Source organism: Trichogramma pretiosum, unplaced genomic scaffold, assembly GCF_000599845.2.
Source record: "Trichogramma pretiosum strain Unisexual culture from Peru unplaced genomic scaffold, Tpre_2.0 scaffold21, whole genome shotgun sequence".
NCBI lineage: Eukaryota > Metazoa > Arthropoda > Insecta > Hymenoptera > Trichogrammatidae > Trichogramma > Trichogramma pretiosum.
The window spans coordinates 1305347-1449525 of NW_019640940.1; the positions used below are offsets into that span (position 1 = coordinate 1305347).

Consider the following 144179-nt stretch of genomic DNA (forward strand, 5'->3'; position numbering starts at 1 on the left):
ATTTATTCCTCGCAAAGAAATTGAAGGAAAAAAGCACCACGAGCGAGAAAGTGATCACTGGAACGTAAAAAATAATAACGATGATAATAACGATGCGTAAAAAAAGTGACGTCGCACAGAGAGCTACGCATCGCGCGTCATTATTATAATATCCATGTGTGATTCTATATAATATCACCCGAGTTCGTGCGTATGTGTGCGACCGTACGCGATGGCGTATTTCTCTCGATGTAATACATTACACGTGCTGTTTATTATGAATGCAGACGGAGAGCTCTCTGCCTTCTGTATCATTACCACCTTCCGCCTGGACACGAACGTCCGAGCCTGCACATTTTTTTCTCTTTCCGTCTCTCTCTCTCTTTTTATTTTTCAATACACACGGGTGTTTCACGCGCGCATCCAAAAGAGAGCCAGCCACCACACAGGAAGCCATAAGCACCTTCGCTCCGGACTAAAATCCGGTGCAGCGGCGGCAGCGGCGTGCGTTTTTCCATTATTCCGTGTGTGTTTTTGGCCTACGGGCAGGTGCCAACTGTCGAAGATTTTGACGCGCTCGGTCTAATTTCGAGACCCGAAGAATCCGGCATTCGCACACATGTGTATGTATAATTTCGTCCCGATCGATATATACACGAGCAAAAATCGAGGAGCTTTCGCGCGCGAGCCCGAGACACGAAACGCGAGGAGCTGTGAAGTTTTTATACACGCGATAATGAGACGTGTGCGTGTGTGTGTTTGTGTGTAAAACTTGCAATTACGCGCGCCCGCTCGAGGGCGATGATCGCGCACATGCGTGCGAATACGCGAAAATCGATACCGTTTAATACAAATAGGTGTGTAGTCCTCGCGACATCGCACTCGCGCGAGCAAATCACCACGTATATAACACGGCCATTATACGAGTAAAAATATCGCGTATCGTAGGCGCGCACACCACTTCGTATTATGCGCGCGGCGAAATTTATCGATGTCGTAAAGTCGCGCGCGCGCTATTATACACCGCGGCAGCGGGGATATCGCGGCTTTGATTTTGCGCCTGTTTTCGCTTTGATCGAGCACCGCGTGCGTATATATCCATACGACGCCTTCTTCGAATACGCGGCTGCGCGTACATATATGCAGATGTCCGTCTGTGTATGCGTGCGTGCGTGTGTGAGTACGCGTGTAGGTTTGCGTGCGCCACACGCTCGTATTTTAATATTTTGACTTTTATTATTGATACTTTTTTCTTTGCTCCGTCTCTCACTCTCTGCTTGCTCTTTTTTAACGACCCCAAAAGAGAGAGAGAGAGAGAGACAGATAGACGAGAAAAAAGAAGGAACGAATCAATCGAGACAAACGAGAAGAGATTTCCAAGATTACAGAGAAGCGAGAGATACGCATCGAAGCTGCATGCGCGCGTGTATATATTTACAATTCGCATTATGTATAAAGCACGTCTGCGAGTTATAATATATAAAATGACTCTCGGTCGGACGGATCATCAGAGGCGGAGAGTGCAAAGATTATCGACTCCGCAGCGCTGATTTAACATTAGATTCCTTAGGCGTGAACAATTAAATTTTCGGTAAACATCGACTATAATTAGACATTTAAAAACTTGAAACAACTACAAGAACGTTCTCGCGCGCCGTGTTCTTGCGAAAATATGTTTTTTTTAATTCGTGTCTTTTTCTTCCTCTTCTTTTTTTTTATCGAGAACCCGATTCAAGTGTTGTACTCTGCTGCATCTCGTCGAAGCGATGACTAATGCAAATAATCAAATCAGCGAGGTCATTATCGTAATTCAACTTCGTTCTCGGTTCACAATATTTTCGCCGTCTTTTTCTCTCTTTCTCTCTCTCTCTTTCTCTTTTCTTTCCATATAAGAGGATTAACGAAGCGAGCAGCTCGCGCCGCAAACCATAATTCGCCAGAATATACAGAAAACTTTGCATTTTATAAGTCATTCATGTAAATTTTCTGGTCACAGGTATATCCTATAATGTAAAACCCAACCAAGTCACCACCGTGTACCGCGCGGGCGCGCGCATATAAAATAATCGATCAAACATTCCCGGCACGTCATGAAAAAAAAGACACTACGAAAATAAAAAAAAAATAAATAAAAAAAGAAGCGTCGTGCTGCCTGCCGCTACTACTACCGCATTTACGCGCGGCAGCGGATCCCGCGTTACGTATATCATAACGTGTGTGTATATACACAAAAAATTACCGAAGCGACAAAAGTGTACATCGCTGCGAGTAAATATCACTGTAACGTCGCGTACATATCATGTGTGTATGTGTGTGTTGCGTTTATATAAATCGAGGTGATACGAGCGATGCTCAGTCGCGTACTCGCGCCCTTCCAAGCATAAATCCCACTGCAATATAGCGTTTCTGGCATTACCTCCTCGCGGCTCGGTGTGTGTATGTATTATACGCGGTGGTAGCTTCTCTCTCTCTCTCTTTCTTTCTTTTACCAGGTTTATGTGTGTACGTATGTGTCTACTAACGGCAAAACTATATAATTTATTCAAGCTCGCGTGAGCACGCATCGGCGAAATATACACGTATAGACAAATACACACACGCACCGCGCGACACGATGGTTTTCCCGCATTTTTACGCGAAACACCGTGTTTAACGTTGTTTCTATGTATAATACTCGAACGGACGGCGACGACGACGGCGACTACTACTACTACTACTACTACTACTGTCCTTTGATTCGCGAGAAAGCTTCGAGCTATACGTATAGTTGTTGCCTTCCCTTTTCCCCCTTTTTTTTGCCATGTTATTCCGCAGTAGTAGTACTAGCTGTGCATGTCTCTGTGTGTGACTGGTGTGTGGTTTTTCTCTCTCTCTCTCTCACTTTCTGCCTCGCGAGTATAGATGCTAATTTGTTTGCGAATGCTCGTTGGATTATTCATGTGATCGATTGCTTACACTCGCGCATAAAATATATTGCGGTTGATAGTTGCTGCCTGTATATGTACGGCACAAACTATTTGCATTGCCCTTGCGCTCTATTTGAGACTATTTGTCTGTACATGAAGTGCGGCGGCGGCGGTGGTAAAGGTATATAATACACGAACGTAACATGGGAAACACTCATTCTCTTATTCAAAGCTTCGCGGGACAGTTAAACGTGTCGCGCCGGCAGCGAAATGTGCGCGACTCTTTAATGGCATCTGGGAAGTCAAGCATGGGAGAGAGAGCTTTTTTTTATTACCGCTTCGCGCGATTCCAAAAATTTCCAAAAAGCTCGAGCGAATGATTCAAGCATTGATTTATTAATTTTTCGCAAAATTACTGTCCTCTGACCCTCTCTGGGCACACAAGGTACCGTGGCAGCCTAGTAGTACAAAAAAAAAAAAAACAAAACAAAACAACAAGTGCGCACCAACGCGGTAAATAATATTCCCTATTAGGCCGACAAAGAGAAAATGAAAAATACTTTGCGGCACTTGCATATTACGCGTATATTTATAAGCACACACACGTACGCGCACTTGAAGTAGTAGCGTCGGCGGCGGCAGCGGCAGCGAGAGAGAGAGAGAGCCGTGATTTTGGAGCCGCCTCTTTCTTTCGCCGCGTGCATATACTATGTACTTACGCGAGTTCCTTTTCTCTCTCTTTCTGCTTCTTCCTTCTTCTTTCCTTCCATCGTCGTCGCGCGCGCGCGCATATATACTTGCATATACGTAGCTATATGTACCTTTTGTTCTCCATATATATCGTATTATGTATACATGTACCAGGTTTGAATACATTGTCGCCGCGGCATACGCACACATACACACATACACACATACACACATATACACAGAGAGGTCTGTTGCGTGCACGGTGGGAAAATTAGATGATAGAGCGCCACGGCATGTAGCTCACGCAAATGTGCAATATGAACTTCTCTTTATTTTTCTTCCTCTCTCGCTCTCGCTCCTGCTCCTTCTTTTTTTTGAGGTATTCGCCGAGCCCACGCGCGATGGGAAGCGGAAAGGCTTTTTGAATTTTAGCCGTCGTTTGTACTGTGCGTATATTAAAGCGGGCGCGCGCGCGCGCTACATAACCGGGCTAATTTTGACGCGTCTTTTTGTGTGTGTCGCGCTTGTGTTTTTCTAAGTACGGCATAATCCCTCTGACATGTTTTTGAATGCGAGCTGCTGCTGCTGCATACAAGCTCGCCCTCTTCTTCTTCTGCTTCTTCTTTTTTTTGGCTCGTGTGCTGTTGTGTAAGGCCGCGAGTGCATTGTAATTTTTTGTCTAGAGTCGTGCCGCTCCCGGCTCCCGTACATATATAAACACATGCTCGTGATGCATACATACACGCCCGAGTCCCGAGTGCCCTATATCGATTTCGATTAATGGAAAGGGTAATAACAATGAAATATGAATAAAAAATAAGCGCGTGTTTTTAATTATTTCTCGGAAACGTTAACGGTGTAATTACCACCACTGTATATACGCACACGATCTCTGCGTTGCCATGCGAGTGCGTATAGTAACATATATAGTGTTTCGGAAGATAATTTCGCGTGGCACCTCGCGCGCGCTCGAGTGGCATCCGCGCACGCGGAATCGACAACGCATCGGCCGCTGCGCACTGCAAAAATAATTAGCGCGAAATACGCAGAAAAAGAAAATCAGCTTTCTTCACCCCCCTTCTCTGCCTGCCTGCCTACCTGCGCCCCGTTCATCATCATCTCTCTGCCTTTTTTTCTCGCTCTTCTCACACGTGTAATTAGTCATTATCATTAATTGCTCGCTGCGGCACATAACACACATATACAGCGCACACATACACACAAACAGACAAACCATGAAAGAGAAGAGAGAGAGAGAGCAATTACGTGGGAGGTCGCGTTTATAGAATCGAATTAGCCACCGTATGCAATAGTTTTACGTTATAAATAAGCGGCTGCGGCGCAGGTATAGAGTGTACTGTTTCACAGTTCTCACTATATATGTGCGCGCCGACTGCAGAGAGAACAACAACGACGTGCCCCGCGTGCGCGCGCGCGCTCGGGGGCTAATTAAAATATCTCCACAATGCGCGCGTTTATTTTACTCGGTTTGTTGCATGAAAGTTTAGTGTGTGCAGCACTAGTGGTGCTACTGTGCGCTGCGGTATAGTGCAGCAGTGGCGTCACGCTCGCGATTCGCATCTTTTTCAATGCCCGCCGCGCAAAAGTTTTTTTGTCCCCGGCAGCAGCAGAAGCAGCAGCAGAAGCGCTTTTCACAGCGAGGCGTGCGGTGCAGCGCGAGCCGAGCAATCGACATCAAGAGCGAGCGAGCAATTATATACCCGTGTGCGCGCCGCGCGCATTATATGCACAAACACTCACACGGACACATACGCGCACACGTGTGTGCCTGTATACGTAAGGTGATAAATAAAAAATTGTGACGACGATTATTTCGTATAAATATGGATGAGAGAAGAAAAGAGCTGTTGCTTTTGATGTATTGCGCCGTTTTATTCGCTAGCTACTTGTGCGTATACGCGCGCATGCGCACTCGAGCGTGTGGTGCTGCTGCCTGGCACTGGCAGCGCGTCAGGAATGACAGCTTTGTCGTTGTTGCGCGCGCTTATTACACCGTGGTGAGAATTTTTTGACGATCTCTCGTTGTTTTGTTTTATGTGCCCTCGTAACAGTCTGCGAGCGACTAATTCGCAACCTGCGGATTAACATATTCTTCCTCTTTATCTTGCCGGTAACCTTATTTCTCTTCGTTTTTTTTTTTACATAAACTTCACTTTTTTACCTGAATCGTTTTTACTCGCGCGACTCGCGAATAGACGTTGATGACTATTGTTCCGCAAGTGTGCTATAATAGTCGGAGCTTTGACTGTACGCGCAGTAGTAGTGCACTACAGGTTATTTTCACACGGAGAAATGAGTATCCTTGCGCACAGATTATTATGAGTGCGAGAGAGAGAGAGAGAGAGAGATGTTTGGCTGTAGGATTGCACGTGCGAGAGAAAGATGATGATAATGAACGAGGATCGAGGAATGAAGCACTTTGTAGTTATTACGGAATGTTTAATCCGTTTGGCAAAGTGAGCAGCATCGGATGTGAGCGATGAGAAAGCAGCAGCAGCAGGAACAGCATCATCGCGTAAACGTTTTGCGTTCGAACAAACGGTTCCGGCGTGCATTGTTATAGGGATGCAATTTTCAATTAACCAGGCCAAGTTGTTTACTTTTTAAATTAACTTTTAATTGTGGCATTTTTCGAAAATTTGATTGCTCATCATAAAAAATAATTAACCATCGGTAGAACGTTTAATTTTTATTGTCGTCGTTTATAGTGGATACGAAGGATCGGTTTTTTTTCTCGTAAATATCGAAGAAAATGCAAGTATTTCAATTTTCGTTCATTTAGAATATTTTGATTCAAGAATTTTCGATTCCTTTGGCATTCATATTTATTTTCAGCGTCAATTTTAACTGATGATGTTGTTCGCTGTCATCTCTCGAATCAAAGTTAAATGATTTTTCACATTGTTGCCATTTCAAAATGTCAATATGATATTCTAATTCGTAGTTTTACTTTGGTCATCCGGTAAATGAATTAGGTTATTAAGGATCAGGATTTAAATGAGATATGTTGAATAAATTCAAGTGTATTTTTTGAAAGGTTAATAACTTTATTCATTGCGATTTTGTCATTTTCCTTAAAATTTATATTTAATTATCTTACACATGTATTATACAGGTGCAGCTATCGGACTAGCCTAGTTCACTACAATTTTTTTTTCATTCTCGCTCGATTTCACAAATATTGTGTTATTAGTAGTTGCCGATTTTTTTTTAAGCATAATTACTTGAAACTTCATAACTTGCATTAGATAGGCCCCTTTGTAAAAATGAATCATAAGAAAAATTATTTTATAAAATTTTTATTAAATCTTATAAAAAAATTTCTTCTACCAATCGCATGAAGTGCTGTAAATTATTTACGAGGGGAAGTAGTAATGAAACCATGAGTTTTTATGATTTTTCAAAAAATGATACTTCTGTCATCAAAAACTTTTGAAAGTGAAACAATCGATAATCAATTCCAATATTTCACGTGAAATCTTTGCGATTCTGCGAGATCCAAAAAGAAAAAATGTTTTCATGTTTTGAAATACAATTATTTTAATTTTTTTGCGCATGCACTCATACATCCATACATATTTGTGTTCGTTTCTTATATCAATGTAAATTTTTCCACGCGTTCTTGTATATATTATGAATATATACATATACATCAGATATATATTTATTTATAATTTTATCTACATAAAATCTACGGTTTATACACAAGTTCATACTTCGCACCTTTCACAATTATTATTTTTTGTCGAAGATATTTTTTCTTTCTAACTACCATTACATTGATAATCGGATCACAAGAGTGTCATCCCCAGCTCTCAGTTGGTTTTTTTTTATTCATATAACTTCTTTGAAAATTCAAATTCTGCACAATATACACTTGACGACAGAGCGAAAATCATTACATTTAACAGTTTATCGTCAATTGCTTGTTTTTGTGTATGCATATGGGGACAAATATTATACTTGTTTCGCGAAAAAATTAAATACATTAGAGATTCGTAATTTGTTTTTTTGTTTGTTTCAATCATTGTTACATTTATTTATTTGCTTTCATTTTCAACTTGACGCTAGTAGTTTAATCGATACATTCGTGGTAGCATAAAATTTAAATGTACCCATACAGAGAATAATTTATGATGGTGTATTAGAATTTTTTCCGCATTTATAATTAGATATACATTATAATATCACTAGGGCATTTATGTACAAGGACTGCAGATAGAAGAATGTGTTTTTTTTTATATATATTGCCATATTATCACTTAATTTTAATAAATTTTTGCCTTAAAATTCTAAGCACAGGTATAAGGGTTTTTTTGTAGCATGTAAATTCTTTATAGGTCATTTTTCATGAATCGTTATGACATGCATTATACGAAGAAATACAACGTCAAAAGTCTTATTCATAAATCGTTTGTTTTCATTCAATTTCTTCATTACTTTTTTTTTGCCTTATAAACGAGTGAAAATCTCTGTACATAGCGTGGCTGTTTTTTTCGTGCTGTGTGCGTGAATAAAAGTGTTGGTTCATGAGCAGGTTCATTTCGAATATCTCGTCGTGAAGCAGTCATGGGTAGGGGGAAGTTAAAATTCATTCATCAGCACATACTTGAGTCGTATGTGTCTCGGTGGGCGCCATTTTGAGTTGTGTCCTAGGAGAACAAAATGGCATCCCGAACCTAACCTCGAAACTTTCTCGAATAAAAACAAACTTCTAATGGTATCTCGACAAAAATAAGATTTACTCGCTAAATGATTTATGTACATATGTACGATTATTACCATTACAATTTATAATAATAATAATAGTACTGAGGAATCAAATTGTTTTGTTCATTTTTTTTTTGTTTTTTTTTTAACGTACGGTTTGTACATACTGTTAATGCAATCGATGATATACATTTTCAAACCATTCGATTCGAAGCATTTTTTTTAAAAAACATGAAATCACAACAACAACATAAAATATGTCTAAAACAAAACTGCCCTTCACTTTGTACGAGGTACGCGTGACGGTGTGAGTGTGTCTGTATCTGTGTGTTTGTATGTGTATGTATTTATAACAATAATCAAAGAATCGATCGGTTACGAGAACAACGTCGTAACCCACGCCTCGCGAAATATCACGCAGTGTCTTTTTGTTTTTTCTTCCACTTTTTCACTCGCATCGTCGCAACGTCGAATTTAATTGTGCTCTGGTCACAAAGAGAGAGAGATGAATATAATATATTTGATAATATTTATATTTACGAAGGTATGCGTAATTAATTAAAAGTTTTTTTTTATATTCATTAAAATATGTACAAGTTATACGTGTGTTAGCCACCGGCTTCTCTCCCGTCGATATCGTCTACGTCTTTTCTTCTTTATAATATCGCACAAACACTTAAACCGAACAGTGTCTGTCCAATTGCACTTTAAAATCCATTAAAAGATATATTATTATTATATATAATACGCTTAGTCATATATTTATATACGTAAATAAACGAGGGGATCTGTGTGTGAGTTTGTGTGTGTGTGTTTACGTACGCACGCGGTTGGGGGCGCGGGGTCACCACCATCCCCCGAGACGCACGTCGTTGCTTTTTTTTTTTTAATTTTTGGGGTTTACTTGCCGACAACCAAGTCTCGTTTAAATCGCTTCTACACCTGGTTGCTACGAAGCCGGCCCGGACGTGGAGTCGGGTTGGGCAGCGTCGGGTCCGCCACCGCCGCCCTTGTTAACTTTGTTCGGATGATCCTCGGCCAGCGAGCGCGATGAGGAGGCGGCGTCGTTGCTCTCGGTGTTGCCGGCAGCACCATCGTCGTCGTGATCATCGACGTCGTCGCGACGACGATGCTGCTGCTGATGCTCGGCCACCTTACCGCCGTATTTCCGATCTCTCGTCGTCGTTGAGTCACTACCACCACTACCCTCGATCACCACGTTATTGTTGAGTCTGCCACCGCTGCCGCTGTTGCTACCGCCGCTGCTGCGATTGTCCTGTCACGGGCTCCCGGCGCCGTGATCCGACTCGGATCTGTGCGGACTCGTCCTACTGTGACGCTTGTCCTGCAGCCCGTTGACCATGTTCTCGATGGACTTGAGCTCGCCCGTCGCCGAGCTGGCTATGCTGCCGGCGGGCGTGGGCGAACCCGTGGGCGGCCTCGGCGGCGGCGAGCGGGGACTGATCGTGCCGCCCCGACTGCCCGGCGTCACCGTCTCGAACGCGGAGCCGGGCGAGGGCGCGTGCGACGGCAGGGTGTACGGCGCGTAACGATGATTCGCCTTGAAGGTCTGCAGCGAGTTCATCAGGTGTTGCGGATTGTAGTGGCTGAACAGCGACGAGTGCTGAGCCGCCAGGGCGATCTGCGCGTTGAGCAACATGTTCGTCGTGACCGAGCCGTGCAGACCCAGCGGCGAGGGCGGCATGAGGTGACTCGGCGGCGGATACAGGCCCGACACCGTCGGGTACAGGTAGGGTATCAGGGGCGGATGATGCAGCGGCGGTCCCACGGTAACGTCGGGTCTGGGCCCCTCGGAGCCGTGATGGGCGGCCAAACGTTCGCTCTCGGAGCCCGAGGACTCGCTGCCGTCGTGACTGATGCCGTCCCGGTCGTGCGAGTGCGATCTGTGATGATGCGAGGGCCGAGGCGTGTCCGGACCCACCACGTCCAGCAGCTTGTCGTCGTCGTCGTAGTAGTCGTTGGCCGAGTTGGAGGAGCGGCGATGCTTGTCGGGCGAGCCCGGACCGCCGAGGCCCGAGCTGCTGAGGCGAGAGCCGCCCCCGGAGACCGAGAGCAGGGACTGCCGGCTAGAACAAAAATAGAAGCAGTTTCGATAAGTATTCGCGTTCTCTGCGTTGAACGAACAAAATATATATTGTATATATCGAAAGAAAAAAAAACTGGCAAATGTATTTAATGGAAATGTCATCGAGCGCGAACCGGTCGATTCGTTTGCGCTGTAAACCAGTTGGTCAGAGAGAGAGACGCCGATAACAACAAGTGCGCGGCTCATCGATGACAATAAAACTTGCATTTGTAAACTGCATATCCGCGCACTTTGTTCGCGAAGGTGTACTACGTGTACGCATAATGCGCGCCTACACACACTCGCGTATCTCTCTCGACGTCGTCTCTCGCGCTCGAAACTTGTACTTAACAAATGGTATCTCTCTCTCTCTACCATGTGATACCACATGTTGTGCACAGCGCGAGTCACCGTATACGTGTATGGTAGCACCGAGAGTGAATTATCTTAATTGCACCTCTGCTGCAGCTCTCTGAGAGCGGAGCAGCGCATAGCCGCGCTGACTGTATACTCGGGCGCGACAGTTCGCCGCGTGTGCATGTGCATGTGCTGCTGCTGCTGCTTCGTACGAGCCCATGAATTCTCGTATGATATACGGCGCGCGGACACATCAAAGTAGTACACGCACTGCGAAGAAGACTATGTGTGTGCTCAATCTCGATCTTCTCGTTTTTCTGTCTCCACCACCACCTCTCGCTCTTCTCGACGTACACCTACGCGCGAATTTTTCAAGGCGACGATACGAGCTCGCCGCGTGTCGCCTCCCTGTGCGGATATCAAATGTACGCACAATAAGGAACTTTTCGGAACGTTCAATTTTAATTATAAATACATGTATAGAGGTAGGATTGCGGCGCTAAATCATCGGTTAACTAATTGTATTAAAATATATTCGTGCGACGTCGTCGTCGTCGTCGTCGTCGTCGTCGCGGGTGCTAAGTACACCAATGGCTAATAGTAAAGCAAGGGAATTAATGCGCGAGAAGAAGAAGAAAAAAGAAGAAAAAAAGTCGGTTAAATCGGTCGATGCTTGCGTGGTTATAGTAGCATCAGCAGCAGCTAAAAAAGAAGAAGAAAAAAAGCACACGCACACAGAGTCAGGCAAAGTCGTTAACGATTCGCGCGCGCATAATATGCAGTAGGTCGAAGTGTGTCGATCGCGCGCGCGTCTGTGTGTGACCAGTGCAGCAGAAGCCCAAAGGGCAACCATACAAGCTTTAACACAAACGCGTGTTTCTCTGCGACGACGAATGTGCAGCTCGTGTATATAAGTAAGTATACACGACGATGACACAGAGTCGGAGTGTGAATATTTTTGTGCGCGCGAACACGACGATTGTGTGTCGTATGTGTGTGCGTATGTGTGTTTCGCGATGTAGTTCCACACGGCGCACACGTGTACGTGTGTCCGTTGATGCAATCCAATTTTCTCTTGCGAATCCTCTCAAGATTAAAAGAGAGAAAAAAAAATAGGGAAAAAGAGACGGAAAAAAAAACGGTTACGATGACGACAACGACGACGGACGGTCACTGCGACAGCGAAATCTTTCTCTCTCCGGTGCAACGAGTGGTATCATTCGGATACTATATGCTCGTGTACACTCGTCTTTTTATCTCGGTACACACTCTATAAACGTGTTTATTCGCGCCTCCGATAACAAATGACCCAATAATTTACAATTGAAATGTTTTAAAACAATGCATGACCATTTATTGCTGTTGCTAATTTTGGATTTTAAATGACAATTTAATTGTTTCCACTACTTTCAATACGATAATATTAATTCAAGTTTTCGTCGCTAGATGGCGAGTGACCTTATTTCTGTAAATGTGCAAGTGGCAAAGTCAAAATATTTATATGAAGCCCAGTCTTTTATGGCAATGAGAGAATAATTGATGCTTTTTATTTTACTTAGTAAGCACACATTTATCGCCAAACATAGCCGCACGAAAACGAAGTGCGGCGCCTGGTGGTGAATTTCGTCGGTTGTGTGTGTGTGTCTGTGCGTCGATGCGAGCGAGCCCATCTTATATACATTATATATACAGAGACTCGCTGCTGCTGCTGCTGTTGTGCTATGCTGCATATACGCGACATGAAGGCTTAACGCGCGAGCGCGTGGAGGCGCTTCCCTAATACCGTGTAATACGATCAGACGACAATATTGACAACGACGACGACGACGGCAGTGGCGGCGGCGGCGGCGACAACGACGCGCTCGTGCAGCCGATGCAGCCCTGTGTGTGTGGGTGCATATGTGTCTGCAGTCTGAGTCTAGTACCCGTGTCTGTGCGTTTGCGTATGTGTGGATGCGCGCGTGGGTGCAGCGAGCGACTGATACGTTATAGTTACAGAAGGACGCGACCGAAAATACAGTAAAAAAGAAGAAAAAAAGGGAGCGAGACGCCGATGTGCGCGTTGCACATGCAGTTTGCTGCTTCTCTCTCTCTATACGCACACAGCACGTTTTTACGCGCGGCAAATCGATATTCTCTGCGTATCAAACGCACTTGTGTATGTGCGTGTGTGCGTATGTAATATAATGTATGTACCGAAAAGTTAGGTGGCAGCGGACTCGACTCCGACTTTGTATGCACCCATGATGCGTGCGTTACATGCTCGAGTCGTCGAGATGTTGCGTGTATGCGTGTGTGCTGCAGCCTCGGGGCTCTCGCGTCGATGATCTTCAACGAGACAGAGAGAGAGAGAGAGAGACGCGACGACGATCGCGATGGGTGCGGCTGCTGCTGCTGCTGCTGCTGCTCTGTGCCTCCTCCTGTTTGCATATCATTACGCGCTCGTTATGCGCCGATATTAAGATCAATTTTTACTCTACGTGATCTCGGGCAAAAGGGTTATTTTATTAAGCATTAATATCCAAAAAAGTAAAAAAAACTATTCCTCGACGAATTTTAAAAAAATTATCGAGGATAGCGAATCCCGTACATGGATAAAGTTCAATTTATAATGACCGCACTTGGTGTACTCGTGAAAGAGAGCGAGAGAAAAGCGAGAAGCGTAATTATATATCGGTGCGCGCATTATTCAAAACGCGGCGCAGGTATTTTCTATATAGCAGCGGCCAAACAAGTGGCCAGCGCAATGTTGTGTATAATAAGTTCCTCGCTGCATATGTATATAGCGAGTTAGAGAGAGAGAGAGATCCACCCACATCGAGCCGAGCGCGCTCGACTACTAACGGGGCATCGCTATGCTAATCCGATGATTGGCCATGTTCCAGCGCGCGCGCGCGTCTTCTTTCGCATGCAACCCTCTCTCTCGCTCCCTTTTAAACATATACATATCCATTTTCAAACTCTACTCTATACGCTCTATGCGCGTTCGTGTAGCTATATATATATACAGGCAGTAGAGAGGGAGCATAAGCAAAAACTAACCCTTATTCTAATTAGCCTACTGCCGACCCATAGAACCGCAACATCAAGCAGCTGCTTTGCATATTTTCTCGATTAACTCGTAGCTCTTTAAATATATATACGCGCGCATACACACACACATAGATAGAGCTGCTGTACACACTCTGTTGATATTGCGTGCGCATATTTTCGTGAAAATTAACCGCTAACACACGCACACACTGTGCGCGCGCGGCGAACGTGTACGGCTAAATTTTGCATTCTTAAACGCCTCGACGTAGTAGCAGTGGTACGGTATATAGCAGCTTATACACAGGCAGAGGCTACACTGCTCCAAAACGAATCTAGCTGACTTTTGCGTTTTACGCGTAAAATAGTTGTGTATTATACGCGCGGCGCGTAATACTTTTGGCCCTGTACGCGTTGGCCCCGTCCGCGCAGCATTAATTCTCTCCATTTACGATATATAACCATATAATATATAGGATCGCGTCTCTGTTCGTCTGCAACTAATTTCCCATAAGCTATGCTGCTTTACTATATGTGCACTAAGGGCTGCTGCTGCTGCTGCTCTCGTGCTGTTACGTAAGCGCTTCGTCGCTTTTGCATCTAGGCGCATTATGGAAAATTCACGTGCACATGCACACGACGACGCGCTTCTCGCGCTCACACTCTATACAGGCTAGAGAGAGAGAGAGAGCTTAATAAACCCCGATGCGCATGTATTAAGTTATGTGTTCGTGCATATTTCGCTTCGAATTATGAAATATGCGGAATTTTCTGTTTCTGTCTTCGGGCTCTCTCTCTCTTTCGTCTAAGGTGTTCTTTTGGAGTTATTTCACACCGCGAGCAACCAAGTAATCGGCTTACTTTACCGCCCTGTGTATGTGTCGTCGTCGTCGTCGCAAAGGCAGCCAAAAGAAAAAAAGTACCTACATTTATAGGGAATTAAAGTCGCGTCGTATCTTCATCGTTGCCTTTACTTTGAATATTATAATCTGCGCGACACCCCGACGTGTTGCCCGAGTATACATACGAATGTGTATAACGTTTTCCTTTAGATCTCTCTCTAAGCGCCAGGAAAAGCGTCCGGATCTTCTCGAGCGTGCCCTGTAATTCACTGAATGCGTTTAAGCTCTACCGCGCCTCGAGATATCGTCACGTATTATCGCGTCTCCAGCTATCTCTCCTCCACTTGCTTCTTTCTTTTCATGTCCAACGACATAAAATTATAAAGTTAAAGATTATATTAGTGCCGCGCTCTGGGTATAGAGAATTAATAAGTCGTGCACATACACGTGCATACGTATATAGAGAGACGACGACGAGGACGACTTCAAAGCGCTCTCCTCTTATAACGCGAAAAAGATCAGAGGAGAAAAGGAGCGCGCGAAACGGTGCAAAACTGTCATCGTGACTGCAAAATTTAAGCTTAATTAACCGAAATGAAACAAGCCAGGTATCGCCTCGAAGAATCAAACGACAAGCCAAATCATCGTCACTATTTTCGGGTCGAAACGAAAAAGAAACGACAAAAATTGTTGTTCAAAAAGACGCCGAAGAAGAAGAAGAAGACGAAGAAAGAAGGAGTATAAGAAGGATAAGGAGAAGGAAGAAGGCGAAGAGGACAAACGGCGAACGACGACGCAGAAGAAACTGTATGCTCGCTCTTGGTGTCAAACGATGTGTAAAAAATACATAGTGCATTCGCGCGCGCGCGTGCATAAATGTGTGGTGTGCGCAGGAGGATAAGCAAAGCGCGCCATATTGGATTTCGCGTCGTCGTCACTCGCTCGGGCATATTTATTATTATATAGCGAAGGAAAAACGCGCCAAGCGCCGAGGAATTTGATTTTCGCACCGAGTTTTAGAGATGCGTAGATAATAGTTACGGCCTGCTTGCTTGCATATATTCCATGCATACGTAACGATATACGCGAAGCGGTGGTGGCGGCGCGTCATCCTGTGCAAAATCCACTCTGATACTGGCCAAAGAAGATACTCGCGCGCATAAACGCAAATAATATTCCTTCTTACGCATACACACGCATACACGTATAGAGGAGCAGAGAGCCAGCATAGATATAGATGTATATATATTCCATTACCACTACCCTCTGAATGTAAATTGAAATGACGGTGGCGAGGATCTGCTCTCTCGCTTTTGCGTCGAGTTAGGAGAGCAGCAGCAGCTATTTACGTGCGTATATATAGCAGCTACTGTATAGCAGCAGCACCATAAGCTCGTAAACTCGCAATATTGAATACAAATGAGGCTTGATACCAACCCCAAAGAAGCAGTGGCGGGTATAGCACAGTAGCTGTATCTATTCTCGTGTAGGGTGCAAATGAGCTCGAGGGGATCCTCCGTTGCTGCTGCTGCTGCTACTGAATAGAGCAGGCAAAGGCCCGAAATGAAAGAGATCAATTGCCGGGGCTCTCTCGTATATATACGTATTTACGGGCTGTTTATTATACAGCGACGTGTTTACGACGACGACGACGACGAGGACATATGTCGTCGTTTTAGAGCGATTTTTCAAACCGCAAAACTCGCATTATAATATACGTGTGTGCGGATATATCGTTTTGATTCGGCCCGTATAGGAGCAGCAGCAGTGTCAAGTTGTACGAAAATATTATTACATTTGCCAGTTCATTAGGGATATTATGATGTATGACGGTTATGAGTACTAATAAGATACTTACTTCTTTTCGCGTTTGCCGGCGCCGGTGTCTCGGAAACCTTTGGCGAATGGATTATTGTCGATTTTCAGCTGCGTTATCTGCAAAAGGACATAAAAACACATTATTATTCGCATATGATGCACAGTCGAAACTCGACTTTTTTATCGCGCGGCGTCTCGCGAGATATAGAGTAAGTTATTTTTTTATTTATTATTTTCATTCGACGACGGCGATAGTCGGACGGTCGCGGCAAATGAGAGCTGGGTGCACACAAAGCTCCATTGAGAGCAGCGTATATTATAACGCCACGTATCAAGGTCGCGACACGCATCTCGCAGACGAGCTTCCGATTTTTCCTTCTCTCCGTCTGCTCTGCCATTAACTTGTCGCGCTCGCTCATTCATGTCTATATTCCGCCACCATTCAGAGCTGCGCGCGGCTTTTGCCACGGCCCATTCAATCGACGACGACGACGACGAGAGCACTGCAAATCTTTCGCCGCGCGCATTCTCGGCCAGTAACGCATTTATTTATTTTTTTTTCAAATTCTTCTTTTTCTTGCCGCGCCTTACAGTCGATGCAGCGCAAAACAGTGCAGAGCCTTGTGTGTCTCCCTCTCTCCGCGGGAGACGCGCGAGTTTTATACTGCATAAAAGCTTTATCTAAATGGAGAATTATTGAGAAGCTGCGAGAATTAATTGAATAGCTCTCGCGCGCGCGCTACGTTTGATGCCAGCCGCGATGCTTACGTATATCGTATACCCCGTCTCTCGCTCTGCTGCGTGGCAGAGAAATATGCATAAAAGACTCGTTTTTAGGATTATACCGGACGATTCGGTAAAAGAGAGAAGAGAGCTTTTCCACGAGATTCGAGTTTGAAAGCGCTTTTTTGTTCTCCCCGAGAGCTTTTGCAAGCCGCGCGCAGCTGCGGATCGCCCGATGACAAAATGATAATACATGCGCACGCAAAAAAATAATCAGCGGCAGCCGCACTTTGGTTGACTCTCTCGACTTACCTTTTCGTTTTGGTAGGCGGTGACGGCGATAAATTCCGTCTCTTTGAACACGTAACTCCTGAACGTGGAGTAGGGCAGCTTCAGTATATCATTCGCCCGGACCAGATGAAACCTCGGCTGGTACTTGTGCATGGAATTGAGAATCGTCTGTAACATAGAGCAGGGAGCATACATTGGGACAGACTGTTTTATACTTGGCCGTAATGACGTATTTGTAATAATTTTTTTTATTTTTCTTAAAGACAGAGAAGAAGCATAAAAATATGTATAGAGAGAAATGAGAATGAAGACAATTCTATACTCGACTCGACGAGCGATGCTAAAGAGTGTGTCTCGTAATGGTGTACTTGTTCTCTCTCCCGTAACGACGCGACGCTTAATTTTCCGTTAATTTTTACGTCGAACGAATTACTAATTTAGACGAGAGAGCGAGGCAACATTGCTCTGGGGGTCACACGGCGCAACGAAACGCAAAGCCTAAGAAGAAAAAAAAAAGAGTAATAATAATGATAATAACCAGAGGTCCCAGGCAAAATTGCTCGCGAAGATTAGCCCGTGTATACATTATACTGAACTCGTCGTAAGGAGCCCATGGCGCGCGCTCGCTCGCGTTTATCTTTATTACTACCGAGGAGAGCAGCGACGACTGCGCAGCGCAGCGTTATAGAACAATGGATATTTTAATGTATCCATGAAGAGGCTATTTACGAGCTCTTAGGCAGACCATTGGCTGCGCGCACACATACACACAAAATTCAGACGCTGTGCGGTAGATTACACAAACTTATGAATGTGTCTGTGTGTGTATAATATAATAAATACGATGCGCCACCGAGATAATAAATGAACCTTTAAAACGATGATCACTGCGCGTTCGTAACGATTTTTTAATAACTTTGCACACAACAACGGGCTGAGCTATGATGTATATAATGTCTCGCGACTAAAAAAATAAAAAAAGTTTTCATCAACTTCCGCGTAACCGCGGCGTCGAGGAGAACATTATTATGTATCTTATAACAAAGAAAGCTCAGCAGCCTTGCCCGAGCATTATTATCCATGTATGGAGCGTGCGCTTAAATGTATATGATATTCTTTTTTTCCTCCTCGTCAAATCATCGCTTCGCGATACATATAATACGGAGCTGGCAGCGATTGTTAATTCATCGGTCGGAGGCGGTCGTCGCTGCGGCCACTTTATTATTTTTTTTTTTACACTGATATATAGATCTCGACACGTTGTGCAATAATGTAGGTTCTCGAAGGCGTGTATGTGTATGTGTGCAGCAGTATCCATAATAAGTATATAGCTCGCGCGACTCGTTACGTACACGACGTACGTCGACGACAAGTGAGTGAGGACATGTGCTACTACTACCACTACAGTGTGTGCGTTTGTCGCGAAATTGTCATCGACGACGTCTCTGAATTTTTCATACACACACACACCGAAGCTATACCACCTTTACTTTGCGTGGTGGTGGCGAGGTAATTCGATCGGAGTCGCGAAAGCGCGTATTATCGCGATAATAACAAGTCTCGTCCGTATCCTATCCTATAAATACTGCGTTATAAAATATTCTTTTGAATCGTATGTGCATTTTTACTTGCTGCTGCTATCTGCCTACCTATAAGAAAATTCGACGCAATGAGCGATCACGAGCTTAGGTGCTCAACAACGCGAACGCCTCAATTAAGAGGCGCTCTGGTTAATTTGAAAATAATTCATAACGTGTACGCGATTTCACCTCAGGTATTACCCCCCTCCCTTCCCTCACATATATCGTACGTAAAATATTTATATACTGTGTAGCTCGGTTGTTTTTTTTTCCTTTTTCTTCATTCGATGCAGAGTTTTTAATGAATAATATAAAAAAGTATTCGATGCTCGCGCGCACACGTGTGCACACACGTACGATGGACTCGGATCCTTGGAATAGCCATTACCAGGCTCAGGGTTGGTTGGTTGATGAGAGCATAATGTAGGCGCGCGCGCTTGGCGTGCAGCGCAGCAGTAGCGGCTCTCGCGCTTCGGCACAAAGGAAAAATAATTAGCGCGAGCGGCGATAGCAGCAGCGGCAGCGTCGTCGTCGCCGTTGTGGCGGCGCGGCATTAGCCTATCGAAGCTAAATACCTTTATAAACCCGACTCGATTATAAATGCTCGGCAGGCAGCTCTCTCGACGGATCACGTTTTATGTGTGTGCCTCTGAGCGCGCGAGATATGTGCATATAAGTTTTGTAAAAAAAAAAATAAGGATGATGTGCGAATAAAATATGTGTATGATACGTAACGCGCGCATTATACGAGCTGCTGCGCATAGAGGCGAGGAACAATCGATTATTGTACGCGGATATATCGAAGGAAAAAAGTTGTACTTAATAACCGACTCGGTGTTGAGAGCTGTGTGGTGCACTGCATAGCAGGACGACGATACACACACATATAAAGTGTGCTTGCGTGTGGGTAAAGAAGAGATCGAGGAGTATCCGTGTGTGTGTGTCTTCATGCATATGGCCAAGAAGGGAGAAGCGAGGAGAGAAGAAAGTGAAAGAGTAAAAGAGAGACAGAGAGAGAGAGAAACACAGAAGCCGACCGGGGCCTAATGACTCTGTCCGTACTAATCTCGGGGTGTTATCTTGCTATTGAGAGTCGGCTACCTGGATAGGCCCACCTACTTTGAATCACGAGGCTCGAGAGAGCATGTTTATATTTAGTCAAGGAGCGAGAAGGACGAACAAAAAGACACACACATACACACGTACACAGGGCCACCTCTCCTATGTATATAATATACAGCACATCATCCACCGTACATAATGTGAGTGTGTGTGCACAAGTGTTATACAGTGCTATGCGTGCCGAGGCGCCGGCGTTTAAGGATTATAACGAAGCAGTCAGGATGATGACTTTTCGAAAAACATTTTTCTCTCTCTCGTTTTAACTATACAGCGCAACACTGACACATATCGTAGGCGTGTATACTACCCGATGATGATGAAGCGTTTATGAGCTTTTGCGTGCATTATATATAGCAGGAGCGAGCTCGCGCGTCTGCAAGGATGAGGAATGTTACGATTTTTTGCAACTATAATATAACAAATCGCGCATGGACAAAAAGTAATGTTTCGTGCAAGGTACATATAGGTAAGCGCGCATTTGTCGCGCATTTTTTTCGCCAACCTTCTGGCTTCGTCGTTCTCTCTCTCTCTCTCTCGCCCTCTCACTCTCGCATAAATATAATACCGATAGGTTCTTCTGTGTATATGTGTATTTGTGTGTGTGGATATACATTCGTTTCGGACGTTTGCTCGCGAAAGTTGAACGTCGAATATACCTTTATACCTGTATACAGAGAGAGAGAAAGAGCCCCGTATTATATGCCTGCGAAAGGTATATATATGTGTTATATGGTATATAGCGCGTCTAAAAGGGACTCTCCCGGTTCGGTTTTAACGAGCTGCACACGGCTCTCTCTCTCTCGGCTCGGGCCGGCCGGACGGCAGCGGCGCCTCCGTGTCCGACTCTCTTTTAGCCTTTTTTGTTTTGTTTATACATATACCAACTTACACATACACACACACGTATATCCACTTACATTCATACATATACACACGTACTATACTCTCTTTCGCTCGACTCCTTTCTGCGCGCCTCCTCTCCATGGCACGCAGGCGTATATATATACAGGCCAATTTGTTCGTCCTCGCCCTTTCGCTATACATGTGCGTGTGTGCATGTACGTGTGTGTCCTTCGCGCGCGCGCGTTTATATACATGCATAATATACCGAAAAAGCGTCGGAGGAGAGATCTGCGCCGGTGTATTTCAACAATATATTGTGTTGTGTGTGGTACACTTGATGCGCGCGCGCGTGAATCTACCGATTGATGCAAAATCGGATCAGTTAGCTCGTTTGAGAAGGAAAAACTTGTTGTGGTGTATAACTGCGCCTCGGAACTTTGTGAAGCGAAGATTTCCTTACACTTCTTTTTCCAATTTTTTCTTTTTCTATACTACAAACGAGGAGCGTTTAAGAGAACAAACCGATATTTTAAGAGAGAGAGAGAGAGAGAAAAGAATGAGAGAAAAAAGGGAATCTTCGGCTTTGCGCCTCTGCGCGCGAGTGACAAAGAGAAAAGGCAAAATTATTATTCTTTTGGCATGGGCGACGACGACGACGACTCAGCATCAGCAGCAAGGTTCGCTCGCGTAAAAGGGATCTGCTGCTACCTTTAGCCAAGCTACTAATATACACAATATCGCGAGACTTTGATCTGCGGCGACCTCGTGACGCCAGTCTATACTCTCTTTCACTTTTTAAAGGAGTAGAGGCATGCCTGCGAGCCCAGAGAGAGAGAGAGAGAAGAAGGAAGACGGCGACAACGGCGACGAAGGAGAAGCACACATACATACACACACACATTATATATATTCACAAGAAGGAGAAGAGGCAGAAGAAACAGGAGAAGGCAAAGGAAGAGCGCTAAGACAAAAGCCATCGATAAGGAACGAGGGAATACGAAATAAGCTGCCGCTGCCGCTGCTGCGAGGAGAGTCTGTGTGTTTTTCGACACACACAGCGGTGGTCGTCGCGAACTTGTCGCTATAGAATACATTTTGCGTGCATTCTCTTATAGACTGTGTGCTAGTGCATGTATACGACCACACACATATGCACACTGACACGCGTTTATAATCGTCTACGAAATCGATTAATTTTTTTTTTTCAACGATCGTTTTGCCCATGCACGAATGAATCACAATATTACGACGCATATACATTATCATATGTATAATATGCGGTCGCCACAGACTAGCTTAACATATATAGCCATGTTTGAAAGTGGCGCCACCTCGTTAACGGCCGACTAAAGCTGCAAAAACTTTTTATTCCTTATCATGTATATGCGCCCAGATTTGGAGAGAGAGAGAGAGAGACCATGGCACAACACCCGATGCAAGTCGGAGTTTCGCGCCGGCTCCTGCACTTTATTGACCGGTTGGAATTTATATACATTCCAACGAATTTATGCACGGGGTTATACGGGGCTCTAGCGCCAAGTCGAGCAACTTCTGTAATACTTGGACGCGTGCGTGTAAGTATAATACTGCGCACTTACACCAAGAATTCGTCAAAATGAAATTGTTGCCGCTCGTTGTTGTTATTATTTATCAGTGCGTGGGCGAGGTGATTTTTTTTTCATCGCTACACCGACCGAAAAAAGAATGTTTAGGCAAGTGGATCGTGCGCCCGAGCTATATGTATCACGTATAAAGAGCTGGTTAAAAAGCAAAGTACAAAGAGACGACTCATACGTAGATCGCTATCTTGCGTCAAGCTTTTTTTTCATGTATATATGCGTAACCCCAAGGGAGAGAAAGCATCATCGTCGTCGCGTGTGTGATAAACCACTGTGCTACAGCGCTGCTGCGGTGGCTTTGGGACGAGCTTTTTTTTAATCTTAAACATAACTTAGATATTTTTCTCTGGGTGGAAAGTGTATATTGACGATAAAATCGTATTTTTTTGCGCGCAATATTGACATTTTCTATGCTATATATTTTACTCGAACGCCGGGTGAGTGTCTGTTTTTTTAAAGAAATGTTTTTTTTTGTTTTATTCCAGGTTTGGCTAGAGATTCGCTACGCTTTTATTTTTTCATATTTTTGCTCGAATAGCAAAAGAAAAGAAAGAAAATATGAACGCGATCGTGGATGAGTGCAGCGGCGTTGAGGTCTCAGCGGCGAAGAACGAGAACACTGCGACACTTGAAAAAATATGCGCATGTAAGTATGCACACGCGAGTGTTACTCGGACGAGTATGTATATTCATGTATACGCTCTCGAGAAATCTTACGATACACACGTATATTTTTTTTGCGGCAAAGTTTCGAAGTAATGTAAAAAAAAAGCCTCAACGCGCTAAAAGATTCGTCTTTTTTTCTACGTTTTCGGCTGCGTGACTTTGTATTATACAGATACAAGCCGAAATAAAAAAAAAGAAGGCGACTAAACACGCGCGGAATGCGTAAAAAGCTCAACGCACACACAGTCGGAGCGTATATAGTGCACAGTCGAAGGGGGTGACAATGCCGCTGATTGAAAATCAGCCGGTCCGACGACGACGACCCCCCTTGGAAGATACTGCGGCTGCTCTCTTCCGTCCGACGACATCGTAGCCCAAGCCCAGAGTCGCGTACCCTGTAATTTGCGGCAGTTCGGCCGGATAAACTGATAAATAGTCGTCGTCGAGGAAAAACGGCTCGTAGCAGCATTTTTTTACGTTTCCAAACCTCGGTTTTTTGCGACTCGTTTCTCTTTTCTCCGGCGTTTTTTTTTCGCTGACGCGACTGTATACACATTATATACGTACGTATATAACACGATGGTCGATTTGTGCCCTGCCATAGGAAAGAGAGCGAGTGAATCGCTCCGATACTGCCTCCACGCTCGTCCATTTGCGTCAATTAAGCCGATAAGCAAAATCGCAAGATCGTATAACTACGGCGCGTATAGTAGTAGTAGTAGTAGCAACGACGACGACTGAAAGAAGCAGCAGTGCTCTGCCATTTCAGGCGTCGCGCCGATCAACGAACTCGAATGAACCGCTGTTATTGTTGAATCTATTCTCGACGCTGCTGCGCGACGGGACGATAATAATTATAAATTATTATACACATATATTGCGAAGCGGCGCGCCGCAGACGCGCGCGACGATGATGTGCAATTGCACATTTTTTTTTCACGCGCATCGCTTATAGATACGTCTCTCAGGCGTCAACGCATGAAATTTTCGACATCCAGAGTCGCGTTATCATCGACCGAGGGTTCACCACCTCGACGCGCAACTTCATCTCGTTATAATACGAGAGAATATCGTCTATTTTTGGTGAATGAAGAGAAGAGTGAAGCAATTCTCTCTTCACGCGCATCGCTCGTCGTCGCGTCTTATCGCAACGACTTTCTCGGCTCCCCTTTCCTCGCAACGTCGCGTGTACGTTATAACGTACGAAGCGCGATAGATGATAAAGAAGTAATCGCGCGGCCCGTTGCTGATTTCTCGGCTAAATTTAGAAAATTCGTGCATCGTCCGGCGAGAGCATAAGAGACGCAAATAAAAATTTTGTTTGCACAACACCCAACGACGACGTGCGTAGAAGAAGAGCTGCATTATCTGGACGCGTGAACGCGGCCGGCTTATGTAAGACTCGACGTTGCTCGTCATTAAAAACAAGGCGATATTATATTATTTTTGCAGAGATAGAGCAGCAGCAGCAGCGGTGGCAACAGGAGCGAACGATTTAAGATGAAATTCATTAAGACGATATAGCCGAGAAGAGAAAAAAAGGAGGAATCGAGCGCGCCTCGAGACAATAGAAAAACCCACACACTGCCGGCGTTGTTGTTTTATTTTTATTCAATGAAATTGGTCTATGCTCGCGGTGTGGCGTCATCCTCCTCCATGTATATTAGCAGTAATGCGCAGTGAGTCGACAGAATCTGTGGCGCGCGAGCTCGACTCAGGCGTTGATTAGCTTACGATGGGGATTATATTTTATAATACAAAAAACACACACACACGAGCGGGTGGTAACACTGATTCCTTCTTGCCTTTCGTGGAATGTTTGTATAATATAATACGCGTTCGATCGTCAGCAACAGTCATTGTTTAAACTGCCACCACGTGTGTCCCATAAAGCTCTCATTTAACTATATTTAATTTTCCTCTTAAAGCCGTTGCTGCTGCTGCTCGTTTTTCCTTATAATCGTCTAATAATTATCCCACTCGAGAAAGAAACTCTTCGGAGCTCGCGCGCGCGGCAGGGAAAAACAAAGCCCCGGCACACTCTCAACGAGTCGCTGTCGCTGCTCGCGCGGAAACAAAAGCCCCGCACACTCGCGTGTCTATATCCTATTTCAAAAGTACAGCAGTATTATAGATCTAATATTTGAACACGCGTTTGCTGCAGCAGCAGCGACTCGCGCGCAAGCATCCCGATACATCGTCGAGTGCCAGAAGAGAGAAAGATAGAGAGCAAATATTCAGGAGAGAAAGCTGCACGACTCTGTGTGTGTGTGTGCTTGAACAGCGGTTCGCTCCTCTTCCAAGCGAGCATCGATTCGCAGCAACGCGCGCGGCAGCCGTAACAGCAGCGGCGCAAGTCCATTAGGCCAAGTTTGCACACGGCGGTGTCTCTCTCTGATGTCGTATTATAATACGCGCGTACGATATGTATGTGCATACAAGAGAGTGACATATGGCGATGATTTTCTAGCTATATATTAACCCAAGAGCAAGCTAGCGGCGGCTCGTTGCACATTTCCAGCGATTTTCGAGCCGAAAGAGCACATCGGCAGCACAGCTCGGAGAGAGAGAGAGAGAAGACGATTTTTGATCCGAGAAAAAAACAACGAGAAGTCGGCAGCGCTGCGAGGCTGCTGCTGCTGCTGCTGCTGCTGCTGAGATTGACTCCGAGCAAACACATTCTGCACCTCGCGCTGCGCGCCCGCGTCGTGTATGCATACATACGCGCGAGCACTAAACGCGACGAGCTCGCACAATTATCGTTTTATTGACTTTTGCGCGGCGTGTCGCTGCTCATAGTCGCCGCCTCTGTCGCAAGTAGACACACACACACACTCTCTCTCGCGTGTGGAGCTCGCGACAAGCTCCTTTATTCTTCTCGCTTTTGATATTTATTACACTTGCCACAGCGCCCACGCGCGCACATATATCTTCGTATATAGACTTTCAACGAGCGTTATGTGCAGCGGTAAAAAAAACAGCAGCAGCAGCAGCAGAGATAAAGGCACCAACCACCGAAAGACACTGCTGGCCGTTCGGTGTATACACGTACTCCTCCTTATGTATAGAGAGACGCGCCATACACGCAGCCGAAAAGAGGAAGTTCGGAAAGCTGCAGAACTCAACGGACCATGACGATGACGAGGGCAAATAGAGAGTTAGTCGTCGTCGTCTTGGTCGTCGTCGGCGGCGTCATCTTGTAACGTACGTGCTGCATGCGAGCTGCTGGGCCGAAGAAGAGAGAGATGTGCATCGACACGCGAATGTGCGCCCAGGCCACTGGCGCCAGGCCGATCCGGCTTTTACGTGGAAATGCTGCTGCTGCGCGCCTTGCTTGTAGCGATGATGTCGTCGTCGTCCTTTGCGGGAGCACATACATGCTCATTATGTTTCGGTAATTAGCCGCGCAGAAAGCTCGCAGAAGAGCCCACGTCCGAGAGTACCACTACTATACTCGTGTTATGAGAGAGAGAAGAGCAGCGAAAAAAGGAGCGTCTTTGTGCGCGTGTCAGCCGAGGCGATATTTATCTCCGCGCGTGCACTCCGTGGCACACACACACACACACACATTTTTTTTCATTCCAAATAACGAATCGCTTATATATTGCGAGCGTGTCGTACGGAGCACTTGTGTATGTAACACACCGTACACGAAGAGAGAGAGAGAGAGAAATGTACCGCAGGGCAACTGCATTATTATATATCGTGAAAAAAAGCGACATTCCTAATGCTTCGGTACGTACTACAAATTTGCGCGAGCTGCGCGGAGCGAACTTCAAAGCTCGCCAATCGGCGACGACAACGAGTCGAATAACCGATCCTCCACTCTTCATTCTCTGCCTCTCGTCTTTATCCGATTAAGGGCGAGCTGCGCAGATTTTCAATCCGTACAAAAAACTTTGCTATTTTTTCTTTTTTTTTTTTTTCATTCCCTCCATATTACATACGCGTACGTATGTGTGTGCTTATCTCAAATAAAACTCGATTAAGAGGCTCCGCGCTGCTGCGTCGAGAGACGTCGACAGCGACATATTCGACGACGACGAGTGTACGTATGTGTACGTACAGTCGTTGTGCCTGCATCAATTTAAATAAAAACCGGAAGCTCGCCAGAACAGAACAACAAGAACAGAAGTACACACATAGTATATAGAGAGATAGAAGGAGGTGATGGAGGATCGGGAGAGGAGGACAACGACGACGACGAGTATATGGTATATAGTGGGTGGGTAGCAATTTGCGCGCATATATGCGCGTCGCGCGAGATAACAATGGGCCGCCGTCATCGTCCGGTTCTCTCGACGTCGTCGTCGTCGTCGTCGTGTATTATAACGACCAATCCTCGTGTCTGTCGCGTCGGAGGTGGCTCTGATGGAAATTATGCATGATTGGCGCGCGAGGCCGAATAACGCACGCGCGCACGTTATAGCGATGATGAATTGATGACCCGGGCCGTATATAGACGCGGTGCGAGGTCTACGCGCGCGCATACAATGAGATATCGAGTCGAGCTTCTCGCCTGCTCCCTCGCTGCTTACGAGCGAGCGGAGAGGAGCTTTAATTTATGCCTCCATTATGCAATTTCGTCGCGTAAAAGCTCGTACCGTACGCGGCGCGTTGGGTTTTGTTCGACGCGACTTTTCGACGTATTTGTGCACGCGTGCTGCTGCAAAATCGTACGACGTCAATTCGTTCGACGGTATAGAGAGTTCAAGATTTTTCGCGCTCGCCCGTTCATATGTACTCGAAAGTTCACTGCCAATGTGTTCTATTCTATTGCATCCTATAATTCTTCTCTCCTCCTCCACGCATGTAGGGACAGAGGGGTCCGTCGAACTTGATAATGCGAGGATGTGACAAGTGCGAGTGCAGCGAGAGTATTATTGAGTGTCGTTAATCAGGAAGCAGTCCCGTCTCTCTGTCTCTATCTATCTCTTAGAGCCATTATTATCGTCATCTTCGTTCATCGTTTGCGCTTTCTCTCCCTAACCGCACCCTTTACATTATTTCATTCCTATATTAATCATTAAATTAGCTTTTCTCCTCCTACTTCTATCTATCTATCTCTCTCTCTCTGCACTGTCTGCTGTATGTATATGGGTACGCTCTCTCGGTACGGATGATTAATTAATTTGCGAGGGAAACAACAACGAGGAGACGATTGATTCGCTCGGCTTTTTCGAAGCGGGTGAGTCTTCGGGAACAGGTGCAGCTCATATAGATCGGCAATGTACGTAATGTATAATGAAATTAAGGCGATGGTTGTTGCGCGCTAACGAGGCAGCACATGTTCTTCTCTCTATATACACTGCTCGAGCAACGCGCTTATTATTTTCCTCCACCTTCCTCTTCTTCTTTTAGTTTTTTTTTCCTTTCTTCGCCTACACGCACACGCCCTGGGATCGACTTTTTAACGCGCCTGTGACTTGGTAAATATGTTTTCAACACTTTTGAAGACTGTTACTCTACGCTTCTTCCGAGAGTCGAGAGAGCTTGCACGCGCAGTTCTCTTTTTCACGAAAGCTGTAGCTAGTATAGGTGGCGTAGCGTGTGGCGCATGAAAAATGCACACACGCCTCTCTCTTGCTGCGTGTCGTCGCAGAGAATTGAAGATCACACGACAGCCAGCAGCAGCAGCAATGGCACACAAGGCGACGAAACTTGCCACACCGTCGGTGTGTGGTGGTTGTGCTTCATTACACGCGCGTCGAGCGCGAGTACTTTTTTTCGTCTTATCCTCCTCTATCTTTTGCCTTCGTGGGCTGTATATACGTATGATTTTACTTTGATGTACACGCATGTAGCGTACGCTGTACGGGCTGGAGTAAGATGGAGCTATAAAGAGTCGGTCACTTTTTTCCCTTCTATACGGACCCGAGATGTAGGTGCTGCTGCCGTAACGTAAGATCCCTCGAGACTTTTAGCCTCGCTCTTCGATGTGCGTTATATATAGCACTGCGAGAGTAAAGGTAGAGAAATAGAGGGGGTTGTTGCGCCGATGGGGTTGGCATTCGCACACACAACTATTCCGTTGGCATGTGTGGTGCGGTGGTGGTAGTGCTGGTGGTGGTGGCTTGCGACACGCACGGCGAGATCATGGCTCTCTTCGGGGCTTTTTTTTTTTTTACTCTTCTTACTCTCGATATATGCCGCAGACACGCAAGAGACGAGTAGAGCTGCGCAGAGAGAAGGAGGTGCCAGAACGAAGTGGCTTCGCCGCGCACGTATTTTACACTCGAAACAATGAATGGTGCTGCTGAGCGTGTAAAATTAATGCAAAGACCACCACCACCGCAGGTACGTGTATACCTATATATTTTTCTTCTTTTGCCACGGCGCAAGAAAGGAAAGCTAATTAAAAGGCACGAGAGGGGATGAAAAAATTTAGGTATATAAGCGCATATAAAAACACCGGGTCGAAAAAGGAAATTTATGCACGACGAAACGTCGACGAGTGGAGGAGGACGCGGTAGAAGAAGAAGTAAACTCCGTCGTCTAGGCGTGTACTGGAAAATGGTCTCGAGGTTAAAACGTGCGTAAAGCGTAGGAAGAGAAAAGAAGAGTTTCTCGAAGTAATCGTGTAACGAAAGAGAGAAGAAGCATAAGAAGACCGTCGAAGAGCCAGGCCTGGCCTGGCAGTGCGGTTGGAATAATGGAAAGAGCAGCAGCGAGGAAAACAACTTTTTGCTCGAAAAACTGCGCGGAAAAAAGTATTAAAACTCTCTTGTGTAGCGCATTATCGCCTCCGCGCAGCGAGAGGTAAGCAGCTAGCTGCGCTGTCGGTTAGAAGTTTATATTTATAAAATATAAGCGCCGAGCGGAGAAAAAAGTACCCTTGTGGCTTGCTCAAGAGGAGCCCGCACGGATGATGCTGCTGCATGACTAAAGAGTTACTCGTGCGTTTATATGGGAGTCGAAAAATTTGCCGAATCCTGGCCGCGCTTATCGGTCTCATGCATCATCGGACGTCTCGCTGCTGCTGCTGCTGCTTTACGCCGAGACTGGCGCGGGCGCGCGAAAAAATAAATAAATAAAGAATCATATCGGCCGCGAGTGAGAGAGAGAGAGAGAGAGAGCGAGCGAGAAAAAGGAGAGAACGGAAGAAGGAGGATAAACGCCAGGAGTTATAATATACTCGTGCATCAAGAGAAGAGCGTCTGTGGTATATAGACGGAGCTGTTCTTGGCTCTGGGGCGCGATATTCGCGGGGCCAATGCGGATGGATAATCATATGTTTGTTTTCGAAAGCCCCTCATCAACATAGGGCATAAATACTGTATATAAGGCCTCTCTCTCTCTCTCGCCTGCGCACACGCCTCGTTTTTCGTATACATATATATATATGAACGAAAAGAGGAAAAAAAAAGCTGCCGGACTCGAGTCCGGGGTTTTATATATAGGGTATATATACGGATGTTGCAAAACGTTAATCTCTTTTTTTACTCTCTTTCTCGCTCGCTCTTGTATACACTCGTCGACTCTTTGCATGCTCGACTTCATTCATCTCTTTTCTCCTCTGTCCCGGGTGAATGAAAGGTGTATCTGGCTGCTGCTGTAAGCTGGTGCCGCTGTCGTAACGGTGCGTGTGGCGCCAAGGCAGTTTTTTAAAGCAATTTGCGCCGCCGCTCGCGCGAGTTTGGAATTGATTTCGCTCGATTATTATCATCTCTCTCTCTCTCTTTCTTGCTCGCTCGACGAGACGCCACTACATACATACATACATATAATACATACACGCGCGTTTGTATATTTTTCTCACACGTGTATATAATATAGAGACTTTGCATAAGAATGTTTTGTTTCGTCATCGTGTATCATCCGTAATGACTCGAGGAGCTATATAGAGGAGCTGCTGCTGCTGCTGCTGCTGTGCCATAAACACGACCGCAGACACGCAAAATACTTGACGCTTTAAAACGATCCTTTTCACATGACATAGCCACGAACCCTGAAGTGAGTGACGAGAAGAAGAAGAGAGGCGAGAAATATCTTCCCCGCGTGTATATTATGGTTGCATGTGTACGGTACGCTGTGGCTAGTAGAGGCCCTGCGAGACGAGACTATAATATACTGGCTAATTCGTGTGACCCTCGTTAAATAGATACTGCGAGCGAGAGAGACGAGTAAAAAAAAAGGGTTGGTGCTCGGCTAGGTCGAGTGCATCGAAGCAGACCGTTTACGCAGGCCAGAGCCCGAAAATATAATCACATCTTCGTACAGTTGTAATTTTCGTTGCGAGGCCGATGAGTTATATTTTTCAAATCGCCAACGAAATTCCACGGATGAAACGTAGAGATCGAATTCTGCAATATTACATGCACAAATACAAAAGTCAAGTTCTCTCGACTGTGTGTGTGTGTGTATGCGCTGCTGCTTCGCTCTATCCTCTCTCTTTCTCCCTTCTGCAGCGCATCAAGATCGCGCAAAAACCAGAAGAGAGGAGCGAACGAGAAGAAGAAGAAGAAGAAGAAGCTGAAGCAGCGGCAGCGGCAGCAGCAGCGAGAGAGAAAAAGTGGGCCTTCGTTTTTTACACGTCGTCGCCAGTCAGCCGCGCTGCTCCGAGAGCCGTGTGTATATATACGCCATGAACTGTATATATCTCGCGAAATATATACATATATAGGTATACGTAATGCGTGCGAAGGAAAGGCGAACACGATGTTTTAAAGGAGAGGGAGGCGGAGCACCGTGGCGCCATGTCGCGGGGGGTCTGCCTCGAGCGCTCGACTTACTCACACTCGCACACACTTTTCGCCGATACACACACACACAGACAGACGCCTACACTCACAGGTGCTGCTGTGGCTGCTGCTCGATCAGAGCTCTCTATATATACTCTACGTATCCTTTCTCCTTGTCGAGTGCAGAGCGGCGCTGCGCGCGTTATATTCGGAGGAAGAAAAGCCCCGGCAGTGCGTGTATAGCCAAAAAGAAGAGTCGTTTCAATAATAAAACGCGCGTGCGTAATTCGATTCTCGTTGCGTATATAAAAGGGCCCAAAAATTAACTTTATATATACGAAAAACAATATCCTCTCGGTGAAGACAGACGTGCGTATCTCTCTACTTGAAAACGTTCGCGTCCGATCCTCACCTGTTTTTATTACTTCGGCAGAGAGCTGCATACACGAATTTCTATCGCGCACACACACACATACGTGCACGAGAGAAGCACTTATATCATAATTTTCTCCTGCGCCTCTCTCACCTTCATCCTCGCACGATACTACGCGTGTATGTGCACACACACACACAAGTATGTATAAACGCTCGCGAGCTCGTTTCATCGGGCAAGATTTGTGATTTAGATGAGAGCCCGTCTGCCTTTTTTCTTCTCTCCTCTCTCTCTCTCTCTCTCACTCTCTTTCTTTCTCTACCTTGGCTGCACTTTTACTTCTCACTCGATTCTCGCTTACGTTCCTTGTTTGTTTTCTCTCCTTTTTTTCTCTCTCTTTTTTTTTAATTCCGAGCCTCGGTTTCGCGGGGCAGGCGCGCAAAAATCACTATGTTTTTAACGAGAGTAGAGAACGAAGGAGGAGGTGTAGGACGAGAGGAAGTTATACCTTGGCGCAGGCGAAACTAACCATCATCGGGCGGCGGCGGCGGCGGCGGAAGCGTTTCCGTAACGACGAGCCTGATGACCGACCGGAGCCGAGCGTGCGAAAGATCTATCGATATTATTACGTGTTCGCGCGCGAGAAGCCGATCGCAGCGCAGGAATGCTGAAAATTCGCTAAAAATTTTTAGTTTAAAAAAAAAAATCTTCCGCAACACATGCGCGTTATTGCCCATATACGTGCTGCTGCTGCTGCTGCCGGTGGTTCGAGTTGTTGTTGCTATATATATATGAGCGAGCTTCGAATTGACTCGGAGCTGCGCAAGGTGTGGTATTTTAATGAATACGCTTTTCAACGCGAGCTACTGCACACTATATACGGCTCTCGCGCAGTGTTTCTCGCTGCGTGTGTATACGATGATTTAAGTTTTACGACTTTTTTCTCTCTCTTACTCTCGCGTGCGCGTGTGCGATTCCTTCTTTTTTTTTATTCTTTATATTTCGCTCTCCGAGTAGAGATTCTTGGATATGTATGTGTGGAGTCGAAGTGAGATATAGGCAACGATATAATAACGGTTTATAATTAGGCGAGCGAGAGCCAAGGCAGAGTGAGAGAGAGAGAGAAAAATCTCTTACCACCAGCGTCGAATGTAACGCGCGCGAACGTAATGTATAATTTTTAATTTACTTTCGTAAACGAATTTAATGAAATAATGTATGTCGCGCGCAATATAATATGCGTGCGCTTGTAAGTCTTTAATTTTGCTCTCGCTCGCAAGATCGAACGGCTTTATAATTCAAAATGTATGTTTACTATTAAACTTTATAATCGCGAGGTGGAGAGCGACGCTGTTATTGAGCGGTTGAAAATGTGAACCATATAATATATAGAGGTGAAGAAAAAAAATAATTATAACACTCGATTGGCAAATATCATTTTCGTATCGAATTCCGATCGTCTCTCTCGCTCTTATTTTTAATTTTTTTACATTATCAGTTCGGGCGACTCGCCGGACCGCAGAATATAATTGAATGTATACGAGCAGCAGCACACGGTCGTCGTGTGCAATTATAATACTCAAAGGCCAATGCGTGTGGCGCATTATGCGTAAAGAGAGGGATTATAATTTTCTGTCGTCACCGTATAGCCGCATACTTTCGATAATCTCGCACAAAGCTGAAATTTACCTACCGAATTCGCGCGCGCACACACACACGCACCTGCAGCAGCAGCCAACGTCGTCGCAGAAGCCGGTCAAACCAGACTATAAAAAGCCAAGACACCAAAGTGTGCCAGTATCTATTTAATCGGTAGCCTGTGTGCGTATGTGTGTGTGTGTGCGCGCGGGTTTCTCAAAAGAACACGAGAATCCTTTAGGTAGTATTTAGATAAAGCGCAGCGCTACATATACGCGCCTAAGACGAGTGCATATATGCGGCGTGGACCTGTGTGCCAAGTTAGTGTATAGTGGACACCTACGCCTTTCATCGCGACCGCCCTGTCGCGACGCGTCGCTGCTGCTGCTGCTGCCGCTACCGTGTCATTTTGCACTCGCTTTTATGGCTAGTGAGAATTTATATTGCGGTTTCTTTTTTCTCTCCCCTCTCTTATTTTTGTTTTTCTCTTTTTCGTTGTTTTTGTTGTCAACTTATAGCGAAAAAAAATTTTTTTTCAAGCTGTTTCTATGAAAAAAGAAATATTAATAGCGTATCGTTTAAGTGTATCGATCACTGCGCGCGATAATCAGCATTTATATACACTCACACACACACACATGCACAGGTGAGGAGTTGTTGAAAGCAAGGAGAGAAAGCCGTACAGTAGAGTAGGTTTTTACGCGATGGGTGGCACAGATTCATATACACAGTAGACACACATACACACACAGGTATGCTATATATTCGCGATCTCTCTCTGTCTCTCCGCGAGTTCGTGGGAAACTAGGAGTCGCGTTTTTTTTATACGTATGGAAGTTTGAATCTTTGCACGGGTTTACACACATTTAATGTTCTTCAATAAAAGAGGAGTCGCGTAAATCGAATTGATAAGTGATTGACTTATTACCCGAGACAAAAATCGGATGATGAAGATTCTTGTGGCTTCGCACGTACTTGTGCTTTTTCAATATATACACACAGACGTATCATTGGGTGAATGATTCATTATCGAAATTAAAAAAAAAAGAAGAAAAAAACACGAAATTTCTAAAATATTATAATAGCCTCTCTCACTCGAATTGTCGCAGCTCTGGATCTCGCGCACCACAAGGTCGACGAGTCTTACAGGCTCTCGAGTAAGTGTAAAACGTAATATACGCATTAGTTAAGTAGCAAGTCGTAAAAAAAAAAAAAAAAATTAATCAAGCTCTGACTGGGACGTCAAAATATCTGACTCTTCTCCTCTTGGCATACGTAGTACAGTAACGCAAGGAATGTCGCGCGCGAGGAATATATGATATTGGAAAAATAAAGAGTGAAAAAATGTGTTTTTTCGGCGCCCACACACTCATACGATCTCGTCTGGACGTATAGCTCGTTCGATCATCTACATAGAGGCAGAGAGTTGCTCGATTGCGTTACGAATAATTTATTCCACCTTGCTGCAAGAGATCGTACGTTTTTTTTCTCTCTAGTCTCTCGCTTATCTTCATTCCAAGGCGCTACGCGTGTCGTTGCCGGGCGCGAAATTACAAGCACATATATTATCATCGACGAACGCTTATAACCTGCGCGCGCGACTTTCGAACTCGATATAATCCCCTCCTTCTCGGACGCTCGTGCATAAAATCCACCTCAAAGCTCGCGAGACTCGTGTATATAAAAATACTTCTTTCTTTTTTTTTTTCTACGATTCGTGTACATTTTTTCCAAGCTCTATTGTTGGCATTAGCAAAGAGAGAGAGAGATAGATCTCGTATCTATCAAAGTCACATCGGTGGAGCGTACTCCACATATTGCATTAGAGATCGATATCGAGTCGTTGTTTCTGCAACAATTTCGCAATTATTCATTATTCTTGTAATATCTCTCGGTGGAATACCTACGATACATATATACGAACGAAGTTTTCACGTGTAATATCGTACACCCCGGGAATGACCAAGAATTCTCGAGTCACGAAGCTCTCCGTGGCAGCTCAGCAGCTCAGCAGCAGCAGCAGCAGCCGCCACCACCGCTGCCGTCGTCGTCGAGCACACATATTCGATTCGATACAAATCACGTATTATATACGCGCGCGCACAGAGAGCCGTATAGAGTTCATAATACCGCACACACGGTATCGTCCCGTGATCTATAGTGCACATACACGGTTTACTCTTTCTCTCTCTCTCTCTGCTTCGCCTTACGTAATTCCCCTGGGCGCACGGAATTTTGCAGTCCCGGCGATAAGAGCGAGCCCGAGAGCAGCAGCAGCAGCAGCAGCTCGTCGTGTACTGCACCCTCTATAGTACATATAATACACGATATAGAGGTATATGTAGTACGGCGCAAAAGCGTATCACGTGCGAGGATCGAAGAACCTAAGCGAGTTTGTTATTGGCCGCTCTCGGTGCATATACAGCACGAGAGGGAGCGGGGGGCAAAAATATATTATCGTATCGGTGCATATGTGTGTGTGTGTACGATCGAAGGGTGCATTATATGGCCCAACAGAGATCGGGATAGGTTCGTAGAAACAACGCAAGGAAGACGGTAGAAAAAAAATGAGGCAAAAATTATTTTTCAAAATTTCCGTACCGTGCATAGCGCCAAAAGTGAGGCGCGACGCGACGCGCCAGGGCGCGCTTCGTCATCGATCACAATCAAGCCGTCAAAATTGACGCGCTGCGCATATTATATAGAATGCCAGAGAGAGAGAGATAAACACACAGGCCGAGAGAAGGCAAACGAGCCCAAAGCGTAGTCTGTGTAATTCACGATCGCAAAGCGATCCTAAACTCATTAGAATACTTCAATCCAAACAAGCCGGAAGTTAAACGACCGGCAAACACTCCCTCCCTCTCTTTCTCCTCGCTCCTCACGCGTACACATACACACGGACATGCACAGCCCGCCTCTCTCTTTCTCTCTGACTCTGTCTCTCTCTCTCTGCTGTGTGCAGTGCGTGCACACGTTACAGGAAAATTAAGCTGACTCGCCGGAGCGAACGCGGTACGGAAAGCTCGCCTCGATTTTGCGCTGGCGCCGTTGCAAATTGGCCCAGGGCCTCTTACTCTCGCTCGAGATCACCTCGCCTCGGACTTTCATGAATGAGAGATGGAAGAGAGATGAGGCCCCGAAATAAGAGCCAAATACCGTATATGCTATACACGGAGAGAGAGACGCCAACGATTTCCCATAAAATTAATGACTCCTTGCGGGGCCCTACTGCTGCTGATGCTTACAACTCGAGGCTTACTCACGACGCCAGGTCGCGCCGGCCGGCCGAGGCTCTCGGGGGCCTCTCTCTCGGAGTTATGAATGAGAGGCGCTGTGTTCTGTGCTGTGTGCATCCTCCTACTTTGCGAAACGGAAGAAGAAATGAGTTGTGAATTTTTGCGTCCGAGATCGTGATTTCTTTCCTTTATTCTCTCCCCCCTGCCCCTCGTCGTCTCCGATCCCTCACACTGCGCGCGGTATATCGATACGTATATATATTATAATTACGGCTCGAGCTTCATTGTAAAAGTAAATTATATAATAATGGTCATTACATCGTTCAAATGATTCCTGCGGACGTTGGTTTTTTTTTTATTATTATTCTTTTTTTTTTCCTTTCGCAACTTAACAATATAAAGTTTAATAATGCGATAAGCGCGGCTGCATCGCGGAGCGAGCTTTACGACCTAATTAACTACTATTTGTAGCAATTTTTTCTTCTTTTATTGGCTATGACGCGCGCGCGAGGAATTCGGAGCGCACTCTGTATAGGCTACGTTATTAAACTTTTCTGAAAATTTTTCAACTTTTCGTTCATTCGCAATCGAAAATGTATAAGTTTTCGAATTTTTCTACTCCTTACGTTACTTATGTATTCCTTTTTTTACGCAACGGTGCGAGCTTTTAATCGTCGCCGTGCAGACGAGATCGCGAGACTCGATAACGCTGTACTGCGTATATAAAGCAGACGTACGTATTACACACATACACACGCACATACATATAATATATGAAAATGTCTCGCGCGTGTCAGTCCGAGTACAGCGAATATATATCTCTCTCTCGCAAAGTCGACATGTGCGGCGCGTCGTCGTCCGCGTAATAATTATAGCGGCAGAAAATTTTTTCCTCGAGTCATCATCATTCATCGGTCGCGTTGTAGCAGTAGTAGTAGTGTACTGGCGCTTGATCGATTATAAAAATCTAAAAACTTTATCATCGGCCATCATTAATCTTCTCTCGGTTTATAAGAGAGAGAAAGAGAGACGTCGCGCCAATCGTCGTTGTCGTTGTCTTCGCGTGTTGTATAGGAGTTTTGCTAATATATAATATTTAGAGGATCTCGAGCGAGAGAGCTCGAGACTTATTTAAAAGCGGTTAATTTAATATCGTTTCGATACGGCACACATTTATAAAAGCAATCGACGCTTTATACACTTCCGTGTAATGCAAACACCTATATAATATATATTTCGATGAAGGCCCGGGTGATCGATTCCGTGTACGTATGAGCAATAATAATAAGGAATCGACGCGCTCTCGTTTTAATCGCGTTTCGCGCTCGCGCGACTCACGCCGATCATCTGTCCGTAAAACCGGCGCGTTTAATTATTCCGCAAATATCGAAAGTATAACGTCTTCTGTTGATCCTGGCTCCGACTTCATTTAGCGCCTCTGCGAACGTGATACATACCCACACATACACACACAAAAGCGAGAGAAAAACGAGACAAAAAGAGAGAGAAGACAATAACGAGGTGGCGGAGCGAGTCCCGGGTAGATAGTATATATACGTGCGTGGTAGCTCTCGTTTCTCGCGCGGCGCGAGAAGGTAATAAACGAGACTTCGGAGAATCGTCGTCGCACAAATCGGCTGCATCCTGTGTGGATGTATGTATATAGGCCTCCTCCTCCTCCTCATCGTCTCTGCCTGCCGGCATTTCTTTATGCGTGTGCTGCTGCTGCTGATGCACTTGGGGTACCGTAGCACACCGGGTGATGAGAAGGGAAAAAATTTTCGCACCGTAGGAGAGAGGATTTTCGAGCGTTTTCACCTTTTTTCAGGCATCTTCGATGAGGTTTTGATATAGAGCCTATGTGTATCGGGCAATGCAAGAAAAAACATTACCAGGTGTCGAGAAAGAAATGATTTGGTGTTGAACATTCGTACATCCCTCGAGGCCAAATAACCATGACCGTGTGTACACCTACCTATATATACCGACAAACATTTTTTTTTGTCGTTGTTTGTTGCTAACTACTTTGCGCGCTGCGCTCGTTGGCGTAGCTATATACGCTACACAGAGTACACATTCGCGCGAAATTACACCGTCAGTCTCTCTCTCTCTCTCTGTTCGGCTGGGCTGTAACAGCACCTGCGGAATGTCCAATTCAGCGGAGCTTTTAAAAAACCATTCGAAACACTTTCGTTCGTTTTCTGCACGCGCGCGCGCGAGCGCGAGCCCGCTCCGCTTCTGCTGCTACTCTTGATGTTTGCTTGTGTGTTGTGTATTATATGTATGTGCTGCTGCTGCTGCTGCTGTGTTTTATTTTCATTTTTATTTGTTGCCAAGCGCGCGATCGTTGTCGAGTCCATTATGACGGATTCTTTTCGCGTTTCGATGAAACGATAACGCGCGTGCCTTAGTGGAAAAAAAAGAAGAAGAAGAAGAAGAGGGAGAGACGTTTTGTGCGTGCGCGTATATATAACTCGTTTTTCGAAAAAGCCCTTGTTTATAACGCCTTAAATGCGTATAAGCCTTTTTTTCTTTATGTTAAAAAAATGAAGAGGAAGAAAATAATGGCTCGCATAAAAAATCACAAGTTAAAATGTATATGGCGAGCTTGAGGAATGCGAGATGCGAGTGTGTGCCATTACAATGTATAATAATGCTCGTCGTTGCGAATGGGCATTATCGCGCGCATTGCGTAACACAATGCTGCCGCAGAATACGTGCATTATTACAGAAAAAATGAAAATCGAGCCCCTCCCCTGGAAAACGACCCATATTTTGACATGCACGAACATGTGTGTTTTTCCATAGCTGTGATAGGATAAAACCTGACATTCTGTCGTGTGCTAGATATCGATAACGTTTGAAAACTTATAATTGCACTGTGATTTTGAGATTTCGAGAAGCCGCATGGATTTTTTATCTAATATAATATAAAGCGCGCCAGCTAGTACAATAAAGCGGGGATACACTCTTGATTGACCACGTGACATACAGGCCCGCTGATACGCGGTCTTGTCAAGGAGTTTCGGTTCATATATATGTATCCGAGAGTGCGGCAACGAAGAGCGAGAGAGCGAGAGAGAGACAAAAAAAAATTTGATGCCAACAAAAAAGTTGACTATATATAATACGCGCAGGGCCATCGGGCGTACTGAAGCGTGATCCCGACACGCTCTCGAGTATAAATATATAGGTGTGTGTGTGTGTGTGTGCGCGTCGTGCACAAACTCACACACACATAGACACTCAGGTATATGGTCGGCGCGACATTTCGAAATCGCGACACGTCCCTTTTATATATAAGGATCTATATATCCCTTTGGCCCAATCACGCTTTCTTTTATATGCTTTTTCGTTTGTCGTCGTGCCTGCTGCTGTTGTCCGGCGCCTGGTAGCATCTCGTCGCCTCCGTTTTTTTTTTTTTTTTCGTCAAGGGGATGGGGGGCAAGAGTAAAGTGAGGGTCTCTCTGGCTGCGATGCAGCAGCTACAGCCGCTTTTGATCGGATTTCGCCGCACGCCCGAGTCATCGTTATAGTAGCTTTAGTTGACCATATACTGTATGTAGCAGACGCGCGTTGATTTTTCGGAGACGAGCAGCAAACGATCCACCGCTGCTGCTGCTGCGCGGGGATTTTTTGCAATGCAATTATGTGTATCCACTGAGAGGGGGAGAGAGAGAGAAAGAGAGGATTGTCTTGTATCGTCACGATTTTTGTCAAAGCGCAAACGATGAGTTCATTTTTGCCTCTGGTGACAGGCAAGAATTTCTCCACTCCTTTTTATTCCCTCATCTCTACTGTATGCTATCCTCTCTTTTGCACGAACAAACGAGTGTGTGTGTATATAATTGCAAAGCCGCGCGCGCGGCTTTGAAGCAAATTTTCGACAATTAATCTCCACTCTTTTGGCGCTCGTAATATATATTATACGCGAAACTGGAAAAGCGTGTTTATTCGCGTTAACACGACCTCGCGTTACACAGCGTAGACAGAGAGGCTCGTGCACAATATATACATATTCGGAAAATCCAAATGAACATGCAGGTAAGTCTCTAAATACCCACCCATCACGCGCTCGGCTCACAAACAGGTATATATACGTACGAAGTTTATGCACACACACATACACGTTACGTACGTCATAGAGCCGAGCTACCACGTATACGTATGCATGTATGTACGTACGAGCGAGAGGCAAGAAAGCTAGCGAGTGAGAGAAAACACTAATTAATATTTACCCTCCGGCAACATTGCACCCTTGCCTCCTGTATAATGCACACGTGCACGCGCCTACTCTACGCGTACATACGTACGTACGTGTCGTGTCTACGTGTGTGTTCGTGTGCTGCTGCTGCTGCGTGGGTGGATGTTGCTGCCTCGCGCGCGCGCATACTGATGGGAGGCTCGCAGCTAGCAGCTCGCAGTGCACAGAAAGTACGCGTGTGTAGGTATATATCGCACGCCAACAACTGATGTTTTTGCTCGATTGCGAGTGTATACAGCAGAATTTGGCGTTGTGTATATGCATGCGCAGCGCACATGCACGAGATGTATAGATATATTGTATACGTATTCCGCGCGTCGAGATTTTGCGTTGTTGATTCGCCGTACATAGGAGTAGATTCCCTCCCGCGTGCGTGTACACGCTGTTGCGCTGCTGCTCGCGATAGCGCCATTAGGATGAATTAGCGCTTTTTTTCCTCGCTCTCTCTCTCTTCATTTTTTTTTCTCCCTTTTAGTTTTGATTATTATATTTTTATGCTTTTGTTATCAATCTTTTTTTCTCTTTCCCTCGCACACACACACTCTCGCACTCTCTCAATTAAGTTGGAAGCTTTTGCGGATCGATGCGTTACAGTTTATACAGGCCGAGAGAGAGACAATATAATTGCGTTTGGCCGGCTCTCTTCAATGTTATAAACGCGTACATATATCGACGCGTCGAGTGTGTTTGGATATCCGACGATGTTTGATCAAACGTGCGCTGCTGGTGGTGCGTGTGTCTGTGCCACCGCCGCCACCACCACCACCACCACCATCACCGTTGCACGAGGCGCGCGCGCTAAATTTAATCGACACTCGTGCGAACGCGAATGTGTACACATCACGCACACATACACACACACGCGCGCACAGAAACAGACAGTATACAGAGTTGGTAGTAGAGAGTGCCTCCACTATATGCAAACAGCACCAAATGATCGATGATCTTTTCGGCCAGTAAATATACACTTTATATGTATATCTCGTCACATATTGGCTGCTGCTCCGAAACGTATAATGATCGATTTGCGTATTATAAAAATCGTGTGCGCCGCATTACAGGAGACTTTGTTTCAATATCGAGCGCTAAAATAAATTGAACTGCTCCGTGCGTGTACACGACGACGTCATCGACGTAATAATATACATCTATCGCTAAATTCGCGTTCAGAGCAAATGTCGACCGATACATATACATGGATAAATGCGTGTATACGCGTACAATACTCGAGTACCATATATTGCACTATAGTAGCAGTGGTAGTGCTGCAGTTTATATAGCAGCAGCATCAGCAGTAGTAGTAGTACGTCCAGCTCCGACGAGCTGCTGCTGCTCCAACACATTGTATAACCCACACATACACACTAGGTATATAGTAGTGTAGAATGTATATAAAAGTGGAGGGGTGACCGACCGCCTCTGGCCTGTGCCGAGGAACGCCCATTCTCTTGTGCCTCGCATGTGTATATAGTAGTAGTAGTAGTATATGCGGACTCTGCACACCTATACACGTATGTGCACTATATATATATTTTATATATATAATGTCTCCCCTACTCGACTCGCGCGGAGCTCGGCTCGTTCTACTACTACTACTACCACTACGTATATATATAGAGCGCAAAAAAATAATAGGGGGACTACTCGGTTTGTGCCACTGCTGCTGCTGCTACTGCTCCTGTCGCCGTTGCTGCTTGTGACATGAACTTGCCTGATTGGATTGATGCTCGCGACACGATTGAAATTACTTTGCTCTCTCTCTCTCTTTCTGCACTATGTACTACATGGAGAAGCTTTCGACCGATAGGTACATGCTGCTGTTTTTGATGGCTCTCTCGTTCTCGTTTTAGACGATGGGTATAGTAATGGTGCATAGAGCCAACCAGCCAGCGGTCGATTATCGCGGATAATTCGCTCTCTCTGGGTGGCTTTTTCTCTCTCTATCTCTGCTGCTATATGCTAATGTCACTTCCGACGTTGTGCACACACACACACATACACAATTCGATGCACTTCTCGGCGAGATCGATGATTTTTCGTTCCACTTACGGTATACGTATACACGATGTACATTCTCCGCATTATAAAAAAGTGAATCCTGCACTGCACGTGTGCGTGCGCTTCTATGTTGTCCCATTATAGAGCTCTGGCTGCATCACAGCGAGTAGTAGAGTAGGCTTGATCGCCCATTTTTTTTTTTTTTTTGCATAGCATCCAACGATTCTTACACTGGTTTTGTATAAATTGCCACCATCGTCGCGACTAACAATACCGCGTGTCGACACGCGTGTAGTACATATGTGTGTATGCGCAGCCTCGTCGAGTGCGCGTGTATTTATGCACGCGCGCAGATGCATTAATGAGTGCCGAGTGTTGCATACACGCACATGTGCACTGTATATAGTATATATAGGTGGGGACACGGTCGGAGCAATAAAAAGAGATGTGTGGCTGCTGCACTCGCGAGGCAGAGATTTTTCGGGCGGTGCCAGCTCTCTCGCTCTCTAAGCCTTCGGGTAAACAGCATTCCGTTGGTTATATCGCGTGCAGCTATACACATGCTCCGAGGCTTTATTTATTTGTTTATTTATTTTTTGATTACAGGTAAAATACCTAGTTTCGTGTTTTTTTTCTCTGTATTTTACCCGGCAATTAATACCTTTTAATGCGCACAATCACGTGAGTAAAAGATTAATCCAACACGAAAGTATTATTGTAAACGATGCTTTTTGGGGAAACTCGGATACGCACTCGGATATTTGCTTCGGGAAAAGGCGCATATGGTGGCCGAAGAAAAATACCCGGGAAAAAAGTTCACAAACGTACACAACGGCATCGGTGTATATTTACTCTCGACTCTATATTCCCATAATCTCTCTTTCTCTCTCTCGTGTGCGAAGCTTGCGATGTGTTCGACAAAAGTTTCTTTCTCTCGCTGTCTGTCCGCACCGAGAAAAGTTTTATTTTTCACCGCTCCTCGAGACTCTCCGGGTAATTTTCAATCGATGGGGCCTCGTGTGTCCATTAGGCCGTAATACGAAAAAAAAAGCGTCGCGCGCACGAGGGTGAGAGAGTATCAGAAAACACAGACACACATACAAATCCGAGGCGATTCTTCATTGAGCGGACATCTTTGCACGCGTACGTACATTTCTATCGCGTATACACGACGTATCTATCCGACGGACACAACCCCACACTCGGTATTGTTCTCTCTCTCTCGCTTATACGTCCATCCGTCCGTTCGTCCATCCGTCTGGGTGTTTGTTACGATACGCGATATATGTATTATACCTATATACAACAACACGCTCGACTTCTCGTGATCGGCGCCGTGAGAGATGGATCGACCCACGAATGGGGCGGCCTCTCGTTCGATTACTTTTATACAAATCCAACTTAAATTGTGGGGGCCAACTCTCCCCGTGTATATACGCGGCTACAACGTGTTTTTCTGCAAATGGATGTGCGCTGCGCCCCTTTGACTGTATATGTCGCGCCAAAAGGCGAAATTCACTCTGGAGAGATACGTACATACGTAAACTCGTGTTTTCTCTCTCACTCACTCTCGATAAAATTCGAGAAAGCATCGCGCGTTTGACGCGAGCTTGGAGTAGAAATCTCTCCGAGAATCACAGGCGTGACTCGTCGCGTGCGAGCTGCGCATCTCGCTATACAGAGCTCCAAGTGTGTGTACATAAAGTATTAAGAGCTTAATATTCGTCGACGGTTTGTTTTTGTTTTTTTGTTATTTTTTAATAAATACAAACACAAATATTACGAGCGCACGATCTAGTCTACGTGGCGTATTTGTTGTATTGTAAATATGTGCAATGGGAAAAATATATATCGGACAAACTGACGTGGCGAAAGAAGACCACACGTACATTAGCGCACAACGCACACGATGCAAGACGTAGTAGTATAGTAAACCTCGGAGCCTCGAAGGGGAGAAAGACAAGAAATGTAAGTCGTGGCCGATAAGAAAAGCTATACGTTATATACGTGTGTGTATGTGTGAGCTTCGCCATCGCAGTTAGCCGCAACTCGTCTCTCTCTCTCTATATAATATAACTCGCAGCGGTAAATCCATTCGTTTCTCCGTGTAGCGATGATCGCCATAGCACACGATCGCTAATGCGTCCAAAGATTGATTTTTCACGTTTGTATCAATCGCCGTAATAATTATAGCGCTACAAAAAAAAATAGAAAAAAAGGAGCATCTCGAAAAGCCGCAGAGTGTCTGTACTCGAGGCGCAGCGTATATAGCTCGTCGTTATTTTGCGCTACGAGCTCGAGTGCGTGGGTGTGTATATGTGTGTGTCCGTAAGTGTACGAGCTGATGATACGCGAGTAGAGCTAGCCGTTGTTGCTGCGCTTGCGCCCACGCCTTTTCACGTACACATGTATATAAGAGCAGACCCGCAGACACACACACATGCACACATGCACAGAGAGCCCGAGAGTGTAATAGCCTTATACGACTAAATCGCGTGAGTAGCTGCTTCGACCTCTATATATAATGCAGCTCAGAGTTATGTACCTTACACGTCTCGCGTACACACACACGAGTATGTGTATATACTCGTTTCTGCAGTGGTGGCCATTTTCCATCGCTCTGTGCACACACAAACACCAGCGCACACACCTTCCGTATACGAGCTCGTTATAATGCAGCTTCGAGACAGCAAAGATGAAATTATGATTTTGTACTTTTGCAGCTCCTTTTTTTGTTGTTGCTGCTGCTGTATGTGTGTGTATTATAAAGCACAACGAACAATACGACATAATGGCGCATAAGCGTGGAAAAATAATTTTAATATACCAGCAGCAGCAGTGTGTGTACTCGCTAGAGGCGCGTATTATAACGCACACAGACACCGACAGCTAACACACTACCGAACACAACGGAGCAATCTATTTCGCACGGTTTATGCAGATGCGCGCGACGAAGGTCCGACGTAACGAAGTAGGCGCTTCCGCTCGTTTAGCTCGATATATGCACACACACAAACACTCGCGTACATACGTACACACACGGCTATGCCGATATATATGCGAACAGGCGATGATTAAACGTTCGAGCCCGCTCGTTGATCCATCGAATTTTCTAGCCTGTGTGTGTGGTGTATCGTGAGTGCGGGTCGTCTTCTTTTTTCTTTTTTTTTTTTTTTGCTCGCTGCTACCGAATATACTTATCTCTCCGAAAGGAAGCAAGGAATTTTGGCTTGAAAAAAATACTTTTTTTCGCGTTATCTCGCACGCGAAGAAATGCGTGTATTATTCAAAAGTCTAAAAATTCAGCGAAGGGGGAACGAGAGGTTTTTCGAAAAAAAGTAAAAAAAAAAAGAAAAAGAAATATGTTCTTGGCAAAAAGCCATTAAAACGCTATCGGAAACGCACGTGCAATTGCGGATAAAGGCTTTTATCGCCGAGCACCCAAAACTTCCGTACGAATTGTCCTTATTATTATTATATATATTTTTCTTTTTTTTTTATCCAAGATGTATAGTACTCGCGCGTATCTTTATAAATATACGAGCAGCATTAATTCTTCTAATCGTTCTTCTATTTTTTTTCTCTCTCTTACAGAGTCAAGAAACTTGAAGTGAACCGTGAAAAAGAGTATTAACCATATTCAGATCAGCGCAAAGACGAGTGTGAAAACCCCAGGTCTTATCTTACATGAGTGAGTACATTAATGTATATTCGTTGAAAATTATGACAGCAGATTGCGCGAGGAAAAAAATGAAATGAAAAATCTACGCGTCAGTCGTCGTCGCACAGGCGTGTACGTTATATATATATTTATTAAGCGACAAACACATATTATAATCAATCCCTCGCTCGTTGCGCGCGCCGCTACGACGGGGTCAATGATATTTGCGCTCAAATATTTTTCCATACTCTTGCGTTCGACGAGAGAGACAGAGTGAGAGAGAAATTGGATCAATGCACCGTGAACCGCGCGTGGTACGAAGCGCAAATAAGGAGAGCAGCATTTAACGCAGCAGTGGTGGTGCAGTCATAGGAAAAATTCCTGATAGAACTATATAAAACGCCTACCACCCGAGATGATTATCGAATCTCTTCCACGCCGCGCGTTGTTTGTGCGCGCTCATGAACGGCGTGGCAAAAGTTGGAGTTTTACCCAATGCATCAGACCGGAAACAACAGGCGATAAATTCTCCAATGGAAATTCCGCGGCGCAAATCACTTACAGCTGCTGCCGCTACTGTGCATGCATTGCGTTATAATGCGCGCGAGCCGAGGAATTTATAATAATATTAAAAATCGCGAAGCGTCTGTAACGCGGATGCGTTATCTTTTTCGGCCACTTCGCGCCGAAGCCGCGAGATAAACACACACAAAAGAGTTCTTCGAGACTTTTGCCGCAGCTGTTGTTGTTATTGCGAAGTGAGAACGAGTGCGTTTTAGCGTTTAATGCTACCGAATTGTTTGCGCGAGCAAATAATTAAAAGGGAGATTGAAAATTTTGCGCAACTTTCTCGCGCGCACGAGCAATTATGCACTTTTTGCCCACTTCGCGCGAGCTTGGCAGCAAATGAAATGATGAACGATCAGTCGGCACGTGAGTTTCTTTCCGCGTTCGTTGTTGCGTTTATATTTTTGTTCAATGTGCTCGCGTTATAATACGCGTCCACGAATAATGTGGATTTTTTTTCTCGCGACTTCGGGGAAAGGTAAAAAAAAAAAACTATAAGGGCAGCACCTGATTTAATCACACATAGTAATTTATGGTTAGCCATAACGATCGTCGAAATTTTCCCCAACTTCTTCTCGTTTTTTTTTTGTCGCGTATATCGTAACGAGAAAAACTTTTTGAAAAATCAACACGGCAACACTCCTCTCGCTCCGCGGAGACGGACACACACGCGTGCCCGCGTGTAGGTACACAATAAATGCGACGTCTTATACTGATTACGTAAAACAAAGTCGGGTGGTAGACACGCGACGAGATTTCGTACTTGCACAAGCACACATACACGTTCGACTTTACGCGCTGCTCACGCGATGTTCGTTGTGGTAATGCTAACGAAGTAAAAATTATACATCTCCATCGGCGTCGTTATATTACGGAAATATTGCCATCAGCTTTGCCCATGAGTATGTGTGTGTGTATAGATGTAACGCGCATATAAAACTGCTGCACTCGCGCGTTTTGAATAGAATGTCGCGCGCTAAAAACGTGTGCCTCTTTTTATTGTCTTTATAGCGCACCCGTATATAAAAGATTATTTTCATTACTCGGCTTTTATACCTTCTTTTATGACTTGTGTGTGCCATACACACGATATATAGATATCTCCTTGTATGTGTATATATAAACATAAACGCGTGTGTCTGTCTATTGCGTTTGTGTGTGTTGCGCGAGTGCACCGGCAGTATCTGCTGCGGTGTGAATTACTTTATGTACACAAACAAACGCCACCACATCACAGCCGCAGCAGCAGCTCGTCGACTGCGCGACGCGCGATGAATAAATTATGAGCGCGTGCAAAATGTAAAAAAAAACAGGAGAAGAGGCAGGCTCTAGCACATAATAATGGCTTATCGAAAAAGGTGGCTTTCATAATATAATACAGTAGTTGGGAAGGTAAAAATGTGCAAAATTATCTGCTAATTAACCTGACACTCAAAAGAAGAAGAAGTCGACGAGGTAGTAGTAGTAGTAGTTCTCGATCAGATTAAGCGAAAAAAAAACCGAGAGTGTGTGTGTGCGTTGTGTATAATACTACGGAGGTTTGAAAGGAGAAGCAGCAGCAGTTGAAACGAGGAAGAAAAAAAATATACAGTATAGAGATCTCGTCACGATGGCTAAGCACGCACTTAACACGTTCTCGGCTCGGCAATGATACGAATACACACACGCACACGCACACACACACGTGCTGCTCGTTCTATACGCAATAATAATTATATTCTCATTTCGAGTGCGGATATATATATGGCTTAAATCTAAAAACCCTCGAGTGTATCAACACGAAATGTCGAGGATGAGACGAGTATAGGAAGAGAGAGTCAAAATCGAATGATCGTTGATCATCATCCCGGCTTACCTCAAACTTTAAGCGGTATATTAGGCGCGGGGCCAAATAGGGGCGTGATTCACTCGAGAGTCGCGGCGCTGCCGGTATTATGTTATATATCGTAATAATGAGGACGCGCATCCCCCCCGATTCGGTACGTGTTGTTGCGTAGCAGCTGCCACATTTACACACACACATATAATACATACATACGACTCCGAACCGATGGGTGCCGATCGTACGCCATGGTACTTATAACGCGGATATACTTTTCTCTCGCGGCTGCCCGTTCCGCTACTATGTGTAATGAATTTCGGAGCTTTTCGGCAGCGAATAACGAGCCCGAGGATCGTAAAAGTTCGACGCCATTATGGTCAAGCGCGTTGGTATCTCTCTCTACGCGCGAAAGATGCAAGTGTCACTGTTTCCAGTGCACTTCGGGGCACTTCTATAAATCCTTCGACACGGATCCTGGCGTATATTAACTCAATTTAAACATTCCCTTTTTTTCATTTTCTCGTCTATGAAATTGTTTTTTTACTCTACTCTCGGAGCCATCGGCAGTGGCGGCGGCGGCACGGCCATGCGTATCACAAACGCGCACGTACGTACGCTGCTGCATACACAGCTCATTCATTCACCCCATGCAGCGCGCGCGCGAATATTGTGTGCGTCATGAACGCTCGTGTATATGTGTGTGTGTCTCTGTGCCCGACGTGCATACACACAGTGACGCGCAGCAGCTTTTGAAAGAAGCCGGTCTCGCAGCGTCGTCGCCACTGTACCGCCGCGTGCGTTGTTGGCTCTTTTTTTTTTTTGCTTCGCTTTGCTTCTTTTGCCTATATGCAGCGGTAATGTCGTTACCCTTTCCTATGTACAGTACTTGGATATATGTATAGGCTCGCGCGCGCACATGCCACGACATATAAGAGGCTTGTCGCCAGGTGAAAACCTTAACTCGCTCGGGCTGTAGTAGCTGTTGTTGTAGACGTGTGCGTGCGTGGGCCACCGCTTGAACTACCCCCGCCCTTCTCGTCCTTTGCGACAAAAAATTCTCCTTCTTGCGACAACTTGTTTACTTTGGGTATTGGTATACTTTATATTTCGAGCTTCTTTATTTCTGCTTCTGCGTCCTTTGCGCGGCGCGCGCGGCCCTTTGGTGCGGGGGCCTGGTCAAAGATGTGTGTACGTGAAACAATGAACACGAGTTACATCGCATCGTTACTGAGGGGTAGGAGGGGCAGGAACTCGATTTCCGATCGTTGAACTTGTACACAGAGCTTGCGCCAAGCCCGAATCGAGCTTGCTGCTGCTCTTGGAGATCGGGAGGTCGTCGCTAATTGTCACACACTCGCAGTCGGCTTCGGTCTTCAGGTATATTATACATTTAAGTACGTTATACGGACGACTGCAAAAAAGCAGCTACACAGTCGCACAGACACACAGACACAGACACTCCAACAGAGCAGAGGGCCGCAACGACGACTACGACAAGAGCGAGTGGAATATTATACGGATTAACGTGACCCAGGCACAAAGAAAACAATCATCGCGGATGAGCAATTTTTGAGTCCTTTTCAAAGTGGTGCGCGCGCTACTCTTTACCATGCTGCTGCTGTGTTATTCTTGGACACGCTGTTTATACACATGTACGTTTGTGTGTACGTAGGTTGTGCGAGGCAGACGCTCGCTCGATGCGGGAGCTATATACGCTTATGTACTACGTTTAAAGAAGCGAAAACCCTGTTTAACGTATACCTGCACTCCGAAAGTGAACGAGAGAGAGAGAGAGCGAAAAAAAAGAAGAAGAAGTTCCCGAAAGAAAAGAATACCGAAGGAATAAAGGAGCGCAGCAAACTGCACACGCACATACACGCGCGCATCAGCGGCAAATGACAAAAGCAAACGTAACGCGCGCGACCATTGACACGACTAAGTATGTATCTCTCTCTCTCTCTTTCTCTCTTGCTTCAGAAGCTGCCGCAGAGAGAAAGAGAGCTGGAGGGAAAAAAGGATTTAATAAAAGCGCACCTTCGTAAGAGAGAGAGACGATGATGATGGCTAGACTAATATAGACGCACACACATGCTCGTGTGTTTGTACAGAAACGCTACTTGACAGAGCAGAGGGCGCGCTCTCGAGAGTTTAATCCCAATGTATAGCGCGACAGATTATACGTATACTATATAGGATGGATGGATGGATGGAACGTGTTGATATACATAAATATCGTACGATGAAAAAAAGCTTAGATGCGCTACCGTCGTCGACGATGTGTGTTTAACGTTTGTGTGTGTGTTTATATATTTATTATGCCATCGCCCTCTTGAAGGATGAGAATCGCTCTCCACTACTACTACTACTACTACGGGTAATAGTCCATAATATAGAGGTGCAGTGTCAAGGGTGTAAGCGATATAATAAGCTGTATATAGGTGTATGACAGAAAGAGCTTCGCGCGACCCGCAAACGGCTTTGATTATCGGCTGTGTATTTTTTTGCCTCTTCTTCTTATACGCCACTTTTTTTTGTATACGTCGCGTCTCTTGTACATCTTCGTCGCGTTTATTGATTTATATACGTAGGAATAGAGAACGAAAAGAGTCAAGCGAGACAGTTAGACTTGTACAGTTGTATGTTTACATTATATATTGTATACAAAGTAAATGTAAAAGTAAATAAATGAACTTAAGGAGCAAGTAAGAGTAATAATAATAATAATAAGTTTTGGCTTGGCGTTACGTACAGTACTTACAAAGCCGTGCTTGTCGCTGATGTTGTTCGTCAGCTTGAGTTTGTGGAAGCTCACGACTTTTTGCATCCACTGCTCGCCGCTGCTCGGCGAGTCCGGGTGTATGTACATGCGCTTGGGCATCTCCGGATCGGCCTTGCCCGCGACCATCCACCTGCTGCAATTTGACGCGCAAACAACATTGTTTTCATCATTCTGGCTAAACACGATTTCGTGATCGCTACAGTGAGAGAGGAAAGAGGAGAAGACGTGTGTAGATACACAAAAAACATAAAGAGGTGTAAGAGGAAAAACTACGAAAAGCAAGCACAGATAGACACAAGAGAGCTTATTTTTTTTTTTACGTACCTATTGTGAAATTTGTATCTGAAGTCGTCCGCCGCGACGATGTCGAGCAGCAGGATATATTTGGCTTTGGCGTCGAGTCCCGACACGCGGAACTTCATTTGTGGAAACATTTGTCTGCAACACGAAGAAAAATCAATCAATTAGTATCGATTAGCTGGTGCTTTCCAAAATTATATATATTTTATTACAATCGAATTATCGAACGCGTCGCACAATACGAGTGCACGCAGCCATCTTACATGCACTGCTTACTGATGCTGCGTCTACTGCAGCCCCTATATACTCGCGTATCAAAATTACAAAAGCCCTTCATATACATAGCATATATTGACAAGCTGCGCTTGCAAACTCCGACCTAACCTTCAAAAAGTCATCGTCGTCGGCGCGTCTACTACACGTACTCAATGACATTGTCGTCGTCGTCGACGTCGTCGAGTATATATAAATCGATTGCCTGGCAATTTTTTGACGTGTATGCGCGCGCGCTTCAGTCAGCCCGTCATATGATATTATATTTTTCCACACAAACACGCGTCTCTGCAGCAGCAGCTGGGGGATATATGTAATATACGCCGCGTGCGTTTGCATGCGCACAATTGCTCTCCCGATAATTCGACGTGTTTTTCCTCCGATTCTCGGAATTTCCTCTCGTTGTCTGTGCAAATGTGTATGTGTGTGCATTTCGATGATTACGACGGTGAATCTCGCGACGATTTATAATGACGTTTCGCGTACACAATACACACGATATATATTTAAGTAGAGCTCTTTTAAACGAGAATCAAGGGTAACGAGCTGATATTGGTCATCGCGTAATGCAGCACGAACGCATCCACGCGCGCGCGCCGTGCGGATTCTATTCTCTCACGATTATTACTGCACATTTATATTATATATGTAGGCCGGACGACGAGTGCGGCCGGGGAGCGGTTGGCGATTAGAAAGTTTTGCTGCGCGCGCGCGAATGTGTTTATTTTCCACGGGCGCAGAGAGGCAGGCAGGCGCAGGAGCGCGTTAGAAGCCAATAATTCACGTCAAAAGTCGATTATATGCGCGTAAGTAATTCGGAATGATCGTATGAGTGTGTGCAGTTTGTAATAAAAACGAGACTTTCTCCTCAGCGCAGTCGCGAGAGTATAGTGCGTATTATATTCTTTTATATACATGGAATCCAGCTCGAAACTCGGCACTCGAAAAGTGCAACTTTCGTTTTTGAAGAAGCTATACGAAAAGCTAAAATGCGATCTCTGGCTAATTTTCGAGAATCAAAAATAAATTAGCTCGTTCTCGTCGCTTCTCGTCGTCGCCTTCGTCTACGATCGGTCTAGCGATCGAGCCCAGATGTACACATTAATAAGTACAATGATAGTTTTGCGCATCTCGGCTTCTCTGAAATCTGTATCGAACACACAGCCTGCACAGTACAGCCACATTGGGAGTTTAAAATCGTCGAGACTGGCGCAAACGTTGAAGGAAACAATCTTAAGTATCAATCACGCGAAATTCCGAGTATACCTCTTGCATCATAATATAGCACACATATAACATACACACATGCAATACCATATCAATCCACTCAAACGCGTTGACCTAAAAATCAAGCTCTCTTCTCTTTCTCGCTCGTCGTCTCTCTCTCTCTCACCCGGCCTTCTCCGAATCTCTTCGCTCACACATGCAAATTGCCACGATATATCTTACTCATCAATTATTCGCAGTCGCCTTCTTGTGGCTTATATACACACAGACACAGACACACAAACTAATGCTCGTGTGGACTCGTATCTCATGTATATATACAGCACACGACGATACAATGCATTTCACACCCGAAAACAAATGTCTGCGCGCCGTATATAGAAGTGGCCTTTCGGCGAGATCTGATATTATTATAATCTCTCTTTTCTCTCTCTCTCGGCGTGCTGCATTTGGAGCGTGCCCAGACCACCCGCGCAGTTGAAATCGCAGCAGCAGCAGCGGAGTTTGCTTCTGCTACTGCTGCTCCTCTTTCGCGATGTGTATAACAAGTCGCGTCGTTTAATGAGGGACTAAAGAGAGGAGCCGCGCGAGAGAGCGTGACAACAAGGAGCGAGAACAACGTTTCTACGAACAACGCCGACGACTATTTGTACATCGATGTATATACACTGAACACAGAGTACAGCGTGTACGAGAAAAAAGAACTAATTTCGCGCTGACACTGCTGCGGAGTGACCAAATACTCTCGGACGCAGACCGAGGAGCTGCGCGCGGCGATCGATTTTGCGCGCGTACACTTTGATCGCGTCGCTCGTGCCGCGCGTTGCAACTCGCGTATAATATGCAAGGAGGATGAAATCGAGACTCGATGATTGACTTTTATCCCGAGTGTCGCGCCGCCGTCGTCGCCACTGACAGGGTGGCCACTGCCGAGCGGCAAAAGCAAAAATTTGTTTATCACGCGTACATAATATAAGGGCACGCACATATGTGTGTAATCAGGCCTCGAATGGCGAGAGGAGAAGGAGAACGACGACGACAATTCATAGAAGCAGTGGCGGTTTCGCACAAACGCGCGCGCGCGAGGCTCCTTTTTTTTGTCCTCTGCTTCTTCGTCCGACCGCGCGCGCGCGTGCCTTGTTTGCACAGCTTAAACAGCGTATTTAAGCGAGAGAAGGCGAAATTAATTCGTTCGCGCCCAGAGTCAATATTGTTGTCCGCATAATACATAACTCGAGAAACTCCACTCTCGCGCAATAATAATGATAATAATGCGGTAATTGCTCGTTAAAGGTATACATACGCGTGTGTATGCAAAAATAAATATCCTATATTTTATGTATTAAAAAAAGGACACGCGCGCGCGTGCGACGCTCGAGAGCGAGACGAGCTATTAGGTACTTTGCACTGCTGCTGCTGCTGCTGTTTGCACAGTCGCCAATGTGTATTTCACGGAAGACCTTTACTGCTGCACGCTCTACGATCCTTGATTTTTTTTGTGTTTTTTGTTTCAAGTCTCAAATTTTGCAATACATAAAAGAGTGCGTATATGTGTGTGTTACGTTACGTCTTTGCGGGTACTTTTAACGCCACGGACTAACTAAACTCCTGTACATTATACGGTGTTTTAATGAAGAAACGAAACCTCGTCGCCGATGCTATCTGACGTTTCGAGTACAAATACAATAGAGCAGCACTCGCGGCGAGGCTGTTTCTTCTCTCCAAATTGATCTTTCACGTGTCGAGAGTGTGCGGTGTAACGTACCAAAACACCTTCGCGAGCCGCGGGTTCGGCACTTGTGTGCGAGAAGAGAGCGAGAAACGATAGAGGCGCTAGATTACGCGTTAAAAAAGTACAATAAAAATGAAAAAGTTATTGATGATGCTTGATTTACATTTATAGCCCAAGCACTCGCGGGAGAAAATTCTAATTAAGAAAGGCCTCTTCAGAGATATTTCAATAAAAAGCGCGCAAAGTGAAAAATTACAGTACATCGAGCTTCTGTCTTTCTTTCTCATTATGATTCAACCATAACGATGAATCTTTCTAAAATTGAGAAATGATAAATTAAAACAAAAAAGGCCACAATTCAGCGGCACCGTGAGAATGAATATAAACTCGGAGAGCTCCTCTCTCGAAGCCGCCGCCGCCGCAGCAGCTCGGCGAGGCGCTAAACGCTTAACTTGTGCATTGAAAATCGGCATCTGCCCGATGCGGCTGCTAATGGCAATTTTATTGAAAGTACGCCCCGGTTTTAAAAGTAAAGGACTCTCTCGCGAGGAAGAAGCCTCAAAGTAAAAGGAAGATCTCACGGGCGAGTATATATAATATGTCGTCGTCGTCGTCGTCCTGAGGCGCGCGAGGATAGGGCGGCGGCGACGGCTCGGCCAATTACGGTAATTAGGCAAATCGGAGAACGGCTTAACAATAGAAGCTGTGGCCTCTTGGCTGTGTGTGTGTGTGTGTGTGTGAGTGTATACGTAGATATATATACGCGAAAGGGAGTGTGCGAGCGAGCGCCGAAGGAGCAAAAGAGATGGTCCAACAAACAGTGAACGGGCGCGCGCGCGATAATGGCATTTTTCAGATTCCACGCCGCAATCTACTGCTCTCCATTATTTTCCCATTATTCAGAGGACGAACGAGGACGACTTGCTCAGTGTGTGTGTGCCTCTTGAGACTGAGAGCTGACCACGGAATAAAAGAAAAATCGCGCCTCTCTCTCTCTCTCTCTCTCTCGCTTTTTGTTATTCACTCTTTGGCTATTCCGCATATAAGCCTCACGCAGCTCGCTCGAGCACATGCAGTAGCCAAACGCAATGCTTTATAACGCTCGCAGCCGATGATCGAGGCGGTGGTGGCGGCAGCGGCGGCGGCGTCGGCACACATGCAAGAATCTCTCTTCGCTCTCTTCGCTCTTTCTCTTGCATCGACGACGACGACAACGACGACAATATAAACCGTATTATTATATAGCGTGCGAGTACGTGTCACACCGCAAAGTCTTTTAAAAGGACGAATCAAAGCGACACCGTTTGTGTTATGAGCGCGCGGCAGGAAGCTATTGATCGGCGGCGCGCAAATCCACACTTCCTTCCTGAAAAGCTCCGCTCGTCGCACTATCGGTGACGACGACGGTGGTGGTGGCGTCTCAGCGTGTGACGTATTACGCTATAGTACAACAACATCTAGCTTTTCACGCACGGGGGGTGCCGCCATTTCTCGCGCGCGGAGGGGGATGATGAAAAAGTAAAAGCTTTGCCGAGGTGATTATCTCTATCTATGTGGATAGAGGCGGCTTACGCGTGACAGTTGGGACCCATCTGCCTACTGTGTGTCTGTGTGTACTCGTAGGATGGACAGCAGCAGCGAGAGCTGGAGCGAAAAAAAAAGAAGAAATAATGTAAAAAAAAACGTATCGGGTCGTTTCTCATCGTGCGATTATCGTCCGACACGCAAACGCACGCCATACGGAGTATATGAGTACCGATTTCGACGAGCCAAACCCTCGAAAGCAGAGCAGCTCCGCCCGCAAAGACATGTAGCATACCTGTGTGTATACAGCATGCCATAGGTGAACATTCATTATATACTTGGAGTTCAGGCTAATCATTACTTACGAGTGACATAGCTTAGGAAATTAAACGAATTAACGTACGAGAGTCGAGGAGTATCACGGCTCTCGTATGGTCTTATCGGACGATCTCTGGCGTGTCGCGTATAAGTTTCAAAAGGAACGACTCAGAAGCGCGATATAATACGTACGACGAGTGGCTCGCGACGACGACGACGAAAAAAAAGGGAAAAAACGAGAAAAAAAGCAAAGAAAAGAAAGAAATTATATCCGCCAAACGTCAGTTGCCCGAGAGAGAGAGAGAGAGAGAGAGAGGATGGAGAGGCACAAGCAGTGCAAAAGGAAAGATGGCACTATACACAAGGCCTCAAAGCCGGATTATCCTCGGAGGCGCCCTTTCGGACAGATCAGCAGCGACACTTTACAGCCAACAGCAAAGGAGGCGACGCCGCCGTCGACACTTTTCTCTCTCTGCGTCGCGCGGCGATCGCGTGTATTATTTTGCGATCCGCATATAATACATATAAGTGTTGCTGTGCCTTGCCCGGCGGCGGCGGCGGCGGCGACAGCAGAGGCTTAAATACATTGTATATTATACATGCGTGTTATATATATTATATACCATATCGCTTTCAACGCCGTGTGTAATGGAGAACGAAAAGTAGGCTCGCGCGAGCGTCCGATTGTTTTAGGATTATACCATTTATATATTGGCGCGCGCGCATATACATATCCGTTTGTGCGCGATCATGTCGAAGAAAACGAGTCCTTGTAATGTTATTCGTATTCTGCTGCTCTCGATACGTACGCAACAAGTTACATACACATTTGTGCGCGTTACATTATATAGTTTTCCTCGACCCACGCTTCATCGTCGATAAGAGCCGTATATGATACACCGTCGCGGTGCATACACACGCTCAAAAGAGATATCGTTGCTTAAATATTTACGAGGCGGATTACGCGCGTAGTAGTAGTACACAAGTGTACGTACGCGATATTAAAACGGTAGTCGTCGTCGTCGTCGTCGTCGTCGTCGTCATCGCTGCAGCAGCGGATTCTAATTTATAACGCAGCAAAGGCAAACGCCAAGCCGAGCCAATTATAAAATGCACATCGGCACCGGTAGCCGCGTACATACGCGTGCGCGTATAATATTGTACACGCGCGGTAGCTTTATTAGAATATTTATGCGCGACGACGACGACTATGACGATGCCACCGCTGCTGCTGTTCGCGCGCGGATTAATGATTCATCTTTCGCCTTTTGCTGCTGCGAGTTTTCTTTTCATGAAATATATGATTGAGATGTCGAGGCGATGATATGCAGACTCTTGTATGTGTGTGTGCAGCATACGCACACTTGCTCATACGTATACGCGTTGGGTGATTTATCGTCTAAGAGTCTCTCTCTCTCTGCAGCGCGCGCATTAATAAATGAGCTATGACTTTTAGCGGTTATACGTTTAATGAATGCCTTTACGAGATTATTTCGACGCGCGATCGAGCCGCGCGCTGGTCATTTTCACGCGTATATCGCACGCTTTATATATATTATATGCGCGCGCGAGCGAGGCATTATAATATAACAGTATATATACAGTATATACCGAGAGAACTTCGATACGTCGAAATGAGTATAAAAGCGCTCGCTTGTGTTTTAGCGCAAAAGTGTGCGCGCGGCTTTTTAGATAGAAAAAGGATTTTTTCTCTTCAAAGGCGAGGCACGCCGATGCCGACGCTGACGACGACGCCGCTACCGCTGCCCCGGAAGATTTACGAGAATATTACTTCGATTGAAAAAATATAAATACGCTCGAAGAGCGCGCGGTGCAGAGGCGTTTTTTTTTCTCTCCTTTTTTTTTGCCTCGTTTCTCGGCGCGGGCGCGTTGACACAAAACGTATTATATCGGAGACGACGACGACGACTCTCCGCGCTTCATAATATACACCCGTGTGTCGATGTGATAAGTTCGCGAAAAAGAGAAGAGGATGAGCGAGAGAAGCAGAAAGAAAGAGACTGATTATTATTAAAAGGAAATGGACTTTGGCGCGCTTATCTCCGCTTGAATATCTCGGAGCAATAATACAACGCAGCGGCATAGAAGCCTTCTCGGCTGTGTGTGTGTGTGTGTGTGTTTATGCGTGATTCTCGTGCTCGAGCGGTGCCTTTTTCGGTCGCAGCACGTGCTGCGTATTTATTACTTATAATACTCATACTCTCTCGGGCTCTGTTTATTGCAACAGCATATTTACAAGATTTATTGATGAATCTCTCGTCGAGTGTTTGTCGTCGTGTGGTACTGCGGGGAGGTTATTATATATGTTATAAAAAAGAAGAAGAAGAAGAAGTGAGCCACATTATTCCCCAAGTGTCTTTCCGATTCAAATTACGATTGGAAAAACACAGAAATGCACACATGCGGCGCTGGCGAGTGTATCGAGGCGCGCGCGCGCGCGGTGCATCGAGAGTAGAGATTGAAACGTGAGCCTTATAAATATCCAACAATTTCCATAAGTCAATACAATTAATCATCGATCGTCAAAAGGGCCTATATCGCTTTTAAGCCGTGCACCGGCAGTAATCATTAAAAAATCATCGCGGCCATAGTAGTTCTGCCCTATGTGTTTGTGCAGCATACACACACACACACACACACGTGTACATTCGCACATACTCAAAAGGCCAATGCTTCAACGTAGCCGACATAAACGACTGCTCCACCAGCGCAAAGTCTCTCTCTCTCTCTTCTCTTCTCTTAAGCTTGTCGAACTAATCGGTACAAACGATCGTCGCGTTGTAAAGCATATACGTATACACAGACACACACACATAAATATGTGTATATATGTGTGTTTGTGGATATATCCCTCTCACTCTCCTGGACACGCGCGCGCGCGCGGGCGAGATGAGTCCAAGCAGATAAGAAAGTCGCATAGTCCCCGTGTCGCCAGGACCCCCGCAGCGTCTACCTCGCCGTCGTCGTCGTCGAATACGATGAAATCTCGCGCGTATATACATGCATATAACGCATATATACACAGTGAGAGAGAGAGAGAGAAAGAGACACATACACCACAATCACCACACAGGTTATGGGGCCTTGTCCCTTGTGTGTGAGTTTGTGTGTGTGTGTTTTTTTTTTCGCTTTTTTTGCGATACGCGATATTACACCGGTTCGCGACTGTATAACTACTGCCTGCACTGGCCTGTATATATGTGTGTGGGTATGTATATACGTGAGAAAGAGAGGCGCCTTTGTATTATAACCGATTGAAAATGTCTTCTGTGCACTGCTGCAGTATACCATATACTTTCAGTCAACGAGAGAGCCCTGACGTTATATATTAAATATGCCTCCTTTCGAATAGATTATTCGTTTAGGCGATTCTCTCTTTTCTTTCTTTATTTTCAATTTAGCTCAACGAGAAATAGAATAAACACCTGTTTGTTGAAAAAAATTTCGGAAGCGATTCCTGGCCCCGATCCTGGTATGATACGTGCGGGTATAAAACGTTAAACGCGAGGTTTATAAACGCTTACGCGTACTCGACGAGGAGCAGGTGTCGAAATCAGCTCGAAGAAGAGGAATAAAAAAAAATTGAAAGTAAATTGCTACTGTTGCGTACGATAAATGTGCTGTGCTTCGGGGGTACCTCCGTGAACTTGAGGAAAATCCTTTTAGCACTTGGTTATTAAAAATTCATCACCCATGTGCATTTTTCTCTCTCCTAAATATAACAATTCGATAGTTAAAGATATTCGAAGACATCGAAATTTCTGTATAGTTTTTTTTGTAAAATATAAATTTATATACGAATCGCGTGGAAAAAAGAACGAGTTTTTATACATAATATAAGCCAAGGCCAAAATCACGCATTGTATTCAAATAATTCTCCCCTAGCCGTTTTTCACTATTTTTTTTATTTTTGCATTAACTCCGATGTGGATTGAGTTCGGTAAATAACGAAACTCAACTTGACCAAAAACTAGAAGATTCTAAGATTAGATGTCAGATTAGATGAGGGGTGGTCGGCCGTGTATAAACAAGCCCCAAAAGAAGCGCCTGCAGATGCACCAGAGACAGAAAGAAATTCGTATACCACCGCGTTTTTTTACCATAATATACATTCCTCGGTCTCGCGCGTTACAGGCGCCAGTTTGGTGATTATTAGCGTTTCTCGATTCCAAGTATAGGAGCGGAGGAGAGCCGCGCAAAAAGCACTTTTGCGTTCGTGGGAGGGGTGCCCATCCAAAAAGTGTCTATCGTTCGGGTTGAATGAATTTTTCATTCTATGGATATTAATCAGTCGAGGAGGTGAATATTAACACTTGTTCAAAAAAACATTCTCAAAATCAATCATAAGCAGCGCATTTCGAGAAAAATGGTGCCCTATCAAAGCGAAGAATCTCTCTCTCTCTCTCCGTCGAGGCAGTTCGTCATAATAAGTCTCGCCATTCGCACATTCGTCACAATAAGAAATAATAATAAAAAAGAGGAGCAAATCTCAAATGATGGGAACAAGTTGCAGCAGACACACACGCGCATTATATAGGTGAACATGTAGAAAGAGAGGGAGTGAGAGAGAAAGAGACCACAAATGACTTTCCGCCACTTGGCATAGCAATCAATTTTACAAGCCTAAGCCCATATATACTAAACTCCACTCATACACTCGCTCGCACACACAACGAGGTGAATATAATATTATTATCGCGCGCAACTAATATCCGGCCTCGTGGATCGCGAAAATTATTGCGGTCAGGGGCCGCCGTTGTTTCGTGCGTATATGTGCGAGTGTGTGTGTTAAAGCTGCTTCGAGAGTCGCTGGTTCCGTTTACATAATTGAAATGGGAATAAAAAATATTTACGTATATGATATAATACGTGGAAAAAGAAAAGGAGGAGTGAGCGAGGCTCAGTCAGTCAGTCAGTGTGTGTGTGTGCGTAAGGGCAATTTCGCTTGGCGCCACTCGTTATTTATATATTATATATATAAAACACACGTATGATGGAGGGACCCGCGTGCTGCGGTGCCGTGCGTGCACGTATAAGCCAATGAGATGATGGGATATTAAACTGCGCCAGGGCCCGGGCGCAGCGCGTGTGCTACATTATGTTTTTTTTTTTTTTACGAGAGCACATTTCATAATTTTATACACGCATTTCGCCAACCATCGCGGCTCGCTTCGCGTGGCATATTTTATAAGCTCTCGATGTGAATTAGTATCATCGTCCAGAGTGCGCACCTGAAATTTGGAGTTAATTTTTTTGGAGTTCGTGATAATTTTTACCGCGTGTCGCGAAGAGCACGCGAGCTTTTCGCTGGTAACCACCTTCTTCTTGGCTCGCTGCTTCCTTTTTTTTTCACTCTTTTCAACGGCGTACAAAATTTTTAATCTTTGACCCGAATATCATTCTCCACCGAGAAGGCTAAAAAATATTTTTCACACAGATGTACGCACACACCCACGCGTGTGTATGTAAAGGCGACTGCTACGCGTTGGAATAATCGCGAGCTAAAGAAGCAGCACACAGTCACCACGACGTGTCAATTTCTGCAAAAGCAAAAGTAAAGATAAATACGCCTGCGCGCAGAGAGAGAGAGAGAGAGAGAGAGTGACACTGGCCTATGCTGAATGAATCTTTTTCTCGCTCTCTCGCGCTCCTCATCTGCACCAGGCAGTGAGGCGCGCGTGGGGTGAAATAAAAAAGGCCATTGAATTCGCGACGGTGCAGCAGCAGCAGCAGCAGTGCGAGTAGTAACAGCTTTCTATTTGCGTACTACCCCCTTTGCTTCTCGCTGCTGCTGCTTGCGGCTCTCTTCAGCCGAGCGTGCGAGAGATAGATGGCTATGTAATGAAGCGCTACTCTCTCGCGAGTATTTGCATTGAGAAATTGGCCCTGCCGCGCGCTCCAAAGCTGGCCTTTACGGGCATATATATATACACTCTCTGCTCTCCTTCGCTCTCGCGTTGTGTACTCGTGCTGATTTTCATGCCACGTATATATAACGTATCCGGATGAACGCGAAGACGTCGATGGATATTTTTTTTTTATATTTTCAAGTTCTGGCTCTCGATGCGACAAGTGAACGTTGTGTACAGATGTATGTAATACGCGACGCGAGAGATTACAGATCTCTCGAATTCATCGCGCCGTTTACGTATACGTGGTTACGAAAGAAGAGCGACGACGACGACGACGACGACGAGGACGAGGACGAATGGAAAAAAATTTGTCATTTGTCGAGAGATCCACGTGCGGGTATGCGCGAGTTATGGGAAAAATCGATTCGATCTTTGACACGACAAAATGATTTACAAGTGCGTCGATGAAAATTGTCATTCATTGCCTGCAGCTCGTTGGTATATGCGCTTGCGCGTACATATTTTCTCGGAGCTCTCCTCGCGATCCACGCGCGCGCGACGCGGAGACAGAGATCGAGAAGAAGAAAAAAAATATTCCATCTGATTTGGATTGCTGTGAGACGACTACGACGACGACGACGAAGACACAAGAAGACTGGTGTGCACTCGATTTCTCGATCAGCATACCAAAGCTTTTCTCGCTCTTTCTCAATTGGACAGCTTTGATCTCATAAATAATTTAACAATTCGACGACGAAGCTTTCCTGAATAAAAGACAACTTTGGGAGAGAAAGAAAGAAAGAGAGATGAAAAAGGTCGAAAATTGATAAAGCAATTAGTATCCCGCGATATCGATGACTCTTTTTCTCTTTACTTTTTTCTCTCTTCGGTTCACCCGACGCTACTGCTGCTGTGTGCGAACGCGCGTGTGTTTTCGGTGTGGTGTTTCGAAGCGACTCGAGGGAGTATTGACTCTCTCTCTGCTGCACGAATGCAGTGTGCAGTGGCAGCAGCAGAAGCTCTTCTTCTTCTTCTTTTTTTTCACGCACCCCCCACCAGCCAAGGCCACGCTAGTAGGCAGTAGGCACCCTCTATAACGCGCATACTACTACCACTCTCACTCTTTATATAGTGTCACGAGAGGGCAAACGTGAGCAAGACTATATTACACATACACATACGAGCTGACGTTTAATTTTCTCGGGCGAGCTTCTCGTTCTCCCCCTTTTTTTCCGTTCGGAAAATTTCGTCGCGTTATCGTTCGGCGTCATCGAGTGCATGTACACGGGGTATATATTGCAAGTATACGATCCAAACCGTTTTTCCTCAAACGAGTGAACGAATTTCCATTCTTTTTTACTCGAAAAGCGCACTACCGTAGTGCAATCTTATTACACACACAACCGAAGCAAAAAGCCGGAGTGCCGTTTCGCGCGCGTGTGTGTGTGTGCGCGCAGCTATCCCTCGTAAGTCGTTTACGGCTCGCGAGCAGCGCGCAACAACGAACTGTACAACGCACACATAATATTATATGCATACTAGCCGTAAGTGTGTGTTTGTGTATGCACTCGAAGCACGAAAGCTGCTGATGCTCGCGCGTCGACGATGGTGTGAAAGACGTAACTGTTTTTCCGTATTTTTGACGGATTCACGCGATTATCCCATTCTCGCGTGCACGTGTATACACGTGTGTTTTTGCTGCTGTTATTACTGATGATGATGATATATATTATATACCGTGCAATAATCGTTATATACCGGCCTCGTCTAGGGATAATCACTCCGCGGCAATCGAGGTAAATGACTCGACCGAGCCCCGGAGCTCACTCTCTTGGCGTGAAAATCTTTGCGCGAGGTCTAGAACAACGGACCACCCGATTAAGTAAACGATCTCTCGAGCTGCTGTCGATTGCTATACATGACGCTGTGCATTCAACCTTTCTCTCTCTCTCCTACGCTTTTGACTCTCGTCGTTGGTGTAGTGCAAGTAGCGTATCATCTCGCGCTCGCGCAAGGGCAGCCTTGATTTACCCTTCCGCCGTGCAAAAGCCTATGTGTGCTATATACGACTGCATGGCCTAGATTGAGCCCGAGGCTGCTGCTACTACTACTGCCGCTTTATACACATGTGTGTTATACCTATATAATACCTAACACTTTAAATGTCGTATCTCGGTGTTCTCTTTCCTCAAAATGTGTGAAAGCCGCACACTCGACGACAAATTGAACATTTTCTTCATACTACTACTTCTTCTTCGTTCTCGTCTATCTACTTCTAGCCAACGCTTATATATTCATCACCTGAGAGTTTCTCGAGTCTCGCAAGAGAATTCCTAATTAAGAACTACTCGAGATTCGGATTTTTTTTTCTTTTTAGGAAACTGCGCGGGTTTTCGAGCCTCCGGCTATTATTCATTGCGATGGTGTAACGAAACGCGCGTCGAAAATCATTTACGAGAGCCTGTGAGATGTGTATATAGGCAAGAAGTCGAACTAATAATTATTTCATTCGGTCGCGATTACTTTTTCATCGACGAGATTGCTGCTGCCGCTTGCCTGTTACACTTGTAAGTCTCTCTCTCTCTCTCTCTCTCTCGCTCACTCGGCGCGAGATATATAATTTTTCAATTATACGCGAGCGAGCGAGAGAGAGTTTGACCGAGAGGAGAGCGAAAGAAGAGGAAAAAAAGGGTAATAATCACGTGGTGGAGAAAAAGATAAGAATCTATATATGCACGTGCATATTCATGCGTGCACGCGAGAGTATATGTATCAGCACGTGTACGTTTGTGTGTGCCTAATGAAAAATGAACCGCATAAATCGCCAACAAAAATGAAAACAAGCGAGGGCAGAGAGAGAGATAAAAGCTCGAGAAAAAGATTTCGTTTTGTCGAATTGCGGCCGCATTATCATTATCATCTTTCGCGCAACAGAGAGAGAGAGAAAAAGAGAGTCTCCTCACGTGGACGTCGTCGTCGCAATCATCTTCTCGTTTTCAAAGTCAACGAACTACTGCTGCTGTTGATTCTGCGGCGTGTGTATACGTGTGTTTTGTATCTGTGTAACGCTTTGCATTTTCGATAGATTGGCCGTCATTAATCACTGCCACGGCGGAGCAGAGCAGCGCAAGAGGAATGATGATAATTCCCCCGGCAGTCCAAAGATGAGAGACCGTGTAAAAAGAAATCAACATGGCAAATATGTGAAAATTAATCAGTCTGTGCGCGTTATAATATGTACTTGTAAGTGTGTGTGTGTGTGTGTGTGTGTGTGTGTGTGTGTGTATAATAGTCTTTGAAAATGAACGTCGGGTTAATATAGCTCTCGCGTTTTCACGACTGCCCCGTTGCAGGTAAATTATATGTTTCCCCATTTGACACCTAAATAATGTCCATCCCAGAAAACGAAATTCTTGCGCACTCCACTGGTAGATACTCGAAAACCGCTGGGTCTAATTAATAAACTCGAAAAATCCATATACGAATTAGATTAGTGGAAATTAATCGCTTTTTCGGATCAACGGGTTTCTCGCCGTATGATACAAAAAAAATCTCACCTCTCAATTTCACTCGCGAATGACGCGAGAACGAAGGAGAGAGAAGATTTTTTTTACGCACCTTCAAGGTGTGTGTCAACTTCGATTATCTAACATGTTTTAAATTTTTACCTATTTGTGAAAGAGATGAGAAACACATTAGATTGATCGTATCGCGACATATATTGTATTGATGCGCGTAAAAACTTGTGTCTCCACACACAAGCTTAAATTACGGAGACAAATCTCGTGCGTCACGCATTAATTATTATTATACATATTTTTCCTCTAACAATTTCAAGATATTGATTGTTTTGAAAATTGAAACTCCCCACCGAGGCTGATAATTTTTTTTTTTTTAATAACATTTTTTCCACCCAACACGCGCACACGCGCATACACGTCCGGGGCTCTCTCTCTCCGTGATATCTTCATCGTCGTAATAATGTTCTCACATCAACACTGTATATAATTTGCAGGCAATTTCGCTGTTTTGCCAGAATTTAATTAGAAAAAATTGCTCATAAGCAGCACAATCCTACCGTGACCTTTTGCAGCTATATAATATACCCCGTACACTCGTATAGAAAAAAAAACCGCAGAGCCTGTTATACTCGCTCTATACCGGCAAATACGTGCCTGCCATTTCAATTCGAGTCATTAACACTTCGCTCGCGTTGTCGGGCCGGTATAACGCGAGTTACGCCGCGAGTTCTTCTTTTTTTTTCTCCCTCGTTCTTCCTCCCGAACTTTCGAAATCGCACGTTTAGAAATAACATAATGCGTGAAAAAAAAGAAGAAAAAAAGGAATCGAAGAATCCCACTTTCTTGGCGGCGATCATCGAAATTAAATCGTTTCGTCGTCGAACTCCGGCGACGTTTGAATAAATTGTCGGGCTAGAGCTGCTAAGCAGCTCATCGCCGAGCTACAACAACTACACTTGCGTTCGCGCGCGCGCAGACGATAAGATAATTTCCTATACACACACACATACGGGGCGTTTTTCCGGTATTACGTGCGAGACTTTTATCATCTCGCGCCATCGTCGGTAGCACACATATATAATAATGATAATAATAATAATAATAATGATGCCCCTAGTGTAAGGCGATGAGCGAGAAGCGTGGACAGCTCTCGCTTGTATGTTTACCTGACTCGATTATAATTGCGTGCCTATATATGCAAGTTTGTGTGTATCTGTGTGTGCTGCATAATATACACGTGTGCAATTACCTGCCGCTGCTGCCTCAGCCTGATGTGTATATAGCGCCTCCTTATCTAGTCACGTTATAATATAATGCGGGTCGCGGCTCGCTGACTTTTTGCGCTTTGCGCGCCGCTGCTGCTGCTGACGCGAAGAGAGTACACGGCTAATTTGGTGCATATGTATATATTTTTATCGCGCGCCTCGTCGGTGGTGCAAGGAGCAGCTCGACGAGACGATCTTTTTCTATTATGATAATAACGTGTGTAAGCAGCACACGCGCACAGCGTTGATGCGTGTGTACACAAGATCGGCTAATTAATTCGCAAAATTAGAGGCTCGACTGCATTGATGAGTTCATTTACGTGTACGCTCTAGGTACACTCCGTATAAGTGAATTGCTTTTTAATAAACCGCAATCTTGGTAATTTTTATTTTCAATTTTTCGACGTTATACCTCTACGCCTGTTGTTGTTTACGGTTCAAGTTGGCGGATTTTCTTTCGGAGCTCGCGCAAAACATGAACCAGACGACGACGACGACGACTACATGTCGCCGCGCGCGATTATTATAATATAATAAATAAGAGAAAAGAAACGTTGCGCAGGAGAGAAAGAGAACGAGTACATATATAAATGCACCGCGTAAACGCACTGCGCTCGCCGCGGCATCTTTCATCTTGCGCACTCTGGGGTAATAATGTCCTTTTAAGGGCGCGCACCTGGAGATTAGAAACAAAGAACTCGCGGCTGTGTGCTCTCTGTCTCGGTCTTTCTCTCTCTTTCGCCCGTGAAGTTCGTAATAATTAAGCATGTGTTTGTACCGAGTAATTACATACGTTTTATAATCTGCTCTATGCAACGTAAATATATATACGTATACATACTTTCGTACTTAATAAATTTTACACTCGTTTACCTATCTCGACGCCGTAATCGTGTTATACTTTATCCACACACACACACACACGTACGCAGACACAAACACCCAACACACCGGTGCTGTGCTGGTATACTTATTAAAGTTGAACGCGCCATCGGTCTGTGCTCTATCCTTGCTTATAACTTATATTATTTGCAAAGCTGCGAATTTGCCTGCACCGCACGAGTGTGGGCCGAAAAAAAGGCGATCTCGCCTCGTAAATATTATCAAATACCACGTAATATCCCTTTCATCGCCCGAGCGATAAAGATATATAATTTCGCCGTGTGTGTGCAATATACATACCCTCGAGGGAGATGGTCGCGCGCGCGCAGCGATATGCATGCATATGTGTGTATACGAGTCGCGTGCAGAGTAGCTGCAAAGTAGCAGCAGCAGCAGCGCAAATTCACCAGACACAAGCCGAGGCTCGTTTGCATATGTTAATAAACAAGTGGGCGCGCGAAGTAGAGAGGAAGGAGGATTATGTATATTTATTTTTTGTAAATTGACGAGCTGTGCGAGCGAGATTTTCACTCCTTTATTTTCCTTTCCTTTATTTAAGTGGGGAACGAAGTGTGTACAGTTGAGATTGGAGAAAAAAAAACGATTTTCCTCGTAAAAATCCAAAACCGACGAGTGTCAACGAACGTCGTAGCTTCAAGCGCGCACGTCTATATCTTTTGTTTTTCCTATTATTTCGTGAAACGATAATGGCACTCTGTCATACGTCGAGGCGAACGTTAAAAATACGCAAAAATCATTTTCACGCGACCGTGTGTTTATACGCAAACGGTTAACATAGCAACGATGCCTCGATGGAAGATTTCTCGCGCCTCGTGCGAGTGCATTTACGATGCGGGACGATATTATATGCACCGGGACAGCAGCAGCAGCACCTGACTTTTTTGCTTGGCAGTATTAGTTCCTTGAGCTGCTGCTGCTATCGTCGTCGCGGCTGGCATTAACATGTGCAGTGTGTACAACGAAGTAAAAAAAAAGGAATAAAAATGAAAAAAAGAAAACGCGTTATATACCCATGCGAACGCAATGCACCGAACGATAAGATATACGCACGTCGTAAACGTGAGAGAGAGACTTATAATGTACGTTTATGCTTGCGGCTACCTTCGTACGCGCTCGCGCAAGCACACGTTTGGCGTTCTTTTATTTCGGCTAATTATGAAATAAGACGTAGACAAATTTAATTTTTTTTTCTTCTAATTAGTTGGTACCAACGATTCGAAAAGGTGAAAAAAAACAGGCAAGAAGAAAAAAATTCACCCGCGAAATCAACACTTTTGTCCGCGCGTAAGCTCTCACTCCGGGTGACGAAAAGTGCTTGGTCGTTCACGCCGAGCTGTGCAGCCAGCCGAGTATTGCGCTCACATACGCAGCAACAGTGGTAGTACCACGTGTGCACCGCGCGAGAGAGAATCCATTTAAAAAAAGCCTCAAAAGCCGCGCAGAAAAGAAAAGCCTTTATGCATCCACTGCGCGCGCAGAGCTGGCCTTTCTTTCATCACCTCGCTCTCTTGCTTGTGTGTGTGTGTTTCTTTACCCAAGATGTCACTTTACGCCAGCGCCGCAGCAAAAAGTTTAAGAAGGTTAATTAAAAGCTTCAAGCTCCTAACATTATCCCATCGAAAAAGAATAAAAAAAAAGAATCCGAGGAAATTATCTTTTAGAAAAGTGTGGGTGAGAGAGAGAGAGAGAGAGCTTTGCATGCTGTATACTGCCTGCCTGAGCTGCCTTGAAAGAAAGGAAAAAAAAGTGTCTAAGATGACTATGCTATGCGGAGAAAAAGGGCACGAGTGAAGCAGCAGCAGCAGCAGCAGCAGCAGTGGCAGTGGCAGAAGAAGCTGTAGAACAAAACAAGAGGGTGTAAGTAAGGGAGAGAGAGCGCCTAGCGCCTAGCGAGCGGGTGAGATAAAGAAATAAAGCGCGAGTGCGAACTCTGAAAGAGAGCCCGGAGAATGTAAGGGCTGCCACTGCTGCCACTATGCTGCTACTCTGTGAGCGGGTGTGTATATTCGCGTACATACATTGTGAATGTGTATCACGCGGTTTTGGCTGGATGATGTAAAATAAAAAAAGTAGCTCGAGCGCCACTGCGAGACGCGCCTCTCTTTTTCTCTCGCTCCTTCTGTAAAAATGTGATATGCTCGCGCAGGGAGAGATCGACAGAGAGAGAGAGAGAACTCAAAAGTATATAATGTGCGGGGAGTGTATGTATATTAGCTTTATATGGAGTCGAAGATTGTTTGACTGCGTCGAAGCGTTCTCGATATAAAAATTCGCGTATCCAATAGATCGCACGACAATTGATGGGCTGAGGGAGTCAATTTTTATTTGGCAATTTTTTTCTTTTTTTTTTTATTATTGCATTGTTCTCGCTCGCTAGAACAAAAAAAGCAAGTATATACACGTGTTCGAGCGCGGGACATTCACGGGCATACGACGTGCAGCTCTATATACGAAGAAAGTCAAAAGAAAAATAAAAAAAAGTATACGTATAAGGGAGTGGGATGGGGATGGGACTGAGATGTGTTATAAACCTAAATAAAAGAGTCAAGAAAAGTGAAGAGTGTGTATAAGCACACAGCCGCGAGCGAAATTCCCCCGACTGCAGCAGCAGCAGCTAGCGAGGCGACGACGACGACGATGACGCCAAGAGTGAGCGAGAGCGAGAAAACAAGAAGAAGGAGAAAGAGAGGAACCGAGCCGAGGAAGAAACAAGACGCGACGCGGCCAAGGGGGCGCCAATAAAGAAATCGGAAAGATTAACATTCAAATGCTTCGCTGCTCCAAGCTCGGGCGCTGATGCTGCTGCCGTTGCTGTTGTTGCTGATTGCCCTGAAGAAACGTCGATTTGAAGGGCCAAGATTGCTGGCTATGGCTGACTGAGGATATCGCCTTGTAAATCATGACACTTTTTTGGGGTGGAATTTTTTTCTCTCTCTCGTACACGCGCGCGCGTGCATTTAAATATCGCGCTCGTTTCTCTCGCGACGTATTGAATATTTTTGCAAATTCTTCGAGCATGTATGTGCACACGTTCTCGAGGCACATACGCGCATACACAACTCAAAAAAAGGCAAAACGCGGGAATGCAAAGAATGAAATATGGTGCAAGAGACATTTCTTCATTTCTTCTACTTCGCCACCGAAACATACCTTCGCCCGTACACGAGTACACGATATTGGAAAAAAAGTTTTTATATTATACATACGAAGACAAGAGAGAGAGTGCATAGTTAGAGCCAATAAATCAAGCCTTCGCCAAATCAAGCGTGTACGGGAGCAGCAAAAAAAAGCGTCGTTCCTCGTCACCATGACGATGTGGATGGTGGACCCGGTGAAAAGTGTATAGAAAAAAAAGTAAAGAAACGTGTTACGAAAGTGAGGCGAGAAAAAAGCTCTCTCGCGCCGCGCGCATGTATATGCATGCGCAATTTTTCAGAGCCTCTCCAACACTCGGTAGCGCGCAACACAGTAGCTAATTATACCAACAACAAGCCTCATCATCACACACTGCCTATCGCGTGCTATATACGTACTATATGTGTGTATGCACATTGCTATGGAAGAATCAAGTGTGTAGCAGCACCTACGGTAGAGGAAGACGAAGAAGAAGAAGTAGTAGAAGAAGAAGTGGTTTTGGGTGGAGGAGAGGGGGTAGAAAGCCGAGTGACTTTTCTGCATGTAGCGCAACTAACCCTGTTCTCGTATTATGGTCTACGTGGTGAAATAGTAAAAAAAAGTGCCAAAAGTCTCTGATTTTAAACGAATCACGAACTCGATGGTGTCGAACTAAAATTTTCGTCGTCATTCGTGCATCCGCCTCTGTACAGATTATACAACGATTCATTGAACGAGAAGCGTTGATTCGATTACTATTTGAGCCTTGAATCTTTTACACTCGGCAAATAACACGAACAGTGTCAAAAAAAGCAGCAGCAGTAGTGTCTCCGCTAGGGCTTGTGAAGATGCAATCGCATCCACAGACATCAGCATTTATTTCGCCGACGAGCGCTGTAATCGCATTAAATGCTAAATCTGTATACACAGCAAGACTCTCTCTTTGATATATACTACACGTATGTGTGCGAAGCAGCCGAGAACACGTGCAAAAGTTCGAATGCCCAAAAAGCAAGTGCGAGCACACAGACGACGAGAGAAAAAAAAGAAGCCGCTGCCGCGACGAAGCAGAGAGAGACGGAGAGAGAGAGAGAATTTCATTTTTAAAACTCGCGTAAGCGTGACAAAAAAAACAGAGTCGTGACCGACAACGATAATTATCGGGCTGACCTTTTTGCCCGATTCGCGTTTAATATATTATATACACGACGACGATATTATTGCATATGGGTCATCGTCATTCGGCTGTTACAAGTATTGCGTTATTGCTCAAACTCCAAACTCAAACTCGCTAATGTTCGTTGACCCATATGCGGATCGAGGAGTCAAAATGCCAGACTCGATAAGCGAACTCAAAATGCATCATGTATACGAGTATAATCTAAGAGCGGTGAGAAGGTGCAAATGCAACATTATATACGTTTCGTGAAACAAACTCGCGCGGCGAAAGCATCTCAAGTTGGGAACAGAAGCCGAAATATCTCTATCCAGTTCTGTGCGGCGGCGGCGCTGGCCAGTGGTGCAGTGCAGGGTACCTGTCTGGAGCATATCTCGCTTGGATATCCCCTTCTCTCTCTCTCTCTCTCTCGCTTTTATATATAAGCTACTTCTTGCGCGCCTTCGCTCGTTTACGAGCCTCGGTAATTCAAGTACCCGAAGGTGGTTCTTCTCTCTCTCTCTCTTTCTCTCTTCTTTCCGCGCGTATCTCATACGTGTGGATGTGTGCACGATTTGAAGAGTGCAGCAGCCTCGAGGCCAGCCTCAACGGCAGCAGGAGCTCTTTTCGTTCGGCCAGCTCCATCGTGTATATACGTGTATTCGTGTGTAAACGTGTGTGGCACGACGACGGCGACTCCTTGGCACACACAACGAGAGAGAGAAAAAAAAGGGATAGAGAGAGAGAGAGAAGAAGGACGAAAGAAGACGGGCGCCTGATGGGTAATATCTCGTTTAGAAAAGATTACAGGTTCAGCGTACACACGCACTCACACTCGCTCGCTCGCACGAAGAGAGAAAGAGAGAGATGCATAGCTGCCAATGTATAAAACAAACATCGTTAAAACCCTACGCGCACAGCCCCCTGTACTTAAACTCATATCCTCCTCTATTCCTTTTTCCCTCTCTCTCTCTCTCTTCTTCTCTCTCGCCCCCTTCCTCTCTGCACTCCTCTCTCTCTCTCTCCGCTGCTTCTCTTCCACATACTTTGCGGACTCGACTTCCTCGGTCTTCATTATTTAAGTGCAAGGGACCTTTCTTCGCCCGATGCAGATGTGGGGCAAAATATTCGCGGTTTCGTGTATACACATATATATCGTGTAGCTCTCCGCAGCACCCAAGGCGCAATATACGCGCGCAGCTCTCAACGACTTGGGCTTGCATGAATGAATGTCTGCACGTGATACGATGCATGGGAAGTGCATGTGTGTATTAGTGTATGTGTGTGCTACTCGAGCTTGGAATGTTACACGAGCGAGAGAACGAGAGAAAATTACGGGCGTTTATGATGTGTGTAGTGAATTTTTTTGATTGTACGTGTGTGCGTATGTATTTGTCTGAGAATTTTTTTCAATGAAACTCGACTCGTACATCGGTTGGTATGCACGAATGTTAATTCGCAATATTCGAGTTTCGATGTTTTCGTAAGCTATATTAATCGATACATCGATATCTGGATGTAACATTTTTTCGGGGGAAAAAATGAAGCGAATTTAAATTAAACTAACGTTTCTTTGGGTGGTTTTTTGCTCGAAGCGAGTGTATATGAAACGTAGGATAGAGTACACGAGCTTTATACACACATAGTCCGTTATATATGTATAAGCGAAGATGAAGAGAGAAAGAGTATACGAGGAGCAGCGAGGGGGGAAGGTGTATTGAGACGTAGGGACTGCACACGAGGTTCCAAGCCTTCCTCTCTCTCTCGCTCTTCTCGCTCACGTTATTTCACCAGCCGTGTAATTATCGAGTGAGAGAGTACCCGAAGATTTTTCACGAAGCTCGGCAAGATACTGCTGCGCCTATATATACACAGGATAGAGAGAGCCTCCCAATTCGACGCCGGAGGTTCTCCCTCGCTGCTGCTGCTGCTCTTGCTTCATGGTTATTATTATACTCGTTTTGTTGCGGACGAGCCGTGAACAGGTACCTGCCGCCTGATGAATGTGTCTATGAAAGTGCAGCACAAGTGTGTGTGTATAGAAGAACACGAGCGGAAGGATTGATTTAGAGCGATTTTCAAATTGATACTCTTCGCGGGTATGGATTTTCATTTTTCTTCCGGCGAGTATATACGTGTATACGAAAATTTATTGGCTGTTGCTGATGGCAAAAAGGACGAAGAGCTGTTCGTCGAACGATTATAACTTAACTTGCGCCTATTTATGCATGCAGCGACTTACGACAATACTTGCGATGTTTTTACAATTACTCCCGTTTACCGATGAAATCCGGTGTACCTTGACGACAACAAGAAAACGAAAAAAAAGTTCGAGATCGATGCCAAAAGGCGATAAGATTCGCTACTCTTGAGTAAATAATTCTGAATTTTTTTTCTCGCAATTTTTCATAATTCTCACTGGAATATGTGTGCCGATCGCGTCGATGGCATAAATTATAACGAACGAGCCTGAGATATAAGTGTCGCGCGTGCGCCCACACACGATTATTTGATGAAAAAAATTTTTATATAAAAAATCGAAAGAAAATTACGCACGCGTCAGCAGGGCTTGCTGTCAATGCATTAATCGATGCAATTTCTTTCTTCGTTCGCGAGAGAGAGAGAGAACTGGCGTCCTGTGAGGTGTACTTTCTGACGATGCCTCGTTAAATAGCCCGCCTCCCGCGCGTACAGCACACACACGCATGCGAGGCAATAATTTTTCCCAAATTACACTCGACGACGACGACGTCGATGATAAGTCGTGCATCATCATTGCTCTCGATTGGCCTCGTACATATAGCCGCACGCATGCGATCTTGTATATATACGTTCTCGATATTAATTGAGATGTACGCGTGTATTTACGAGGATGCGAAATGATTTTCGAATCTCGTCATTTGTTTTTTTTTTTTTTATAAAAAAAATGAAATTATATTCTAGCTGTATTGTACCGGCTTTTGTGCGTCTATGAGCAATTTTGCCAAACACGCCATTGGCACGAGAAGCCGATCGTAAAAATACCGACGACGTTGTGTACACACGTATAGGTGAGCTCGCTTTTTTCGCGTATAATATACCTGATTAAAGCCGGGAGTAGAGTCTACACAGCAGGATAACGATCTATATTACGCGCGCGCCTTATACACGTGCATTATTATGCATACATATTCGCGTATTTTCTTACACGTATTGTTGTTTCCATATTGCGGGCGTCGTCGTCGTCGTCGTCGTCGTCGCGGGTTAACGCGTGAAAATAAATTAGTGCAACCACTACTCGTCTTATTTGAGAAGTCGTAAAAAAAAAAAGAAATCAAACGCCTCGAAAGTGTGTATAATGCCAAACGTATTACTAAAAAAAAACCTCGAAAGCAAAAGAACGTGCATATATATCTCTTTACGATCGACCGGCTCGCGAGCGATTGTATAATATCGTGCGCAAGGGTTGTAAGCGTATGTATCAACAACAAGGGGTGATCGTACTCTATCGAATTTGTCGTTTGTCGCTGCTGCGGCTCTGCATGTTGTATGTGTGTGTGTGTGTGTACTGCATGTGCTGTGCGTGGCGCGCACGAGGGAAAAGAGAGAGAGAGAAAGAAAAAAGTTTGATCGGCGTGCACATGCGCGTAGGCAACAAACTTATATTATAACCCTTTTTTTTCACTTGCAGCACAGCGCACTGCGTGCTGTATGCGTGTGTGTGTGTGTGGGTAAATATATGTAGCGTCGAACCGACACGATCGCGCGCGCGCGGCAGAAAGCCGGGACTAAAAATATACTCTCCACATATACCACTGAAAAACTTTCCGCTTCTGCGGAATATAATACTTTTGAATATAAAATTGAGTTGAGCTACTACTGCTACTACCTATGTACGGATGAAAAAGTTGCAGTTTGAATATCAACAATAATAGAACTTGCAGTGTACGCGCGCGTGGGGCGAAATAAGTTTTTTGTTCCATCGCGTCGCGCGGCCCACGCACTATAAATAAGCTTGGGCTAGCTAGCTAGCTAGCTACTACCCCGCGGACTATCTCTACATTCTTTATATACACGCGTATGTATTTATGAAAAAAAAAAAAAATTACAATTTTATCCGCCAACCGAGTGCTCGCGCGAATGTACAACACACTCTCCATTATCGTCATTACTTACTACGTACTTGCCGTATTATAATGCACACAACACTGCTGCATTATGTACCGGTGTAGCGAGGTAATATCGAAGCCGCGTTTGTTTCTCTTAATAACGCGTTTACTCTAACTCTCGCCAGCTCCCTCGTGGTTTTTATATATTATTTAAAAACGAGCCCCGGATCTATAGAGTCCGGAATTTTTTTTTTGTACTGTTTCACGAGGTGTATATGATATCACGTGTACTTACTTACATCGTATATGTATAGGAGGAGGTGACAAGAGGTACATTACGAGGATCGATCCTTCCTATCCGTTTTTCGCGCGATATGTAATAGGGAGAGAAAGAGGCAGTGTGCAACATATTTGATCGTTTAAGGCGATGAGAACACGATTTGGCCGGCCGCCGTATACGAGAAAAATTAATTGCGAACCTGCGGATTGCAAGTGTGCGCGCGTATCAGATTAAAGTGAGAGGAACAAGCCATAAAACGCAATTACATAACTCGTAAACTCTCGTGGCGGGAATAGACTTTTTCCCGAAAAAAAAAGAAGTTACAAGTGTATATATGTACGAATGTTGCGAATGAAAAAAAAAGATAGAGAGAGAGCAGGAGAAAGAAAACAAGCCACGATCCACGGAGAAAACGAATCCGCTTCTGCAGGCAAACACGGGCAGGCGCAGACACACCCAAATGCGATTAGTCGCACGATAAACTTCCGCATCTGACGATGGAGAGAAGTTGAAAAAAAAAAAGAAAAAGAATATCACTGTAGCATCGTGTGCATGTAATACACACATAGGCACACACACACACACACACACACACACACACACACACACACACACACACACACTAACACACGAGCAAGCACAAGCTCTCTCGCGATGACACTCGCAGATGGAAATTCGCGGGGAGTACGCGGGGGGGCAGAGTCTTCTCTCACTTGGGTGCTCACGCTCGCGAGAGACAGCTTATCGCTTTAACCGTGTAACCGCACCAACGCGAGAGAGGAAGTAGAAAGGGAGGTGAGGGGGTGGGGATGATATTTTCGAGAATAAGGCGCAGGGATTTTACATCGTGTCGATGGGCTCGGAGGGATAAGGCAGCACAAGTGCGCGCGCGCGCGCCAACATTACGTATATACGTTGGTAATATTTCTGCGGATTTCTGCGTATACGCATGATTTTTACCGCAACGACGACAATAATAATAATGGCAATAATATTTCGCTGGAAAAATCACTGCCTCGCGCTGCTGTGGTGTACGTGTATTATATGATGTACGCCGCGCCGCTTATAACGCATGTAAACGATTAACGCATTATACGATTACGATAAGACGCCCCCGGGATATGTACGAGCTGACGAGCAGCAAATGAATTCACGAATGAAGATAGGCGCGAGAGAGGCAGCAGCAGTGAAGTCCAACTCGTGGACTATAATCTTATCGCGCGGCAGCGACGAAGCCAGAGAGCGTGTGTAAGCTCTGAAAATAACTTCGAATATCGTTCATTATTTCGTCTTCGCGAAGAGAGTGTAATCGGCGCGCGACTTGCACAATCGGCTATCTTCTCGTTCTCTCGCACTCTGCGGCTGATGCTGCTCCGTCTTGCGCTTCGAAATTGTGCGTCGGAAAATTGTCCTCGCGCGCGAAAATTGACAAGAGCACGTGTTGCTGCACCGCTGCCAGGGCGCGCGCAGATAAACATCGAGAGTCTAGTTATAGCGCGTGCCAAAATAGATCACGGGCCAGAAAAATCCTTGCGCGCGACGTGTATCGGAGCACACGCGCACGCAACACGGTGTCTCTTTGTTTTATACAAGAACGCCCCGTGTGTGAGGGCACGAGCAGCAGAGAAGGCCGTAGTACATATGATCGGTACGCGTGCGTCTTGGCGCGAAAGTCCGATTAGGATCGGGACGCGCGCGAGAGAGCGAAAATAACCGGCGTGATTTCTGGCGGCTAAATTGGCTCTCGCTCGTCTCATCTCCGACTCTCGGAGTCGAATTTATAATTGCTTTATATACACACTGACACGGGGTGAAATCAAAAAAGTTGCGTCGAGGTTATCGTTCCGTTCTGCTGCTTTTTTCTTTTTCCTGCCTTTCGAATTCGGTCGCGGAGATACCGAAGCTGTATACGCGACGTCGTCGCGCACACACGATGCGTGTACGTACGCTGTATCGCTCGTACACTATCGCGTCACCGGAATATTAATACAACATACAAGAGCGCGCGATATTATATACAAAAATAAAACCGCAACTCACCGTCCACTCTTGGTGATAACCATTTCGGTGCCGAGCTTGTGAAACTTCTCCCAGAGCTCTTTGCCCTCGAGGGTGACCTTGGGATCGTCGACGACGCCGTCGTCCTCGGCGGGCGGCACCAGATGCGGATGAGGATTGCCGAGATGATGGTGGCCGGGCAGGCCGTGCGGCGAGCCGTGCAGCATGCCGGGCGTCAGTCCGGGCCTGAGCGAGGGCCTGAGACCGCCCGGCGCACCGCCACCCGCGCCCTGATGCAGGGCAGCCGCTGCCGCGGCCAGCACCGCGTGCGCCTCCTCCGACGTCTGTGGCCCAAGGCCTAGACCTGCAAAAATAGCAAAAATAACGATAAAAAACACGAGAATAATAATTATTCATACACTACGATACTACTGCCGAGAACGATCTAGTCGATACCGAGAAACGTTACATTAAGCCTAGCTCCTATGCAGATCTCACATATAAAATATACATATGTACGTGGTTGTGGTGTCGCGCGCAGCGCTCGTTTCAATCCAAAAAGTGTCTCATCCGTATGTGTGTGTGCGTCAACCGTTGCGGTTTAAAATAAGCCTCGTGTGTGCTGCGCAATGCAAGAAACACACAGCCCCGCGCGCGCGGATGAATGGGTCTCGCGTATCGCGTATACACACACATGCTGCTGCACAAAACTTTGCATATGCGCGCGACTGGCAGACGGCGTCACGTACGGACCATCAAGATCTCTTATCTCTTCTATACTCCTACAACTAGCGCTTATATGCATGCACACGCGAATATATACACACATATATGCGAATGGGAGTTTGTGCACATTGGGTACATAAGAAGACGACGACGACGAGACCGACGACGTGCAGCAGCAGCAGCGGTAGCAGCGGCATCGACGCGACCGAAGAAAAGCTTCTCTCTTTCTCGAGAAAAAAAAAAGGCTTAATAATTTGTTGGTCGTTTTTTCGGGGCCGCAACGAGAGCGAAAAAGAAAAGGAAAAGGAATTAGGAAGACGCAGACTGCTGCTGCTGCTGCTGCTTACGGCTTCGTCTCTCAGCGTGCCGTGTACTGCTGCTGCTGCGCGTACCTGAATGAAACGTCGCTTTTGTCTCAAGCGTGCAGCGAGCGAGCAAGTATATACGACGACGACGTCGTCGTCGGCCGATGGGTTATTCTTCAAAGGGAGTCCAAAAGTAAAATGCGGTTACCGACGCGGTGCGAATAAAGCCCGGATCAAAGAATAATAATATGGGGGCATTTGCAGCAGCAGCAGCAGTAGTATTCGCTGCTTTTTCTCTCTCTCTCTTACTCTCGGCTGCTACTGAATAAGTGTGCGGTATATATACGTGTGTGTGTATGTGTACGCGCGCACAAGAAGTGCACCGAGAGCAGCAGATTTCTTCATTGTTTTTGAGGACTCTGTCATGCCGGTACCTCAGTCGCTTGATGTGTATATAAGAGAGAGAAAGAGAGAAAGAGCTGTTGCTTCTATACACTAGTAGTATATATTCTGTTGCTGCAGTAGTGGTGCTGTGTGTATATATACGCTTGGCGCAGCAGCAGCAGCAGCAGCGGCTAAAAGAGAAGCCCAGCATACAAGAAAGAGAGGGAGAGTTATCTCGTAGGTATACACACACATATACACAGCACAAAACTTGGCAGTTTCATTAGTAAGGTAATAACTGCTTTTATATAGGAGATGCCGCTCTCTCGCGCGCTGTTACTGCTGCTACCGCTGCTGCTGCTGCATCGAGCTAAATTATAAGGCACAGTGAATTATAATTTATTGAGGGTTAAGCGCAAAGATGATGCTGTGCGATGAGGCTGCTGCTGCTGCCACACTATATATACGTGTGTTAGTATACGTGCCTATTAAACGCAGCGAATCGATCGGAGTACATCGATATTACGCAATCGAGCTTGCGCGCACGGATGACGAGAGAGGAAGAAGGCTCCGTAGAGCATATGTGTGTGCTTGAAAAAAAATTCAGGTCAACGACGAATGTCACTACTACTCGTGCGCCGCCGCCGCCGTCGCCGCGGGACCGTGCGAAAAAATCGCGCTCGGTACGTACTATGTACACGCGCGAGCGATTCGTCTCTAATTGTCTTTCGAGCTCGCGAGTTTTACATGCGCGCGCGCGCGCGACATGTAATGGTACGTATACGCACACGCTCAATTACTATGCAGCGAGCTCGCGACGTTTTTCTTATGTATATACCGTACTATACCTATTATAATGCGCCGCGTCGTGCGTATTTTATTTTTTATTTTTTTTTTCTTTCATTTTAAAAATAGAATCGACGCGCGTGTGTGCGCGCCGCGATCGTTTCTTCTTCGCGGGTCTCGCGTAGGTCAATAGAGCAATCCTAACGACGGCCAATTGTCTTCTTCGCAACGAATATAATACACATGTATATACGATAATATACAGTCGGCTTCGATTTATTTATATAAGTGCCGTTGTGTGCGCGATCGCGAGCGCGAGTCAAGTCTAAAACGAATTACAATGGCAGAAATGAAAAAAAAAAACATTTTTCTCTGCCCCTTCCTGCTGTATACGCACGCAGTGACTGGTATCGTTCACTTTTTTATATCTAACGCGATCGACGCGTGTAAAATGAAAAAAATCGACGATAGCGAGATCCGTCGATATGAGGTTTGACGTAATTTTACGGGCAGAAAAGGAGCAAAAAATACGGACGACGGAAATTCTCACCTCAAGCTCGGAAATTCTATCGTCGCTCGACCGAATTCAAATTAGTAGTTCTAGATCAGCGGCAGCAGCCTTGGCGCGCGATACAAACACACACACACACACGACACACCTATATAATCCGAAGGCAGTAGCGACTCAAGCAAAAGGTACACGATAAACACACACGCGAAACATATACACGGCGAGGCGGTGCTATATGTAGTATAACGTGTATAACCGCGCGAAAATCCCAACCGAGCGTGCGTGTGTGTGTACGTGTATACTACTACACAACATACATATAGCGCAGTTAATGTATGCAGCTCGCGCGCTACCGTAACGTTAAAGCTAGTATTAATTAAGATCAATGCAGCAGCAGGCCTCGCGGATCATGCGAGAGAGAGAGCCTCTCCTCTTATTACAGTCGGCGCGCGAGGCGCGAAAGCGAGAAAAACGATCTCTCTCGATTTGTAAGTAATAATTTATAATTATCACACAGCAGCAGCAGCAGCAGCAGCTCGGCATGTTTACGTGAGTGCAGGCCTCTCATTAGAAAATACGGCATCTACGATCGGTGTTTGTACATTGACGTAAGCGATATATATACCCGCGTGTATGGATTATTGAATTTTCTCTCCCTCTAAGCGTATGATGATATCCCCAAAAACGGTTATATAGGTACGTAGTCGTCGTCGTCGTCGTCGGGGGGTGCTGTTGATGCTGCTTCGGCGTTTGAGCGTATAGCAGCTATTAGCGCGACTGTTTTAATTGGAGGATATAAATAGAGAGAGGAAAGCCTCTTTCGCTCGGCCCATTGATCGGGCAAACTCGTGTACATTATATAATATATAGACCATAGGCAGCGGTTTGATACTCCACGCGCGCGCGCACGGATCCCCCCAAAAAAAGGGTAAACGGACTAGGAGGGAAAAGAAAGGAAGAAAGTTTTTCAGGGATGATGGCTATATATATGTATGTGTGGTATATATAGTGGGGGACAGCTGATGCGTTTTGTAAGCGAGCCTATTGGAAGCGAACGAGAGAAAAAGAGAGAGGATGAGAGGAATTTTTTCGTATACGCCAAGGGTTGGTTGGCATGGGATGTGGTCGAGTGGGGCTCCCTTTGCTCGTACGTATATGTATGTGTGTGTGTGCGCTCGTCGTGCTATAGATTCTTTTAACACCCGATGTACGGCAAAAAAGCAGCGAAACTACAAAAAAAAATGTGGAAAATAAAGTTAAGCTCGTTTACGCACACGACGAGCAGCGCGCGCGTGCGTTACCGATAGCGACGAAAATAGCGAGTGAAAAAAAAGTGCCGAGTTGAAAAAAAAAAAAAAATAACAACGTTGAGGCCTCCGCAATTTTGACTTGCAAAGTCCCCGGAGGAGTCGGCACATCCGGCCGATCGCGTCGCGCGTGAATTACAAATTCATCACTGTTTTTATGCAATAGATTTTCGCTGCTACTATGTACAATATACACTGCTGTTGTTGCTGCTGCTGCTGTTGCCGTTGCGCTTACGCGACGAGCGAAATGTCACGGAGGCGTATGTACATGCACGTTGTAGTGCGAATTACACGTGCGTATATAACTCGCGAGCAGAAAAAGAGAAGGAAGGGGGGAGCTGACCAAACTGACTTTTCAAAACCGAACGACGCGTTGGTTTGTTGCGTGTATGTATGCGTTGAAATTAATACCCGTCAATACGTCACGATCATCATCATCATCATCATCAACGCGATAATCAGGATGAAAAGTTTAATTCTTTTATTTTTTCGAGGATGCACATAATCTTGCCACGCGCAGCGAGTTTGCAATATGCGCGGCGCGCGAGAGCATTATTTACATTAGAGATGAAAAATAACTTGTTTGCATAAGACTTCTCGGCCAATCATCCGTCAGCCACCACCGAGTATTAACCCAAACGCTTATGTGTACGAGAGCGAGCGAGAAAGGAGAGAAAGAGAGAGAGAGAGAGAATAAGAAAAATGCGTGTGCATAATGTTACACTGTGCTTTATGCTCATTAGACTCGCTTTCTCGCTTCGTAGCTATTTGATATATGCTCGCTGATAATCAGCCTCGTGATTCTAATTTTTCTTTTTTCACCGAGACCAGCCGAGAGCGATCGTTTCTCGGTGCGCTTTGATTTTCGGAGTCCGGGTGTACGTAAGGGGAAAAAAATTGTAGCGTCGGAAAATTCAATCGATGGATAATGTCGCGATACGAAGGATATGTAATAATATAATAACGAGAGTACGATGAATCGGAGTAGGATACAAAAAAAAAATAATAAATCCTGCTTCGTCAGCGCTAACGTTTGCATGTACTTGTGCCTGCGTGTGCGCCTGTATAGGTGTAAACCGCTGAAACCCGATAATTACGTAATAACGAGGAAAATCGAGCCTCTCCTGTACCCGCCCCAACGAAGAATTGTTGCTCCCGTGTACGTACGTGTGTGTCTGCTTACTATGTGTGCACGCGTGCATGCATAAAAAAACAATCGGCTCTAAAACTTTGTCAAATGCGCGCGTCTCTCGCAGCTAATCGCAGCTGCGTGTACACCAGGGCTGCCTTTAAACTCTTGCTTAAAATTTTTTTCTTGTTGTTGCTGTAACTTCTCTGCCGCTGCACCGTTACGTGCGTCGAATCACCGAATACCGAACCACATATAATGCAAGCACATATAGGAGCGCACAGAAATTTCCATGATGATGATGATGATGCTCGCGACGCGCTCGGATTCCGCAAGTTGACGTTGTTACATCCGAGCTGTACGCTTTTATAATATGACGCTAGCTGCTGCTACTACACTACGGCTATTACGGCTTGCGCGCGAAAAATAATGAGTCGTTTCGCGGCGCGGCAACGGCGCGCACGCGGTAGCTTTAATATTTTATTATTCCTCATCTTATGTTATTATATAACGTGCATAATATATGCCGTGTATGCACACACGGCGATGTTACACCGAGTCGCAACGGCGGTGGCTCGATAGTAAACTTACAACAACGTACTAACGCGGAGCTCGGTACACGCAGACTTTTAACGCGCACACACGTAGATATAATATTGCACATGCATGCATTATGTACACATAGTTCAATCTTTCAGACCTGTTGATATCGCGCGGCGAACACATACACAGTTGGCTATTCGTATTAATAATGCATAAAAATACATTTACCCAGAGTGAGAGAGAGAAAGAGCATAAAGGGAGTGAGGGCTTATATCGAGAGTTTCCTTGCTCATACGCTGCACACGGGCACACACGCACATAACCTATGCACAGGAGGCTCAAAATCGATAAGTTGCATTGTCTGCAGGCGGCGCACGATGCAATTTGCGCGCGCGCGCCTAATAAAGTTGATCTTTCGCTGTGTGCCTCGTTGTACGCGGCGCGAAGTAATGCAAAATTTTACTCGTACTTGACGCATAAAAACGCGAAAGTATCGAAGGTATTTCATAAAAAGAAAGAAAAGGAGAATAATAAATAAAGCACACAGCAAGACGTCGAGATTAATTACGGAATTGGTCTCGCGATGATTGCTGCGTCGAAAGTTCTGCGAGTCGAAGAGTCGTCGAAAAGCAAAAAAAATTGATTTGTACGTATAATCGGGTGCCCCGGTAAACGTATACACGAGCGATTGGATTATTATGCGCGAGAGCCCGAGTGGCAAAGAAAAGGTGTAATCTATAATGAGAATTGAAACTGTGCGCGACGATCGATGATTCACATGTATACGCGCGTGTAAAATCGAAGACGGCATATAGAAGGCAAAAAATTTGGCCGAAGAATGTTAATCTCTTAACCTCGCGCTGCCGTTGCTGCTGCTGTACGAGAGACGACGCACAAAGAGACGTCGTTGTATGTTGTACGAGTGTGTGTGTGTGTGTGTACTGTGTGCAGCCATACACGCACTCTTACTCGACGACGCGAGAAAGGGGGATATTTATCGACGATTTATAATAGAGACTGATTTACGCCGTAGCAACGCGCGCGACACACACACATACACAGACAGACAGACAGAGCAGCTTACGTTAGATAAAGTAATATTCATTAATTTATTTTTTTTTCTCGCAAAATTAACATAAACGGCGTGAATTTGGGAGGTCCTCGAGCTTGGATGATGATTCGACGAAATGTCCCCGACACTTGAGAATTCCTCTTTTTTGCCAATATTTTATACAATGAGCATTTATAATCTATTCGCAGCTCACTCGCGGGGCCTCTCAATCCGAGATGTAATGAACTTGTCTCACTCAAATGCCGATATATTCATTAATATATACACGAGAAAATGTGATGTTTCAACTCGTGCGCCTGCCGCAGCAGCAAACATTTGTCGCTCATTTAGCCGGCCGCAGATTCGAAATAAATTATCGCGCTCTCGTGCACGGCCATTTGGGGGCGCGTTTATTTTATATATAATACCGCGTGACTACTATACTTATACGCGAGAGAGCAAGAGAGCGCGATAAATCTCGAGACAATTCACTCGATTATTGCGTATATATTTTTCTATATACCGGGGCCAAATTAATTGGGCGAATAAAGTGGTTTTTTTGAGGCCAACTCTCTGTGCCGCGTAGTAGTATAAAAGTTGCACTTTGAATTTTCAATCGACGTTTGCGTGCGCGCGCCGAGAGAGCTCACTTATTATTATACACACATTGCAGAGAGGCAATCTCTCTTTTGGCGCGCGCGCGCGAGAGGTAGAGAGAAAGAGAGAAACTGTGCGCGAGAAAGAGAGTGAAAATCGCTCGGTATTTCAAGCTTTTGACAAAGATATCGCTCGCTCGCGCGCCCGACTGACGGGCTCGATTGTGTTCGGAGGAGCGCTCGCCCTCCGCCGTATATAATACCTTATTCGTCTCGCGATTTTTTCCCTCCCGATTCCAAGGCTTTTGTTTTTTTTTTTTTTTTTTTTTTTTTTTTTTTTTTTTTTTTTTTTTTTTTTTTTTTTTTTTTTTTTTTTTTTTTTTTTTTTTTTTTTTTTTTTTTTTTTTTTTTTTTTTTTTTTTTTTTTTTTTTTTTTTTTTTTTTTTTTTTTTTTTTTTTTTTTTTTTTTTTTTTTTTTTTTTTTTTTTTTTTTTTTTTTTTTTTTTTTTTTTTTTTTTTTTTTTTTTTTTTTTTTTTTTTTTTTTTTTTTTTTTTTTTTTTTTTTTTTTTTTTTTTTTTTTTTTTTTTTTTTTTTTTTTTTTGAGGCCGTCGAATTCTTCACATTACTTCGCGAAACGAAAACTCTAAATTTTTCTATCGCGCGATAAATTTTGTATAAATCGATTAACGAGGCTCCAGAGAGAGAGAATCTGTCGCGCTTCTTTTTAGGGGGCGGGTACGAGTATTATTTTTTTGTACGATACATAGATATAATTGCATAGAGAGTGAGAGGCGTTGACGTTTATAGACCGGGTGGTGGTAGTCATCGTCGCGTCGCTTTGTCCACGAATGTCTGTTTATTTTTTTTTTTATTTCCGTCAAATGCGCGCGCAGCTCTCGTGTTCCGATCAGCCGTCGATTTCTTATAATATGATAACGCATATTATATATGAATTATCGAATATTAACGCAAATAATGATGAATTTTTTCCCCTCCGTTTTCCTGCGCACAGAAACGCGGTATATAACGACCCGTACGCGCCGCGCGCGACTGTGTATGCGTCTGCTGCTGCTGTGTGTATAAGCTTTGGCGAAATGACTCGGAAATCAATGAATCTTCTAAACGATCTTTTTTATACTGGCCAAGTCGAGCGCGCCTGGATGCAATAAAATTTAACGTTCACCTTGTTAAAACTCTCTCTCTTGAAAGAAAGAGATGAGATGGCTGGTACGGATATACAATCGTTATATATAAATGTGTATGCACATCTCTCTCTCTCTCTCTCTCTCTCTCTCTCTCTCTCTCTCTCTCTCTCTCTCTCTCTTTCACTCACTCTCCCTTTGGCGCGTATCTGTCTCGAAATTGAATGAGAAATTTCGCGTATATTTCGCGTGTGGACGAGAAATTTATACATTTATATACATATATTATGTCGCAGAGGTGATGGTGCTTTACGGGATCATAAACGATAGTGCGAGCGCGACATGCGTCTCGACGCAATTTAGACGCACACTATTATGTTATATACGCGCCCAAACAAGGTGTTTGTTGTTTTTTTCGCATTTCTTTACGCTTCGAGCGCATATATTTAAATTCGCGCAATAAAATAATTCGGCTGAAGTGAACTAATATAATGGCGTGCTGCAGCGTACGCGTGGGATTGTAAACGCTCTCTGCATAATATAGGCGAGCGACGTTGAAAAGTTTGTAACCAACGCTTTTCGAAAATGCAGCGCAGAAATATAGAAAGAATAAAAAATATGCTGACGATGATCGTTCGGATATGCTTTCGAGAAGAGAGAGAGTAGTACATGTAAGTCGAGTGTATAAAAGCTCGGAAGAACGCAGCAGTAGCTGCAGCAATCGAGGGCGAAACAGAGAGAGAGAGCAAAAAAAAAAACGGCGAACCGCGAGGCGCTTTTTTATGCTGCCTGATGTGCTACGCACGTCTTTCTCTCACTGACTCTCGTCGCCGTACTCTCCTAGAGCGCCCAATGTATGCATATCACTTCCACGTAAAAAGTCTCTCGCAATTTTTTTGCATACGTATCCATGTACACAGCAGCAGCAACACTCGGTGTCAAAACTGCGGACATACTCGCGCGCGCAGTTTGATATGTATATAATGTACGTGCGGCAGAGGCGTAGAAAAGGGGGAAACGCGCACGCTGTTGCAGAAAAACACACGCACACACGTACCCACGCACATCTCTCGCATGCATATGATCTTTCGCGCGTGCACATATTATACACAGATACAAACAGAGACTTGGCGCGAATTCACGCGTACATAAATTTGCGAAAATCTTCACCTCGACTCAACGACGACGATGTTGCATCCTATTATACAAAATAGCCGATCGCGTATTCGAGGCACGAGGAGCTGCCAAAAAATCTCACGCGCGAAGAAACTACCCTGAAGTAAAGACACGACGAGCGCGCGCGCGAACAGACACTTTTGTGACTGCGCGCCTGCATCGAGAGAGGAAGTTATTGAGCGAGATGCTTAGAATTTTAAGTTTTTTTCGACGCGACGCTCGCTTGTAATCAGAGAGAAAGAGAGAGAGAGAGAGAGAGTTTTGAAGAAAAAATAAAAGCAAGAAAGTAGTAGCCCGATTGAAACGAGTGGCGCATAAAGCGATAAACACGGTAGCTGCTAGCTGTCAAAAACTATCGACTCCGTGTTTCGGATTGGTAATTTTTGTCACTCGGCAAGACGAGCTTTTTTTACACGACGCGAATATAGCTTTGGCACTTTGCAAGTCAATTTCACAAGCTATATATGAGACACCAACAACCACGTTTATTCATCGGCATTGCGCACGGTAAAGAAAAACTAACGAAGGAATGATAAAAAGAGACACTGGACTAACCTGGCGGCCCGAGGCCTTGTGGACTGAACGAGGGATGATGATGCGCCGCTCCCAGCAGCGATTTACCGGCGAGATGATGGGCCGCCGTGGGCGAGCCCGCCGATGGCAGGTGCGCGGCCGGGTTGTAGAAGCCCGCCGCCGCCAATGCCGCCGCGCCGAAGTAGCTCGCGGCCGCGGCGTGCGGACTCAGCTCCCCCGGCACACCACCACCGGCACTGCCTCTCTGTTGCGGTGGCGGAGTCTCGGGTGCCGCCGCCGGACTACCCGGACCCGCTGCGGGCGGCGAACCGCTGCCCTGGGTCGACGAGCCGCCCATGCTCGCCGGATGATTGCCCGAGGCCGTGAGCAGGCTCGACACGGAGAAGTCCGTGGGCCGGGGCGCGGCGGGCGCGGGCAGCCGACCGTTGCTGCCGACGAGGCCCGTTGGACTCGAGCCCGCCGAGGGCACGGTGGCCGAGGCCGTGGGCGTGCCGACGCCGCTCGGCTGAGTCGCGCTGGCCGACGACGTCGACGACGCGAGGGAGGTGCCGCCGCCTCCGCCGCCGAAGGGCGAGTGTCTGCTTAGTGCCGCGGTCGGCGCCGGGTACGCCATCCCAGGCCCACCCGATTCCGCCGCCGGCCTGGCCTGCGCTGCAGCTAGCACCGTCGTCTTGGCGACGCGCGCTCCTACTTGCTCTTGGTGGTCGTCGCCGCCCGTGGCGTCTTCTACGGGGCCCGCCGCCGTGGGGCTGCCCGCCCTGCCCGGACTGTAGTTTAGCGGTGGGTCCGGTGCGACGGCTCTTGGCTTCTTGGGCTGCTGCTGCTGCTGCTCTTGGTGCGGGCTTCTCGGGCCTCCGCTCGTTGGGCTATTATTATTACTTGTGTCCACGCTGTTGCTGATCGGCCGATCGGCTGATGCTGCTGCCACACGACTCTCCTCTCCCTTCGAGCCGGCTGCCTGGACGTACGGAGCCAGTTCCGCGACGCTGCTCTCCGACGACAACTGACTCCTGTTACCGCCGCCACCACCCAGAGGCGATCTGCTTCTGTGCCCGATCTGGTGGTTGCTGCTGCTGTTGTTGTTCAACGACGACGACGACGGCGAGGGACTGCTGCTACTGACGCTGCTGCCGCTGCCGCTGTGGCTGTGGCTACCGTTGCTGCTCACCAGGAGTCCTGGATGTTGCAAAAATTGATGATGCTGCTGATGCTGTTGCTGCTGCTGCTGATAATGCTGATGATACTGGTGGAGAAAATTCTGCTGATGCACCGACTGCAGCAGATGATGATGATGATGGCTGAGGAGATTACCGTTGAGGCTGCTCGCGGCGGCGGCTGCTGATTGCTGATGAAGATGATGATGCGGATGCAGTGTGGCTGGTAGCGGAGCGCTGGCGCAGTGGGTACCCCTGCACGCTGTCTCCTGTTCGAATCTCATCGAGGACGGGTTTGAGATGAGGTACCTTGCCCCACCGGTGGTGTGGTGAGCGAGGACCGCGCTCAACCGCGAGACGAGGTCGCGCGCACACGCACACGTGTGAGAGTACTGGCAGCGAGCGAGTCACTCTCAACTCGAAATTAAACTTCCAAAAACTTTCAAAATATTTCTTTTATATTATCGATCACTAGTCCACTATAATCCTTTTTTTAAATTTTTCTGTTATCGAGACTCTCTCTTTTTCTCGAACTGTCAAAACACGAAAACAATAACAACACACTTTTCACGATCACGATTGCTCGACGTCCGATTTTCCCTCGTTATTATTGCAATGATCGAGTCTTCTTTTGCCGCTCGTCATTCCCACGATGACGACGTGGTGATGACTTCTTTTTTCCACTGCTGCAGGGATAATTACAGGGAGGGAGGACTCACGACACGAGTCGTCTCGACACTTTATCACGACAATCAACACGACACTCCGACGTTCTGTGGCTGCGGCTGCTTCTGCTAAAATTGATAATGCGGCTAGCTATTGTCAACGTCATGTCAACTCGATTATTTTGATTCTACAATTCTCACGTTATACACTTGCACTCTTTTTTTTGTCGTTGAATAATCAACTGTCACTGTTATGATAAGCCGATGCTTCGGAGTTTCATTCGTTGTTGACGATCGCGCTCCAAAATAACAAAAACGAGCTTCCGACGGCCGGCGAGTAGTTTTTATATTATATCTTTAGCCGACGATCTTGCAGCAACCTGGAACCGAGATTTTGATATCGTCGTTGCCGATGATGGACCTTGTATTATCAAACGAGCGCTGTCATTGAGAGGCTCGAGAGACAGTGGGTCGTAGTCGTAAACAAAATTAAGGACAAAAATTTTGGCGCTCGTCGAATGCAATTTTCTGCACTCGGCACACGACGATGCACAAATCTCTGCACTTTTCGTGTCGTCGACTTTGAGGTTATGCGATGTATTATTTGCACACGAACTGCATACCGTATACGCAGCACACCGCTATGTATTCACTTTGCATCTGATCGTCGGGGTAAACATATGACACTGCCAGTGGCTTTGCTGCCGCTGTCTACTCGGTTCTCTCTTTCTTTTCTCTCGTTCGACGAAGCACGCACAACCGCGGAACAACGCGCACTGTGTTATTATTACGATATATCGTGCAGTAGTAGCGGTACGTATGCCAAAAACTGCACCCGAACGCATACAACGTACTGTATAATTATAATAATATATACACGGTCTTACGGCGACGCGCGTGTATACACTGCCTACGACGCACCACGAAAAACGTATATAGCGGAGCGATCCGCGCGACGCGCGAAGCAAAGGTGTTACTTGGGTGGTGCCGCGATGGTCACTGAGCAGCGCTAGGATTGACACCTTCTCCGAGGCTCGCCCCCACACCTCGGCCGTAACGCAGAGAGCGAGAGAGAGAGAGAGCTATACCAACAGCGGCGGCGACGGCGGCGCGCGACGACGACGGCTGGCTGGCTGTGTGTTGCTGCTCGCTGGCTGCTTGCTGCGAAGGGAAGGTGTCGCCGATGAGCGAAAGAGAGAGAGAGAATCCCGGAGCGCGAAGCGGGAGCAGCAACACGCTGGTATATACGCGACGACGCGACCGTATACAGTGGAGGCAAGCGGACCGTGTGTGTGCGAAAAAGACGGCGATATCGGCGAAAGCCGCTGGAGCATCGCAAAGCGGCCGAGGAGAGCGAGCTGCGAGAGCGGAGGGGCGTGCGCCCCGTCTATCCCCACTACCACGATGGAGAAAGAGAGAGAGAGAGAGCGCTCCGAAAGCTACGGTGGAGCGAGCGAGACGGCGCTATAACCCGTTTGTGTCACCCCTCCAACGCCCCCTCCACCGTAGTCAGCCAGCGAGCGAGCAACATTTCTTGCGTTGCTGCTGCGCTGTGTGTGCCGTGCGGGGTAACACGGACACGGGCGAGTTCGTTGCAGTGGTTGTGTGCGAGCAGCCGAGCTGCGTTGTGTGCCAGTGTATATTGCTGGCTCGGCGCGAAGGCACGAGAGTCGCACGACTCCACGACCAGTATGTGTGTGTGTGTGCATACGCGTGAGTATTATCACGCAGTTTTCGCATACACACACACACGCGCGCGCGCTTAGCTGTGCTGGCGAGAACAGACGACTATACGACGACGGTGGCGCCCAACGCGACGAGAGCGCGTCGCTCTGGAGGCGTGAATGCCGGAGGCCTCGTCGCTGCTGCTGCTAGATGCATATATACTGCACGCAGCGCACGAGCTAGAAAGAGAAGGAGAGAGGCAAAAGTGCACACACATCTCGCGCTGTATATACTCTCTCTCTCTGCTATATACTATAGCACACGCGGTGCGGTTACTCCTCCTTCCCCGTTGACGCTCTTTCTTCGCTCGCTCGCTCGCGCGACGGCGGCGCATCCAATGCAGCGTGCTTGTGACGCGGCTCCGACATGCACTACTACTACTACCACTACGCGAGAGAGACGCGGTGGGGACGAAACTCCGGTCCTTGCGGGCCGCGAGCGAGAGCGAGCGAAATGGAAGAGAGGCGAGATTTGCCTCCACCCCCCTATCGCGCGTGGTGCAGCGCGACGGCGGCGGCGTCGGCGCGACACAGTTGGGCGATAATGAGCGCTCGTCGCGCGGATTGGCGCCCAAACGCCAATCCGCTTGGCGTTGCTCGCGACGCCTCTCTCGACGCTATCTCGACGCGCCGCTGCTGCTGCTGCTGCTTTCTCTCTCTCTCTTTCTTTCTTTCGCTCGTTCGTGTGCTTATGTACACGTATGTGTGTGCGTGTGTATATGCGCGTCTTCTCACGGATTTCTACTACCCCTTTCTCCTAGCGTATACGTGCACGAGCCCTGTATATAACGTGAATGTTGCCTGTAAAGACACTTTTGAGGCGAGGGAAGGAGTACAGCAGTAAGAAATATATATATTTTGTGGCGCTAAATCGCGGATTATGGTTCTCTGCGAGTAATAGTGCATCTTTTGCGTGTGCGAGCTCGCTCGCTAGGCGCGTTTCCGGGCACGTTGTTTATCTACTTTATGGTCTCCTTCTGATTGACTTGGAATTTCTCTTGGTATATATAAGACGGGTTGAGAGAGAGTTGGAGAGGGTGTTTAACCACGAGTACACACCCATCGACACTTTCTCGCTCCGTGGAATAATCACCTTGATATTTACAGCTTGATTTTTTTTCTTTGTATTTAGTTCTCAAATGGCATCCCTTATGTAATCGTTTTTTAATGTATTTCACAAAAAATAGGTATTTGTTGAGCAATCAAAGCTAAAATTGTTAACTGACACTTTGATAAGCCCTTTTTTGCCAAGGCTATGCTCCTTATAATTAAATATGAAGAGTACTTATTTAACCTTACTTTTAATCTGACAAGAGCTTGAGCTTTTTTTCGTTCTGATAAATTTATTATTTAAGGACTTGACGCAAGCTCACTCGAGAGTACGTAATCCATTCTGAGTTATTGAACAAGGCAGCTAGCTGCTTACATTATTTTTATCACAGAGCCAGCAGCAGTAGCATGAACAGCTCGACTTTCCGAAAGTTTTGTTCGGAAATTTCCGATAACACCGTTAACCCTGCATAATCGAGCGCGCGAGGGTGATAGCAAATTATTAGTACAGATCATGCGCGAAATGTTGCAACGTTTCACGAGATGGCCTCTGCCAAAGTGTACACTGTATACAGCTGTGCGTGGCATTCGAGTGCCATGGATGAATCGTGTACATACGTTGAAATTTAATGCGAATTGATAGACCATCCGCTCGTTTTCGCGGACGTGCAATAAAGCACGAACGTACTCATATAAACATTTACGATTTCAAATAATCGCTGTATGGTTATCTAAATTCTATTTCGCAAGACTCCACACGAAATTTCTGTGTGTAATCCATTGATCGGACGAGGCATGAAAAAATATAACGATTAAAATTGAAACTTGCGAAAGTAATATGCTAAAAATAAGTTCTAAGGAGCAATCGATCAGTCCAAAATTATCACTCGAATTAAATTCGTATTTCGCGAAGATGAAGTTCTTGCAAAATTAGTGTACTCTTTAAAGAATAAATTATATTTATAACATTAGATATAAGTTTGAGAATTTCCGAAAAACTTCAAGTATTTTCCGATCGCTTGAATTAAAAAACTTTAACTTTGAAAATTTTATTTCATGGAAAAAATTTCGAAGGTTTTTAAAATACTTTTTTAAGAGTTGAAAATTGTTTGTTAATCAATTTGAATAATAAAAAAATTTTCTTTTAAGATCAATTTTTTGAATTTTTATATCGCGATTGTCATATATAGACTTTATAGCATTAGAAAAATATGGAATTTACTAATTGATATGAAAAATGAATAATACAGAACATTTCCGAAGGACGCATAGATTTAAAATAGTGTTTAAGTTATGTTAGACTTATTTTATAAGTACATATTGTCTGCACAAAACGTGATGGCTTCTGCGATGTTAATTTTCAGAAATTAACATCTTAATATCTGAGATGAAAGAATAATTTTGAGCATTCAAATAAAAGTAAACAAACACTTATAAGAGTATTAAAAATGAAAACTATCATCTCATCGTGACTGAGCGTATTAAAACATAGAAAGGTACAGAAAAAATGGAAAATTAAACGCCATGATTAACTGACAAATCATAATACACTCTGGTCTCTCACTTGGATGACTATACAGCGTTAAAAATATGTACATTAAAATTAATGTAAAAGTAAAGAAGATTCTTCCTGTTAGCGTAAAATGCAGATTGTTGATACTTATCCTTTTCCTTGCTTTAACTTATACATAATTGATATTATTTTGACACTTGCAGGTATAGAAATGAAGTTACTCGCCATCTAGTGGTTAAACCTGTCCTTAAATATGATTGAATGCTCATGAAATTTATGTAAACTATTCGGAAATACTAAATGAGAATTACAATTTTAATTGTCATTCAAAATGTTCAAATTTAAGTATAAAATTAAATTTGTTCGTTAACTTTTGTATTAAAATTAATTTATGTGAATTTTTTTAATAACATTTATTTAATTTTAATTTTGAAATAAATCTGCTTTAAATTAACATGATTTTGAATTTAATAATAAAATTTGTGGTTTTAAACCCAGTTAAACGCATGAAATAATCTTTCTTAGCACAAAACTGCCACTCTAATCAACGTTGTCTTACAGCTTGATAATTGACATTTATTGGATCAGTGATCATCACCTTAGATTACTGATCTGGCTATTCATTCTGAACTCTTCAAAACCAGCAATTGGCTTATTTTATTTCCTACTTATATTCTACGAGTAAGTTTTTTCATTAATGTATTAATCTCGATGAATCGATATTTATTTCAATTAATCTACAGAGTAGTTAAAGAGCACACGACTACAAGTAACATTTACCAAACGATTAATTATTAATCTCTCACCACTACGATCGCTGCAGCAATGAAACGTTTTTTCATGCGTACGACATATAAAAGCACATCGATTCACGCTTTTTAATTGCTGTTCTTTTTTGTGTCAGTATACTAATATTCGCACGCAGAAACGTAGATAACTCGAGCGGTACGATCTGAAAGACCACTGGCGCCGCGGCTTATAAATACAGCGAGTACACCTTATACGTATACATAAATCAGATCTGGAGGATCTACAATCCAAAAGGCCGTCTTGTGTGAAATTCACACAGGTTTGCCGTCGCTCGCCGAACGAACGAACGAACGAACGAACAGACAAAACGCTCGCTTGGCAGCAGCAGCAGACGGCAGCGGAGCACAAACAGAATTACGCCGCTGCCGCTGCTGCCGATAAGAGTGAAGTAATACAATGCTCGCCGCTAGAGAGAGCGAGTGAGAGAGAGAGAGAAGGGATTTGCAATAGCTTCGCTGGCGTGGGAGTAGGGATGGAGCGTAGGAGAGGAGATCCGCCTCGTGCTTCCCCACCATTGCGTAGGATTATCCCCCCCACTCCTTTTGTCGTCGATTTTGAAGGGGGCAGCAGCCTAGATGTTCTCCTCCTTTCGATGCGATGCTCGCGATGCCCCTTTTCTCGAAACCAGAGCCATATTTCTCTGTTGGGAGTCCGCGTGTCACTCTCGTTGACATTGTTTCCATCTTTTTTTTAAGCCTTGGTAAGACCAACGTGTTGATTATTTGTTTTGCACTATGTTTTGATGTTATTTTTCGGATTCGAACGAGGATGTTTAAACAAAAAATTAAGTTTGCAAGAGTTATTGTTATTGAAAGTAAATTAATATTAAACTTTATCAATTGTTTATGTTATTATGCATTTGATTCGTTGAAAATAATACATTTAAAGTTCGTATAAAAATTAAAATATAAATAAAAATGATTAAATTTGATATTTTTATTGATTAAAATTTTTCTTTGAAGTATAAATAAAGAGGTAAAAAAACAATTTTCTCATGTATTCACGTTTTAAAATGATATTAAAAAATCTAAATTATTTTTCTACTTTTTAATCTTGAATCTATCATCATTATTTTAATTGATAAATGAAAAATAATAGTTAAATTTCTCAGTGAAATATGAAGAAAAGCTTAGTTTTGTTGGCAGAATTTCACGTAAACTATGTAAAGTACATATTTTGTAAGCTCCCATTTGTAACCTGCTCTGAAATAAAATACCGAGTATTTCAACCACAATTATGCAGACGTCAAGCATAAACAATACAAAACCTAACGTTTTGAAAATAGTATTTTAAAATAAAATCAAAACTTACGTGCCACAGAGGAAAATTGACTAATACAGTACAACTAAAGGGAAAAATTGAGAAACTCCGAGAAGAAGGTAAAAGGCACATAAATCATATAAAATATTTTCCCCTTGTATATACATATATCTACGAATATTTACGGGCGGAGGAGGGAGCGAGCGAGGCTAGCTATATACCAGCGCAGTCTGAATGAGGTTGAAACGCGAAAAAGAGGAAAAATTCCGTAGATTCTATACTTGGGTCGTAATCGCACGCAGCCCGTGTCATAATCCGCGACAAAATACATTTGCCAAGAAAGCGAGAGAGCGTATATAAAAAGAAGATAGACTCGTAAAAGCTGACGACGACAACGACGAATCGTGGGCGTGGCCGAGAGCCCAGCGGGGCTCCGCCCATCGGTCGCGCGGCCAGTTTCTCCCGACGCGCCTCGGGAACGGAGGAGCGGCGCGTTTGCCGAGCCTCCCCCACCACCACCACCACCACCGATACTCCTCGTGCACATCGCGAAAGGCTTATGGCGTGCGGTATATATCTATACCATATATATTCTAGCTACCCTTCCATTCGCAGCCAAATGCCAAGCGGATCTTGCTAAGCTTTGCAGCAGCAGCAGCAGCACACGAGAGTCTTTCTCGTATTATATATATCGAGAGAAGCAGTCAGCAATAGGCGACAGCTAATAATCCTCTCTGCCTCTATGAGCGCGAGAAGAGCATGAAAAAAAGAGGGCTGGCCTGAAACGTCCTTAGTGTAAAAGAACACACACACACACATACACATCCACGTGCGTAAACGCGCGTAGAATTAAATCAGCCCGTCATAATTTCGCGATGTTTTTCTCGCTCTCAGTGCGGCGTTGAACGTGCTGGGCTGCTGTTGCTCGCCGCGGCATCACACAGCTCGTCGTATATAATAACGAACGACGACGATGATGATGATTTCGTAATTGCCGCTGCCTCGGGCAATCGACGGCTCGCGATCTCGCTCGGAGCCCACAGCTTGTTTATTGGCCGCGTGCGATCGTCGACTTTAAATGATCGCGAACGCGACGACACGTCGTCGCCGTCGAGCTGACGCGTTGCGAGTCTACGATTGATCGTCCTCTTCCGATTCACGATTGCTATTTATCGACTATTGTTTGCTCAACGAGGGTCCGAGCACGTTAGAACGCGTTAAATTCCAGAAACAGTAATCTAGCCATTACATTTTTTTGCTTTGACTTATACAATTATTTCGAATTTGCCACTTGCAGATTTTCAGTTAGAGTTTGTCGCCATCTTGCTGCAGGGGCTTGAACGAGTATCATTGTAATTAAATGTAACCATTATCATTATTTAATCTAGTATGATGAAATGATGGGCGACTCATTATAACATTATTTATGTTTTGTCAATTGCGGATTCACAGTTAAAGGTACTTGCCATCTAGTGGTGAATGCTTAAAGTGGTATTATCGTATTTGAAGTGAAGTGGTCTACATTTTTTGAAACATGTCATTTAAAATACACTTAGTATTTATAAGGTATTGTTAAAACAAAAATTACCAACAACTACCATGCAGGTTACACAATGTAAAACACTTTAAATAGTAATTTTTGGATCATAAGACTACTATTAATGTTGAGCTTGTTTACAAGGGAAGCTTTTAACGAGTGCGACATACAAACTTTTAATATCACACTTGTAATTTTTCTGAAATTCTTCATCGAGTACTGCACCCCCATCAATTTTCAGAAAAATTAATTTTCCTCCCGCGCGCTCGAGAGTTCGGTCGTACACACGTATATATATTTAAGGATATATAGACTTCGGAGTCGCGAGTGCGAGCATAAACCCCTCCTGTGCATCGTATATCCGAGCACACACACACACACACACGCATACACACTTTGCTCATAGACTATAAATCTTGGCGCGGGCCATAAACGAAGCGAAGCGCTCTTGATGCGAGAAACGCGCATGACGAAGCGCGTCGGCCGTTACTTCTATATACATGCGAATGTGCTGTTGCTGCGCTTGCGAAGTACACCACGCTTGATAAAGGAGACTCGTAATGTATAGATATAAACGCGCATCTATATCCATGTACGTATACGAGCGGGAAAATTCATTTCGACGCACACCGTCGTATAACTGAAATACGTCGAGTTCAAAATTTCTTACTTTATTACGCCGAAAAAAAAAAGATAGAAAAAGGTACAAACACGTATAGAAAAGTGCATAATGTTATAACGATTGAACCATCAGTCGTCTCGCAACACTATACACTACATAGAAACTAAATGAAATAAAAATTGCACCCCTGCGCTAGACAGAGACACGCGTCGCACCCATCTCCTATGGGCCAAATCTATTCAACCCACGCACTCGGCTGGCATACATACACTCGCATACCCACACGCTAGTCTGCGGCGAGAGAATAAAATATCGTGCTCGGCCGATCGATGCTTGAGCAGCAGCAGCAGCAGCACGTCGACTGTTGCATTTACACAACGAGTCGATTGATTTGTGCCTCGTCCTACATATATATATAGACGGCAGTACATCCATGCTCGCGCGAAAAGCATTGCTCAGCCAAGTAGTAAATCCACACTTTCGCGCATGCACACGCGCGAGAGTCGATCGCGCTTTTTATTTTTCATGTTTTTTTTTTCGTATAGGTTTTGTGTATCCCATGGCATTATAAACGAAGCCTTTTTTCTCGCGCGGCCATTCAACTCTGCGCCAAAAAAAGTGAGAAAACGCTCGTACGTATCATATGCTGTTGCTGCGCGCTATATATCGTGTGTATACTACTAGGAGCAGCTACTCGGGGTTCGTTTGACCGCAGATATCGTGCGCGATGATCCCTGCATCCCGTTTGCGCGCGCGCTCGTTCCGTTCGTGTATATAGTAGTAGTATGGAAGGCCCCGAAAAAGGACAGAAGAATTTTCAGCCGCGTTCGGGGCTTCTCGCTCGACGTTCCGCTCGATATGTCGGCTTCTCCGTATTACATGTACAACGCACAACATACACACGCACACACACGCGTACTACTATAGCAGCACGAGAGATGGATACGGTGTGCTTCATTTTTGCGTAGTGGCGCCGCAAAGGCGCTTGTCTCTCTTTTTTTTTTTTTGTTGGTTCGTATACGCCATGAGGCATGAGCTCTTCTAACGCGGCGCGCGCGCGCGCCCGTGTTTGTTTTGGGCGTGTCGAGATCCGAGCCCGGAGCGCCGAAAACACACCGCGTATATAGCTATATACATTCTACAGATTACTGGCTGCTTGCGCGCCCGTGACGCGAGTATACAGTTGCGCGCGCGCGTCGCGTCTTCGCACCCACTTCACGAAGCCGAGCCACTCGATCCATGGGTGTATGTGTGTGTGTATACTTCTCTAGTTTGGAGTTTAAATACATGTATCAAACGGGCGGGAATTAATACCTTCTTAGCAGCGAGACAGCTTTGGATTAGCCATTGACGATGACACATAGATTGACGGACACACACAGGCTGTTTAAATACGAAACAACGTCGACTTTTACCCCGAGTGAAAGAGACGTATGATGCATCGGTTCACGGTTGTGCATCAAGACGGACTTGTATATTGTATTAATTTGATCATCTTCGGCTACTTAAAGCGCATCTGCCTCTTAATTGGATGTCTTTAATTTGTCGGCTAGGATAATCAGTGCTCTTTCTCTCTGTCTCCATTCTTCGAAATTTAACAGTTTGAATGGTCTTGAGGTTTTTACTTTGTGCTCTCTTGGCTACCGAGAGCGTAGCAGGTGAGAAAAACGATCAATCTCTCTTAGACTCGGATACTTTCAAATTTCCCTCGGCGCGTGTGTATCACCGAGCCACTCGAGACTGTCGAATTATGTATTCGTTTTTAATTAACGTCACTTATGAAAGCTTACTCGACAACGTTTTTAATAATCAATACGAAATAATTTTGGAAAAAAATAAACTATTTTTTCAAACTACGCTCTGATTTATACAATTATTTTCACTTTGCCACTTGCAAATTTTCAAATTAACTTACTCGCCATCTAACGGTGGTGGCTTACAGTACTTGTAATATAATTATATTATTTGTAAATGTAAGTGCTTGAAAAATGGTCTAAATTTTTACAAGTAATTTTAAATTTTCATTTTCAGATCGTTTAAAATGTGCTTGAAATTTTTAATATTATTCAAACAGAAAAATCGTTAAAAACAAATCAATTAATGGTCACGTATTTTCAAACATTTTAACTTGTAATTTTTTGGTCATAAGACCATTATTCATTTTGAGCATCAATACCAGCAAAAGACTACATAAAATTTATTAGAAATTCGGTCCTAATAACAAATCAGCTTTTAGATTAAAAATTCATAATTTAATTTAGTTGGGATGTAATTGTGAATTAGTTATTGATTACTCGGCATTTTTATAATGTATTATTTCGTTATTTTTTGCAGAATTAAGTCTAATTCGATCGCTGCGAGAGAAAAATAATTTATGAATATATAATTGAAATTATTCATATAATGATGTTGACTTGGCATTGCAAACATTAAAATTGATTAAAATGTGTAGATTTCTGGATATTTAAGTTAAATATTTTGAAAGTACTGTTTTTAAATTTCGTGAACAGTTGACAAATGAATAATCGCTTTTGACGGTTAATCAATAAAACTGAAAAAGACACTAAATTATTTAATGAATTGTTACATTTTGTAGTTCGCCTTTTTTAATACATGACTATTAATTGGCTTTTTACCAATTTTTCTGTTAAAATTATTATGTTCAAAATATAAAGCGCATTTCAAATAATCCGAAATTGATCATTCAATTGTTTCAAAAACTGTAGACAAGTTTTAATCACTTCGAATACAATAGTATTACCTTCAGTATTCACGCTAGATGGCGAGTACCTTTAAATCTGTAAATCCGCAAGTAAAAAAGTAAAAATAAGTGTATAAATCAAAGCAGCATATTCTATTACGTATATTATGTTTCCTACTTTGGTGTGCTTTCATTGCTAAAATAAAATTGAAAATAACTATTGAAAGTGTGTTCACATGGTAACTTTGACAATAAATTTTTGTTTAGTCAAAATATGGTCAGTTAATAGAAAAATGAGTGAAGCATGAAATGGCCATAAAGTGCTCGACCATTTCTACCGGGTCATATTTTTATCTCACAGGAAACCAGAAGCAATTTGTTTTTGGCGATCCATACAAATATGACGTATTTATTCATATGCGAGCTTGACAAAAGAGAGATCCCCGCGCGCGTAAAATATGTCGCGGCACAATAGAGCGAGTGCAGGCGCGCGCGCGCGTGCGACGCAATATACATCTACTTATGGCTCAAAGGGCACCGCTTGGCACTATGTATGTATGTGTACTTATAGTAGTAGTAGCAACGCACCATGCGCCGCCGCAGCAACCCCCGAAAAGTACTCCACTCGCGTATACTCTAATTTCTCGCGTAAATATTATGCGCCGCGCGAGCACGAGTTGAAAAGGAGCCGCCGCTTTTTAATCGTTGCCGCCGCTCCATTGTGGACCGCGCCGCGCGCGCGCGGCTTCTCTATGGGCACCGAGAGGTAATGAAGACGACGACGACGACGGCGAAGGAAGACGGAGAAGAAAAGGCTTGCGCGCTTGTGCTCTCGTTGAAAGGAGCTGCGCGTATAACGTCTAATTATTGCCTCATCGGGAGGTTCTCGTGTTACGCGGAGTGCGGCAGGATCGCGCCCGCGAGGCGATACACACGTACACACGCACAGTGCGCAAATACACTCGGTGGGCCACCTCTATTTCAATGTATATCACAAATGAGCGGTCTCTCCTTTGCAGTACACTTGAAAAACCGCCTCTCTCTCTCTATTTATACCTCATAGCTGTAGCTTCCTATGTATATAAGGGTATACTTGCTGCGGTAAACACGGCACTACCTGTTTTGTATAGCGATAGATGATGCACGCACGCGATATAGATATCGTTGCTCTTCATTAACGCGTCTGATCGGAGTCAACTATTACTACTTACGGCGAATCTCGTTGTTGTTGCTCGTTCCCTCGCTCTCGAGCTGCTTAAAATACCAAAGTTGATTCTACGCACCCTTGATTCGTGGCTACATAGTCGTCGAATGATTCACCACATATATATCCGAATGTTCGCGAACCCCTTTGAAAAAATACTGGAGTACATAGTAACCCCTTATCTCTCCCGAGTACCGCCGCGATGATCAAGGAAAACGCGCAAAAAAAATCAGCGCGTAGGACGAGGACGACGCGACTGCAGCGGAGCTTTCGTCATTTTATTTTGTGTTTTTTATACCCCCTCGTCATCGTGATCCTCATCCGTCGTGAATCGCGAAGAAGTCTCTCGAGGCCGGTGCACAGATACACAGCTGCACTCGCGCGCGCGCATAAATATCCGCACGTATACGACGATGTATCGTCGTCCCTGTGCAGCAGCAGCGGAAATCGAATCACAAAGCGGATCTCTAATTAACCTGGCGGAAATGGAAAAGTCTTTTATGTATCGGCCCGTGCGTGGGTATACGCTGCACTACTGTACTCGTCTTGTACATATATGTGCAGCTCGTGGACGCGCGACGACCACATACGTACGTGTGCATGTTTTATGCACCGAGTTCGATTTAACGACGTTAATAACGATGACGAATTTCCGATACTTGCCCAGTGCTGCTCGCGTGTATATATATAGTTTATTCGTAGCTTTTTTTGCAATTTTTCTTCTACTTCTCTACCTGCAACTACCACTACTACTACTACTTCTTCAACTTCTTCTTTTTCACGGCAACCGATCGCTGCAGCAGCAGCAGCGCGCGCGGTAATGCATTATTGATTTTGCGAGAGCTCTGCGCGCATGCCGGAGAGAGAAAAGTTCCGAACGCGTTTATGGACTTTCAAAAGAGTTTACGTACGCGCGCGGGTCTCTATACCCAGTAAGTGATAGGTTATTTTAATGCAGTCGTATATATACTTGTGTTGCTTTTTCTTTTCTCTCTCTTTTTTTTTGCATTACTTCGCGAGCGTTTGCTGGCCCATTTGACGATGCCATTATGTGCTCGAGTCTTGTAATTAAATTATCTCTCACTCACAGCAGTTCTTTATCCCCAAAGTATACGCGCGGAGCGAGTATCGGAATTCCGGAGGCGCTTGTAATAGACAGGGCAAGAATAAATTGCGAAAAAGTTCGAACGTCCAGGAGAGCTCGAAAAAAAAAACAGGTAACAGTGTCGTCGAAGATCGACAAAAATAAACGGACATAATTGAATGATTGTGCTCGCGTGCACCGAATCGTCCGATTTTATATTTTTGAAATCTTACGTAACTCGGCACGCATATAATAATATTAGCTGAAAAAAGGATAAAAAAAATAATAAAAGAGGGAAAATAGTCTTGTATACATGCATTAAAACCCTCGTATTACGCTCAAAATGTAACCGCAAACTTTCCCCGGGTGCACGCGGCCGTACACAGCGCATTACAGGTGTAATTGCCGCGTTTGGAATATATATCGCCGTGGCGCGCACGAAAAAAAAGGGGTTAAACGCATCGTTATACGCGAATGATAATGCATTATGCAATAATACACACTCGCTTGATATTTTCGCTTCTAACGTCGAGCAACAATTTTTATTTTTTTTATTTTTTTTTTCTTGCTTATAACGAGCAACGATCATCGTACGCTGATCGCGTCTGGTAATCGGGTGCTTAACCAAAATTACTAATTTTTACGTGCGCTGTACTAAAAATATTTCCAAAGCGCCGCGATATCAAGTTTTAGCCACTGCGGCGCAAAATGAGCTAGCGTTATAAAAATAATAGGCAATATGTTCGTATGTGCGGGTGGGTGTGTAATTGACATGGCGTTTTCCAACACGTCTTGGCTCGCAACGAAGTTAAAGTTGTATCATGCATATCGAGTGCGCTGGATGCATTACATGCGAATATTATGTACCAACATATGCGCGACACATTCGCACGTAATGACAATGGCAGCTCTATAGAGTGGCGCGACGCAATTTTCTTGACTCCTTTTCTCGTTAGTACATAGTTTACAGCCATCGCCGTGCATATAGGTGTAATTTCGAACCCTCACGGCGACACACACGACTTCCGCCGCGCACATATTATATTGTATATATACGAGCGCGTTTTAGAAAATGACAAGTCGACGACTCGTGCATTATGTGGCTCATAATTAGCATCGAGCAATAACGTCGCTTTCATCATACGCGCGCGCGCAAGTTCTCGGTGAGCCAAAAGGGAGGGCAGGTCTATATTAGAATATAATGCAGTACGAGTATGCGCGAAACTGAGTGCATTTCTCGTTCGCGAGGCTGTTGAACCTTTTGTTTTTTGTATTGAGGCTTTCGAAGTGAAATTCGTGAAGTGATTAATATGGCCATATCGCTGTAAGACAATGTGAATGCGTCTTGTGTGCCATCTGTATTTCAGGATAGAACGAACTTACAATATAAAAATATTTTAATCTTAGTATTACAATTTAATTGAAGAATGCATTTGGGACTAAATAATAAATTATGTATCATAAACGCATGTGCAGTATATGCTAAAAGTAAGTTGCTGTATAACAACACACACTTATTAGTACGCTCAGTGACGACGATCAGTTTCGTGGATTTAACCGCTAGATGTCATAATCGATTCCAAACATAAAAAATAAAGTTTTGTGTTTATATTCTAAGAATATCAGACTAATTTTTGAATTATTGCTTAATTTTTCATATTTTATTATTCAGTTAAATGAATACAAAAAATAATTCAATACAAAACTGAAATGATAAATTTCAGTACAAACAATACTATTTGTTGTTGTTTTTATACGCTTCGCTACGTTTGTATGCCATTGTATCAGCTTAATTTTTGACCAATGTCTCAAGATATAAGCACATCCAGGTACTTATGAAAAAGACGTACGAGCCAACTTATTTAATATACATAATATCACCGATTCAGTGAGATTGCCACGAGGTATGGCAAATGTTGTGGCACGATCGCACGAAGACTCACTAACGATCTCGTTACAAGTAATGCGTGAGCGATGCAAAGTTGAAAAAGATTTTTAGTTTTAAAAAAATCCCCCGACGTTCGTGATAGATCGCAGTAGCAGTTTCTTCGTGTGCACCTAAAATTCATTTAAGGTATAAACATTTTTCAAAAAAAAAAACATATCGATGCCACACTCGCTTCTTCTATGCACCCGCATCGATGAGCACTGTACGCAACTTTGCGCTATGTACTGTATATACCGCCAGTCGCAGCTAGAGCTTTCGCATCGCATGGAAGAACGTCGAATTCACTTTATCTACCGCGCGGTAATTCACCCTCTTCCCCGTCAGCGAAGAGCAAACACAAAGTCTTTTTCTCTCTCTTTCTGTACCGTGTTGTGCTTGCGTATTAGTAATCCAACACCATCGCTTGCGTCAAGGAGAGAAATCGAGAATCACACCCACGCGTTTTAATCAGCTCATCCTCTCTCTCTCTCTCTCTATACGCTCTAATAAAATCGGAATCGGGGAAAAATCAGTAGAATAAATACTGCGGGTAGTGTATACCGACGGGCTCTTGACGCGACTTATGCGCGTATGCAGTATAATAATATGTATTCAGCGTCGAGTACGAGATCATGTAAAATATATATAATAATAGTAGAAAACATTATTACAGAGAAAAATCACGTTAAATTTTCACGTATTACAAGGCTTTTATGTACGTATAATATGTATGCAGGCTGACTGCTCAACGGCAGCAGCAGCAGCAGCAGCAGCTTCGTCGGGATGTTCGGTAAACAGACAGCTCGGCAACGCACAAGTGTGGGGCGATTCGCTTCTCTAATCCAGCAAACAGCTCCGAGAGAGAGAGAGAGAGAGAATAAGAGATATAGTCCGAGACCTATGGCTTTTGCTCCCTTTTAATACATCGGCTCTCTCTCTCTCTCTAGCTTTCTAATTCTAATTCTAGCTAGCTCGCAAGATCAATCGAGCTCTCAATGTGTGTTTACATATATACGATATATATTTCTAATGCCATTAAGCGGTGTATTCCGTTACGTCCCCATTGCGTACGTACACGTATATACTTGCGTGCACACACAACAAAACAGATGTACCCAGATGGCTGCAGCTGCGAATGTCTCCTTTTCTCTCTCTCTCTTTCTCTCTCACTCGATAAGTTCGAATTAACGAGATTGCACGAGCGCACGCTCTCTTTCTCTCTCTCTCTAAGTGAGCTCCGTCGCTCGCGTGCGTGGGTGAAACTTTTCGTGCGCCGCTTTTCCCGAAATCGCTCGCACGCGCGGATCCCTTTTGTGCGAGCTGGTCTCGACGCTTATCGCCGCCGCCCCTGCCGATGTAATTGGAGCGTGCGATCTCTCTCGTGTTTTGTTTTTTACTCTATTATTCTCTTTTTTTTCGTTATACCTTTTTTTAATCTCTCTGGGGGTGTAGTATCGTATCATCGAGCCATGCGCAATGAAGATTCGAGCTTTACGCGTAATAGCAATATCAGGTGATGCTGCTGCTGCTGCTGCGCACGTTGTTACATACGTATAATACGGTGCGATGACATTTTAATGGCTCTTAATACTTAATACGTTTCCTGACGCGCGTTACTGCTACGGCTGTCACGTTGTTGTCGTATAAACGCGCCGAACCTCGTAAAAATTTCATCCGAATGCATTATGCGCCATATACAACAACTACTTGGCTTGGCGATTATACAATAAGTTGGCGATACTCGAGCGATATACACTTCGTCTATTGTCCCCCCCCCCCTCCCCCCACTCTTCTCCTTCTGTGTGCATCGTGCTACGTTACGCGCCTGTATACATACAGTGCATACAAGTATAGAGAAGTGCAACTAGCACGCGTCAAACTGCTCGCTCTCTCGTATTTATTATTATTACTTACCTGCTGTATATACCCATAAGTGAGCGTGTTGGTTGGTTGGCTGCAGCACGATGCGAAAAATCGATGCCACATTTGCCACACCACACGTGCATGCGTGATATCGTGGCAGCGACTCGCGTTCATATTATATATGCGACTTGTCGCGCGCGCGCGAGAGAGAGAGAGCTTATGTCACGGCAAAAAATTGTGTGCACCTCGCCTATGTACTACCTGTATACCGACTCTCGTGTGTACTATACTCTCTCGAGCCTCGGCAGTGTGTAACCATACACGGAGCAGCGCACGCAACTAATTTCTCAACTGCACCGACAACGACTGCACACACACACACACACACGTAGACCGACACTATATCGCGTATATTATGTATCGATGTGTGTATGTGTCTGTATGAATATTGCAAAGTTGGGCTTGCAAAAAGTACCGACTATGTGTGCCTGTACACTTACGCGACGGCGTGTGTATATGTATTGTAAACTCCTGCGCGAGCGACGTGTGCTTTCTATGTAATGCGCGCCTCGATCGTTTGGGAATCGATGAGCGGCGCCGAGCGTATAATACAACTCGTTCGCTTGATTCTTGCAACGCGATCATGCTGTATACACCGTTGAAAATATTCACATTAAAAAAATTAATGTTTATAGCAGGATTTGTACTAAATAATTACTACTATGCATTGTTGCTTTTACTTATATACAAGTATTTTTACTTTACCACTTGCAGATTTACGTATAAAGGTACTCGCCATCTAGTGGTAAAGTCTGGTTTTAATTATCGTTGAATTTCCATATATTTTTTGATCATTTGATTATATCGTTAGTTTCAAATTAAACTGTTTGAATTTCAATATAGAAATGTTATGCAATGCGTACCGTTAATTTTTGTATGTAAAAAAGGGTTTCTTTTACGTTTTAATGCATTTTTATTTATGCGCAGATACTTAAACGAACATTTCGTAATAAGTATCTTTCATAAAATGAAGTATAGATTTTCATTTGAATGTTTGTTTTTACATGAAATATGTATTAAATTGAAGTTTTCATTATCATATTTATGCTTTTCAGGTGAATAAATTTTTCAAATCGAAGACGCGCGTCAACAATTTCAGACTTAAGGTAAGTGCCACCAGCCTTTACTAACATGTCAACGTAATTTTATCAAGTTCCTTCGTCTATATTTTGCACTATCCGATATTTATTTACGAGCTCCCGGAATTTTTCCCCGACTCGAAAATTCGCTCGCTCCAACTCGATCTCGATGAAACCACGAACTTTTTTTACCTCGAAATCTCGAAAAAAAAATACTGGTACACTCGCGGCGCACACATCTATGGACGTGTGCGATTCTCTTCGACAGGCTCGCACGTTCGTCCATTGAATTTCAACGGCTCAGCCCCCCGTATAAAATGCCATTTGCCATTCTCAAAAATGTTCTATTGCGCGCCCAATAAAATAAAGCCATGCACGCACACACACATACACACACCGACTGGCGTATGGCCACGCACCTATAATGGATCGCCGATCGCGCAGTTTCCTTTTGTGTCAAGTTTGTACCTTATACATACGAATCCGCAAAACCATCGAGATCTAGGCCCTTGCTCTTTCATCACAATGACGATGGGCGGAGGATCGAATTACCTCCCTCTTCAACGTTTTTTCTCCATCTCTTTCTTTCTCTCTTTTTTTTCGATCAATCGCTGGAATATTAATAGCGCGTGATTCTTTCGGGAAAAATTACGCGGAACACAATGCCGCGACGACAAAACTTTACGTGCGTAACGTGCGTACAACCACCAGCGAAATGTAATATATATATTTTTGTCGCTCGCATCGGGGGTAACAAGAAAAAAAGAAGTTCGGCGCGTCGAACGTTTCTTTTTTTCTTCTTTATATGTATATAAAATATAAATGCTAGAGTGAAAGCCCGTGGACAGGATCAAGCGATGTCGATTCAAATATTTACACTCAATTAGGGGTTTGTGAGCGCGCGCGCCCGTTTTCATGACTCGCAGCTCTTTTTCGTATACGCACCCTTCGTCGTGAAATTTACAATTGTCGCTGCCGAAGGTATGGATTTCACCGATGCACCGCTGGGTTTTTCTTATACTCACGACTTTTGGTATCGGCAGTTCACATGTAGTGCACAAATAGACGGATATGGCGGTGCCCAACGGAATGGGCGAGATATTCGCCACGCGCGTGCCTCGATCGTCGAAACTAACAGATGTCGACGATGTGCTGGCTTTTTTGTTGTTATTGATTTGTTTTTGTTTCTAAAATGACAGAAGATTGACGCTTGCTACGTGTGAGCATATCGAATCAACAGATTTTCATCGTACGATTGACTTTTCAAAGTATCGTTGTCTTCCTATAATCCCTTTGACTCGTACACCGTGAGAAATTTATAGAAAATTTTAAAATAAAATGTAATGAAAATTAGTATATTGAATAGCAATTGTTGAACGAGGAGAAATTGCAGTGGAAGAGCGCCACGAAAACATTTTAAACTCGTCTCGTAAAAAATTTTAATGCTTATCAATTCCAAAAAATATCTTGCCGATTGCGAGTTTTGCCGAGAAGCCTCGTTCGCCATCTATCATCGATCTCGCAACACCGCGGCCGATTTTTGAATAATGCACGCGTTCATCGCGCATTATGTCGTCGCATTTGGATACACAACGCGACTTTTTTCACGCTCTCATTTATAGCCCCGGTATACATAAATAGGGCCGTGCGCGCGTAATACTCGCCTTCTTTTTTTTTTGCATTAGCACCAGCTCACAATGATGGCGCGAGCTGCCAACGTCATATAATAATCATCGGGAGCCATCAGTGTTGCAGGACAAACGATTGTAACTTCAAAGTCGCGTTATAATGTGTATTGTGTGCGTGCGATGCGAATAGCTGCGAAAGCAGTTGTTACGTGCGTGCAATATACGGTCGGCGGCGGCGGCAATATAACCAGTATTTGCGAGTAGATGTAATACGCGCACGAGTACGTACGAATGCGAAGCGTACGTACATACGTAATACACAGAGATTCACAGCATCAGCAGAGTGAGTGAGAGAGAGAGAGCTCAAACGCGATTTCATCCTTTTTAATAACAAAAGAAACGAAGAAGAGATAAAGCTCTTCAATACGAAAAACGTCGTTCATATGTGTGCACACACACGCACGCACATATACATGGATACGTGTGTGCAAAAGGACCTAAATGCAGAGGGGTCCTTTCTTTTTCTTCTTCTTCTTTTTTTTTTGGATTCCCTCATGGGTTCTCTCTGTGGTGCGGTAAGGGCGTGTTTTTGTGTTCTTTCTCACCGCGACATACTATTTCTACTACGTACTACTACTACTACTACTACTACTACTACTACTTTTCATTCTCTCTGTCTCTCTCTCTTGGCAGTCTCGAAAATCCACCCCGTGAGCGCCGTGTTTGTGCATATTGAGGTGAGAGGAGCCAATCCCCCTGGAACACCGGCGTACATGGCCCCACCTCTCGCGCTCGCATACGTATATTAAGCCGCCGCTATATACGTAGCTGCGCGCCATACGGGATAAAGTTCAATTCACGTATATGCGCGTACCTATGTGTATGCATGTATTTAGATGCATGCATATTGCGCACACAGATGGAGACGCTGGAAAGAGAGAGAGAGAAAGACAGAAATCGAATGGAGCGATGGAAAGGTTTTCGACGCAGCGGCAGACCTAGAGGAAAAAAAAATGAATTTCGTCTGGCTGCAGGCGTATTTCTCGTACGTATATATTTCTCGCTGCGTAGAGTCGAATGCACGCGTACGTATATACGCAATTTTTGCAGAACTTGATTCGTCGATGCACATTTATTTCTATATTATATAAATATAAAATTCGGAGTAGAGATGTTACGCGGAGGACGCGTTGGGATATTTCAATATAACCGCGTGCAAGCTGTGCACTGATATATCACAAGCTTCGATCGGTGTCGCGTCGCGCTCGTTTCATACTTACAAGGTATATGATTTCCAGCTGAGACTGTGATGTATAATGAAACGCTTCGTTTAATTTCATAATTCGTTGATGGCGTATAATTGACGAACGACGACGACGACGACGAGCATAGTCCGATCACGAGCCTAGATCACCGGTTGTTCTCTTTATTATTATTCCTCTTCTTTTTTTTTCTTCTTTATCTCTACGCTAGCATCGTGCATAAAATGGGCCTCTCTCTCTCTCGTAATAATGCGCCGCTGCCGCCGTGCGCAAGGCGCGTGTCCGAGTGATTACTGAAATTTCTCGTGAAATTGATTTACGAGCTAATTGAACGACAAGTTAAGACGTATAACGACTCATCATCGTCGTCGTCGTCGTCTTCGCTCGACTCGTCTCTTTTCAGACTTTCATATACATGTATAACACACCGCCTGCGAAATTGAGAACGCGAGACGTGTGCTGCAATTACACATGACGATCCGCGCCGCGCTCTGTGCGTGCAATACAACGTGCACACACGCACACACAAACGAAAAGCTGCTGCTCGCAGCCGAGGTCATTGTCATCGTTTCGTCTCGGTGTATTTTTCTTCGGGGGGTGCAGCAGCAGCAGCAGCAGCATCACCACCACTACGCGACATATTTATCGAGTCTGAATTATCGAGTGACTTAATTTATGAGCTGTGTGCAGTGAGCGTCGCGTCGTTCCCTCTCTCTCTCTTCCTCCTGCGTGTGTACAAGTCCACCTCACGGTGCAATGCTACATACATGGCGTGCAGCCGCGCGCGAGAGCGAGCGCTAAAATCGCTGGGTCTAATGTACGAGGCTGAAATTACACCCTGTCGCTGCTGGCCTGCGATGAATGGCCCGGGCGCCTATATAATGCCTGTATAAGCGCGCTTCTGAGACGTCGTTTTTTTCCCGTAAAGCTCCTTTCGCCGCTTCGTACTGCACACACGCGCGCGTTTATTATATATGACGAATTTTTTTACTCCATATATCGAGTTGACGATTAAAAATTTCGTTGATTTATGGGCATGAAGTATGTACAGTATGTTATAGGTGACATGTATACCTGAAAAGGCACTCGACAAATAAACCGCGTTCGAGTGCGTATGTCTCGTCGTGCAATAACGCGCGGAGAATTTTATAATTTCGGAGCAAGAAAATCGAGCAGCAGCAGCAGCAGCGCACACGCTATACAGGGAACTTGTAAAGCTAGAGAAACTCGATGTTTTACACACACACACACAGAGTCATGGACAGACACACATGCTTTTGCTGCTGTAGTTCGGCGACAGACGCGCACGTAAGGAAGGACAGATAAGAGAAGCGAAAAACAACCCTTGAGCGAGCCCGAGCATCGAGAGACAGAGAGAAGAAGCAAGCTGTAACAGCATAGTGTGCGAGTGAGAAAGAGAGAAAACTAGAAGAAGAAAAAAAGGGTCGTACGTAGGGAGTCGATATCACCGGGCAAGCATTTCTCTCTCTCTTCTCCTCCGGTATTTACGCAGGAGTCGTAGCTTCGAAAGCGAAGACCTTCCATTACTATACTCGTATGTGTTGCTGCTGCTGCGTATGTATTCGTATGTGAGTGTGCGTGTCTGCGCGTCTACACCACTACGCGCGTGCAAGAGAGCATCATCGATCCAAGAAAGCAACTCTCCTCGATTGCGCTATTTCTTCTTTTATATGCCTTTTTCTTCCTTTTTTTCTTCTTTTCTCTCCTTTTTTCTCAGCCGACGCTGAGTGAGAGAGAGAGACGAAATATATATAGGAAACTCGGAGTTGGAAAAATCGAGTTTTCTCGTAAATAATATACGTACGTCGCGGGTCGCGCATTGTTTTTTATTGCCGCCGCCGAGAAGCTAAAATAGATTCATTTCTGTCGACATATCAATCTCTAGCTTGCGCGCGCGCATCATGCACACACGTATATAATAATATAAAGAAAGCGTCGTCGTCGTCGTGTGGTAAATATAATATTCTTCATACCACCGAGCGCGCGCGAGTACAAGGGAAAAAAAAGAAAAGAAAAGAAAAGAAAAAAGAAGAAGAGGAATCGATTAGGTTTTATTTTTACTCCGCGGTAATTATACCGTGTGTATATTATGCTCGTAGCACAGTTTCGTTAGTGTATAGTTGCTCGCGAGCAATGACGGCTCGTCGTCGTCGTCGTAGTAAATGATATGCACGCACATGTGAACGCACACAGGTACGATGAAACTTTTCTGCCGTGGTAATTCACTTGAGCTTAAAGAGTGTACGTATCCATAAAGCGACGATAGCAGGCCGTAATCACGACGACGTACGAGCGTTCGTATGTGTGCAAGTGTGTATCATACATATAGGAGGAAGTATGTATAAGAGACGCTGCTTGGCCTTGCACAACTAGTCGCGTTATACCTATACGCGCGCTTCGCTTATATACGCTGCACGTATAAAGTCGTAATATATGTCGAGATTAGTAGTAGATGAGAGAGCTATGCGTGTGTGTAACGCGAGTCATCAATTATTCACATCTCAAACACGGAGTCTTGTGCAGTCTTGGGGTCGTGTATATGTATCAGTAAACGCGTAGAGTAGAGCTCGCGCGCAATGGACGCGCAAAAAAAAGAGTCGAGCTGCATTTTGGATGAAATATAAATCAGCTTATATACTCGCTCTCGAGGTCCTCTAATTAATGAATTTCTCTCTTCTCTCTCGCTCTCTTACTCTCCGCGCGATCCCTTGGAGAAAAAGGAGAGAAAAAATATCTCCATTACCGCAGCAAAGCAACAATAACCCCCCTCCGACATTCTCTCGCACACACACACACGCACGCACACACAGTCTCCTGTATCTGCCTCGCTCTCTTAGCTACTTCCCGACATGCCATCCCATCCCCTTGGATATAGCTCCTCTCTTTGTTTAACTTTCTCTTAGCTGCTGCTGCTGCTGCTGCTGCCGGGGATGATGCACGCGAAAGTCTTGCAACTGTGCGGTATCTTTATATGCTCAAGAGAGAGAGAGAGAGAGAGAGAGAGAGGCATTCCGCGGCTTGACGCGAGAGACCGCCCATCCTCCCTTATAAACCCTGCGCGCTGTAAGCGCATCGCGCGCGTGCCACTCTTATACTCTTTCGCGCGCGAACAAGGGATTTTCTTTTGTTTCTTCTCCCGTTTTCTCCCTCTCTCTCTCTCTCTCCTTGTGATAGCTATTGTGCACCCTGTATAGATATAAACCGAGGTGTATAGCTGCTGCTTGCAGCGAGCCACCTATGTACGGTACGTACGAGCCCGGAAAGTGGCGCGGATGCGTAGCCGGAAGTTTGGGTCTTTTTCCGACGTTTTTGCAGCGAGCCGGGGGATTCGTCCGCCGCGGGCGCGTGTTATATATAATACGAGCCCTTAGCCGTGAGCAAGCAGCAGTAAGTTGCGCGCCGCAAGTTGAATTAGAGAAGAGAGTCTCCTGCTCTCCAAATAAGAGAAAAAAAAGAGGAACGAGAGGGTAATAAACGACGCGATAAATTATGAATTTTCATAACGAGTATTAGCCCGCGAGAGAGAGAAAGAGATCGATATTTCGCTTCGACGATCGGAGGAGCTTGGAGCTGCGCACGTGCAAGTCTCTTACTCTTTCGCTTTTTTCCACTTGGCCACCTATCACGAGCACCACGACGACGACGACGACGACGACGACGTCGAACGGCAGCATTAACGGGGCGGCATTAACAGCCTGTGCATGCAAGTTCGAGAGAGAGTGAGAGAGGAGACACCGAGATCGACGCTCTTTCCATTCTCTCCTCTCTTTCCTCCTCCTCTTCTTCTGTTGCTGCTTCTTCTTCTTCTTCTTCTTCTGACTGTCAGCAGCCTGGCGCCGGCTCGAGCATAACCGTTGCGCCTCTGCCTCGGCGCTGTTATTTCCCCCTTTTGTCGTCCTATACGTATATAGATAGAGGCTCCGACGACGACGACGAGGAAATATTACCCATATTCCGCGGAGCCCAGACCGGACGCAAGAAAGGAAGAGATAAAAATTTTAGCGCCGTTGGGAGAGAGAGAGAGAGCCTGAGCCGAGCACGAGAGATGCCGAGGGATGTTTTACGAGGAGGAGAAGGAGTAGGAGGAGGAGGACGTGCTCGTATATACGAGCTGTGTGGGATGAGCCGCTGCTGCTGCTTGCGCGCCTAAGCGAGGATGAGTGCAGCAGCAGCAGCTCGAGCTCGAGCGCGCGAGGGTGAACACGAGAAAGATACTGTACTAGAATATACGCGGGGTCTTGTGCGCGCAGAGAGGAAGGAAAACACGCTCCGGGGGTTGCTGCTAGAAACTGTTACTCCCGCCACCGCCGCCGCTGCTACTTCGGACTTTTTTATACTTTAATTCTGTGTATAGATACAGAATACTCGCGTGATTCTCTCCCTCTTGTTTCGCTTGTTATATATAATCAATTACATTTGGGAGCTCGTGATATATATTTTGTGTGTATCGTCACTCTCGAGAGTCGCGTGCATCGAGACGCGCGGCTGCCTCATACACTTGAATTATTATAATAAATTTAGCGATGTGATTTTTTGGGCGCGCGCGCGCGGCTGACATAATGACCTGGAAAATTCCGGAGTCTCTCGAGGGTATTGCACAAGCGCGGGTACATAAGCTCTCTTTGCGCGGCCCTTTTTTTTCTTGCTCTCTCTCTCTCTAGATATAGGATTTTATACATACATAAAAGGACATTTCGAGCGTTCACCCGCGAGAGGAAATATTTAACTTACGAAGGTGTGCGCAGTCCGCACCCTCCGCATACGTGTGCGGGTAGCGGAGAAAAAAGTTATATACGCGATATACGTGTACAACCACTTCGAATCCGGATGAAGCTTATTAGCATTTATGGGTAATCAATCCACCTATAATTTGCATACGCGTACGCTTTGCAATTCGGCCTCGCATCTGCACACGGCAAAAAGGTATACGCGTATACAATCGTGGACATGAAATACTAAAATATACCATTACACGGGCACATGCGCGCCAGCCCGGGCGCGTTATATACAATCTGGAATGCGCGTACGCATATGAGTGCGCTCATTGAGAGGAAAAAAAAAAGGAAGAACGCGCTGCAGCACGTCGATTCATTCATCCTCTCTGGCTGCTGCTGCCTCGTGGGCCTAACTTACACAAGAGCGGCGTGCGAGGGTCAGCCGCAGTATGTGTGTGTACATATAATGAGCGTGGCCGGAGAGAAAAAAAAATGAAGAAGAAGAAAAAAAACTTATATGGCCCAGCTCGGCTCTCGAGTCCAGCGCCGAGTGGACCATCGATAAATCTTGAATAAACACCGGATATATATTAGGCGTCCATGGGTCCGAGGGAAAAAAAGGTACAGATGTCTGTCTGTGTGTGTGTGTGTGCGCGCGCCTTAGTAGTTGCCTCACAGCGCACAGGTATCGAATCACTCGCGTTCGACGATGAAGCAATGCACATTGGCTTTTGTGTCCGTGTGCTGTATGTATAGGCCCCGCGACGACGAGGAAGCGGAACGATCTCTCTCTCTCTCTCTCTCTCTCTCTCTCTCTCTCTCTCTCTCTCGCGAAATTACGCAGAAGCGATTTGCGCGCATGAATATAAGGCCCCTCGATCGCTCGCTTGCGAGAGAGAGAGAGAAAGAGATCGCCACAAGGACTGCGGATCGCTGGCCGGGGTAAGGTCCTGAATCGATTATGCTGCACATCGAGAGCGCAGGGCTCTCTTATTCTTGAGTTATAAACTGTTTCCTCTCCTTGCTCATTGGTCCTCTCTTCTATATAGCCAAGAGAGAGACAGAGAGTGAGAGAGAGGATAGTCGTGGCGACGAAGAATCGTTTACATGCTGCTGCTGCTATAGGGCTTGGGCCACGCGAGCATCGCATCGCGCGGGTAGCGAGCTTATATATATACCACTACTACTATATAACGTGGTGCGCCGGGGCTCGTGACTGTCAGCACCGTTGGCGCCAGCAGCCTTGAGCCAATGCGCCTGTATAGGTTCCTGTATAGTTTCGCGATGCCCTTCGTCGTCGTTGTCGTCGCCTTTTATTATTCTTCTTCGCGTCGCTCCTTCTCTGCTCTGTGTGTGTGTTTTTTTCTCTCTTCCTCGGTTCGCTCTCCGCGCCTTTGCTTGTTTTTTTTTTGCCGTTGTTGTATCGTTCGAGCTATGTCTGTGTATATGTGTGTGTGCCCTCTTCGTTTCCTCTCAGCCTAGGAGCTCTATCTCTTATATACATATACTTCTATCCCTGTGTGTGACGGGCGATCGAAAATGGCGCGATCGAGCAGAGACTCGCGATACAATAGTATGTATACTATATCGGAGACCACCACCGAGGCATTGCGGAGCAAGAAGAGACTCGCGCGCTCTCCGTGCACGATTAGACTCACAAAACGAACGCGGTCCCACGCGCGATACAAAGCTGCGTGTACATCGACGAGAACTGCAAGAAATGTCTGTAAGGACGCAATGGCGTGTCTCGCAGGAAAGAAAGACTATATTGCACAGCTTGCGCATGGATAATTGGATTCAACGCGCGTGTGTATAAGGCGACGACAACGACGACGACGTCCACGACGACGCCCATCGTATTAAACCTATATAAAGAGAGAGACTCTTTCGGTTTGTAATTATCGACTACGCGCGCACGACGGAATTTTGCACACTCGCGCGTGCGGACAATGCGCGTGGGTAATTTTTAATTAATAAGCCTGACCCGAGCATTGAAGCACACAGCACGATGACAGCGAGTACATGAATTATATTCGATTCGATGCGATTTCGTTGCGCTATTGCTACACGTATAAATAAAATAAAATAAAATAAAATAAAATAAAATAAACAAACGTCGAGTTGGGCGCCGCCACAGCTCGAGCCGAGGCGAGGTTCTCATCTCTCACTCTCGGCTTTATATGGCTGCGCAAATGCAGTATAACTGCAGCAGCGGCAGCACGTGAACGATGTGTCGTCGGCCCCGCGCGCGCGCCGCTTCTCGGAACTTATATGAAGAAATTAAATGGCTCGACTGCAGCAACTCGCGCGTATCTTTTCTTCCTCCACCTCCTCCTCGGGCCGGTACGATCATTGCCACTTTTGTACACGCCAGTTATACATGTACGATATACCGCGCAGCAACATTTAAGCACACGCGTGCGCACGTTGAAGTATGGCATGGTTTTTTTGCCGCTTGCCGAAAACGTCAAAATCGAGAGAGAGAGAGAGAGCGAGGAATCCTGGAGCATATAAGTATGAGAGTGAAAAAAAAGCGACTCATCTTTTGAATTATTGTCTTGACAGATCTCTCTCTCTCGAGCGATGCTATAACGATTCTATCTCTACGTGTACTTTTCATTAACATAGCCGAAACTATTGTTTTCTCGAAGTTTGCGTGCGCGGCAATTTAACAATGACGATATCTGCCGCGCAGCAGCGTACAAGCGTACATCGAGCGAAAAAATATTTCTTTCCTCGATGTCTTTCCCGTAGTTTCAAGCCGCGCGCCACCGCTCGCGCTCGAGTATTATACGGCTCCTATAAAAACGAGCCAAGTAGCCTCTTAAGTCGAGCTCTTAAAGTAAACAACTTTCTCGAGAGTGGCGCTTTGAAATTTGTACAAAGATGCGCTCGGAAATACGCGCGCATTATAATAGGTCTATACTAGATACACAAACTCCGGGGTGATTATACTCGCGAGCCTGATTCACTTTCACTGCGACGTGTTTTGTTGCTCGATTGCAAAAGAAAAGTATAAAATATACAACGCAATCCGCCAATACGCATATATACTTACGAACACCTAGAAAAACGAGATGGAGTCGATTTTTGAACGATCCTCTCTCGCTCTTTCTCGTTCTCATTCGCGCTCGAACGAATCTTTGTTTTACATAAATTCGAGCAAACATCGGAACACTAATAGGCCGCGTGCGTCCGTAAAAGAAACGCGCGTGTCCAAATTATTATGTATAACAAGCTCCATAGAGTAGCAACAGAGAAAAGAAGAATCGAGAGCGCGTCGGAGGAGATCGTCAGGCTAAGCGGCGCCTCTTGACACGTAAGGCCCCGCGCGATCTGTCTCGATCAATTTTTATATACACACGCTACACTACATTAAAGCTTGTGTGCGTCTATGTGATTTTCGATCTATATATATTTTATATATAATATGCATATAAATGTATCTATATATCTCGAGTGTCGAAAAACGAGATGTTGCATTGTTGTCGTCGCTCCATATTATAGATTCGGACACGCGATAAACTTATTATACGTGCGATGACTGCCCCGAGCCTCTCGACTCGAGGATACTCGCTCGCGATGAAATTGGATAGAAAAGGCTCTTTTTTTTTAAAGCTGCTCCCCTTTTATGCTGCTGCTGCTGCTGCTGCCTCGTTTTTAAATGCGAAATTCACGAGACCGAAACAATATTACGAGAGCGAGATGTGCGTGCGTACGTAGACTGATTCTTCGGCGAGATAGCGAATGGAGACTTCTGAAATTGATCTTGCTGTTCGCGTATGTTGTGTGTGTTTGTGTGTTATTATATATGCGATGATGCGCGCGTTTAGTTTATTTTTTTGCGAGTCTCTCGCGGGCAGGTGACAAGTGTCTGTGTCAAAAACACGAAAACGTACACATGTTACTATATATACGGGGGACGGTCGCTCGAGTGTGAATATCCCAAGGATCACTGCTGCGCGTTATGTACGTTATGCGTGTTATATACGAATTACATTTTCTGCGGAATATATTTTTTACAAAAAATTATTATTCATACGATCCATCATAAAGGGTAATGTTTCTCTGCGCACCACAAATCTCACATACACATGAGGCCGTCGTAGCGTCGCACGGAGCGGTAGAGAGAATTCATACAGATATGTAAGCTTCCGAGCTATATACGGTATTAGCCGCGCGTTATGTAGCATCGCGTATATAATGTATATAATAGCGAGCTATCCCCGGGATCGAAGTGCTCCTGCGCCAGAAGCGGGTGGCCAGAAGAGCTACCCAAATCTATTCTCCGGCTGTCCAGGCAACTTACGTGCGACATGTTGTTGAGCTATATAGAGATAGAGAAGTTTCCGCGTCCAGCAGCGGTAGCCAAGAGAAAGGTCCGAGCTTGTACGCGTCGCAGCCAGTGCTGCACACACACACACCCACACACACATGTAAAGCCTCTCGCTCCGTTGTTGCGAAGAGAGGGAGGGTAGTGGAAAGGAGGAAAGCTAGCGACAGAGACAGAGAGGAGGCTGTTATATGTGTACGTGTATGTGTACGCAAGCAGAGACCCAGGCGTAGCCGCTCTCGCGCTGCTAGCTGCTAGCTGCCAGGACGATCGATCGAGGCCGCACACGCTGCTGCTGCTGCTGCTCGCGCGCGCGAGAGAGAGGAAAGTCTGTTTTGGCCGTCGCAAGGCGCCTCCATACTACGGCTTTCTCGCGCCTTCGCAGCAGCAGCAGTTCCAGTGGACAGCGCCACCGCCGCCGCCACCCACCTACCCACCCTTTCTCTCTCTCTCTCTCTCTCTCTCTCTCTCTCTCTCTCTGTTGGCATGAGCTGCCGCTGCTCTCATAACTGCCCGTGCGAGTCGCGCCGCGCGCTTACCCTCGCGACGGGATTTGACCCCGCGCACGGTCGTTTCGAGGATTTTTTCTACCCTCCCCGGCATGACGCAAGGAATTATATGTGGTATATATAGCGTCTGTAGGAGCTTATGATTGAGGTGCCGGGATTTTCGGAGCTATATACGTGCTTTAATAAAATTCCGACATCAAATAGTTCCTGTGTGTGCCGGCCAAGCTCGCAAGAGGCTATTAAAGAGAAGGACGAATTTTTTCGCGTCGGGAGAAAAATTGCGCCGGTGTGTATAAGATGCAAAGTACACCGAGGGATTTGCGCGATGGGCGCATTATCATCGAGCTTTATGGGCAGAAGCGGCGAGCGAATGATTTCTTGCCATTATTTTCGAGATATCAAAGAAAAATGTAAGATCGATAGAATGACGCTTCGGAGCGAGTATAAATAAATAAATGAAAAGCGCAAATCGCCACGTAACCCCGAAGAAATCCACGCCGTATCCGCCCCCCGAAAGAGATAAAAGCGGAAGGAAAAAAGCGTACGTATATACGCGCGCGAGCACATATAGAAAAGTACTAATAGAAAAAGGAATAGAGGACAAAAAAAGCGCGGTATAAAGCAAATACTCGCGCACAGCTGCAGCAGTAGCAGCAGCAGCTCCGATGGAAGAAGCGAGAGGAGTAAAAAAAAAGGAAATAAAGGGAAAAAAGAGCCCAACGAAAGGACAGCGAGGATAGCGAAAGTTAATGAAGAGAAAAGGAGAGAGCACGACGATCGCGCAGCTCCATGCAGTAGCAGCAGTGTATATAGCAGCAGTAGAAGGGCAATTGTCTGAAAAACCAAACGGAAAACTCTCTCGCGTATTCGAGAGGGAATTTTTCTCCTCTCCGCGTTCGTGCGCACACGTACACACACTCGCACACGCACACACATACGGCTCTCACGAATGCAATACAAAAGCAAAGAAATCAACGATGCGAAGGTTTCGCGCTTGTATGTGTGTGTGTGTGCTGCTGCTGCAACAGCACCACCAGCTTCACGAAATTCCAACGACCAACTTTTCCTCGGCAGCAGCAGCAGCTCTTGTTTTCGAGAGCCCTGGCATCGTAATTTCTTCTCGCGACGGATTTACGAACGTGGATTTTTCTATTGTTTTTTTTTCTTCTTTTTTTTTTCATTTACTCGCAGCGCGTTGTATTTATACACGAGGCTCATTATTTTTTTACCCCCTCCCCCCAAACACGACAAATGTTTGCTAATAATTTGCAATCCGTGATATTTTTCAGAGTTGTATTTTACGAGCTCTCGGATGTATGTACACACGTAAGTTTTGAAACTTTTGCAACTAACTTGTTTGTGTGTGTGTGTATGCGAGTGTATGTGTGTGGATTGGCAGCTCACGGGTCCGGGGGGCTGAAGTGCGCAATTACGTTTAATTACCCGTAAATCATCGCTTAGATTTTCTCAAAGAATAAAATGTTAAGTTTTATACAACGACGCAAAAATATTATGCCATTATGAGGCCGTAAAATATCTATTTCTCGTACCTATAAGCCAAACAGAGTTGACTTTGTACGTGTGTGTACAGGCCGGCGGTGCCTCGTAATACGCGAACCACCACCATGGGAGAGATTGCAATTTATCAACGTTATTCCACTTCGCTCATCACTGATATCCTGCGTGCATGTGTGTAAGTGTGTGCACAGCAGCAGTGCCGTCGCAATCTAGCCGTATACAGAGAGCTTTTATTGTCCCTTTTCTATTTTTCGGGCAATGAGAGCAGATTTTTCTGCACACTTCGATTTACTCGCAAAGGGGGTGACAAATGACACATGCGACGATTGGCCTCGCGTTACATTGATTGTTCTCACGGGCGCAGAGACACGAGAACAAAAATTTAAAGTATCATAACAATCGCATCGATTGAATTTAGAAGGAGATATTAAATGTCGATCAATTTTACCCTTTCCCGCTCTGTCAATTATTATCTATCCTGTATATCGTCTCTGTCGCATGTAAACTTCCGGACATTATAAACTCTACATTATTAACGAAGTGAACTATTGTTCGCTCGTGTATGTTCGTTTTATGTTTGAATGTAAAACTTCGTCAATCGCGCACTCTCAGAGGTAAGATCGCGTATGTGTCGTTGGCAACATCTTGGCTCGTGCTAAGATACAGTTGGAAAAGTATACGCGCTCAGAGCAGGCGATAACTTCTCGATCCTATAGCATCGACTTTCACACCAAGATTTTGTTACTTTTTTTGTATATACCTAAGTTTCAAATATTAAATTGTTAATATTGTTATTATTAAAAAACCGAGTTCAACATCATTCATCGATTCGACGGCAGAAAACCGAGAGAAGAGTAACGGACAAAGCCAGTATCCTGCGATCTAACAACTATATTTTTTTCAAATCCATGCTCTGATTTAAACAATTATTTTTACTTTGCCACTTACAGATTTACAAAAAGGTGTACTCGCCATCTAGCGGTGGGGAATATAAGTGGTATCGTTGTATTCAAAATGGGTGGAAACTCATCTAAATTTTTTGAAAGAATTATATTGTCTTTTCATATTATTAAAAATTCGCTTAACACTTGCAACGTAATTGGAACCGAAAAATCACCGAGAAAAAGTCAATCAATGATATTGCACTACCTAAATAACCTATGTTCCAATTTAAACATTTCAAACAAACATTTTGGTTGTAATACTGATTTATATTTGCGCCAGCTTCCACCGCTAGATGGCGAATACCTTTATCCGTAAAACTGCAAGTGGCAAAGTCAACATTATTGTATAAGCAAAAGCAATTTAATACCATCATTACAAACGCCATGAGGCTGTTTTTATATGAAATACAATAATTGGAATGCTTTTAGTACGAATCAGAATTTATCTACAGCAAGGAAAGAACTTCCCCCAAATTGACATTATTTTTAATGTAAATATTTTTATCAGCGTGTATTTCAAAACATTTCAAATGGTGATTTTTTTGGTCATCAGGCCATTGTTACATAATGTTGACAATTTCTATTACGAAGCTTTTTGATTCCACCAATAGATGGAGTATTATAAACTCGCAAGAGACAAACAACTTTTTGTTACATAAGAGCCAGAGCAACATAAGAGCTCGTTCTTCAAATCTCTGACTACGAGCGTCAATGCTAAAATTATCGCCGTATCGAGAGAATCGCGTAAACACTCTCGGACATCCGACTGCGGCGATTCGTGAAAGCACGAGAATCACTCAAAAGTACGTACTTTGTGTGCGACTTTCCAATGCTAAACGTATACAAACGTCGTACGTAATTCGCGCCGTATTATTGTACACGTCTTGTCTCCATCGTCGTTGTCACCGGAATCACGATCGATCCATTTAAAATTCAATCGCGGTTATAATAATTACTCTCGAAAATATACAATCAGCCTCGATCGGCGCGGGACACCGAAATCGTTCCTCGAATCCATCAGTTTTATTAGGCCGAAAATATTTCTATTTTTTTATAAGGTTTTCGTACGACAACGAACGATCATCGCGTCGAGACACGATCGAGAGCAGCGAGGCGCAGGAGCCGTTAATCAGGCCATTTAGTAGCACCGGGCGCGCGCGATTGACACTCGTCCATCTCTCGAAACGTCGATAAATACGTAAGGCGTAGCAAAAAAAAAAAAGAAACAAGGGAATTAAGGCGGAGGGGAGAACGACTTCTGCTTAACATCCAAATGCAAATGATATCGTTGCAATCCATTGACGAAACTTGGTTTAAGAAGACAGTCGTGTGTGCATGTGTTGATGTTGTCCATCGAACTGACAGACGTAGACAGCATCGATCAAAAATTTGGCTACGAGAGGACACGAGCTCGCGAGCGCAAAAAATTACACAGTAGCCTAAGAAGATGCTCCCATAAATAAAAGGGCCCTGCAGCACACTGCAGCGCTATATACACGACGAGAGCTACTGCGCAAAAAGAAGGTCGTGTGTGCTGTGTGTCGACGAGTGCATGTAGCGCACATGCATGTGTGCCTCGAACGGGGGCTTTCGAAGAAGCGATTTGGCCGAGTAACTTCCGGGAATCGGCGAGAACCAAGACGACACACACACACACACAGTCGCACACACAAAGGCTCGTTGCAGCGCAGTGGAGTAAGACTCATCACACTGTAAATATAGAATAGGTAAAGCAAAAAAAAAACAAAAAACAAATACGGCCAATAGACGAGGATGCATATACATCGGCGCTCGCGGCACACGACGTAACCGATCGCCTAGCACACAATCGCGAGCCTCAGATATGTATGAAACTTTGCGCGATCGCATGGGCGATCGTTATGTGTTATTGTTACATATACCTTGCGATGAAATTTCCATCACACGCGATTCAAGGAGAGAATCTTTCGGCCTGGGCCGAATGCAGCGTTGTACCGTTGCGCCGCGCGCAAGGGTACACGTACGATGTCCGATTAGTCCGGGCAGTTAATCGATTTTCCAAGAAACGTCGCTGAATGTCGCGTGCGCGCGCTATATATTCGCGTGACAACTTCGCTAGTAGTAGGTTCATTTTTTTTTTTGCTCTTTTTTTGTCTTTTTCATACTTATTAATATCAGCTTTGGATTGGCTCGTGCATCGGTTGCGCTGCTCTGGTTTTTTTTTGCAGCCTCGATCGCGTCGTCGTCGTCGTTGTTTTTTTTTCGTCCTATCCTATAGACGTTGGAGCTGGCTCTTCACGGAAGCTCCCCGGAATATCGTAAGAGCTTTTCATTAGCTTTATATCTATGCGGTCGAACACCCGCGCGATACTCCTGTATTGAGACGCGTGTATAGACGGACGGCCCTCTCGACAGAATTTAACAGCGGACTAATTAGCGCAGCAGCAGAACAAAGGCCGAGGCTGGCGATCGGCGCGCGATGCCCAAAAGTACAAATGTATATCGATTGATTTCGTCTAGGAATTTCTCTCCTTCCATTCTCCCAATTAGTCCGATACCTGCCAAGCTGTGCAGCGGAGGGCTAGAGCTCGCTTGCAATACGCTATATATAGTGCATATAGATGCTGCGTGTTGTAGGAATCACCGACGCTATTAGCCCCGGCATGTGTGCGTGTAGATTCCTAAGATAAGACTCATCTATTGATTTAAATATTCGCTCCGTCTCTCTCTCTGTCTCTTTCTCGCTCGCGATTCTTTCCTTTTTTCCTATGGTCATTCTTGCTTTGCTCCTTTTTTTTCTCCCCCCGTATATATATACTCGACATAATTTAATCCGCTGGTTGTTCTATAAAGACCAAAGAAGTCTGTGCCGCTGCCGCCGCCGCCGTCGAGTAAAATTTCACCACCTCTCGATCAGTTTTGCGCTCGCGCGGCACAGACTCGCGGCGCCACCAGCTCACGCGCGTCGTCGTCGTCGTCCTCGCAGGTATATATATACGCCACGGCCGCCACCGAGACGATATATGCCGTGTTCTTCTTCTTCTTCTCTATCTCTCTCACTCTCTCGGCCGTGTGTGTCCGAAAATCCAAGCCATCTTCCTCCTCTTTTTTTTTCGCTCGCGTTATGAGTCGAATTAATGAATCTTGTTATTTATGGGTGGCCTTTGTTTTACACTTGCGCCCGCGCCTTTTTATAACTCGCGTCATGTGCGTGTGTGTATGTGTGTTTGTGCAGCGCGCGCCCGCAAACTTTGCCAGCTCATTTTTCTCGTCGCTCCGAAGCTCCGAACTCCGACAGCTTGTATATATCTGTAAACTCATTTGGCGCGAGAGGGTCTCTCAGCCAAAGGTCGTTTCTTGAGCTAATATGGACGACGGTTCGTGTTGTGTACCTCGAACGAGTGGCAATTAGTAGTAGCTTTTTCTGCGCTGTTCTATGAAATTGTTAATATCAAAAGCTACGAAATAAATTGATCGAATTATTTCTAGACCCATAGGCACGCCATATACATAAACCATCGATTTCCGTTTATTATATTATAAATATACGAGTCACTCAGTCAATGGGTTATACCTGCCGAGGGAAAGAAAATTTCTTCGCTGACTGCGCTATCGTAATTTCTCTTTCGTGCTCTCCGTTTAAAAATGCAAAGCCCAGTTTATAAAGCATACACACGAGAGAGATAATAATAGTCAAGGGTGAGTTTTTCTTTGTACAGCGCGCGTTATATACGTGTATTTGTACGTACGCGTCCGACTCTCAGTGGTGAGCTTTGCTCGTTGCGCGATCGGCTTTAGATCTATACGTATGCATATAGGCAAAGACTCGCTCTAATATTTATGTATACGCGCGTGTATATTCCACGCGGACTTACACTATGCGAATAGTTACGAACTGCGCAGCGATATATAGCCTCGACTCGCGAGTGCCATGTAAATCACGCGAAATCTCGTCACGAGCCCACCGGCGTGCGGCTAAATCGTCGAAAGAAAATATCACATAGTACAGACGCATACTCTCGTGTCATCTTTTAACTTTTATCGTTCGACAATTGATACTTTGAGCGAGAAATAACTCCGAGAGAGATGTCGTTTCTGCAGCTGCAATACAGTCTCTGGAGTCGTATACATTTGTCGGATACAAATTGGCATGGTTTATACAACCGCAACTATATGCTGCGCGCAAAAGTTATTGTTGCAAAAGTCTGTCTCGTAAAATTTTTACTTACGATTCCCATAAATTCGAAATATAGGCGAATTAGCGCATCGGAAGAAACGTTCAGGTAAAAAAAAGAATGACATGAATGAAAAAAAAACTCGAGAAGCAACTTTGTGCAAGAACTCGAGATTTGACACTCGGACGCGATACGCGGTACGGTAGCCGAGATCCGGTGCGTATAAGAGTACCTACATGCATACACGAGCTATCTCTCTCTCTTGTGCCGAGCGTACACCAGTAGCAAATAAAGGAATCAAGAATAATCACCGCAGAGAGGAAGAGGGAGACCGAGAAGCTCGGCGACAACGACTATACCATACGGAGCGGTTAAGAAGACGCATCGATACACGTGTACCTACACATGTGTGCTGCTCTGGCTCTCTTCGACTTATGGTCAAAGGAGTGCACGTATATACCACCATACGTATGCAACTCTCGCAAATACACATGCATAAAAGAGAAAGCTTACCCCGCTACACACACACGCTATTATATATATACCTGCAGCAGCAGGAGCAAGAGCAGCGCCACGGCGTCGCGCCACCACCGTCGTCGTCGCCGTGGCGCGCGCAAAAAGGAACGAAAAAAAAAAACAATCAATGTGCAGTATTATATAGCTGCACACGGTCTTTCTCTTGCTCTCTTGCTCTCTCTCTCGACTGCCTGACTGCCTGCCTGACTCCTACCTTCGCGCGGCACGAATGTTTAAACAAACGAGCAATTATCTTAACTCGATCTCGGCATCTCTCGAAGCCGTCCTGCTGCTGCTGCTGTCCTACTCTCGTATGCGCTGCTGCACAGCCGCTGCAACAGCAGTGCTTCGTCCGACGATTCACGCGCGCGTCGCGTCCTTTTTAGTGTCGATTCTCGAGACCGCTGCTTCTGTGTATATGCTCGAGTTTCTATACACTGTACACAGCGAGAGTCTCGTGGGGGCTCTTTACTTTGTACTTATTCTATGTATATATAATAATGTGCTTTTTATCCACGTGGACGAGAGAGAGAGAATAGCAAAAGTCGCGCGCTTATATTGAGAGATATCGTCGCTCTATTGTCTCGGAAGCTATAATGCAGCAGCAACGAACCCGCGGAGCAACTCCTAAATATTCATAACTACCGCGCAGCCAAACGAATGGTTTTACGAAGCTCAAAAAGTATTAGAAAGCCCCCGCGGATCGGGTGTACATACGTACATTAAGCGCCGAAAAACGCGATGCGAAAATATAATGGTTAATTTTTGGGAGAGTGAGATAATTTGCTCCGGTCGCAACTTTGCGGTGTATTTGTACGTATACGTTAGAACCCCAATTGGCTTCCGAGGAATTTATTTCTAAAACGCAAGTGAAATTTGTTGGAAAATTCGTGGGGTAATAATAATGCACGAGCATGGCATGGCATGGCGCGCGCGCGTAGAGCTATATAAAAATAACTGCCAGTTTACATACACATCAGCCTCGAAGTATAGTACATAGCTTGCATAGAGTACATATAGCACAACGGCAAAACACAACGCGAGAGCGCGTATATAATATATAATTGAGGCCTCGCGGTCGGTTTTATGCGCGCCGCGTGTTTCTCTTTTGTGTGCTGCTGCTGCATTTGAAAACGCGCGCATATCCACACACAACAACGGGGCAGCACACCAGAAGCCGAAAAATGCCTAAGCTTTATGCGCTCCCGCGAGCGCGTGCATATAATACACTATATACACGAGAAAGCATATCGTGAGCGCACAGTGTGCCGCTGCTGCTGCAAGGATCATTGCTCGGGATGACGATCCTCCTAAAAACTTCTTTCTCTCTCTCTCTTGGCTCGCCACGAGTGAATGGGTTAAAGCCCCGCTGGCTCTGTGCTCTGCTCGCGTTCGAATTTCTTTGGCTTTGGGAATGTATTAATTGTTAATTTTCCATGGACACGGAGCGTGTATCTTGCGCTACGATCCTTGTTACGTGCGCCAACATCTGCGCCGTTGAGGTATTGTATTATAATACCCAAAATGCAAGGCACGCAACTTTATTCTCCTCGAGATCACGCAATATTATGTACATGTGTGTGTGTGTGTTGGTGCTTTGCGTGTCCGAAAATCTCGAGACGACTACGACGACTCCCACACTCTTTTATACACGTGTCTGCGCGCGAGAGAGAGAGAGAAATTCTTATATTTATGACTGCAGGGCACAGAAGTGATCCTAATTCGTGTGCGCGCAGGAAGCATACGAGACCGAGAAAGAGATGAAGCTCCGGAGATAAAGTCTCTGTATATATATGCGCGTCTCCCTTTTTATTGCTACGAATGCGTTGTGTGTGTGTATAAGCGTACTACAACGCAGGTATATACGCGTATTCCATATGCGTCCATCGCCGGTACCCGAACACAAATGCTGCCGCCGACGCCACCGTCGTAGTCTTCGTCGTCGTCGTCGTCGCCGCGTCGCGAGCACGCATTTACACAGTATGTATAATACAAGCGGTAATAGATACATTCAATCCAATTGCTGCTCGCGCGCGCGCGACGACGACAACGACGTTTATGTATATCGTGCACAATGCTCGACAAAAAAAAATCTATCCATTCAACGCCGCGGGAGCGTGTATATGATGGTACGCGTAGGTATACGTGTGCATGCACACAGTCTTGTATATTTAATAATGCAGCTTAGTCTTTTTTTCCCTCGTACACTTATACTTGTTGGACGATCGAATGTACATGTATAAATAGGCTATATGGCTTTTGTAACGTCCTTAAAGCGCCTTTGGACCCAAAGTTGAGTGGGTTCGATAATTGAGCGCTAATGGATAGCAGCAGCAGCAGAAGCGGCAGCAGCAGCAGCTAGACCTCCGGGACGGCAAAGAGCGAGTTAGGCCGGGCAGGCGCCAGCCTATGTATTACACATTGTGTGTATTATGAGGCGCTGAAGCTTCCCATTGTGTATTATATTATTCTCTATGGATACATTAAGGACCATGTCATTGGGAGGTATGTATATAGGCATATTCATGAGCAGCTCGCAACAATGAAGATATATGTATTCGGCTATCGGAATGCCTATGGGGTTGAATAATTCTCCGATAACCATTAATTCCGAAGCTATATCGAACGAAGAGTCTTCGAGTATTCGGACGATATTTCCTGATTCTTTGGGGGCAAATTTTTATCCAATATATTCATTTCATTCTTGACAAAAGGTCTTGAGAGGTTCCATCGGACGTAAGTGGAGAGCTTACGATCATCGCGGGCACACAACCCCGTGTACATACGGCGGCGGCGGCGGCGGCACATTTAACTGTATAAAAAATCATTCCATAGTGTCCGCATGCATCCGAGACGAAATACTTTAACACCGCCACTGGCTCGCACAATGGGGACCAATTCTCTCGTCGACTTAGCATAGAAAAATCGAACGGCGGAGCCTTCGCAACTCGCATAATACAATCAAAGCTCGATCCCGTCAAAAATGCCGCCAGATCTTCGTGTGTGTGTCGCGCTACATAGTGCAGCATGTACATCTCCATCCACGCACGTACTAAATGTGCCACTACACGCGTATATATGGAAAAAGTTGAGAGAGAGAAAGAAAAAAAACGCGTGCGAATCCTTTGCGGCGCTTGCGGAGCTGCGCGTCATCGTCAGCCCAAAAAGAGACGCCAGTCTAATTCCGCGAACAAAAGGAGGATTCGCGCGCGCGTGCGAGCATCCGTTTAACAGGATGATCTCCTCCGTCGCTCTCTCTCTCTCACTCTCTTTTCTGTATGTGTACGTGCGGCAAAAGGGAGAGTGTTTTTCCGGCACATTTTAAGCCTAATTTCATCGGGACAAAAAAAAACATATTCAAGACAAAAATACACTCCTAGGCTGCTCTCCTCCGTGTGTTACTACTACTATATACTCGCATTACTCGTGTCACGCTTCTTTGCCGCGCGCGCAGAAGGAACATCTTCACATGTGTTAAGTAATGCGTACGTACCAGATATATATACATTACGAGTAATCGAATTGAAAATACGTGAATGTATTTCTTTATGTTATTTCTTTCTTCCATTCTTTCTTTCTTTTTTATATTACATCTACTCTGCTTTGCACGGAGAGTAGATTCGTGAGTTACTTGCCCTGACGATTGTGTACGCATGTGCTCTGTCCGCTTACGTACACTCGCTCGAGTGAGAAATTTCGAGCCGAGGATCGGTGTTCAAGTAGCTGTTAAAATTAATACCTCGATTGTTGCTTCTTTTTTTATATACATCGCCGGCCGGTCGCATACGTCGAGTTTCTGATGGACATGTTATTTATTCTACGATCCCCGATCGAAAATACTGGATAAAAAATAACCACGTGGATCTAGACTATTTGTAATTTTCGAAAAATAAAGTTTCGACCGAGCCATCGAAAAATACAACGTTTTTTATTTCGCCTTGATTAAGTCGCAAAGATCTCGTATCAATTCAACTCGCACGCGATTAAACAAACACGAGGCGTGAACATCCGTATTATACGTGGAACTTTGGGGAGAGCGAGAGCACGCCGTATACATGAGCGTAGCCGTGTGCTGCAGCACTAATCAAACGATCCACACCTCTGGCTGCCACCATTTCACACTTCGGCTAGCCAATCGCGTCACTCCTATACCCACGCTTATAGGCCTCCTCTCTCGGAAGGCAGTGCTGCTCGACGGCAAATAATAATCGATAGCAACGCGGCAGCGAGGTTCTTTCTCTCGCTCGTTCTCGCACGGCACGTCATCTCGTTTGTGTGCAGCCCCACGCAGCAGCAGCAGCACTATAGAAATCGAGAAAATCGTTTTACAGCTGCGAGCAAAAACGAAAAAAAATAAATAAATAACAAGAAGAAAGGGACGAAGGACGTCGAAGAGAGTGGCTGCGGCGAGTGTGTATATATATGCGCTATCCCAACATACGTATATAGCACGGAACAGTTCCTCTTACAATATCTGCTTAAGACATCTACAGAGAGAAGAGAGAGAGAGAGAGAGGCTGGAAAAGTATCGTTGCCCTGTAGGGTGTTTTGCACGCGTGTGCAAAGGATAGAGAGAACGGGAGAGCGAACGAGAGTCGGAGTGAGTGAGAGAGAGAGAGAGGAATAAGTATATAGACGGTCGTTGCCGCAGGAGAATATAAGCGAGGTAAGAGGGACCACACACGCTGGCGCCACGCGGCTGCGAATCGAACAACCAAACTCTATATTATGCAGCATACACACATATGGGGCAAATTTCCTGAAGTGTCCTAGCGCTCTGCCGCACGGCATTTTTTGGCCGAATCACTCAATTTCTAACTCGCTGTAAAAGTATCAAAACGCCCCTTAAAAAAATAACTAACTAATGATTTTGATAGGAAATTTCCTCAGCTTTTTGATGGTGAGGTCCGATTTTCCGGAATTTTCGATTTTCACCTCGGAAAATGCAAGTAAACATTCAAACTCGAATATCTCGAAAAACGCCACTTTTTTTGCGTTTTTTATTGTTTCAATCGAAAGATGAGGTCTTTTTACATCGGATATGGTAGTTTTCAGAGTGTAATTTTGATGAAAACTAAGGAAAATACGGGAGGTTTTAGTTAGCGCTCGGCCGCTCGACGCGATTTCCAGCCTTGCGCGGCTCGCTGTAACTTGTAACTCGCTTTTATGACATTGTGATTTGGCTGGAAAAATTATTAAACATATAGTTTCGATAGGAAATTTTGTCAGCTTTCTCATGGTGCAGTCGGATTTTCCGATAATTTACATATTCATTAGAAAAAGTATAAAATAAACCTTCAAGTCCATTTTTTCTGGTGAAAATGAAAATTATTGGAAAATCCAACTACACCATGAGAAAGCTGAGAAAATTTCCTATCGAAAACATATGTTTATTTATTTTTCCAGCCAAATCACTACCTCATAAGAGCGAGTTACAAGTTACAGCGAGCCGCGCAAGGCTCGAAATCGCGCTGAGCGGCCGAGCGCTAACTAGAACCTCCCGTATTTTCCTTAGTTTTCATCAAAAATACACTCTGAAAACTACCATGTCCGCTGTAAAAAGACCTCATCTTTCGATTGAAACAATAAAAAACGCAAAAAAAGTGGCGTTTTTCGAGATATTCGAGTTTGAATATTTACTTGCATTTTCCGAGGAGAAAATGGAAAATTCCGGAAAATTGGACCTCACCATCAGAAAGCTGAGGAAATTTCCTATCAAAATCATTAGTTAGTTATTTTTTTGAGGGGCGTTTTGATACTTTTACAGCGAGTTAGAAATTGAGTGATTCGGCCAAAAAATGCCGTGCGGCAGAGCGCTAGGACACTTCAGGAAATTTGCCCCATATATGCTGCCGCGCTGCTATATACACGCGTGTTGAGAGATGCTGCTCCGAGATTTCTCTCTCCTCCTCCTCCTCCTCTGCACTGCTTCGCGGCGGCGGCGACGGCTGCGCCGGTCGGCGCGGTGTATCAGCAAAAATGAGCATTCGGTGCAGAATATATATCGAGATTCGCCGATGAAATTTTTTGGGGTTTTCGTCGATACGATTTTTACCCGAGAACGCGCAAGCTCGACGTGAATATATATAGGTGTGAGATTTTTCTCAACGGTTATCGTGACACAAGCCGGAGCCGAGAGGTGTGAACGAAATCAAGTGGGCCAATTTTCGTCGAATTGTTTCAACGATCGCGCATTTTTACGCTTAATTTCAATTTTATTATTCAGAAATCGAGTCATCGTGGGCATCATTATATTCTCGTTTGTCTGCGTAATTGATCGGCCTTCGTGAAAAGTGATCCAGCGTATATAGAGCTTATTCAAATTGACCACCAATTTGACGATTGTATTGAGAGGCTCGAACAATATCATTATGACTTATTAAAACTATTATTCGTTCAACTTAGTCGCGCAGCTGAGGTTTCGTTATACAAACATTTTAAGTGGATTAACGTCCATTTATGAACTCTCCACTCACGCTTTTTTATATCTACTCATCTCATTGACGATTCCACTTTCCAACTTAATAGAGAAAATCCGAAAAAGGCCAAAATTTATTCTGCGAAAGCCGTCGCGCACGACCGAGCGTCTATAGTTATGCGCGTATAATCTTAGAGTGTAATCCGTCAAAATCACATCGGACACTTGGAGAAGACAAAGCAACGATAACCATACGCTCTCTATAAGATTTTTAGAAGAAACAAGAAAAAAAAGCTGTAGAGGCGCGAAAGCCGCTCGCGGGAATATAACGCGGGCGTCGTTAACGAGGGCCTCTCGTACACATTCTCGAAACGAAGAAGAAGATGAGCTTAGTAGAGAGAGAAGCGAAAAGGAAAGCGAGAGAATGAGACTCGAAGGAGAGACAGACGGAGCTGAGTATACATAGGTAGTGGGGCAGCGAGAGAGCTAAGAAATTAAGGCCCCGCGAGGCTCCTCGTCGCGTCGGCTAACTGCGGGGGGTTGGTGGCGCCACGAGCTGTCATCGCTCAGACTCCGTGTAAGTCCGCAAGGCAGCTCTTCTCCTTTCAAATATTAACACGCGCTCTGCTTCGCTCGCTGTCATCCTCCTGTATCGTACCTATACAGCACAATCCTTTCGCTTTCTTCTCCCAAATTTATTTATTTATTTTTTTGTGACTCGATTTTTCTGATCGAAAGATTACTTACCCCCTGAAAATTTTCTCCGAGGGAAAATCTTTTCGATTTCGTTGAAACGGCGCGCGAGCTAGTGTGACTTTCGCTGCTACCGTACGATTATTCAAACGGATCCTATTTTGTGTATGCGTTCGTACAACAAAAGAGAGATGATCGAGTGTTTGTTTATAATGGCTGAAGATGCGCGCATCAATGATGGATCGTTCGATAATTTAATTACCCGTTCGAGGGACGCGATTATTTATTTTATTTTTATTCAAAATTTATGCAGAAATATTTTTTTTTTCGGGGCACATTTCGTAGCGCTGAGAGTGCGATGATTAATATGAGATTCTGATGAACTCATCGTATTCCGTATACGTATGTGTGTACGTACCGTCGAGGCATCGGCTGCCAAATGATTTATTATGCCCAAGGCAGGTGAGACAAATCATTGACCGGTCGAAATTTCAATCCACCGTACATAAATATTTTAACAATTTAATCGCACACGCACACGAGTATATTGTGCAAAAAGTAAACAATAATTTAATCTCCACGCATCTAATGGTTGAAGAAGCGCATATTGTTAGTTTTATGCACCATTCAAATGAACCGTCTGGAGGGTTTTTATTGACAAACTTACAAACTCGACGAGAGCGTGCTCAGCAGCCTCTCGGACAAAACTTTTTAATGGTTCGAATAAAAGATTGGCAAAAATGACGGTCGAAATAGCTCTGCGCGCGATTGCCCCTTTGATTCAAATTCGGTACGGCATATCTATCTTACCGGGGCCTCCCAGAGTTGTAAAAGAAGTTCGCGTGAAACGTCGTGTCGTTCCTCGCCTTCTTCTCTCGTGTCTTTTTCGGGGCCTTATGGGAAAAAGAGCAGCTCTCGCAGCTCGTTATATTGAAGTAGCAGTCAGGCAGGCAGACAGCAGCAGCAGCTTCGGGCAGCAGAGCTCCTCTCGCGATTCTTTCGCGCCGCACGCATTAATATACAGTAGACCCGATCCAGCGGAATTCGGAATATTTCGTATATCACTTTGCCTGTGTGCGTGTGTATATAATGTGTATATATGTGAGTGTGTGTTGCAGGGATACTTGCGGCCATAGGTATTTCTTGATCGTTTTGACGTCGCGACGTTTCCTTACTTGGAATATTTACATTTTTTCTTCCCCTAATTTCAGTTCATTTTTGCTTAGAGTTATCCGTTTTCTTTTTTGCTTTAATTTACACTTTTATACTATCAGCTGACCTCAATTTTATACTCAATGAATTTGTATTTACGAATCCAAATGCCATAAACTAAAGTATCCATCGAGTGATTTATTAACAACAACAAAATTATTACTCCAATATTGCACCATACAAATTTGTTTTTATCGATTTACAACCGCAGCTCTTGATAGAATCGCCACACAAAGACCCTCCCGAAAAGCATCCCAAAAACTTTCCAAAACGTATTTTCGAAAAGGATTAACTTATTTTTTTTTTTTTATGAACCTCTCACAAGCTACCGAATTGACTACGGAGACATTTTAATTGTCGCTAAAATGAAGAGAAAAAGAGGCCGTATATAATACAATACCGCAGCCGCGGCTGACACATAAAAATAATACACTCCTGGGCGCGCGCGCGCGCGAGTACCGCGAATCTCTCGTCGTAACTCAGGAGACCCAGAGAGAGCTGCGAGCACAATCCAGCGAGCTTATATATTATATACCGGCTCGCAGCGGTAATAAATCACAATGATTCTCAATGTCACAATACGATGAAAATCGCCTGCGAATATCATGTACGATACGAATGTGCGTCTCATGCACGCGCGCGCGAGTGACAAAAACGAAAAATTACAAGCCTCATAATCGTGCCTCTGTTCTAGGAAGCATCGAGAAGAGGTAGTATAAAACACGTCGGCAACGTCGTCCTCGTCGGGCTCTAAACTGTATCGCAAATTTTTGCAGCCCCCTTTCTCGCTCTCGGTGTCTGTCTCTCTCTCTCTCTTTCTCTGTTTGTGTCAGCTTTTGGCGCAGCGATCGTCGCAGCGCAGTTGTCGTCGCCTTGGCACCCTTTTCTTCTGCCGCACTGTTACGTTATTATACGCGTCTCGTTTGCTCTTCTTCTCTCTCTCCCTTCGCTTATAATGCACCGAGCTAAACGTATCTGTATATCTGTACACACAAACGCGCGTGCGAACGAAAACGAAGGACGATTTCAATTAGACGCTTCGACGATTACGCGCCAGCCAGAACAGCCACCGCAACTAGAGTATAGTGGTACACTACTGGTAGTAGCGGCGCGGCGTTAATTAGGTTAGGCCGAAATCTACACCCGCAAATGCCGCTGATTTACGCGTCGACGACTACGAGCATCGTTGTAAGGGCGCGTGCGAGTCCGTTACACACTGTGCAGGGTATCGATTGCTTTTTGCATACGCACACACGCTGCGAGAGGGGGGTTGAAAAGCCCTTTTAATCATAATCGTATAGAGAGCTCGAAAGCTATGCTGAGATTTCGATGTCGTATATTCGAACTTCTAATCCTCTCTCTCTCTTTTTTGCAGAGATACAGAGCGAAAAAAAAACACTAAATCAGAGAAATGACAACTCGCGATCGATAAAGCAGCGTCTCACTCGCTGCATGAGAATTCATCATCGATATCGCGGGCGCACGCAGGTATATATACATTCCACGAGTCTAATCGTGCCCGAGCATCGTCGACGCGTTTCTTCGGAGTATCGAGAGATGCATACGGGACTAGGACACCATTAATTTAGAGGACTCGAGAGAGTACTCGGGAATGTCGCTCGTGAGCGATCATCATCTTTGTCGATCGTGCTCACTCTGTTTCTGTTACACCTTTCGCTCTTTTGTTTCGCTCTCAGCGGGCGTGAACGATGCTCCTTTTCAATTGTCCGCTATACGCGCCTCTTTACACGCGTACCGTAATTACGAATGCGTAAAAACGCTCGATTCAGACTTTTACCGACTCCAAAATTTAATTGCCTTTCCACATTATATAGATTACACGGGAGAATTAAAAATTCGCTCTTAAATGATATTTACACCATATACACGGCGACGGCGGCGGCGGCTTCGTATAAATTATTTACACGCGTATTATACACGCATACGCACCTGACTACATAATTTATGCGCGGCGATCGTTCATTTTATGACGAGGTAAAACGTACTGTACGAGATGAGATTCTTGCAAGGTCAGCGGAGCAACAAACGCCAAGCCTACATGTATACTTGCTTATATCGCGAGGGCCCACGTGACTATTAACAATATCATCTCGTGCAGCTTCGAGACTTTATACACACAAATGAGAATTACGGCTCTCTAATGAGCTATATTTTCGAATTTCGGTCAAGCACGCGCGCGCGTCTTTTGCCCTCCGAAAAGTACGCGAATTATATACTCTTACAAAAAGCGTTTTAATGAATAATTAAGTTATTAATCTGCAAAATTACCTTTTCCAACAATCTGGATAATAATTGCCAGAGAGAGAGGAGAAATATGCGCCCGAAAAAGTACAATTGAAAGTGCGCAGACCCCTGAACTGCAATGCAACGACGACGACGACGACGACGATGTCCAAAAAGACCACTGCGATATCAGCAGTAATTACAAAATTCAAGACGACAATTTACTTTCTTTTCACCCTGAGCGCACCGGCAACCCCCGCAGCTTAATCGCCGGGCATCGTCGCTGCTGCTTAGACGCGGAAAAAAGATCTCTCTCTGCGCTCATAACTCGGCCCATTGCGAAGGGTAATTAAAAGTGTCCTCTCGCGAAAATAAAACAATATACCAGGCAGTCGAGAGAGAGAGAGAGAATCGTCCCGAAAACGGCGCGCGCGTGACAATCCGCGAGAGGAGGCCGGTCAGTCGTGCACGCACACGTCGAAGCCAAAACTCTTTGCACATTCACACACACACACACACACACACACACACACACAAACCTTGTGCAGACAAGCATGTATTATACATATACTTGTGTGTTATATACGTATGTATACAGTCTCATGCCCGAAAGTGTATACGTACGCGAGATACAATATAAGAAAGCCTCAGCAGCAGCAGGAGCAGCGCAGCGACAGGAGCGTTGGCTCCAACGAGGTAAGAGAGGCGCAGATTCGCGGCGCCACTATGGGGCATACCACATTTTGATCCCACACTGATACACACGCGCCACTGCTCTCGTTCTGACTCGCTCCTCTTCTGCTCTCTCTCGCTCGGGATCGCCGCCGTCGCCGACCGCCGACGCCACTGCTCGGGCTGTTGCTGTTTCTGCTCATGCTTGCCTCGCTGCTGCCTCGCTGCAACCATTCAAAAAGTCACTAACTTGTAGTTTTAATACATTGTTTTAGATCTTATATACAATGTATTTTTTAAACACGCGCTCGCGCGCGCGCGTAGACACACGAAGACCACCTTGTAAGCACGTGTAATTCCTCCTTCCCTTTTTCATTTTTTTTTCTCGTTTGTTTGTTTGTTGTGTCCATTCTCTCTCTCTCTCTATCTCTTTGTAACGAGCGTCGAGCATATATAGGAGATATTCAATAATCGCTGGACAATGAGATGGTGAAAAATTTCATTTGGCGTTTGAAGCTCGCGTTGTTGTAACCAAAAAAAAGACGAAGGAAGAAGGTAGAAGAAGAGAGAATCTGACAGAGAGATCCTTTACGTTCTACATGTATGCGAAACCAATGCTTTCGTGCCCCGCATGCGTTTGCGTGGAAGCACGAGGACACAAGATAGATCGGGTAGAAAGAAACGCGCACAGTCATCGGCCATGCAAATGTATGCATATTTCATCAGTTTTATAAAGTGACGAATTTATATTGACAACTAGTTTTCACCGTGAGATTATGATGTTTAGAGCTGTGCGCGCGCGACGTCACTCCAACGAATATCCCATGTAAACCTATATAGATGCGAGAGTCAGCTTATATAGCTTAATTAGCGACGAATATTACATTTATAATCAGGGCCTCTGCGAGTCTGCGGTGGCTACACACAGCGCCTAGTGTTTGTGTGTGTCTCTGTGTTATAGGTATATTTCATAGAATTTCGGGGGCTCCCAAAAAGTCAGCGTGTGTCTCTCTTCATATATTGATACACACACAGCCACGCGCTCGGCCGTATTCCAAATTTCAGTCAAACTTTCCTACGAACGATCGGTTAAATTATGCATCGTACAATACGATTTCGACGAGTGACAGATTTAATTAACTTCGATCATTGGCGCGCGCGCGCGAGCGATTATTATCGTTCGAAAAATTGCCTTTACGTATAAAAATGAACGAAGAAAAAAATAAATAATAAATAAATATAAAACGAAGCTTATGTCGCGCGAAAGCTTTTTTCGACTCCTTTTTTTTCCTCTCTTTTCTCTCTCTCAACTTCGTCGTCGTCGTCGTCGTCGTCATATATGCGCTATAGCACACGTATAAGCGGCTGGCACGAAAAGAATGCGCGTCGCGCGATATGCCTTGGAATTTTTCATTAGCTTATACATAACTTTTTTGATACCGTGTGTGTGTGTGCATGTGTGCTGCTGCGTATAGATATATATATGAATGCGCCGCCCAGGCTTCTTGGAAAATCGTTGACTATTTTATATTCGCGATTCCGTCCGAGATTCATATTGCTACAACGCGGGGTAATGAGACATGTGTGTGTGTGTGCCGTGCGTGCGGTTATATTTTCGAGGGCAAATTTTTCGCAATTGGCTACACTTTATCTCGCGGCTTTATCGAATTCATTCCGCGCGCCGCCGCTGCGCGCAGATAGAGCTATAAGCGTAACTTATATTTTCACCGCCGCAGCATCAGCATCAGCAGTAGAAAGAGTAAACATTGCCTCGGTGTTTTGCGCGATTTCTCACGCCGATCGAAACTGTGCATCAGCAGTAGTTTTGAAAAATCGCCACACACGGCGCGCGCATAATCGAGCAGCAGCAGCAGCTTATCTATTTCTCGGTTGCCTATATGCATATACACGAATACGCCGGCTATGTGGAATCATCGAAGCAATTAGCACAGCAGCAGCAGCAGCGAATCCGAGCAATAAAAATAATAATCAGGCTAATGGATGCACATCGCGCGCGCTCGGAATGCATTTTGCCGCGCGGAGATGAAAGAGAAGTCGCGCGTCCCGCTGCGTTACGCATTTCACTTATAAACATTATACACACACACACGCTTACACATATACGCGCGCACTCGGCTTTTGCGTAATAAACGCGTACGATTCTCCGTATTGTACAAGGCACGCGAGCGAGCAACAGCAGCAACTTACCTATACGCACAGCTGCGTGTGTGACACACGGTGTGAAATTTATTGGTACTTTTCTCAGAGAGGAATGAAATTATTGGTACACGCAGCGGCGTAATATGCCAAAATCGATGCCGAGTGACAGATAAGCGTAATGTTTTATTTATACGCGTTTATACGCATATACAGCATCGATTGGTTAATATCATTGTGAGGCCTGACAGTGAGTAAAAAAACAACTCAATTTTCAAAAATTATTCTCTCTCTCTACGCGCCACAGGCTATAATATACATAGCGAATAATATCGATTTATTGACACTTGAAAATTAATCGAATCCGTATACGTATACGCCATACCGTTGCCGATGATCCGAGCTGACCGCGCGGTTACCGGGATGCGAAGATTTTTCGAGGAGTGAGAATTTTTACGATTATTACACCTCGAGATGTTATAGAGTAGCAAATATATATGCTAATTCAGCGCGACTTTACGTAGCGCGTATACACAGTACGGTAGGCACGATCCGCGCGTCGTTGTTCTCGTGAAAGTCCCATCGGAATTCGCTCATAATTGTACTTATACACCTCCGAGTATTTTTATTTCTACAAATTTTCTTCAGAATTTATTTCCAGCTCGAAGCGACGCAACGGGTTAAACATCGCTTCTCGCGCCCGAAGCTCGTATACATAGATACTCGCAGCATACATTAGCGCAGGAAAAAAAGGATTACGCGCTTGCAAATAGCTAGACGGTTATAGCGAACGGATCGTCGCGAATAATTTCGGTCGAGGCTTATTCGGGAGCGCAGCTAATTAGTTCGGATCGGACGCAAA

At 45.1% G+C, this 144179-nt stretch overlaps 2 protein-coding genes across 2 annotated transcripts; both read right to left on the reverse strand.

Annotated features, from left to right (window-relative positions):
- Nucleotides 1–9192: 9192 nt before the first annotated feature.
- LOC106659964 (optomotor-blind protein-like) lies at nucleotides 9193–80166 on the reverse strand. The gene is made up of 6 exons (XM_014382769.2): nucleotides 79920–80166; nucleotides 52630–52743; nucleotides 52285–52438; nucleotides 17475–17621; nucleotides 16480–16556; nucleotides 9193–10399 (listed from the first exon to the last, which is right to left on the reverse strand). The coding sequence occupies exons 1-6, from the start codon at nucleotides 80102–80104 to the stop codon at nucleotides 9586–9588; spliced, it is 1491 nt and encodes a 496-aa protein (XP_014238255.1). The 5' UTR covers nucleotides 80105–80166; the 3' UTR covers nucleotides 9193–9585.
- Nucleotides 80167–90084: 9918 nt separating this feature from the next.
- Nucleotides 90085–91506, reverse strand: LOC106659755 (translation initiation factor IF-2). The gene is made up of 2 exons (XM_014382434.1): nucleotides 91192–91506; nucleotides 90085–91125 (listed from the first exon to the last, which is right to left on the reverse strand). Exons 1-2 carry the CDS (start codon nucleotides 91504–91506, stop codon nucleotides 90085–90087), a joined length of 1356 nt encoding a protein of 451 aa, XP_014237920.1.
- Between the last annotated feature and the right edge of the window lie 52673 nt (nucleotides 91507–144179).

Coding starts and splice junctions, on each gene's coding strand:
- LOC106659964 (XM_014382769.2), bottom strand. CDS start 80,104: ATGCTGCACGGCTCGCCGCACGGCCTGCCCGGCCACCATCATCTCGGC. Junction 52,744..79,919: donor GTTATCACCAAGAGTGGACG/GTGAGTTGCGGT, acceptor TTCGTGTTGCAG/ACAAATGTTTCCACAAATGA. Junction 17,622..52,284: donor TCAGCGACAAGCACGGCTTT/GTAAGTACTGTA, acceptor TCTATGTTACAG/ACGATTCTCAATTCCATGCA.
- LOC106659755 (XM_014382434.1), bottom strand. CDS start 91,506: ATGAGATTCGAACAGGAGACAGCGTGCAGGGGTACCCACTGCGCCAGC. Junction 91,126..91,191: donor ACAGCGGCAGCGGCAGCAGC/GTCAGTAGCAGC, acceptor AGCAACCACCAG/ATCGGGCACAGAAGCAGATC.